General features: G+C 41.9%; 2 protein-coding genes across 5 annotated transcripts; both read left to right on the top strand.

Moving 5' to 3' along the window:
- Positions 1-1,192: 1,192 nt before the first annotated feature.
- Positions 1,193-46,757, top strand: kif21a (kinesin family member 21A). Of its 4 annotated transcripts, XM_047595851.1 has the most exons (37): positions 1,193-1,596; positions 19,394-19,616; positions 22,364-22,546; positions 23,374-23,514; positions 23,782-23,913; positions 24,050-24,220; positions 24,792-24,907; positions 25,304-25,499; positions 25,620-25,809; positions 26,048-26,114; positions 26,642-26,845; positions 27,349-27,420; positions 28,993-29,080; positions 29,157-29,271; positions 29,744-29,932; positions 30,388-30,587; positions 30,803-30,910; positions 31,036-31,104; positions 31,273-31,418; positions 32,315-32,459; positions 32,583-32,777; positions 33,011-33,112; positions 33,581-33,746; positions 34,312-34,332; positions 35,049-35,106; positions 35,509-35,563; positions 35,668-35,870; positions 36,489-36,620; positions 38,131-38,262; positions 38,997-39,071; positions 39,919-40,055; positions 40,474-40,648; positions 41,032-41,196; positions 42,117-42,234; positions 42,475-42,645; positions 43,045-43,244; positions 44,813-46,757. In XM_047595851.1, the coding sequence occupies exons 1-37, from the start codon at positions 1,553-1,555 to the stop codon at positions 44,901-44,903; spliced, it is 4,995 nt and encodes a 1,664-aa protein (XP_047451807.1). In that variant the 5' UTR covers positions 1,193-1,552; the 3' UTR covers positions 44,904-46,757. The 4 variants fall into 4 exon arrangements, with proteins under 4 accessions (XP_047451807.1, XP_047451810.1, XP_047451808.1 ...); XM_047595854.1 differs by lacking the exons at positions 27,349-27,420; positions 34,312-34,332; XM_047595852.1 differs by lacking the exons at positions 38,131-38,262; positions 38,997-39,071 and having other exon boundaries at positions 1,194-1,596.
- A 6,683-nt stretch (positions 46,758-53,440) lies between these two features.
- On the top strand, positions 53,441-119,226 carry LOC125015385 (copine-8-like). The gene is made up of 20 exons (XM_047597205.1): positions 53,441-53,765; positions 69,016-69,056; positions 74,313-74,359; positions 76,314-76,417; positions 84,498-84,537; positions 89,962-90,038; positions 94,980-95,043; positions 98,335-98,438; positions 99,066-99,170; positions 99,748-99,789; positions 100,617-100,692; positions 102,999-103,055; positions 105,076-105,137; positions 105,405-105,451; positions 106,734-106,915; positions 110,034-110,161; positions 112,558-112,660; positions 114,204-114,261; positions 114,930-115,003; positions 115,175-119,226. The coding sequence occupies exons 1-20, from the start codon at positions 53,683-53,685 to the stop codon at positions 115,385-115,387; spliced, it is 1,707 nt and encodes a 568-aa protein (XP_047453161.1). The 5' UTR covers positions 53,441-53,682; the 3' UTR covers positions 115,388-119,226.
- Positions 119,227-128,789: the final 9,563 nt, after the last annotated feature.

Genomic DNA, 128,789 nt, shown 5'->3' with positions numbered 1-128,789 from the left:
TTCATGGAGTTATGACCCAGCAGGAAACAGTAGGGTGGAGTGCTGGAGGCTTTTTACACACAAACCAAACTCTGTATGCAGCTTCAGGAAAACTTAACGTGGCTTCCCTCTGCTCACTCTGTTTCAGAGTCTGTGCAGCCAGACTCCAGGTCTGTATTACTCCAACTAAAGTGTTGCTATAATTAGTGCAGCCAGATTGTTTTTCTTCTCATTCTGTTGAAATGATGTGTCAACACTTACATACACTTTCTAAAAATACAGTCATCGTCCCAATACTAAAGCTTCTGTTCGCTTCTGCTGCCTTTATGCAATGTCAGAATCAAGCCACAAGGTGGCACTAAAACTAAATTTAACTGAATGGCTAATGACTTTTTATTTCCGTTCCTTACCTTGTAGACGGTGTAATCTGCAAGTATTTCTAAACCAGACATTCATTTTAATGTCATATTTTTTTAAAATGAGCATAGCTAATTCACATTTTGTAGAGGTGCATTCAGATTTATTTCGTGCACAAATACCATAAAGGACGCCTAATCTGTGGAGTCTGAGACACTCAGAGTTGGGTTTCAAAATACCAGTTATACTATTCATCAGTGTGTCATCTTTTTGTGCTTTTAGTACTAATATACCTTCATCAAAAATGAGGATTCATCACAAGGGGAAACAATGAGCTGTGTAAAGTATTACTAACGTCAGGTGGCCTTTATGCCTTGATGTGCTATGTTAAAATGAAATAACATAAAACAACATGGCACATGAAGTCATTAAGTTTGAGTTGCCAAATAACTTCTCTCATAGCTGGAACTAAAGCATTGCATGTGTACACCAAAATACAAGAAATGACACGAATAAAATAATATACATAATATAATAATAAATATTACAAACTAATATGTGGTTAATAAGAATAATGGAACAGCTATTTTTGATTTAGGCCTATACATGTGCAATTCACCTGTTGTATTGTCAAATTTTTCTCAAATTAGAAGGTGAAAAACTTAGCATTGCTGTCACTTTCTGGGGTATAACATAGATAAAAGAGGGTGTAGCCTAGCCACCACTTATTCTCTTTATAAAATGTGGATAACACCTTATTATGACGTCACCTCGGAGCCGTTTCCCGGGAGAGGGCGTGGCTTGCTGACGCATTGCGGCTCCCTCCCGGTGCGTAAAAGGACCAGAAAGAGGCACGCGGCGCGTGTGCGAGTTTTTATACGCGTGTGCGCGCGCGTCCAATGGCTCACCTAGCAGCGGTAGGCAGGCTGAAGCATCCGGGCCGAGCTGCGCAGAGATGCACTGCACTTAGACGCGACATGCTCACACACCGCCTAACTTTCCCGGTGACCATGGTCAAAAACACCTTTAAGATATTGTTTGTGTTTTGAAATGGCGGCGCTGAAGTCGAGGTGAAACAGCCCCGTTGCTCGAGTCAGCTCGGCTGCCGGGGGAGTGCGCACTCTTTTCTCGCTGTTTTGCCAGAGGCAAGCAGCCAGCACGCACACACAAAAATACGGTTTTTGTTATTTTTCTGTCGTTTATTGCGTGAGGAATCATGACGACGGGACAGGACGAAAGCTCCGTCCGCGTGGCACTGAGGTAAGTCGCCAAATTGTCTCTGAATTTCCCATTAACTGCAAAATGCGTAGCTGTCTTAATTGCCCGGCGCCACCTGTCAGTCAGTGCTGCGGGCCCAACAAGCACCTGCAGGTCTCCAGCAGCCTCTGCTGATCCGTGGTCCCACCCGGTGTGTGTCTAATAAATATCAGTCCATGTATGCACAGTGACTCAGTTCCAGCCAGCACGTCTCGGTGCCGTTATCGGCTTTTAAGAGTGCGTTTTCGGTGCATTTGTGGCTCACTACGGCTGGGAAATGCAGTTTTTGTGTCTGGACATGAGCAAAAATAAAGAGCATCACGCCCATTGCACAGGTGCATACACTCCAGCGTGCGTGCATGCATCGGGAGAAAGGATGATATCTATGGTAACAGCTGAGCTATCAGAGAAAGGAAGACGTGGAGGGCGGATAGAGAGACAATCAGCCTGTGTTCATGCAACAGCCTGGCCTCTCCTCGAAGCCTCCTGCAGAGAGACAGTTAATCAATGAAAGAAGAGCTTTACTGACGGGCAGGTTTCAAGGAAAGCACAGTGGAGCGTTCAGTGCACCTCCTGTAAGGCTGTCAAGCCTGCTCTTTGTTTGGAATCGTTCAGTAGACAGCCCGGTCTCGGTCCTCATTTATTCAAGACGGTTACAGTTAATTCAGACCTGTTAGGTTTTGTTTTCATGGGCTTAATGCGTGCTGTCATGCTGAAGGAGGCCGCTCCCAGCCAGCTGGTGAGGTGGCACGGCGACACTGGCACAATGGGGAAACCAGTGTCTCTGTCTGCCTGTCTCTCTGGACCTCCTGATCTCCAGACCTCACCAGCCAGTGTGAAGATGATGCATAACGACATGTCTGTTGCTCATATCTTGTCTCCTTCCTGTTTTTTTTTTCTCTATTTTCCTTTATTGCATCGACTCGTGTTATTTTTCCACCATAATGGCACAGAAATGCATCATCATTGTGCGTGCCTGTTGTGCAGATCTTCCTGATTCCACTTCCCATTTGGAAAATGTTGGGAAAGTCCACATTTTGGTGAGACATTTGTGTGCCAATTTTGTCGTTCGATGGTGACTGTGACGGTTTGACTGGGATATGTGCATTTCAAGCGCTGAGACAAGATGATGTTAAGGCTGGAAAATCCAAACTTAGGACTGGTGTGGGTTTTCCTGAAGATCTTCTGATGGAGGATCTTTAGAGACCTCAGGAGAAGTTTGTTTTAGCAGGGTTGTTTTCTAGAGATGCTGTTTTGTGCCATCCAAAAAGCAACAACAGGTATACGTCCGTTAATGGCAATTAGTGGTACCAGTTTCTGGTCATTACAAAAACAAGTCCAGGGCGTTTCTGATGGGTTTTACCCACAGAGTTTCCAATATAAACCTGAAGAAGCTACTCAGACTCGGATGGCGAAACGTCTTCTCAAAACATCTAAAAGTCCAGCTGCCTTTTTTAAACGCCTTTTAGATTACCATGACCTGCATGACTGAGAACCTTCACAGACATGTTTTGCACCATTATTTAACAGTTTTACAAATTCAGGTTTTACAAATGTGAATGGTCATCTGTTTATGAGTGGAGGGAAAGGCGTAATTCAGCAAGTGTGAGGGTAAGCACTCTCAGTTCCTGGAGGAAAACGCATGTCGCAGATCGATATCTACTGTGACCAGTATAACTGAGTGTGTTTTAAAGGCCTAACATCCTCTTTTGGGGCCTGTAATACTGTCCCCTTGGAGCTGCACAGTGGAAAATGGATGCACTGAGCAAACAGGATACACACTGGTTGATAGGTGTGGTACAATGGAGATGCTTTACTGTAAAAGTTCAGCTTATGTTGAGATTGCTGGTGTTTCACCTCAGTTCGGTGGTACATTCTTCCTTTGGAGGATGCAGTGTGCGTTACTGTTGATGTGCATTACATTGGGAAAGGTTAAAATGCAAATAAACACCTTTTAACTGAACAAGTCAACTCCGAACATTATGTCTCACCAAATAACATCATCTGACTGAACCAGCTGAATGGACACTAGACCGAAATAAAGTCCAGAACTGAACTAAGTTTGTGTTTGAAATCACTTGCAATTTCCCAGAGTCTTTCTAAGAGGATGCAAATTCCAGTAATTCCTTTCATTCAGTAAGAACTGCTCGGTTTGTGTTGTGGTTCGGAGAACTAAAATTACAGCTGATTTTAGTACACTGCATTTCACTTAGTCATATGTAAAACCAGTTATTTGAACTCGGAACAGCGCAGTTAATGTCTCTTGATAAAATATAACGTTGCATGTTAAAACCAGAGCTGTAATTAGCTCTAAGAGGTTTACTGAATCCTGTTTTCATCTGTGACATGCAGCTCTTGGGATGGATTTTAAGCGGCTTGTTTTAACCACTGCCAACCAGCAAAATAGTTTTGTCAAGGCCGTAAAAGTATGTTCTGTGCACATGCACAACCAGCAGATATCAGCTGCTTCAAAACCCAAATAAAGCCAACCAACCAAGGAATAGGACTGTGTCAACAAAATGCCCTAAATGTACCTGTACATGGAAAAAGTGTTGAGCTTATCTGGGAGACCAGCAAATCAACGTCCAGTCTAAGCCATAATCCCAGATTGCATACTACCTTAAACAGGGTTGCTTTAAGGGCCGGAGCGGCCCAACTGAGGCCGCTTAATCGGTTTAAGACCCCGGCTTATCTCAACAGAGGCAGCCCTGTTCTTTTAAACTTCCACAAAGGACCTCAAAGCTCAAAATATTTGCTTTTAACCTGCAATTGGCATCAACAGTATGTGTTTAAGCACATGTAGAAAGATGACTGTTGAAGGTGCATCGTGAAGGAGTTCCACAATGCACCTCTGTGGCTGCGATATATGGATTGTGGTGTAGATGGCTTATTTGCTCAGTACAAGACCGTGCCGTAGTTTGTCTCAAAGGGTTGGTGTACATTGAGGGGAAGGGCTCAGCTGAACTGAAGACTTGCTGAACCTGCCTGCTGGGACGATTACTACAATACAACAACAAAAAGCAGGTCATTTATATTCAGGGTGGTGACAGATGAAAGCAAGAGAGAGTAACTGGCTACGTTTGCATCTGCTGTAACAACTTATGCGGTGTAGTTTAGTTGCTGTTGCCAAGTTTGTGAAGCACACACTAGCAAGGGGCAACCAGCAAAATAAAAAGACATATCTAATCAAGAAATTCTGTGATTGTGTTTTCCCTGTAAGGACTTGTTGATTTTCACTCTCAGCTGCAGGGCATAACAACGCTGATAATGAAATTAAAGAGGTCCCTAGCGCTCTTAAGGCTTAAGTTACAGGCATACTTTAATGTAATGACATGGAGGCATGCAGCAACTGGTATAAGTGGCTAAGTCTAAGCCTCAGGTTGTAGCTCACAAGCCAATTGAACAGGCCGGTTAACTGTGGAAGAAAAATCTTGTTAAAATGAGCTACACGATTAGAGCGAGTCTCTTCTATTACTTAATGACACCAGAACAGGCCTAGACTCGGATGACAAGAGACAACAGCTGACGTTGGCCGTGGTGGGGTTGTCTCCCAGTGCAAACAGAGATCAGGGGCCTGTCGACTGAGAGGATAGACGAGGGGCAGGTTGGAAAATCGCCGGAAAGATGGCCGCTCAGCGTTATGTCTGTTTTTGAATCGTCTCAAAAACGTGAGTCGTAAAAATAGATGATTTGTTTTACACTCTTTATACAAAAGCATATGTTATGATGACACATTGCAGGACAGTAGACAACTGGCAGAGGACCGGCAGGAGCTCAGATGCAGAGCATTTAGATGCGTGTTCGTCACCCATGGCAGCGCCATGCAAGCACAAAAGCCCCGGTGGGTTTAAATCCTCCGCAGACCTCTGGCTTTGTTCACATCCACTGAGCCAAGCCAGTCTGTTAGGAGGTAGCCGCTGACTCGTGGTCCTGTGAATCCGTCTGTGTATGTCTTTGGCTTTACGTTGTCCTTAGCTGTTCTCTATTGTAGTAACCGTGATTCTGAAGCAATAACTATACCGCTCTGTGCCCTCACTACACCACACATGAAGCTAAATATGTTGTGTTAAACACATGTTGATGGGATGAGGATTTTTTACTGTATGACTAATGAGCGTAAATGGTCATCAGATTAATAAATAACAAATAGAAATGGCAGGTGGTTGTTGATAGTTGAGCCTTTAGACAAAATGAGGCAATTCCCCCAAACATTTAAGTGTTCACATTAACAATATGTCTCCTACAGTATAGGGCTGTAGTTTCTCTGTTGACTGGTCGGTTGGTTGCTTGAAATGCTGTTGTCCAACCCAATTCCCAACGGTTGCATTGTCATTTTAATAAGGAGAAAGGAAGTGCTTGATCAATAGCGGTCCATAGTTTTAGCAATCCATCTCTTTTGCCACAGAAAACAGGAGGTATTTTTACAACAGTCTACTCCAGCCTGTAGTCAGATTTAATCATAAGCCATTGTTGAAACAACTCTAACTCTTAACTGCTCTTTGACTGAGGCAAGAAACCGTGGTCATGGCCGACACCTAGAGAAAATTCATCCTAGGCTACAGCCCAATTGTGTGGTCAACAATAGTGGATTGTATTCAGGTTATTCTTCTCTGCTATTGAATGTAGTTCACTCCTTCTTCTTTTGTCTGGAGCGATGAGTTGCCTGTGAGTTGTGTATTTTCTAACCAGATTTGCTTTGTTGTGCTATGATCCTTATGCTTTTGTTAGGAAAATGGCCTAAAGGGAGCGTTCATCCTACCGTATTACATCTCTGCACACATCTCTTGTCTTGTTAAGTGTTAGCCAAAGTGTGAACGTGCTAGCCAAGTTACTCAGACAGAAGCTATGAATAACACCTACTTTGCCTGCAGCACCGGTTGAAGGGCTAGTGTGTTTCCATCAAGAGAGCTGGAGCTCAGCACAGGCCAGCTCTGAATAGACACTTCATTACAGTGTCACATATCCAACCTAACATCACTTGTATTTTATAGTCCGACTACATAAGGAGTGCACTCAGGCTGCCATCCAGTGTGACTTTATAGTGTTGCCATTTAAAATACCATTTGTGAGGGTAACTTGTGATCCCAGACCTTGGTTCGTCAATAATGCTGCCTTTAAATGGGGTCATGAGAAAAGTCCACATGTGGTCTTCACAATTGTGTGAGGTTCATGAGTGGTGGCGTGTTTGCTGATGTTTTGGTGGATGTTGATACATTATAAGTTATTGTATAGATTGTATATGTTTTCTTCCTAATTTGATAAGATGTCTGTGGAAGTCTTATCGTTATGTCTTTATATTTCCTACATTTTTACCCGGTTGCTAACTCGCTAACTTTTAGCCTCTGTGGTTTCTAGACATGTGCTAGCTTCAGGGTTGTCAACGACTGTTGTTACCACTGAAAGCCAAAACATTTTGTGTATATTACTTGCCATGTGGTAATCACAAGCTCACACGTTCCATTTGAAGGCAGCATAAAATGTAAACAAATAGTGCTTTTCAGCTTTACCTCACTTAACATCTTGATTTGTCCAGACAAAAGATAGATATTGTGTGTTTATCCTGATCAGCTGCAACATTAAAACCACTGACAGGTGAAGTAAATATCGTTGACCATCTTGTGGCAATTCGGTGATCTGCTGGGAAACCTTTGGACTTGGTATTGATGTGGATGTTATGTCCCATCCATCTAGACCAGACCAGACCAGACCAGACCAGACAGCCCCAGACAGCAATGGCAGTAGCCATCCCCAGCAGCAAACAATGTGACACACACACACAAACTGTTGAGGAACAGCTCAAAAAACATGAAGCACAGCGCAAGGTGTTGACCTGGCCTCCACATTCATCAGACTGATCAAATATCTGAGGCCCCTCCCCTCGACCCATAGGACCCAAAGACCCCCACTGACAACATTCTGTCTCCAGACACCACAGGACACCCTCAGAAGACACATGTCTATTCACTGATGAGTCACAACTGTGTTGGAGACGCAAGGGAGACCTACTCGACATTAGGTGTAGGCCTTAATGCCATAAGCATGAAATGCCTCTTCTGTGTATATTTTGGTGTGACTACATGAGTAGTAGTGAAGACATTTGTGGCACATAATACAGGCTGAGCTGTATCACAGTAATTTGGGTTGAACCCAGATCCATTTCCAGTGTTTGGCCATCATAAGTTCCTTCTAACTAGAAGGTTGTTTTATTCCAAGATTATCCTAAGCATAGCCTACACTTAAACTCAACTTGGCCCAGAATAGACTCCGACTGGCCGCAGCATTGCTGGAAGACCTCAGTTATCTATATCGCGACCTAGGGAGTCAGCGCATTTCTGCCCGTCTCTTCTGCACCAGTGCAGAGAAGCTTCAGCTGTGGAGTCCACATACACCACATGTGGACATCCTCCACCTTCCCCTCCATTATGTAGCGTTTTGGAAGCAGGCTGGTCATTCTAAATAAATTGGATGTAATTATAGCTTGTATGTATGCCACATCCTCACAAATATGTTGTTTGCTTTAATGTTGGCACTGTCTTGCTGTGGTGCACTTTGCTTTCCTCTTTTTTTTTTTTTTTTTTTTTTTTGGGTTATGTCCTACCTCTTCACCTTAGATTTCCCCAAAGCCTCGTCCTGCTTGATGTTGATGTCTTCTCCTCTCCGTGTGTGATCTGTCCAGTTAAGGCCTGAGGTCTAAATGTGGAACAGCTGCCACAAATAGGATGTGGAGGTAACTTAACATCCACCATCAAACTGCCAGCAGAGCATCACAAACGGGACTCAGACAGTCACAAATAGCTCTGTTTGCATAGTAAGCTGCCACATTGTTATTTATTGCAACAGACTATTTGTGTAGTTGATGGAAATGGGATGTGTTTTCAGTATGAAGTTAGCTGGTTTAGATTTATCAGTCAGACTGTGTCTTTCCAATGTGTGAAAGCTAAATTTAAAATGTTTCACAGTCACTCCCCTGATTTCAAACATGCCTATTTAATACACATCTAAGGTTGTTAAAATCCTGTGACTGTGTTACTCTCTGTGTTATTGATTTTTTTTTGTTTTTTTATATCAACTCAGTATTTTTATTACATACCTGGTATAAATTAAAAACAGCATGCCTGAGGGAAATTAAAGTATAATGTTCCAGTTTAATTTAGAGCATGAGGATTACAAACCCATTTAACACATCTCATATTGTGAATGCCACAGGTTTCAGAATACATCCAATTTGTGGTCCCAAGGAAAGTTAGGACTGAAGGGAAAATCTCACATGAATTGCTTGGCTCTGATAGTTTCAGGTCATCTGGCGACATTCAGGGCTGAAAAATGAAGCTAATGTGGAAGTGACAGAAAAATGCAGTTCCTTAAATGGCCACTTGAGTCTGGCGAGTAAATCCCCATCGACCCCCACGTTAGAAGAGCAGTTCTACTGCTTAAAAGTTGGTCTGGAATTGCGCCACTGGGAGCTGATTATGCTCTGGAAAACTGCTGTATCCGTCGAATCGTTGGGAGGGCTTTATTGGCTACTGGACAGAAGAGTAACAGTGACAAATAAAATCGTTGTGACTGGTTGTTGGACTATCTAGTTGCAACCAGAGATCATTTTTTGAATGCATCTTTCATTTTCTCAGAGTCCCAGGGGATGTCTTCACAACACCCATTTCTTTTATCAAGTCTAAAGCCCGAAATAAGATTTTAAAAAACAAACTCTTACAATTCGTTACTGGTTATCTTTTGTTGACTTGGTTGTTTTATCAGTATTCCCAAGTGCTCCTCGGTCAGTTTTAATGTAATTTCTCATTTGCCTGTGTTGCTATGAAAAGAATAATTACACAATGATTGAACTGATGCAGGTAGAGTCGTCATACACTTAATGTGAGACTATTTCAGTCAATGTTAACCTTTAGGGAACAATGCCAGACATTATGTGGCAGCCCAAATTAATGAAATGTAACTTTGTCCCTGAGGATTAAAATACAGTTGGCCTCGTAGAGCGGCCCTGCTTGTATTAGGTAATGGCTCCATTAGCTGTTTGACTATAGAAAAGGCTACATGATGTTCCCGCAGTAAATTTCCGTTACCGTAATCAGAAACTGGACGTTAAGGTTTTAGAATATCGACAGAAAAAGCTTTTGTCACCCGATAAATGTAGAAATTAAAAGGCGAAGAAAGCTCTGCTCTCATTTAGATTGCTACCTGACTCGGGACACCACCTCTTCCTGTGTCAGACAGTCTTGCACCCAGACTGCCGGCGTAGATTAAATGGTGTTGAAGGCACCATGTGCAAATGAACTCCCTCCACCTGCTGGCGTCTTGTATCAGCTGGCTGAATCTGCATATTCATGAGTTCATGAGTTTGTGCTACGCAGGTGTGAACACTCAGAATCGATGATGTCTTTGTTTAAATTTGTATGTGTTGATTGTCCCGCTAACAAATAACGCCAGGGAAAATATGATGCGAACGGTTAACTGACTTCTACTCCATCTCAAACGCTGTGTTTACTTAACCTATTATCTTATCTCTGGCTTGAATGCTGCAGATGGTGGCTGATGTGTCCCTCATCCACCCACACACACACACACACACTCTCTCTTTCAGTGCTAGCTTTTGTGTTTCACTGGCCCATGGTTGACACAGATGGGATTCCTATGTCAACAGCAATGGGTTCACTGACGACTACAGGCTTAACTCTGCTGCAGAATTTCTGAGGAAATCCAATGGATCCCGTTGTTGGCAGCTTTGTCTTTTTGAGTCAAGAAAATTATATCTACTTTTGTCCGGACACGTCGTCTGTTATTGTTATGAAGTAATCAACCAGGCTTGCAGTAAATGCTGATATTGTGTACATGTATAGTTTTTACTGCTTTAAGGTTGTGGTATTTTTACCCCAGTACAAGGCAAACTGTGACTTATATGTGGTTTTGAGACTATATGCAATATTTTCTAAATTTTGTACAGTATAAAAAGTAGTTAGTTTTCTCTGGAAAGCTACACTTGTGCCACAACATTTACACAACTGTGTTACACAAAGTACCATGTTATCTGTATGCAAACAGGCTCAGTGTAAAGTACATGCACGGTTAAATATATTTATTCAAAACCAAACAGCCGCTGGAAATGTGCCTTGCACTGGTGCACATGCTTCTCCCACATGTTTCAGATGGTTTATTCTGCATCTTCAGCATCAGTTTTAATGGCAACATGTGAGAGAAGCTGACCAGTTTAACTGTTCGCGATTGCAAGCTGTTGATTTTAGGAGGTGCTGATGTTACACGATATCCAAATTAGTGATTCCGTGTAAGCGTAGACTGTACGGGTTCATTTGACGCGCCAGGTGATCTAACTTTAATTAAACACCTCCTCTACAAGGAAGAACATGCGTGTTTGTTTTCCACTCCTGAAAAGGATCATTCACAGCACACTCGTGTGTCCGCATATAAAACGTGTGTCAACCAGGCCAGAAAAAGAGAGATGCTTTACTGCATTACCGCCAGTTTCCATAATTATAACTGTTACACGAGTAGGGACGCTAGTAAACAGTCCTGCACTAAATCCCCCCTCCAGACCATTTTAATGTTCAGTCTATATTGAAACCGCATCAGAAGGGTGGTAATTCAACTGGATGATCATTTTGGAGGATGTAGTTTGTGGTGCTGTTAAACTGGATTGGTTTCTGGTATTTAGTCTAGCCTACTGACCGGAATAAGCTTGTCAAAATAATAGAAACACATACAACACAATAAAATTCAATAGCACTATTAACCGCACCCTTCACAATGGAAAAAACCCAGTTGAATCAACAGATCTCCAATCATTTTCCAGTCAAAACAAAGCACAAAAATCTGCTCAGAGTAAAAACACAGTAAGCAGCTGAATCCACTTCTGTCCAAGAAACAAAAGGCCTCCATACTGGCCCTTTTCTTCGCGGCAGCTAACGTGCTGTTGGGCGAAGAATGGGTCGACGTTCCTTCCAGGAGCCCTGCCCCGTCGGCTTTCCTCCCCATGTCGACAGCTCCAGATGATCCCTTGCTGACACCTCCTGTTGCCTAACCTTTCCCTCCCCTGGTAATGACGGCGTGGCCTGCTCCCCGACCCCTGACCCACAGGAAGCAGTAAAGTTGTTATCAGCGTGCCACAGGGATTCAGTGCGCCCCCGTTTGTTTTTAAAGGCACGTTTCCCAAAGAGCTTGCAAGCTGTGAAAGATCAGTGGGATATGCGTGCATACCCAAAGCTTTTTCAGAGGCAGATGAACCAATAAGCGGAGGACAGCAGCAGGGCGCTGTATATCACAAATCTGCAATGAAAACACAACCACGGTGCCCTGTCCGTTAAAGCATGTGGTGAATTTTCTCTCTGTGACAAGTGAATGGAGATGAGGCTAATCTTTGTGGACGCGTGAGGTAACGAGGCTGTTTAGGGCTGTTGTTACAGAGAGGATTCATGGTGCACCCCACTTCTCCGTCAGATCAGATGTCAGTGCAGGAATGTTCCAGCTTCAGCCCTGGACTTCACTGGAGTAGGAAGGTTTTCAGAGGCTGTGGTGGGATTTCCTCACAAACTATTAGTTGCTTCAGGATTAAGTTGTACATAACTGTTTGTTTACCGGGCAAGTGATTATGATTCTGGGTTTTGTTTATATATTTGTTTATATTTTGTTGATATTACTGAGGTGCACACAACATCCCCCTCTCTCTGTATGCTTGATGTTTCTAGGAAATTTTGCATTTTTGTTCCTGCTTGAATTGAGGGCATCAGTGTAGAGAGTTGTGTATGTTTTACTAAATGACAAATCTAATCTCATGGCTAATCTTGTGCCATGATGATGTTATTTTTGAAAGATGAAAGTACGTAATATGAGTTTTTGGAAAATGGTTGGGACAGTCTAACTTGATGAATATGATTTTCATAGTGGAACTGAGTTAGTAGTACTGGGTCATTGAACTGATGTGGCATAGGAGCATAGCTTCAGTTAATTCTTTAGGCCTTTGCTCTTGAACCAAGGTCTGCACATGTCACATCCTCTGAAAGTCATTTTTTTTTTTAGCCCTGGTTTAGTGATTGCATGTGACAGAGGCAGAATTATCCCAGTAATTATATAAATAGTGATTTTTGATGTTCAGTCAGAGAATGGGTGAATTAACCTCAAGTCAAATGTCAGGATGCTGAGTTTGTCTCTTTCCGTTGCCCCTCCTCTTGGCATCCTTTGCTCCACCAGACCAACATCACATCCCGCTGGGATCGGATTATGACTTTAATTCCTAGCTTCTAATACCGGTCGCCATGGCAACCCCATCTTCTGTGTCACGCACGGTACAGTCTGAGTGCACAGGAAGACTCATTGATACAGCATGTGGAAGTATTGAATCTCCCTGCATGTGGAGTTGAAGCATTTATCGGTGATGAGTTTGTGCTCGACTGTGGCACAGATGGCATGTGCCGATCATCTTGCACAGCTTGTGCTCAGTTGTAGTAGGCGCGGCTGTGAGCTCTTTGTCTGGTGCTGTAGGTGGTCCTGTCTGGCGCAATGGGCAGAGCATGAAACCAGGTTTTGATTCTAAAAATGTCACTTCTCATGGATCTGTCACTTTCAAAGCATTCCACGAATAGAAGCTTCAGGGGACTTTTTGATGCATTTTTCTTGCATTGCCACAATATTCAGCTTCTCTTAAATCTGTTTTGTTGTTCCTTCCTCTGTTACATGGTTACATTTGTTGTGGGAAGCTAACACGTATGCACCAGACATGTAATGTAACGGCTGCCTAGTGAGGCCCCACTCCTGCTTAAATATACACGCAGGTTTAAAGTCTTTGTGAAACCCAGATATCATTCCAGCTCCTGCAGTGCTAAGTCTTTCTCTTTAAGCTCGTACTCACCCCCTTTCAAACCAGCCGAGCTCTCTGGCTATAATCCCTGTACTGCATAGGTGATGGCTTCTGTATATGTGTGACATGCAACCACCGCTTGTCTTAATAGGGAAACGTTTTTAACAATTGTAATATGTACTTAGGGTGTATGGTAGCAAACCACCACACACACACACACACACACACACACACACACACATATATCTCAGTGTATTGGTAAAAGATTTTCCATATCCACTTACAGGAAGATTGACACAAATGACAGCCATGGACTGCAAAGGTCGTTAAGTTTGTGTTCCTGTAATTGTCAACTTGCAAGACTAGTTCTGAATGTCCTCACAGAAATTGTAAACCTCACTATTCTGGCACATGGTGTCTTAAGAATGATTTTCAGAACGGGAAGCAGTCTGCCTCAAACAATCACCTGAGCTATTAAGCCTACTAGTACCCTAGTAACATTTCACTTTGTTTACAACTGCAAGCAGGCTCAGCGTTATCAGCCTGCAGCGTCTGGCAGTGGTCCAAGTTTGTGACAAAGACACGCACGCTTTCTCTCGTGTTACCGTTTCTGTCTTTGTCACCCCGTCATTTTCCCTGTCCTTCATACGGCTTTAATCGTTTCCTCTGTAAAGGACAGCAAGACGTCCCGCTTCAGGCAGATAGAGCAGCAGTAGGTGACCTCATCCCGAGCTGCTACACTGCTGTTCTCAGCAAACCACCGCGTAAAGATCCGGCCTGTTTACTCCCCAGTCTGCAGAGACCACGGGAGTGGTGCTCTAGCTCTGAGTTTTGGCTGAGAGTGCATGAACAAAGGCTGCTCTGAGTCTGTCTTTTCCCTTCTCTTTATCTGAGCACCTGCGTGTTTTTTTGCAGTACAGCTCCTATATTGTGAAAGAACTATGTTTCATGTAAACGTTGGATTGAGATGATTCCCATACGGATTCATTTAAGCGGAATAACATTTTTAGACCATAGACTAACCATTACTTAGTAATACCTTCTAATCTGCACTGCAAGCATTGTATGTATTTGGTATCTGTCCGTTATAAGCATTTCCCAGTTCATTTAAATATGTGCATTTAAATGTAACAGCCCTGCACTAAGTCAGAGACATAGAGCTGTTGGTTCCACTGTGTTTTTGGAGGCTGTAGTTTGTAGTTTTGTTGAATCCTGTTTCCTAACAGAACCACTTTGCCATTTAGTTCAATCCAGTTGAATTATAATGCTGCGTCAACTTAAACTGAACATTGTCACAGTCATGAAGCCAAAGTTTAATGCACGACTGTAATATTTGAATGTGTACCTAATGAACTGACTTGGATTATTTATTTATTTTTTTGCAAACAGCTGGATAAAATCTGCAGCTAGATGATATGAGTTGATATACTGCGCCCTCAGACAGGTGCACAAACTCAAGCATATCTATATCCTTCATCCGTCCCTTTCAGTGATTTGCAGCAGCCTTAATGATTTATTGAGTGCAGAGGGGAGGTGGTTTAGCGGTGGTTGGAGGGATCAGAGCAGCAGTAGCAGGTTTGGGCGTGCTCCAGTGCACATAGCTGAACACCAGCCGCTCAGAAACAAACTCTGAACGTGTGAAAGGGTTTCAAGGTACAGATACATCTTTCAGGGCTGCCATTGTGCATGTTCTGCCTCAGCGGGACGAGGGAAAAGAAACTTTTCATCATAATTCATGAATGAAGTGGATGCTTTTGTGTAGCGTAATCAGCAGGAACAAACTCTCCGCTCATTTCTCTGCATGAATTGTCCCCTCCCTCCGTGTTTTATTTTATCTGGCTAACATTAGCCAGACACCAAGTCTCTGCTGCACGGACGTCATGACCCTTCACCCTGACCCTCACCTGACCTGGGACCTCTGCTCCTCCTCAAAACCCGTAGCCCATAGCTCCTCAAATAGATGAGCAATTACAGCTGCTGTTTGTGGCCCTTACTGATACAGTGAGGCTCCATTTACAAATAAGGCCTCTGTGCTTTCAGTAATTATTAATGAGAAACATGGATGGCATTTGAGCTACACTTCCAATTCTAATGACCTAATATGTAGTAATGTATAATATATTTGTAATGTAATGTAGATTTATATAGTGACTAGTGCTAATAATCTTTAATGTCTAAATTGCCTACAAAAATATGGTGTGTTTCTTTTAGTAATCCAAAACTCCAGTCTAGTTATGCAGAAATGTGGATGCAGTTCTAATATTGTAAATAAATGTGTTAATGAAAAGCAGACATCTGAGCAGAAAGCCTAATGGCGCAGCAAGAATCCTGACAGTTCACATGCAGAGGAAAAGAGAGTACGTATTGGAAATGCGATCAGGATCCCGCGTGACAGAGTGCTGCGGGAGAGGGTTGAAACAGACAGGATTACACACCCAATTAGTGAGTTAAATGGTCTGACAAAAGACGCCCTGCACCCCAAGTGGTGACTGGAAGGGATTAGATTTCCACATCCGTCTCACGGGCTGAGGAAACGTGTAACTGGTTAAATGCGGTAAATTCGTCACGGAAGATAATTGATTTTCCGTTTATCGTGCGTCATTACAGCTGCTGATTTATGCAGAACAATTAAAGAGACGATATTACTGCTCTCATTTACTCGGGTCGTGTACTCTGAACGTGTATGCCCTTATTTCAGCACCGCCTTTTCACACTCACACCTAGAGAGATCTACAATGTCCTCGTATCTCAGGGTGTAAGTTTTGTGTATTCTCTGCTCTGCACAGAGCCTGTGCCTGTGTCGGTGCAAGCACTCATCCTGTGTGTCGGCCTTATTCTTTAACCGAAGCACTAAAATTTTTCTCTATACTTGAAGAAGTACTTGAAACTCAGCAGCTCGTGTTGGAGTTGAAGTTAACAAACTGTTGACCTACAGTCCCTTTTTTAAAATCACATAACTATCACAGTGCTTTCATTTTTTAAGCAATAAGTAAAATTAGACACTCTCAACATCCACATTCACCTTTGATAGAGCTTTGTTGCTTTTTTTTTTTCACATTCTGTATCACAGTATCACATACTGTTCTCCTACATTTGTAAAACTGTGCGTGCTGTAATTGGAGACATAAGCCAGTTTATAGCTAACCTGAGCAAAATTACCTTTATTCAATATGGAAACAGCTCCTTGAAGTGCTGAGTGTCAACAATTATTCTGCTGTCCCATGTGTTTCATATGGCACATTATACTGGGCTTTTAAATCTATTAATACTATGGGTGTCAGCAGTTGTAATTTACCTTTAGATGAATTAAATTGCATAACAAATGACAAGTGGTTGCCAATTTTAAAAGCAACCGAGTATCATGTAAGATGAAGATGTAAAATGTAGCTCTTCTGCAGCCCTTAGAAAGCTGTGTATGATTAAAATCCGTGACCACACTCGGTGGCCGTTTGGACGGTTGCTCTCAAACACGTCGTGACCTCCACGCAGGACATTACCTCTCCTCCCTCGCCTCCGTCCAGCCTTGTAATCCTGCAGCGGTACCGTTGGTGTCAGCGCTGGGATCCAGTGACACACAGACGGACACAATGGTTGCACTGTAGTCCACTCACAGTATTGTTTTCCCCTGAGCTTGGAGGCACAATGAGGCCCTTATCCTCTCAGGACAGAGAGACTGGCAAGCTGTCAGGTGCTTTGCTTCCAACATTGTTTTTGAGCTGAACCCATGAAGAGAATTTATCTGAAGAAACAAAGTGATACTCGAGGAAAGACTGGCTCAGTTTGTCACAGTTAAATGCAGACATTCTTAACTTGTTCTTCTTAACTCTTCTAACACTAACGTTTCAGATGTTAACAGTTTACATTAAGGCTGACTTCTGCCATTCAGTTAATATTGTTGCTAATTAATGTCATTTAGTTCCTGGTGTGATGGTACAACTACTGTACATTATGACCAGTTGTACACTGAGGCAATGAGGAACATCAGTTGGTTTAATAGAGGACATGATGTTAGAAGTAGAGCAGCTTAGTATCTGTTCTGTCAAACAGCCGATTCCTGCACACAAACCGCATAGGCATTAATTATCAAACTAATCATTAAGTCTCTACAGATGTTTTTCAAGGAGTCTCCACTCAGACGGAGGTTTTGAAGGGAGTCAACCTTTGAGCAGATGATTAATTAAATGTCTTAACATTTTCAGGCAAAACGTCCTCAAGCTGCCAAATCTCCAGTTTTAGAATTTGGTTTTATTGTACACCCTTCATCACTGTAAATAATAATATAATGAAAAAAAATGGTTCTTTTCAAAAGACTTAAAGAATAAATTAATAGTGCTATGTTCAAACCCTAAAAACTACTTAGGTTTTGATTGTGGATTTGTGGAAAGCTTATTCATTAGTTATTCAAGTCATTCATTCAAAAATTATGCATTTATAAATTTTTGAATTTTGGATTCACAGTTCAACTTCAGTATGTAATTATAACATAAGAGGCATAACATTGTGACCACCTTCTTAATATTGTGTGGATGACTCATCAGATAATGGACATGGGCCTTCTGAGAGTGTCCAGTGGTGTCCAGTCTGCGTCAGGCTGCATTCTGCCAGACGTTACCATGGGGCGGTGATGTCCAGGCCTCAGTTATACTCTGGGGTGTGAATGGATGAACCTTGCACACATCCTCTGACAAAAACAACGTCACTCTCAACCTGTTGGACCTCCTCAACAAGGCAAAGCGTTGAGGATTCCACGTTATATTTTAGCTGTGTGTGTTTTGTCTTATTGAAGGCGCTGCTGTGTTGAAAACGTGCTCCTTTTTCAGTCCCTCAGTGTGTTGCTGCACGGCTGGTTACCTCTCTCTCTCCATTGCATCCATATTAAACTCGTTAATCCCTGCCAGATTTCAGTTGGCTACCTTTCAAGACAGCATTAGCGTTCAGCATATCAGCTTGGTCATTCACACAGACAGGCTAAAGCAGTACATATTAACCCAGCGCGCATGTTTTATAGGACAGAGGATTGGGTCAGAGAAGGATGTTGATCCTGTCTCATCTGCAGCACAGGACGTTATGTAAAATCTAGCACATATGTAACATTACTGTGTTCCTGTTTGACGATGGTCAGAATAACACACAAGCAGAGGATGAAGCTATTGAGTGTGTAAATACTGGCATTACTCGAAAATCAACTCTGCTTTTTATTGCTGATTGCGGTAAACCCACAGTAAATCCACAGCAGCTTTGTACTCTGTGTCCTTGAACATGTGTTTGTATTCTGATGAACACTAGACTGTTGTAGCAGGTGAATATTGTGGTGTAGTTGTGCTTTTTAAGTCCTTTGTTTTATTTAATTAATGAGCTGCTCTGGTGTTTATTGAGAACCTTTTCTAAAACCACGTTTAAAAAGGACAACAAATTACAGTTTACCATCATATTAAAAAATCAGTGAGGTGCTGTTGCTCCATAGTTGTTCTGTGTGCAGATTTGCTTATGACTTAAAAAAATAAATCCTTTTTATTAATAATTTATACGCCTTTTAAGACCATCTGTAATATTGTTCATGTTAAACGGTAACTATACAATAAATTTGCTTCTGTTGTATTTACACAAAGTGCAATTTTGACTCTTTCCATTTTGTGCTGCTTCATCCAAGTCAAATACCATCAATGTAACTTTTTCACATTGGTTTTATGCTGGTCCTTTTCTTTTTAAACTTGGCCCACTCTTTTTGGTGTGGCTTAAACATTCTTCCACTTCAGGCCGTGCGTTGCCTACACTTTCTATGATCTCTTTGTTTTTTTGCCCTTTTCTTTTTCCTGCATTTCATATTTCAGACTATTCAGCCCCATTGTTTCCATTATACATCAAATGAAGTGGCCATTTTTACTGAAGCATTTCTGACTTTCAACCCTCGTGCTCACAACAACGACAGACGCGCCGTCATTGTGCATTGTCTCATCATTGTTTCTGTGTTTGGTGCAGGATCCGTCCTCAGCTGGCCAGGGAGAAGATAGAGGGATGTCACATCTGCACGTATGTGATGCCTGGGGAGCCTCAGGTGATCCTGGGGAAAGACAAGGCCTTCACCTACGACTACGTGTTCGACATGGACTCCCAGCAGGACAGCATTTTCACCACCTGCACGGAGAAGCTGATCGAGGGCTGCTTCGAGGGCTACAATGCAACCGTATTTGCATACGGACAGGCGAGTCTTTGTCCTTGGCATCACAGCTGCAGTGCTGACTGTGCTCTACAGCTGAGTGGATAAGGGACTGGTCTCTGTGACTGCGTTTGTGCTTGAGGAAAGAAAGGGGAGAGGGTGTTTGAAAACTCAAGTGTTGACCTTTGCGTAAATAGAGATCTTGAATTTGGACCTCTGTGGCCTTGTTTCAGTCCAACTAAAGTTGAAATGAAATAGCTTGGAGAGGGAGGCGAAAAATTGTATTTTCTAAAGCTAATTTTTATGATTAAAAATATTGAAAACATGGCAATTTTTATTGGGAAGAATACGTTGAAAAAGAAAGAGAAAGTTAGGGAGTAGCAGCAGAGGGGATGCCTGGATTTATATTCAGAGTACACAGTAGCAGTAGAACAGGGCTACTTCTCCACGGTGGATATGTCTGACGTCACTAGTGTGCAACAGAGGCCGATAAGAGACGTCAGTGTTAAAAATAAAAGTGCAGATAATTAGCTGATCTTTAGTTGACTTATTCTCACAATGACTAGCTAACTGTAGCATTAGCTGTGATATGTTGACTCCATATCACGATCAAGAAAACTTGAATAAAAATAGTTTAACAAAGACCTGAGCGTTCAGTTTGAATGTATGTGTGTGGGGCATTATGGGTTAATCGAGAACTTGAGCTCATCTAATGTTGAACCGACACATTAAACAAAATGGGCTTCAACAGAGCATGTGAATTAAATATGCTGATGTGTAGCATCATATTTTGCATTAGATTTCACTCATGTAAAACTAATTTCTCATGTAATACTTATTTTTAGTGCTTAATGGTGGTCAGAATCAGACTCTTGTAAAATGTGAAGTGCTGGAGTGATTCTATCTAGATATGATCTCAGTTAGACAAATAGTCTTTAATCTGGGGTCATATGTCTGTCCAATGGATTTGCATGCAGAGTGGTAGTTTATTAAGTTATTTGTTCATGCAAATCTGAATTTCATATGACGAGGGAGCTCAGGTCTCATAATCCTACCGGTTCTCGTGGGGGAGAAATCGCTGTTTCTACTGATTTGATTGAGTTGTAAGTGCAGCCGGTCCATGCTGTACCATTAAGAACACTTGAGGATTTACCCTTGCTTTTAGTAATATTTTTGGCAGTGAGCCCAGTATTTCCATTCAGATCTACAACATTTTGTTTTAAAGCAAAATCATCTGTAAAACCAAACTATAACACGCATTACTGCTGAAACTAAAAATAGGGAGCTGGAACTTATTCTGAAAGGGATAAGAGAGAGACAAACAAGAACAATACAAAGACCTCATGTCTGTGTGTGAGAAACATCTCTTTGTCTTTTACAATTTTCCCCAAAAGTCGCTTATTTGTTCACAAAATAAAGAGACGCAAGTAATGTACAATAAAGCCAAAATAATATTCTGGACAGGGCCGCTGCTGTTAATCCAATGACGTATTAGATTTCAGTTATTATGTAAAATGGTAAAAAATAAATAAATAAAATAAAAAATAAGCTGAAAATTGCCAGATGTGCAGCTTCCAGCTTACAGCCAGTCTTCCTCTGTTCGTCATGTTATTGACACGATAAGAGATTTTACTACTAATTGGAAAAAACGAAAATGTCAACTGACGCTGAGAACAGTAATGAGAAAAGAAGAGAATTCTTTCTCTCCAGCGAGTGCGCCTTCTCTTTCACCTCCCACCTTTTTCTTTGTTTCCATCACCATTTCCACCACATGGAAATAACACGCAAGTTCGAGCCCCGTAACACCCCTCCCGCTGCTCGGGTTGCCGTGGCGACGGAGCACCCACTGATGGCACTTACACAAAAGTGAAGCGAAGTGAAAGCTCGCACCTTTTTTAGGCAGCCGTACATCTTTAATGCGTGTCCGTATTAACCCGTATCTCCCCGGTAACTGCTTCTGTCACTGCTGGCCTACTTCTGGAAGCACATCCACACAGAGAGCGCACATAGAGGTTAGTTTGCCCTGGATCAGCCCAGTGGCCTTACAGGGACTAATCTAGATTTAGACCGACCCACCCGGCTGTGTCACATGAAAACAGACAAAATGGGTTTCACATATAAACAGTCAGTGATTTTGTGTGGTAGAAAATAAATCTATCGTCTGTTTTTTTCAATGATTTGTTCAAAGTGCTGGTTTAGTTTTCAGAGAGATTGTGTGGGTTGTACTAATAAATAATATTAACACATGTCTGTTGAGCCTTCTCAAACATCAACGATGCATTTCTGAAATGAAGCCCCCTCCAGAAGGATTTCTAGGAAAACATAGATGGCAGAATGAGGAAAATGTCTATCGAGAAAAATTTATATTTCAAAACCAACTGCAGTGACATGTAAATACACAATACAACAGAACAGACATATCTAATAAGAGTGACATGAGAAGACAATTAAAAAACACATTGAAACAATCATAGGAGACACTTATTATAGCTAAAATGAAGTCAGAACAAAGTAGTAAATAATAATAATTCTTTATTTGTATAGCATAATTCAAAATCTAGTACTTTATACCAGTTTGATTTTGCTCCTGTGTTGTATTTCTTAAGTTTAAACCAGCGTTAAACTAACACAATTGTGGACAGACTGTGAATAAAGTCGCAGTTCGTGCAGACAATGTGTCCTATCACCCAAGGGAAGCAAGTCCATGTCTCTTTGGTCACCGTGACTTGAAAGTTCACATGCTGATCCAGAATGTAGTCCTTCGTGTATGACATATATTCCTCCCCACTCAGACGGGCTCAGGGAAGACGTACACCATGGGGACCGGTTTCGATGTCAACGTAGTAGAAGAGGAGCTGGGTATCATCCCCCGAGCCGTGCACCACCTCTTCAAGGGCATCGAGGAGCGCAGGCAGGCGGCCCAGGAGCAGGGGCGCCCCGTACCCGAGTTCAAGATCAACGCCCAGTTCCTCGAGGTACTCGCTGACAATAATATTTATTTTGTCTTCTTCGTTCAGACAGAAGTTGCTCCTCTCTGTCGTACGAGGACACGCTACATGGGTCGTGGGTCAGGCTTATATAGTTGACACTGCACGTTTAACAAGCTGTGACACCGGTGCTCCATCACTTGAAAATATCTACACTGACAATTGAACTGCAGCAGCTGTCACTGGGGGATTAGGAGGTGTGGGGAGGGTGGACCCGTACGGACAGGATGAGTTAATAGCAGTGATGGGAGGTGACAGTTGTGCTGGTCCATCAGACTGTGAATGTTCACATTCCTGCAGACGAAGGTGAAAGAGGATTAAGTTTGGGTGATAGATACAGACCATGCGTTACATCATAGTCCAGATTCATCTCCACAGACAAAATCAGTTTCAGAGAAACAAATCCGTGCTAGCTGTCAGTGATCAAAATAAATCCCTCCAAACAGACCTTTTCTGGCACAAAATGTTGCGTACCATTTCTAACCTGGCCTTGAAATATTTCTCATCCAGTGCCACTTTTATTCAAATTCTTACATGAACAGCTACAAGTTAACCAAAATACATCATCATCATTTTTTAACTAGAGAATGAATAAATATATCCTTGGTACTTTTAGAGTTTAAAGTTGATTTTGTCTTCATGATCGTCCTCCTGTTTCTCTCCCGCCAGAATAGAAGAGGTTGCGACACTAAGTCAGCCTCTGTTATTACTGCTCTAGTTCATTTAAAAATAAACTGCTGTTGTTAGCACTGCTTCTTCATCGTGTGATTCAGTCCACCATGTAAAACGGGTTTTCTTTCATCTGCCTCCTGCAGCTTTATAATGAGGAAGTCCTGGACCTGTTCGACTCTACACGGGACATGAAGCAGAAATCTCACATCAAGATCCACGAAGACGCCACTGGAGGCATCTACACAGTAGGAGTGACCACGCGGACTGTGTCCTCCGAGGCTGAGGTAAAAATCCCCCAAAATGAACAAGGAGGATCTTGCATTATGATGCTCAATTAAACAGTTTATTCAGACAAAATATTCATGTGGTCAATCAGCTGTACCCTGTTAGTGGTTCTTTTACTGAGCACCAGTAAGTTGATAAAAGTAGAAACTATAACTTGAAGTCAGATGTTGTATTATCCTTGCTGTACCTTTGTGTACTTTTATAAACAGCACAGTGACAGTGAATTCAGTCAGCATGTTAGTATTGACAACTGTCTGACTCCTCAGATGATGCAGTGCTTGAAGTTGGGCGCTCTGTCCCGCACCACAGCCAGCACTCAGATGAACGTCCAGAGCTCTCGATCACACGCCATCTTCACCATCCACTTGTGCCAAGTCCGCGTCTGTGCCTCTGACAATGTTAGTATGGAACTGAAAACCATGGAGAGAACTGCATTAGGGGCGCTATGAATTGCCGTTATTTGATTTAAAACAGACTGTTATTGTAGCTATTTCTGTCTTACTCACAGATTTTACATATGTCATTATCCCTCAGCAAGAAAATGAGACTGATAACAGAGTCTCCAACGGTAACTCTGAGATGGACGAATACGAGACGCTGACAGCCAAGTTTCACTTCGTGGACCTGGCTGGTTCTGAGAGGCTGAAGAGAACCGGAGCGACAGGGGACCGAGCCAAAGAAGGCATCTCCATCAACTGTGGGCTGGTGAGCTGCCTTCTCTTCTGCAGGATTCAAGTAGCTCAGACACAGAGAGGCTTTAATATTCCAGGGATAGACTGCCATCTAGTGGCTGAGCTTCATTAACGTCTGCCCGGTGCTCAAATGTGCAGACGCACCAGGAAAAAATAAAGCAGCACATGTATTTTATCATCAGTCATCCTTGTGTAAACATACACAAGCCTCAGTCTATATACCTTGTATTGATTGATGCAGAAGACAGTAAATATTCTTACCAACTCACCCGTCCAGTTTTGCTTATCATCGCTGACTCTGTTTGCTCAAGTCTCTGAAGTACATTGTAGCATTGTGGCAACACCATTAATAACAAGTAAGGAGAGCAGAGTAAGAGCTGGGAGGATGATCAAAAAAGCATTTACAGGAAAATGTGGTACACAGTTGGGGTCACTGCATTGAGAAAGACTTAACAAATGATTCAAGTGATTGAAAGACCTTATAGACACATAGAAATTACTATGATATAATTAGCAACATGTTTTGTTGAAACGTATTTGCATGAAACATTTTTGTCCTCATTGCTCTCTTCTCTGTTGCTCAGCTCGCTCTGGGGAATGTAATCAGTGCTCTGGGGGACCGGAGCAAGAGGTCCTCACATGTGCCTTACAGAGACTCCAAACTCACACGACTTCTACAGGACTCTTTGGGAGGAAACAGGTTGGTGGACCGATGGTTTCATCTTTGCCCTTAAGTACATGGTTACTAGCACTGACAAGTCTGTCACAGATACAATTAAGCAAGTTCACCATGGTGGTATTGAATGTGTTATTAAAGAGAAGATGATTGGAACAGGTCAAGAGAAACAGCAGTGTTTATAAACCAGTCTAATTCATTATAACAGGGTAAGTGAGACAGACAGGAAAATATAGGATATTTAACATTACATGCAAAGTTTTGTCCAGTGGTTAATTATACTCAGGCTACTAGTAGGAATTAGTGCTTAGAAATGATTATCTCATTTAATCCAAGCTGTATCACACACTTTTGTCATAATTAAATCCATGAAAGGGAATAGAAAATGCTAACACATATTGCTTTCTCTTCCCGTATCAGCCAAACAGTGATGATTGCATGCATCAGCCCATCCGATCGTGACTTCATGGAGACTCTGAACACATTAAAGTACGCAAACAGGGCCCGGAACATCAAGAACAAGGTGATGGTGAATCAGGACAAAGCCAGCCAGCAGATCAGCGCCCTGAGGACCGAGATAGCTCGACTGCAGATGGAGCTGATGGAGTACAAGACGGTGAGGAGTTCAAAGGACATGGACAGCATTTCATATTTTATTCAAACGCCTTTTTAAGGGTAAACGGTGGCATACAGCAAGTAAGAGTCTGTCCTTCACATTGTCTGTTTCCCAATTCAGGGTAAACGCCTCATTGGTGAGGACGGTGTGGAGAGCTTTAGCGACATGTTCCATGAGAACTCTATGCTGCAGACGGAGAACAGCAACCTGAGGGTGAGGGTCAAAGCCATGCAGGAGACCATTGACGCCCAGCGGGCACGGCTCACCCAGCTGCTCAGTGACCAGGCCAACCAGGCCCTCGCCAGAGCAGGTAGGGCTACAAACTCTTTTAGTTTTAGTCTTGTTTAGGCACAGATTTTTTTTCCACCAAGACCTATTATTTCCTATTACATTACTTCCTATGACGTCCCTCTTTGTGTCTCTCATACTTGACTGATATAAGTTAGGATAACGTAGCTCAAAGATTACCTTGCTAATCACTTTAACTGAGTCATATTTGGTAATTGATTTTTCTTCAGTCATTGTTCTAAATGTTGTTTCTCTTGTAGGTGAAGGAGGCACAGAGGAAATTGGAAACATGATTCAAGGTTACATCAAAGAGATTGAAGACCTCCGGTAAATATGTCTGACTGTAAAAGATAGGAAGTCTGTGATTTATCTCCAAGTTTGTCCTTCTGGCAGTGCCTAGGTATTTTTAGCTAGGTCTACATTGCCAATTGACAGAGCAAATAAATCCCCAGCGCTCTTAAGAAATTGCTCTTGAAGGTGGACTCAGCCATTATTTAAAGAGACTTGAACTAAACCCACAAACAAAAAAAACTCTCGGTGCTGCTTAATTCATTCACTTTATTTACCAAGATAAATGATGATTGTGGGAGTACAACCCAAGTGAGACGACAACTGAACAACAGAGCAAGTAATGTAACTAATGGGAATGGATTGGGTTAGCAAACTGTTGCTACAGTTGCTGCTGTTTCAGCACCAAATTTCAAGCAGGTATTCAGCACAACATGTTTTTTATTAGGACGGAATGATATCTAGCAAAGGAGATTTAGTTTTATTTAAGGTTGAGGACCTTGATTGCCTCCGTTGCTTTGGGTGTTGAACATTTTCTGCTCCTTGTCTCTGGATGATGTCCTCAGGGCCAAACTCCTGGAGAGCGAAGCTGTGAATGAGAACCTGAGGAAGAATCTATCCCGTGCCTCCACCCGCCAGTCGTTTTACGGAGGGCCCGGCTCCTTCCCCTCTACGCTGATGGCCCCGGAGAAGGAAACTTCTGACATCATCGAGCTCGCCAAGAAAGACCTGGAGAAACTGAAGAAGCGAGAAAAAAAGAAGAAGAAAAGGTAATTGGAGGCAGACTGGATCATTAAGAAAGCTGTTGATGGAGGCTGACGGATGGCTGCGTTGCATGTGTTAATACAGTTGTGAATTTTAACCTAATATAGTACTTTAGATTTTTTTCTAAACCATTTAATATTTTCCATGGTTTACTCAGACAACTTATACATGTTTAATAAGAACTATAGCAGCGGTTGAAGATAATTGCACATGGGATCATATTTAAAGGCCTCTAGACTTTTAGTCATGATTTATAAGACACCATAGCTACTAGATTCTAAAACATTTATGTGCAGTTACCATCATTTATACAAACACAGTAACATCAGTCAGACTGATCTGAGGCTCCATGTTGAAAATGATCAGAATTGTGCTGAGGTGCACTTTGAGGCATTGAAGGTGGTGTTTCCAGTGCAGAGTCTCCTCTGACCATTCTTCCCTACATCTTTCCTTCCTTCGTTCATCTCTTGCTTCTTTCTCTCGTTTGACCCGTCACCCCTCCCTGAAGACTCCAGCAGCTGTTGGAGGAGAGAGAAAGGGAGGAAAGGGAGGAGGTGGTGGAAGAGGTTGAGGATGCCAGGTTTGTCAGAGCTTCCACCCTCCTGTTGCCATTCCCATCATTTGCTTTCCCTAATTCAACAGTTTATTTCAGCTTTAATTTATTTTTGGGCGGGTATTTCCTCACCTGGTGTTTGACACGCTGCTGTAGAAGCACTTCACTTCTACAAAACTGAGTTTAATAAACTTTAATCTCTCTTTAGCTCTTCCTCATCCGTTTATCCTTCATGCTACACCACTGCTTTCTACTGCATCTTTTTTTGTGTTTTTATGATGTAAATAGTATAGTCAAGCCAAATTTATTAATGTGTCACAAGTTTTAAATAAAGCAATTGTAGATGTTAGTATTAAATTTTAGATCATTTTATAAATTCACCCACATTTCTAGTTTTAATTTTGCTTTCTAGATGCAGAACTTAGATGGCTATAGTTTTTCACCTCTTTGTAACATAACTGGAGTATCTTGCTCTTGTCCTTGTGAAGTTCTAAAAGGATGTCTGATCCATAGATTAATGTCATTCATACACTGAGTTAGTGAATGTATGGGATCTAGGTCACCAGGAGATATGAACAGTTTTAAGCATTTAGAGATTAAATAGTAGTGGCCCATGAATTGAACCTTGTGGTACTCCCCACATAATACATTCTCTGTCTGACACGAAGTCTCCAGACACAAAGAAGTGCATGTCCTATAGGTATGTTCTGAACCAGTTTTGGGTTGAAATGGCTGATCCATTTTAAATAAAATTCCTTGTAATATATATAATTTACAAGGAATTTTCAACAATAGAGTTTTGGCTCAAATGCATTGAACGTTCCAACAGTTATTCACGTCGTCCCTCATGCAAAATGTATTCACATAATAGTATGCTGAACAACCAATTTCCCTTTTCTTTTCTCTGTTTTAATCTTTACTTTTCTTTTTGACCAGTCAATCCAAGTGGTTTTGTGTGAAACACTACCTAAACATTGCTAACCCCCCCATGTTTGGATAAAACCTTTATCCAACAGATATGCGTCATGGATTTAACACATTTCTTTTTTTGTGTTGCGTTTCTTTCCACGCTTCTTTTGTTTTTCTGCCTTTGTTCACACTCTGATGAGATGCCTCCCTCCCTTAAAAAAAAAAAATCAAAACACTGTCTTTTCCTCAAACAAGCTCAGAAAATGGAGGCATGTCAACTTGTATTCTTTCTGTTCTTGCCTAAGTTTAATTGTATACAATTTGTTTATGTTTTATGTCATAAAATTATGCCATTGTCAACTAAATCCTATATCGTTTCACTCGGATGAGACCAGTCATAAAGCTTATTTGCCAAAAAGACAGTGTGAGACCACTCCCCACCCACCTCGATGACAACTGTGCAACACATAAATACATCTTTAGGTATTTCGACTAAAGAAAATGAACAAGTGTCTTTCCCACAAGTGTTTGGTTAGAAATATGTTTCTGGTTTACATGAGTCACAGTTACTGTAGCAGTGGAGACATACCTGCAGTCCACCCTACAACCCTACAGAAAACTTTCATGCGATCTTCGTTCATATAATGACTGCGATGACCTTTTTATCACAACCACCTCTCTATCTCTCAGTGCCAACAAGGAAGAAGTTCCTGACAACGAGCTGGAAAAGCACATAGAGAAGGACATGACTGAGCGAGTCAGTGAGGACACTGAAATGGTATGATGAGCATCCTGTTGTTTCATAAACTGAACAGTGCCTTCAGAGACTGTACTGTACGTATGTTCTGCTGTAGGAAGTCCAGGAGGGCAGTGACCACGATGAAGGAGAAGAGGAAGAAGAGGAGGACGAAGAAGAGATGGATGTGGAGGAGAGCTCTGATGACTCTGACTCGGATATAGATGAAAAAGGTATCAGGCAAAGTCTGCTCACGCACACAAATGTGCAGCTGAAAAAAGCTGATTCTCCACAAGATGGAGCTGTTTAGTCACTGTGACGCCACAGTACATCAAAAAACATTTCATATTTTATTCATTAATATATTTGGAAAAATGCTTAAAGTTGAGACAGGAATGTAACATGTAGTACGTTCTATTGAAAAACTAGAAGCTAGTAGAAGATTCAGTTGATTTAAAAACTAATAATTTATGGTACATACTATAGATGAGTTAATTAATGGAATAAATAAACTATATTAATAATAAGACAAAGGAAACAATACAGCTACCTTAGATTTACCTGACTGTAATTTCACTATGATTTTTTTTGTATATTTGTACCTGTCTCTTAGTAGCCTTCTCATCTAACCTAATTACAAACCAAATCTACCATCGGGTACTAATAAACTTACCTTACTGTAATCTGACCCTCTGTGTCTGACAGAGAATTTCCAGGCAGATCTGGCCAACATCACCTGTGAGATCGCCATCAAGCAGAAGCTTATTGACGAGCTGGAGAACAGCCAGCGGCGACTGCACACGCTGAAACAGCAGTACGAACAGAAGCTGATGATGCTGCAGTGCAAAATCAAGGACACCCAGCTGGAGAGGGACCGTGTCCTCCAAAACATGAGTAAGAGCAGAGTCACAGGAGTTACATGTGGTGGAAGTTTGGATAAAAAAATAAAAATAAAAAAAAATCCACCAAAAGGAACATGTGGACTTGGTTCTTCATACTTTTGCACTTGATCAGCTTATTCTAGCCTCAGAAGTAAAGTTTATATTTAACATTTTACATGTTGTATTTGGAAGGAAGGAATTATATCTTACCCTACATGTTTGATCTCAGGCTTTCTTCTGTAGTATTGAAAAAATATTGCAGCAGACTTTTTGTGTGCATCATACGCTCCAAATTCAGTTGTGAGTGCCGGCCATCAGATAATGGCACTTACATTTAAGTCTGCACTGATGGATCAAAGGTTTGTCTGATATTTTAAAAGCTTTAAGAAGCTTTAATCTTGTCAAATGTACAAGAAAGAGATAGGTCATGTAGTAACTCTTTCATTTTTGGGTATTGGATATTTTCAGATTCAGTAGAAAGTGGTTCAGAAGACAAAGCTCGCAAAATCAAGGCTGAATATGAGAAGAAGCTAAGCGTCATGAACAAGGAGCTTCAGAAGCTCCACTCGGCTCAGAAGGAGCACGCCCGCCTGCTGAAGAACCAATCACAGTATGAGAAACAGCTGAAGAAGCTCCAGATGGATGTGGCGGAGATGAAGAAGACTAAGGTATGATGAGTTTGTAATCATCTGGAAAAGCATATGACTGTGCCTCTCTTATCTCCTTTAGAGATGGTAATCATTCTACATGATGCCAGTTGTGAAGATTTTTGGGGGGATTAAATACACTCTGAGGGGTTTTCTATTGATATTAAATGGAACTGACAAAAAAAGAACTTTTTCTGTAAGTTACTCTTGTAAACTGAGTCTGAAATTGCTTTCAGGTCCGTCTGATGAAGCAGATGAAGGAGCAGCAGGAGAAGAACAGGATGAACGAGTCTCGCAGGAACCGGGAAATTGCTTCCTTGAAGAAAGACCAGCGGAAGCAGGAGGTTAGTGACCTCTGTCTTTACTTATTTCATATTAGTTTGCTTCAGTGACATCTCAGTCTGTCCCTTTACTTTCAGTACTTTATTTAACTATTAATGTTGATGCCTTACCTGCGTTTTATCCTCAGCATCAACTGAAGTTACTGGAGGCTCAGAAAAGGCAGCAGGAGCTCATTCTGAGGAGAAAGACTGAAGAGGTGAGCAGCAGCAGAAAATACTTAATCATTTTTGTAGCGGATATGGGTTGATTGTTTGTCTCTGTAAATCCTATGTAGATGGACACTACAGATGGAGACACACTATATCAGCACTAAATGCTTTTGCCTCTTATCCGCCCTCACTTTTGTGTCTGCTGTGTGTGTCAGGTGACGGCTCTGAGAAGGCAGGCCAGGCCCACCTCAGGAAAGGTGATCAGGAAAGTCAATCTTCCAGATCCAGTCCAGGACTCCTCCCACCGCCCCCCCTCTGGACGCATGTACTCCTCCAGCAACACTGCCAGCAACGGCACCCGGTCAGTCTGTGTGTGCACCCGTGTGCATCCAAATACATATTTAAGACGGTAAGACAGTGAGCACCCTACCTGTCATTTCTTTACTTCTGATCCCAATTAGTCACTGCCTCAGCAGCGACTATTCTCCTTGGGGTCATATTAAATACAGTTGGAAAACAACAATTATAAGTACAGATAAAATTAACAAATTCATATAAACTGACAAATGCTGTCTTCATACTAAAACAAAACTGACAGTTATCCTAAATGAGAAAGAAATGAATAAGAAATTAAGTAATAACTGACTTAATTATAAACAGAGTCAAGCAATGATAAAAACTATTATAATAACAATTACAAATAAAACATACAATTCACAAGAGTACAACAAACAAACATAATTAGACACAATCTAAGACAATCCCCCTATTGACTTTGCAGATAATTGAGATCAATTGTTTTGGAGTCTGTTCCAATAGGTGATAGCCCCATACATTGCTGTTCTTTTTAAAGCACTAGTTTTCGGTTTAGGCAAGTTAAAAACACCTCTCAGACCTCTTCTACTGCCATAATTAAATAAAAAATAAAATAAAAATAAAATAAGAGGAAAGGGAAACAGGTTTACCAGATAGATAGTAGATACTACAAGCTAGTCTCTCACCAGCGTCCATCATCGTTCACTGTGCAGTTTCAATACTGCTCCTAAATGAGCAACGCAAGGCGAGTCTCACAGTCGGTCGCCCTGGAGAAGAAGGACCTTAATCAAGATAGATATTGGTCTTTGTACATGACTTCATTGTTTTTGTTTGATTTAATCTTATAATTATGAAATTATGCAAATCACCCCCCTAAGTGCTTCAAGTTCAAAAACAATGTGATGATCTGATCTTTACTGATGACTGGTGCTGTGTGTGCAGGTCTTCTTACAGGCGCACAGTAGGCATTTACTCCACCAGGGTCGCTCGCAACAAATGGCAGTCCCTGGAGAGACGGATCTCTGACATCATCATGCAGAGGATGACCATCTCCAACATGGAGGCTGACATGAACCGTCTCCTCAAGGTAAACTCACAGCGTTTCATACTGTAGACGGTTACTGAAAGATTTCTGATTCTGATTTTCCCCTTCACATTCATAATCAGACATTGCTCCATTAAGTCCTGTCCTTCTCGTTTATCTTTACAGCAACGGGAGGAGCTGACCAAGCGTAAGGAGAAGGTGATCAGGAAGAGGGACCGGCTGGTCAGAGAGGTGCCAGAGGCAGAGAAGACGGTGCTTCCCCTCAGTGAGGAAGTGGACGCATTGACAGCTAACATTGACTACATTAATGACAGCATAGCAGACTGTCAGGCTAACATCATGCAGATGGAGGAAACAAAGGTAAAGAAGCTTGATGACTGGAATCTGGTAGCTGCACCTCTTTCTAATGTTGATAGGTGCAGTTAAATAGATGGAGCTTTATCCTATGTGGAGTTTCCAATTTGCCAAACATTTATACAGTGAGGTCTGTTGTTAGTAGATATTGGTTGAGAAACTGCATTGGAAAAAACATTTAGTGTCTTTTGATGTTGATGGAGTTTAATAAATGAAATTTTCCTGTATATTATTTTCAGGAGGAAGGCGACACAGTGGACGTCTCTGCTGTGATTGGTTCCTGCACTTTGGTAGAGGCTCGTTTCCTGCTCGATCACTTCATGTCGATGGCAATTAACAAGGTAGCAAAGCTCATCTGAAAGATTCCTTAAGGGTTATTTAGAAGCGTGTTTCATCATACAGAAGGGATTTGTGGTGCACCCCCACACAAATGTAACTATGTGTCACGGCAGCACAGACCACATTAGATGTGATTGACCCAGAAAGCATTTCAGTGTTCATGTCTCGCAGCAGCTGGACAAGCACTGAAGATTCTCCCTTCTCCACCCTCCTACACGCCACCTGCTCAGATGTCTTCTCCAGTTTCTGCGCTTTAGTGAACAATTCCATTGTTAAATATGTATTGACAAAATAATAGAAACCTGTACAAAGCAATGCATTTCAACAGTAAGACGGTGCCAAACAGTTTAATTTAACTGTTATAACACTACAACATGGGAGGTTTAAAAATGTTGTTTAGTGGCTTGCAACATGTCATACATCATCTCAGAAATATCTGTTTCATTAAATATACGGTGTGACATGTGCAGGGTCTGCAGGCAGCTCAGAGGGAGTCTCAGGTGAAGGTGATGGAGGGCAGGCTGAAGCAGACCGAGATCACCAGCGCCACACAGAACCAGCTGCTCTTTCACATGCTGAAGGAGAAGGCGGAGTTCAACCCGGAGCTGGACGCGCTGCTAGGGAACGCTCTGCAAGGTAACAACGGCTTTTATTTGCACTGAGGTAGAGGTGGAGTAAAGGACCCGAAACAAAGACCAGGCCGCAGGTTTTAACCCAGCCCACCTTCTGAGAGGATCAGTGATATCATCAAGATAAACTAGGATTCTGATTTCGTTCTGTGATGAGAGCATTGCATTTACAGCTAAACTGGTACCAGATGTTTGTTTCACAGCATTCTCCTTTCAGGAAGTGGACTGGGTTACTGGTCAGTTGCATGATTGGGCCTTTTGAGAGGCTCTTGCCTGTTGCCTTCTGCTGAATAGAAGCTGGTCTTATTATCGTGTAATTGATGGTTAATTCCACTATTAAACCCTGAAACTGGAGTTGAGCCAAAAGCTTTTTCCCGTTCTTGTGTGTAATGTACTTTCTGCCAGCCTCTGTTCAGTAGGATGCTCTGTTTACAGTAGATTAATTTGATTTGGTTTGATTTATGTTACTTTCAGTAGAATTTCAGGGGGCTGTGTTTTTGATTTATGCATTGCATTTTTCTGTTCCCCCATGTTTTCTTTTTCTTTTTTTTTTGTTTTCCTACGTTTTACAGAGCTAGGTAACCTCCCGGCTGGTAAGTGAAACTACATTAGACTCTAACCTGTGTTATGAATGCATGGTTCCTTCCTTTTGCACTGTGACAACTAACTAAACGTATAATAAACAGGTGCATGAGGTGCCGTGCAATCAAGCTTCCCTCCATCTGTTGGCTGACCCCTTGCCTTCCCCTTATCTGGATCCTCTCTTCATCCCTCTTGTCCTCTTCCTCCTCCTTGCAGCTCACCTGTGCTACAGCCTCCATGCTTAGCACCTGCTAACCCCAGACCCTCCCACAGGAACCATACAACGTGGATATTTTAGCTCTGTCGAACCCTGTAGGTCAGCTGACCCTTTCAGGAGCAACGGACTAATGATTCCTCACACTCCACCACCTTATTTTCTCATAATAGGCCTCTTACTTTCACCTCAACGTCCCCACCCATCTGTAACCGTCCCCCTCTGTCTGTCCCTTGACCTCGGACATATCATTTCTTTCCATCCACCTGATCTCAATGACCTCACTGAGGACCAAGTTTGTCAATAAAAACAGCATGGCGCTGCTCTGACATCGCCCACGTCTGCTTCCCTTTTTCATTTTCTTCATCCATTGTGAGAACGAAAACTGCAAAAATGAGAAAGGGCAGAGAAATAATATAGTCGTTGGCGACGTGTGACTATTTTAGAAAGTTCTAAGCAGTCATTTCAGCCTCATCTGTCGACTCTAATGTCATTCACGGATCTCATTTACAGAAAATGGGGATGATAGCAGCAGTGATGAGTCGGCACAAAGCCCCTCTGCAGAGGGAAAGTATGTATATATCATGATTAATATGTGTGATCTGTTATGTTACTGAACAACACGTCACATGTCAAACATACTGAGCCATGTTATGCTCTCTCTAGGCTAAAGTGTGGATGTAGTTGCTATGGTAGCGTTTTGTGTTTTTCTGTTCACTGCATTCACCCTGTGTTTTATATTGTACTGTATGTAATTTTGTTGTGTGTCACATTATGTACATATGTTTATTTCATTTGTATGTCTTGTAGTGTATACAGTATTTGTTGTGTTGTTATTTGTTCATTCGATAGAATATGATTATATTATACGATGCCTCAGTTGTGGGTGATAATTGTTGTTTGTTGTTGTGTTATGCCGAGCTGCATTTTTTTAAAATTAGTACTTGCATTAAAACGTGTGTGTTTCTTATAGCACCTTGGCATCGGATCTCATGAAATTCTGTGGAGAGACCAAAACAAGGAATAAGGTTAGATGTTGTTTAGTACTTTTATTTATATTATACTGTATGTAATTTATATTGTTTATTTACCAAATCCTCATCCTGGTGTGTTTTTCATCAATGTCCCACAGGCTCGCAGGAGGACAACCACTCAGATGGAGTTACTGTACGCAAGCAGTGACTCTGTGCCCGACGCACCCACTGCAGACTTCTCGAGTCCGATGCTGCCGTTAGCCGAAACTCCAGACGGGGGCGGAGACACGGACTTGTCGAGCTCATCAGTCAGGGACTACACAGCTCTCTCTCCCGGCTTTTCCTCTAAAATGGGCAGCATGTAAGTCCAGGCCCGGCACTCTTTCGCTAACAGATTAATTGCTACATCCTTCCCTCCTGCATGTTTGATGTTGCTGCTGTCTCCTGCTTAATTGAATTTTGTTTGCCATTATTCACGAGCATCCACACAAATGGCCATACTTTTCTCCTACTGATTAGTCTTTTGAGGTAAAAGCTTGTAGAGATGAGCATGTATTAACTTTCGTATGGCTTGTTTATTACTGCCGCCGGCAAAAACCGCCCCTCTAATTTCTTATTGCCACTTAGTCACACGCTAAAAGCAAAATTACTAACCAGGCTGCTTAAACCAGCTTGTAAAAGGTCACGCTCCAAACCAGTGCACATTCACTTTGTGTAAAAACTTTAGCTGGCGGTGATTCATCAGCATTAGATTATTAGAATCATAGCTACGGTGTCCTCATTTCTATACACGAGCTTGGCGAAGAACCCCCTCTGTTTTGGGACTTAAAATCTCAGGTAACTGTGTTTCTGTGTGTAGAGCATGAGTTTCTCTTCATTGTTGCCATCATTTTGATTTACTTTTGTATCCTTCTGTTGTTTTATAATTGTTTTTTGTACTGTCTTTGTGTTGTTTGTGGTTAAATTGGTAAAACTGAAGGCTCAGTTCTGGCTCCAGAACTTCGTCAGGTGTGGAAAAGCGAGCTCCTGAGCCTTCCCCGCTGTCTCGCAGGAAGACCTATGACAAGGCACAAGCAGCGGCTGACAGGGCAAAGGTCAAGGAGATTAAACAGTAAGAGCTGGTTGCCAACACTGTGGCTGCGAAGCCCGAAAAAAGAAAGGAGAGAAATGACTTCCCTTTGACTACTAATACTCCTCCGGATTTCTGCTTATGAGAAGCATGTGGTGTCGACTCAACCAATAACGCCGTGCGCCTTGTTTGATGACCTTCGACCTGCCAAGTTCTATGCTGAATTTAAAGTCACACATTTCCTTCATATCATGGAGCCAAGTGGATCCTGGTAGTTTTGACTCGAATTCAGCGTTCAACTTGCTCATCAACCTCTCTGCTTCTGATGTATTTCTGATCTGCATTCTTCACTTACTGAGGACATCACTGTCCCTTCTCTTTAATCACTAAACTCCTCAAAATGAAGATTCTCTGAGTTACCAGTTAAAAAATTGACTGTACACAAACTGAAAAACAATGACCTGCAGTCATCCTGTCTCAGAAACTACTGCATTACTACAGTGTATTATTCAACACAGTTGCTAACTGATTTGTACGTGCGTTTTAAGCCGTTGTTGGCTTCACATGCGTACATTGGTTATCAGCTTGAAAAAACAATAACTATGTATTTCCGCTTCACGCATGGTCAGCGTGTGAGTGCATGGGGTCAGAAGAGCTGCATTCATGGCATGTGGGAGCAGCAGAGGCCGTCACAGCGTACAACAACGCGATTTACTTATTGTACAAGCAGCAAAACAAATGGTGAGCATGTTTTTGGACTGGAATTTAAGCTTCCATTTTTTTAATGATAGCCGAAAAAAGACGAAAAGACAAATTATGCAGACTGAAAATTTTTAAGGATGACTCATGGATTACTCATGGACCCTTTTGACGGCAGACATTTTGACGTGTCGCGTTCAGGAAAGCGCCGGTGTACAAATATCAGTGATGGGTGTATTTCATTCAGAGGTCCAGTCTGCGTGTATTCTGGTTCACTGCCACGGCCAAATGGAAATGAGCTGCGTTTACACCCCTCTGCTGCGTGTTATGTGAATTAGGCTTAATAAATTGTTCATGTTCGGAGCACTATGCTACAAGCATAAACCCTTTAGGCTACGACATGGCATTTACTTTGCCACTGCCGCAGGCTAACACTGACATTTCTTATTGAAAGTCATCTATCAACCTTTTTTTCCCCTTCTGGTGCACAATGACAGTCACACACGGCTTCACGCAGACTTGGCTATTGTTAGATATGAGCTTATTTAAAACTATATTGATGTTAGATGCAAGAGAGACTCTTTAGTAAGTAGCGAAGGGAGTAGACAGTGTTGTATTATGGATAGATAGATTAAGCAGCTTTTCAGTAAAATAAAAAAAAAAAAAATCAAGTGTACGTTCTGCTGTCAAGCCGTCCTGAATGTTGCTCCCATATGACATGAGTGCAGCATATGCTTGTCCCTTCTGTCGTCATGCAGTCCTCCCACACTTCTGCCAGCAGTGTGTAAACAGCTTAGCACACACTTTAATTATGCTGCATCTTAATTGGCAGCGCTGCCGTCTTCCTTCACAGCCCAGTCATCAGGAACCCTAAGAACATCCCACCACTTCCTCTCCCCCCCGCCGCTCGCCCCAGTCAGCACATGTCTGCGTTTAGCCGTATGCCAGGGTATCTGGAGCGCACTGCAAACGTCCTGCAGGATAAGTAAGAACCACGGATAAGTAAAATTGACACTAGGCCACCGGAGATTCGGATAACGTTGCTTTGGAGGTGCGGGGAGGCACGTCACACTTTCGGATCTGTACGTATTAGTTGATGTTTTGTAACGTCGGTCTAGTGTAGTGTTGTAAAAGATGGACCCTAATGGTGTCCTGAAACCGCTTGTTTGGCTCTGTTAAACGCACATTGCTACTGGTTATTCTCAAAGCATACTGCACCTTCACCTTCTATGTAGCCAGTATATTCAGTACGTTTCAGCTGTAATGAAATAAATGCAAACAGATGATCCATCATCAGTCTTTTCATATATTGCCCAGTGCACATTGCTGCGTGATAATGTAGTTAAGAGACAGAGGTGCTATTTTTTTTTAAGAAATGTTTTTTTTAATCTGCGTTTTCCACATATATACACATAATTATACATGGTTTTCTAACTCCTGTATAATTTGGATATAATGGCTACATAAAAGGCAGAAATTGGTTTATTGCAATGGGACAGGTATTCTTTATGCTCACTATATACTAGGGGTGACATTTACTTTAAATGTTTTTTTGTTCTTTTTCCCAATACTTCTTCATGCATATATACACATAGGCTCACACTTTCGGCTCCTCTTGACACTGCGCCTTATACAGAATAATTAAAAAAATTTAAGAAGTTTAATTTAATCATCAGCTAATCAGCTCTCGGGTTTATCGGATACTCTCTTCCACTCTAGGATGGATGGATGCCTCCACTTGCCCTCCAAAAAAATCCTCCGCTCCATTTCCCCTCCTCTCTCCAGTCCTCAGAAGTATAATATTTATTTATTTTTCATTCTGAAATGTGGAACACTGAAGGTTCACCCCTTGGGTGGAGGGAGAGGGTGAATCTTAAAAAAACTGTCACATGGTGTGGGACCCCCACTCACCCCTCCAGTCCTGTAAACAGAGCCTCCTTTGGTCACATGCCCCGGTGTGACGTCCTCGTCCACAAGTTAGTCAGACAAACTGGTTACTGATCATTGAATGGATGCCTTTTGTACAATCAATATATAATTACAGTGATCCAGTGTCATAGTACTAGGCTTATTACTGTTATTGAGCCTGGGCCCTCAGTAATCCTCTCCATTCATTAGCCCTTTATTTCAATGAATCTTTTATCCTTGACACTACAGGACTTTCAAACCTCAATCAACACTCCTGAATATCGACACCTGAATCTGTGGTGCACCACCAGCTCATCCTGCTTTTCACTGATTGCTACCTCGGCTGCAGTGTAGCCCAATTACACTATCAACATGACAAGGCAATTAGTGATCGATCAGGGTGCTTGTGTTGCTGTTGAGCTGGCTTGTTTCCAGGAGTCTCCAGTCTTTGACTGCTTGGGTGATTTGATCCGTTACAAGGTTTAAACACGAGCATCTTAATGTGCAAAGGTATTTTTACATTCTTGCCTTTTCTTTCTTTTCAGCACAACAGGGGTGACTCTTCTCATGCCTGTCTGATCATCTCTCTATTTTCTTTGTGTTGATTTCCAGCTTTGTGCTGACCTGCCATATATTGTGCATGCTTCTGGTTGTGTGGTTGTGGTTTTCTGATTATTAGACAGTGCTGCGTCCATGGTCCCCTTTTTCATCGCGTCCCGTGTGTGTTTTCCAGGGGCGTTATTAACCCGGTTCCATCCACCAAGAGCAGTCGATCGGGGACATTACAGTGCGTTCACGTGGCGGAGGGACACAGTAAAGCAGTTTTATGCGTCGACTGCACCGATGACCTTCTGTTCACTGGATCTAAAGGTTATTGCCCACAGTCCCCCGTCCATCCTTCACCACTTGACTGTTAATTTTTTATAGCGCTGATCAGTATTCATCATGCGAGCTCTTGTTACAACTCTGGTAATTTATTATCACAAGCTGTTATATAACAGCAAATAAAAGCTGACAGGGACTTATTAGGATTGTCATATGCACAGTAGATGGATAAATGAGGTAATGAAATAAAGTGCCACTGAGCACACAACAACGTTCTCCCAGTGAATCATAATAAATGGAGGTAGATATAATATATAAAGGCAATCAACTGGACTGAAGTGTTGGTTTATCCTCACAGCTTAATATTTATACCTGCTACCATATGTATTAAAATCATTTATGTCGTGTGCCCTGAACTGTAGTAAATAGTGAAGGTGATGACAGACTCTGTGTCCTCTTGCAGACCGGACCTGTAAGGTGTGGAATCTGGTGACGGGTCAGGAGATAATGTCCCTGGCAGGACACCCCAACAACGTGGTGTCGGTCCGCTACAGCTCCAGTTTAGTCTTCACCGTGTCCACCTCCAACATCAAAGTGTGGGACATCCGGGACTCGGCCAAGTGCATCCGAACACTAACGTGAGTGGGACTGCCGCCATCTCACATCTTTTAAATCTGTGGAATGTATGTAAAAAATCAGACCTTACTGTAGACGTTTCTGTAAATGAAGGTATCTCATGCCCATATCTAAACTGTGAGTCAATGTGCTTCGATGCTTTTTTCCAGATAATCAACAATTCATGACTTAAGTAAATCTGTTGATCTGCTAACATTTTAACAGCTGCTTTTAATTATTTTGATTAATTATTTCTTCTTCTTCACTAGTAAAAGTAAAACAGAATACATAATAATGTCACATCCAAACAAAACATCTTGTGTTTTAGCGCTGAGCATCATGTCTTCTTCTTTAATGCTTAGTCACCTGCTGCAGATTTATAGTTGTGTCCCACGTCTGTCTCCAGGTCCTCTGGTCAGGTTAATGTTGGGGACGCCAGCAGTTCTAACACCAGCCGCACAGTCACCATCCCAGCAGGCGAGAACCTGATCAACCAGATCGCTCTCAATCCCAACGGCACCGTCCTGTATGCTGCTGCTGGAAACTCGGTCAGAGTCTGGGATCTGAGGAGGTGAGCACAGCCTCTCATAGGAACATGATGAACACGCAGCCCGTCTACATTCAGCAGGATGCGTTTAGAAACCCTCAGAACTATATATAGCTATGGAAACGTTTTATTTCTAGTTAAATATTTAGACATACAGGTAGGAAAAGCATTACATAATCATCACCTCGCTTTCCTATATTGTAGATTGAAGAACATAACTGGATCATTTATGATTTACAGTGAGCTACCTTGCGACATTTGTTACAGCTGATGTGTCTTATGTCAAAAATATCCACAAGGTTCATATAGAGGGTATGCATGTGATGTCACCGCAAATGAAGTGATATTAATTTGAAAAAAATGCGAAGAGCTGTGTTTTTGCCACTCAGGGGGGCGTGGCCCCAGGCGGCACTGACGTCAATGCAAACCCTCTGTACAATATATCTAGGACCCAGAGTTACAATTCACAAACTCTACTGACAGTTTGGTCATCATTCTCCCCATTCCCTCTTTATTCCACCTGAAAGGACTCTATTTTTCAAATGCATAGCACTTGACCAGTTAACACACTGTTCTCTGCACTCTGAGAGAACTTAATTCAGCCTGAAACCTGACTCAACCCAAAGCTGTCGTCTGTTACTGACAGCCTGCTGCCTTTGGTCCGTGTAGAAAACACAGACAGTTGAGAACTGACACTCTGGATGATTAAAGTTACTTTAGATCAGTACACGCTGCAAGGACACACCCCAGTTTTCAGTGAGAGTTACTGCTGCAAACATAAGTCACCTTTTAACTAGTCAATCAGTTTTTAAGTAAATTACTATAATGACTATACTGCAAGTTCATTTCTTGTTATTAGGTGTTTTATTTACTTTGTCCCTGCTGTTCTAGCCGGATATATTTAGACACTAATGACTGACTCCAAGTGTTTAACATCTTCACAGATTTGCATCTACTGGAAAACTCACTGGTCACCTTGGTCCAGTAATGTGTCTGACTGTGGATAAGTCTGGAAACAACCAAGACCTGGTGATCACTGGGTCCAAGGACCATTACATCAAGGTGTGTTTCCTGCTTTTAAAGCACTTAAATATGAAGATTACAAATGTACGTGATAAACGTCACGCATGAATACATTCTAAAGACGATTTATGCAATTCACTCTGTATAACACATGGTTATATGTTTGTCTCGACTGTATTAAAAGTACTTCTCTAAATTATTAATGCTCTTGGATTTGACAGCGTAAGATTTTCAGAATGAATATCACAATTTAAACCTGGGCTGCTCTCACCTACGCAGCTGTTTGATGTGACTGAAGGCTCTCTGGGGAGCATCAGCCCCACACACAACTTTGAACCGCCCCACTACGACGGCATCGAGTCACTGGTGATCCAAGGGGACATGTTCTTCAGTGGGTCCAGAGACAACGGCATCAAGAAGTGGGATCTGGACCGTAAAGACCTGCTCCAGGTACAGGAAGGGTGGTGGCAAAAAGATACAGTGAGGAGGCTGATCAGTTTGGACGGAGCCAGACATTCGGATGTTTAATCTAGGAGATAATTCTTTTTTTTGACTTTTTTCATTACTGCTAGGAACAAAAACACATTTGGTTGAAGGCATAGAAACTTTCCCCCTTGGTATATTTAAAAAAGTTAGTAAAATCATACTCTTATTCTGCATCATAAAAGGTGAAGGCCTGGAAAACCTCGCCTTAAAATCTGCTGCACACTAATCATAAGTACATTATCATCTGGAAAGCAACCTTCTGTTCTACTAGGAGAGTACTGTGTATGGAAATTTAGAGAAACTTCCTTCACCTGATGTGACATTGTGCCTACTGAATGTATTGTTATCCATCTAATCTGATAGCAAGTCCCGAATGCTCACCGTGACTGGGTTTGTGCTCTGGGCGTTGTTCCTGGCTCCCCGGCCCTGCTGAGCGGCTGCAGAGGCGGGGTGCTTAAGCTGTGGCACACCGACACACTGGGGACTCTGGGGGAGCTCAAGGGCCACGAGAGCCCCATCAACAGCATCTCTGCCAACAGCAGCCACCTGTTCACCGCCTCAGAGTGAGTCTCACACACCGACACTTGGAGCCTGATACTGTTCTGTGCAGTAAAGGTATTAATTAACTCACAGACCTATGCTCCTAGTAGACTCGTACCCACAGGCTCAGCTGGTTACAAAAAACTGCTGCGTCCAAACTTCTGCATTTTTGAAAATATAATATTGATCAGAACAGCTTTGATGGCATATTACTCAACTCCATTTTAAGGCAGGAAATTTGATCAGCCACTTATCCATCAGAGACTGGTATCGACTGTCAATAAAAGAGGATGACCGTTAAGGCCATGCAGTCAAATAGATATTCATCACTGCTTTATTGATAGTCAGGAGAAGCTGAGTGCATATGGATTTCCTCAGATTATTCTGTGCACGACCAGCTCAGCACAGGTTTTAATTCATTTATGTAAATAACATGTAAATAACCTAGGTTAAGGGTACCAAGGATTCTAGAAGGAGGTAAGTTCCCTGACTTGCAGGACTTTCTATTACATGCCAGAGACCAGTGGGAATCGCAACTCTAATTTGTTTGTGAGGTGACACTGAGTGTTTACAATTGCAGCCTGCTTGAAAGTGTTAGCAAATAGTTTTTTGTTTTATTTGTTTGGACAGTAAAGCTTTTGCTGTCTGGAAAAAAACCCTGAAACAAATGGAAAAACTCTGGAGTTGTGGTTAGTTATAGCTTATTATGCTGTTATATTACTGGTCTGGCCCACTTGAGATCAAATTGAGCTGTAAGTGGCCCCTGAGCTAAAATGAGTTTGACACCGCTGACCTAAAATATATGTGATGAAGGACTCAGTAAAACATTTACATATAATATAATATGTAATACGATTCTTATTTCACTGAAATTTAGATGTAATTCAGAGTTGGGCTGCACGATTAATCGTTAGAAAATCGCGATATCTCGATTCACATGTACACGTGATCTCATTTCGAAACACAACAATTCTTAAACATTTTATTTCACGAGCAGCATCACAAACAAATGCTCCCATTTCTTCCTGGATTTTTTCAAGTGCCCCTAAAGGCAGCACTGCCGCTGACTCCTCCCTCGACCTATGGCAAAGCGTCTTTACAACATGTGATTCCGTCAGTGGAGGAAGTCTGCCTCCAGTTGAATGTGTGAAAACAGTGAGGGAGAGAAGCAGAGAGAAGTCAGTCGTAAAGACAGTTAAATGGATGGCTAACAAGCTAAGAAGCTAACAAGTTCAGAGAAGCAGAGAGAAGTCAGTCGTAAAGACAGTTAAATGGATGGCTAACAAGCTAAGAAGCTAACAAGTTCAAACGTATGCTCTACATTCTAAGGAAATTTCAATTAGAGTCTCAAGTAGAGTGATTGATACTCTACTTGAATGATCATTTGAATGTTTTTTTCGTTTTGTTGTGTTAAAGTTCGTCAGTGCAATAAACATTTTGCAAAAAAAATCGTGCCAAAGAATCGTGATCTCAATTCTAAGTAAATAAATCGTGACTCACATTTTTTCCAGAATCGTGCAGCCCTAATTCAGAGCATATGGAATAACTACTCTTTGTGCCACTTCTTACCGTTGGTGCTCTCATCTTTCAGTGACCGGACTGTGAAGATCTGGCGTGCACGCGGTGGACTGGACAGCACCTTAGAGGCGGTTGACAATGTGGACGAGGTGGCCAGTAACTGAGCACAGCGCTGCCTGCTCGCTTTGACTCTAGAAGGACACGGCGGCCATCTTTGATGCCGCTGCCCTGCACTTTGACCCCTCACTTCTCAAGCCTAATGCTGACTCCCCAAACACATGTGTACCTTCCATGCCATTATGACTGAGAAACATTTAATGTCTGCTCAGCTGAAGCTTACACAGCAGTTCTTTTCTTCCTCTTGTTTTAGGATTTAGTTCCATGTGTTGTTATTGACTCTTTGCAGCATAAACTCTTCTATCTCGTATTTCGTGCTGTACACGGTTCGCCATCATGGATTTGCTCATTAAAAAACTTGCGCTCACAGTGTGATAACATACTACACAGAAAAGCATCCAAGTAAAAGTGTTCTGTCAAATTAGGGACAGACAGGAAGGAAAAAGTGGCAGATCTAATGGGTTGTTAGCTGGTCTTCACAACCCAGTTCGCCACTGTATTGGGATTCTTTCTCTGCACTCGAAACTGAACCAATGTCCCCTCACGCCCATTCCCTGCAGTCACAAAAGTGTCTTTACTGTATGTGAAAATGACAAATCGCTGTACCCTTAACATCCCTCTATTGCTTTTGTGCTCATTTCTCTTCGATTTCCGCAGCAGCTTTAGATCAGCGACTGAAATTGCGCTGCCTGTCATCATTGCTGTAACAGCCATCCTTAAAACAGTTTGCAGAAAGTTTGCTTTCTTGCTGAGAGTTAGCTCAACGCCACTCTTATGTCTCTGCTTTAAACATAAGGCCACAGCCACCTCTGAAGCTCATTAATTGAAACATATCTCATCGTTTCAACTATACACTACACAGTGTCTCAACTAATTGAACACAATAACTACTTGTTGTATTTTAGTTACTGAGCTTTAAAGGTTTCTTTTTTTTCTTTTGTCAACTTGAACAAAAACTAGCTAGCTGTTTCCCAGTTTATGCTAAGAGGCCACGGGCTGTAGCTTCACATTCACAATGAAACATTCTCTTAATGTACTTTCTCAAACTATTCCTTTAACCCTTGAGCACTTCTAAAAAGAAAAAGGAAACATTTAGTCTTTGATATTCACTTCTTAAACGTCAGCAGGTTCAGCATCAAGGATATTCTACACTTTTTTCACGCTTCATCGTGTGTAAAACTATCTTCACTCTTCTCACGTGTTAACACTTACTGAACCTACACTACTGAGTTGTCGTCTAATTCCCGCGCTGCTTCTTCAACCCTATAAGAGGGCTTCTCGTCGTGGACTCCGGGTGAGGTCCAGTCGGTACCGTAGCTATGTGTATGTGTATATATATGTAATAGTTGTTGTTTGTTTTTTTTTGAGAGGAGAGGCCTTCAGATTCCGCCATTGTTGTGCGCCTAACCGCATCGACCAACGTCTGTCCCCCAATTCTGATCTTTGCGAGGCCTTCCTGGAGGCACTCATGGTCTCCCTGATGTAACTGTCGCGATTGTGTGCGCTGTCACTTATGAATGTTTGGTGAAACAGCAGCTGTAGGCATTATTCAAATACATATCTAATGTATGTAAACGATGTATTTACAACAGTCTGACTGAATGTTAGTTTTGTGGGACCACCGAGGTGAACGCTGTCTCACAGTAGAGTCGAGAGGACCAGAATTGGCAGGAAGACCGACGAGGCAGCATTAGAAATGCTTGGGACTGAGCTTTACCTCCAGTGAGATGGCAAGTTGTGTTTTAGTGGCCTACGGTTAGTTTCTTTTCTTTGTTTTGGTTGTCACGCTCTCCCTGTTCCATATATCCTGGGCGTTTAAGAAGCCATTTCTCAGTGGCTGACTCGGTAGCGATTCTAATGTCAGATGCCTGGTGAGAATAAATGCCATCTGTCAAAAATGATCAACTCTGTGTGGCTTTCTTGGTGCTATCAGGCATTCAGTCTCATTACTGTGATGTGATGAGATGATATTAGTAAATCTGCAGGTTGCTTACTTTTTACAGTGAACAGTATCACTGAAGAAATGTGGATTGTATTTCTATCTTCTTTCATTATCCTCCATTTTTGACATGCATCGCCTAACACTTTGTTGTTCATGTGGATGTTACTTAGACATGTCCCATCCATCTAGACCACAGCAGACAGCTCCGCCCCATAGCAATGCCACTTCTTGATGTCAGCATCCATCCCAAGTAGGACGCAGCCTGACACAGACACACACAAAAACACTTTAGGAACCACTAAAAAAAAACATGAAGAACAGCACAAGGTGTTGACCTGGCCTCCAAACTCACTAGATCCCAAACTGATCAAGTATCTGTGTGATGATCCACAGAGGCCCCTCCCCTCAACCCATAGGACCCAAAGACCCCCACTAACATCATGTTACCAGACACCACAGGACACCCTCAGAAGGTCCATGTCCATTCTGTGATGAGTCACAACTGATTTGGAGGCACAAGATAGACCTGCATATTATTTGGAAGCTGGTCATAATGTTATGCCTGATCGGTGTATGTGCTAAATAATGTGCTGAGAATGCATGAGGACATGCTATGTTCTCAGATATATAATATGTGTGACAAATATTATTGTTTGCCATGAAAGAGATCAGTGTCCAATGTTCTGCCAAAGGTCTCCTTACCAACACATCAGCGACCATCAGGGAGTGTTCTTGCTATGGAGTGGGTGGTTGAAGTAACATCTGCCTGTACCAAAACTTGTCCAGCAGAACACTGACCTCTGATCAGAAGACGCGGGTATCATTGACATTTCACCAACACAGACGTTGCTTCATTCCTGCCGGAGTTTCTTTCCAAACCTCTGTTCCCTGTAGATACATCCACTTTTCTGTAAAGCAGGTGGAGGTTTGAGAGAAAAGAAGAGGTGTCTTCATACGTCTGAACTGGGGAAAACTGGGCACAAGATGGCAGCAGCAGCACCTACTCGACCAAGCAGAGAAAGAGTAAGTAGTCCTGGAGGGTTTTTGGTGTCCACAGATACTTTCACTGACATTTAAGACATTTGTTTAAACCGGGGAAACGGGATGTCTTCCATACTAACATGCCAGCATGGCCCAGGGCAAAACTGAATATTGCTTCCCTATTGAGCACAGAATAATGTGGATAAACACTAATTTCTTCAGGAATTCTCACCATGTAAGAGCCATTACTGACATTACAGACATCCAATGGTGAGGTGTAGTGGTGTAGTGGTGTTGAATAAAGAATATTATTCTAAGAAGAGCTTGAGAGAGCCGTGAACCATCGACAACCATTCAGCTGAAGACTATTATTTAAAATGATTTGTTTTCAGTGATATATTTTTACTGCTCGGTCTGATTTGTGAGATGACGCTGTGGTAATTTTATTGCAAAATAAACGGCTGAAACTAAACGTAAAAAACTTAAGCGCAGCGATCTGTTGAGCGCCTTCACCGTCCGGGGAGCTTTCAGCTGATTGAATGAAGGGAAAAAAATTGAAATTGATTCTTTTAATGGATGGTTTTTAATGAGTAATGATTACAGTGTTATTGCTCCGCCCGTCCCCATTGTGCGCTATATGATCCCTGCAGTCTAGTATATTTCCTTGTGCATGGTAATTAACTTTTCCAGTGACGCGTGGCCTTCAAGCCAGGTTCAGTATCGCTGTACGTAGCTTATTCATGATGGGCCGGGCTACAGGGCCACAGCGGAATGCTTCACAAAATTACAGATATTAGTTTTCCAGTACTGATTTATATGGAGATGTGAAGTAATTCCTCTCAAAAGAAATAATTTCAAAAGATTAAGGCTGATGGCAAAGATCATGTCTAGTATAAGTCATAGATAGCACCATTGTCTGTGGGTAGTACGTCTGGATCCTGTGTGGGCTGTGACGCCCAGACTTCGCTAGTTACTTAGCTACCAACTTACAAGTTAGGCTGTGCCACGGCGTCTAACACAGACATGCTTTGTTGAGGGAACACGTAGCGAGAATTTGTTCGGATGCTTAGTGAACGAACCTGCTGTCATGATCTGCAGGACTGTCTGACAGGCAGCGGCATGCACCCGCTGCCCCAACCATAGGCCAAGTACGTGTGTGTCTCCGAGGTTACGTCAGGCTGAACACTTCAGACGACTCCAAAGGCATACGCAGCCTTAAACCACTTAAAGGGGCTTGCAGCAGCCTCCGACGCTGTGATATCTATATTAAATGTACACATTCACGCATCCAGCTGTTCTTTCACAGGCATCAGATGTGTGTTCATGGCTCAGTAGCCTCATTCTGTGCTTTAAGTCTATTCATCTTCATTTAAAAACAGCCCAAGCAGCTGTTTTGCAAGATGCAGAGATGTGCACAATTTTCCTTCAGTGCTGCTGCTCATTGCTGAGCAGATCCCCGACCCTTAGAGAGGGGTTTTGAGCGGCCTCAGCAAAAAACAGACATGAAAGAACCTTTTACACTCAACGCTGTCGCATCAGACCGGGAGATTTTTTACTGAGAGTGTGCCTCCCATGCAGGACTTTCATTAGAGTGCCTGTGCTCGTTCAGAAAAGCCTATTGATCAGCAACTTTTTTTTCTTTGTTCCGAAAGCCGCTCTTGACCTCAATGTCTTTCTTGTCAGAAAGTAAAAATGACATCATTACCGTGAACTACAAATTTGAGCTTAGCATTGAAAGTTTCTGATCTTGGGTTTTAAAGTATTCTGCATGTTGAAGAGGCTAATACATTTCTTGAGATGCTTTACTGTTCTCTATCAGTGGTCGAATTAGGACTAGAGCAGGAAGACTGGCAAATTAAAGGGAGATTGAGGAGATGGTAATTAAGGCGCAGACGGAGCTGCTTCACACTCTGATCATTTGGGCTCTATTTGTGGCACTTGGGCATGAATATGATGTCTATTAAAGCAATAAGTAGTTAAGTTAAGGGACTAAAACTATGCCAAAGTCGTGTGCGTAGTTTAACTGAAGTTAGGAATAAACCTTGACCTGATGTTTTTGCATTCCCAGGTGTTTTTCAACTGTAGTCCAACTGTTTCCGTCCAAGGTTTCATGGGCAATATTAATTTCCGGAGACTCAACATAAAAACAGGGTAGAAAATGGAAATGACTGTGGAGGAAGCACTCATGATGATCAAACAGTCCCCCTATAATAAAGCTAATTTCTCAGGCAACTACACCAAGGAGTTTGACAAAGCAGTCTCCAAACCACTAGCCCCTTCATCATTAAAAATGATGAAGCTCACCACATCCTCTGGATCACGTCCTCTGTGGTTGTATAAAGCTAATATTCTACTGGCAATGAAGGCTGAGATGAAATTGACCCATCATAAACTCCCGATGGAACAAAACAGACTGAAAACACGCCACTGTAGCAGAGCTGCACTTAGCATGAAGCTAAGCTGCATTGCACTTTAGCAAATGTATCTGAACTACATCTGCTAACATTGTAACAAACATTTCCTGGTCATGTATATATAATGCTAACATGTTGATGTTTGATTTTACCACATAGGCCTATGTAGCCTTAGTTTAGCATGTTGGCATGCTAACTTGTTAATTAACCTTCGGAGCAAAGCTTAGTCCTGGGTTTTGTGTTGTGTTCTGTCTATTTGTGGACAGTGGACAAATTAGAGTTAGTAATTTTGCCACTTTGTAAATTCATGCTGCGGCCAGATTAGGCCCTGTAGAGGGCCACTTTTGGCCCACAGGCCATATGTTTGACACATGTCGTCTAGATGAAGAAACTCAGCTTACCATCATTGTACCAGAGCTCATATCAATCCGTCCAGTAGACATAGAGGCATCCCACTTGAACGCCTGATTGAAGAAAGATGTAACATTTGTGAACGGATCGATCCTTTTCGGCCGCTCCTTTGGTCATTGCAGTTTCTCACAGGTTGAGGATTTGCACGGTACAATATAGATGCAGAGACACGTGGATTTTCGAGGGAGAGTGTGTGATAAACCGGGTTAAACTAGGCTAAACACCGCCCATGCTGACTAGCAGTGGACAATCTGAGTAGCTAGCCAGGTGGCATGAGCTTAACACAAACACCCAGTAGCATCTGGTTGCACCTTAGCTCTAAAACATTAATGAGGCTGTGGACAAAAAAATCAAATATAAATCAAGCGTAAAACAAAAAGCTAAAGAGCAGTAATATCCATCACCGCTGGTGGCTGTAGAAGACAAGTCAAGGGTCTTAAAGGCATTAGGCATCAGTCATTCCTTTCCAAAGGTGTCCCTTATGTCTCTATCTGTTGCTGCTGGATTCAGAACCAGCATAGCTGCTGCTGTTTTGTTCTGAGTTAAAGCTGTTTATGATTGTTAACTTTAGTTTCTTAAGAGATGTCATCCAGAACACAGTGTACCTGTGAGCAACTGCAATCAACAGAAACAGTCACTAAATGTGTGAAGCTGAGACTTTTCTCACTTGATTAGGTATTCAAATGTCTACTGGCTTGTTCCTGACTTGACGCGGTATCCGCAGGTGCTTGCACTTTTGAAGGCAAAGTGTTTCCGACACTGATGTTTATCCTCTCTGGGGTTCTACCTGGATCAGGGTCTCAAACATGGAAAAGACTCTATGCTGTAGCCACAGGATGAAAGTCTCAGAAAAAAAATATTAATAGTCAAATGAATTCATGTCAGGAGTTTGCCCTGTTCATTTTTTATCTAATATCTATGAAAGTGAGATCATCTTGAGGTCATTTTTTATATCGTGCAAATTACCAGGTGCAGAATGCAGGTGGAGATGAGGGGGCTGCAGTGTGACTATGCATCATTCTAGACTAAAAAATTTCATAGAAATTGTGGGAGCACCGTTTGTCTCCTTAATCCAAATGTGACTCAGAGAAATAGGAAAAACCTAAAGAGACTTTGTCGTCTCAGCTCTGTGATGCTGCTGACAGCATGGAGAGGCCCGCCGGTTGATCCAGACCAGTCTGCGCGACCTCTCATGTCGTGTCACGAGCTCCATTTGAGCAACTCTTGAATCATTTTGCCTCTCTATGTATTATGACACGGTGTCTTGTCTTCCGAGGGAACATTTTAGAAACGTTTTACTACAGCAGGTGTACACTGACAGTCAGTGAGACTCATATGACAATTTACTGGAATATGAGACAGGTGTTTGACCTGTTGAATGAACCTTCTGTCTGTTCCTTCAGACTAATTGGAGCTGACACACACAAAATCCATTTTTAGCTCAGCGTTCCTGCTGGTCTGTTTAATTGAGTTTGTTTTGCTCAGGTGGTGTTCACCATCATCTGGCTTTACACCGCGGTCCAGTCGCAGTGTTACCAGATCACAGTCTATTGTACAAGCTGAAGGACAGAAATATATGAATAATCCTTGCGTGATCCGATTGATTTCTCTTGATTTGTGTGTGGCTCACCACGCACCAAGTGGGCGTCGCATTGATCCTCAACTTCTTATAGTCGCATTCTCATCACTCCACTTAAGTTCCGAACACCGATCGTTACATTATCTCCCACACACTGCCACAGCTGAGTGTCTTGTGCGCAGCCCTTAATTGTTTGATAGATATTTTTCTTTGCTCTTTTCTTTTTCTCCTCCCAATTACCGAGTTGTCACTTTTGGGGTAATTCGGTGTCATTCACATGGTGACAGGAGCTCCCAACACTAATGCACACAGCAGTCATACAGCGAAACTGTTAATATTTAAACAGGGTTTTGTCAGACTACTGCTGGGATAAGAGAGGATAATTTATTATAATATGACAACCCCTTCACCCTTCATCTCCTGCTCAACTACCAGGCACAGTCCCATTAAAAACAAAAGTAAAGTAATAGTGGGACGTTGAGAGTCTTAGATGGGGTTTGAGGTGCACAGATTTCAATCCCAATCAATTACTTTAGAGTTAATGAACTTTAACTATTCTTTTGAAGAGCCTACATATGTACTTGAAAGTAGTTTTTCTCTAAACCTACATGCCCAAAGTCCTTATTTTGGATTGGCGTTACATTAGACGTAATACTAAGTGTTGTTAGTGGCGGGAACTATATTTTTCACCCCCTACATCCAAAGAAAAAGGTAGGGAAGGGGTTATGGTCATTGTGAGAATGCTAGGCAAAATTGCAAGGAAAAGAAAAATTCTCTTCTGTACAAATGGACAACCTTTACCCTAACCATAATTCACTCATTGATTGGTTTTAGACATCTCTGGATTATTGTGGATATTATTATTATTAATATCTGAGAGACTGAAACTCATTGATCTGAATGTGTGTGGTTACTAACAAGATCCATATAGAGACATAACACAGGTTGTTATTTTCTTCAGCTGCTATGATTTCTTATTTCCAAACCCCAGTCTCATACATGAATGTTTCCCCAAGTCAAGCACAACACCTAAACCCTGAACCTGAACTAAACCTGAGCCTCGCATTAATCTCCTGAACCCTAAACCCAACGCTGGAGAGAGACATTTTCCGGCTATATTTAGTCCTTACAAATGGATGGATACTGTGCACTCCCACCCAGCGTGTAGCCTGTGTGTGTGCGAGTGTGTGCCTGTGTGTGTCGGTATGTGTGCTTTCCCGCCCCTTCACACCGTCCTCTTTCCTCCGGAGCACAGAGACGCACAGAGACGCGACTCCGGAGCGCAGCAGCTCCGCGTCCGTGTGCGTGTTTTTTTTCTCCCCCCTCTTCTCTCCGGTGCTTCGCGAGCGAGCAAAACAAACGCTCTCATTCCCAGGCGTCCTGTTTATTCCTTTTCTTTTTTTTCTTTTTCCTCCTTCATCTCGTCTCGGCCCCTCTCATGCCGCCGTCAAGGCGCCGCTGGATAGGTGGAGATTTGTGACCGACCAGGCAGCAGCTCGATGAATATGGCGTGCATCGGGGACGCAGACCCCTTCACCGCTGCGATTCCTGCCACTAAAGTTGAACTCACGGTTTCTTGTAGGTGAGTACGAACTGCTGCAGCTCTGTGGCACGGCGACGGCCAAGCGCATGGTTATATGACTGATGCGTGTCCAATAATATTCTAACGTTTGCACTTGACTGTGAGTGCAGGCTGCGTAGATCGGAGTAAACGGCCAGAGCCTCCCACTGTTCTCATTTATTTTATTGCAAAGTGCATTTTTTGTTTGTTTCTAACGTGGATTCGAGCCCAGAAAGCATTGTGTGTTTTTTGTTTTTTTTTAAGTATCATGGCTTACACGTGGAGTCAAATACGCACCCAGCTGCATTCTGTGCCGCCGCTGGCTGCAGTTCGCCTTTGGGTGAGCTCCACATGGAGGTCAGAGTTGACATGTCTTCTTTACTCTGCTGCCACGTCTCCCTGCGCTGATACAGCTGCCACACGCAGAGAAGCGGGGGATTCTGTTTGCACCACAGCAAATGACCACTTAATCACAATGCCATTTTTTATTTTTATTTTAATGCCATCCCTTAATTTCGACTAAGTCAGGATTTCCTGCAGGGAGCTGGGGGGAGGATGCAGATGCATGCTCCAGGTTGGGGCTGCTTTACTACAGGATCAGTATCTAGTCAGTTTAAGGTGTTAGCCGTTCTCGGGAGTTGTAGTTTCTGAAATGTGAGGCACTATATGACGGTGTGATCATTTTCTCCAACAAGCGGTCAATCGATAACTCAGTTAAATATCTAATTATCCAACCATCCATTCATTGATCTCTCCTGTGCGTGGATTGATCTGGGGCATTTTTAGTAAGGTGTCAGTCCAAAGCAAACCTCCAGAGGAGCAGGGCGGCTGCCGAGGATCGATCCGCAGATTATTTTCCCAATTACAGTCAACTGTTTGGTCAAAGAAAGGTCAGATGTTTCCTAACACGTTACATGACACCTTCAAGATTGAGGTTTGGACCCTCGGTTGCAATAAACAAGCAAAAGAAAAGCGGCGGCGTCCTTGTTACTGACAGAGCCTGAAGAGGTACTGTATGTCAACAACTGATCAGTTCCAGTTCATTTTTGGAGTAACTGCTGTGCGTCTGTCTCTGTGCTATTTGTCGATATATTCCGAGTCTTCCTGAAGATTTCCCCTCGCTCTGTGTCGTGACTGCGAACACTGCGTAACACGTCAGTCTGGAAAACATCAACTTAACAGCATATCTTCACCAAAGTACCACAGACCGTGACTGGTCGATCAACGGCATATTTACATAATCCATGAATCCAAGACACCAAACACTGCCTGCATTCAGATTCTCAAATGTGATGATTTGTTGTATTGTTGTTACAGAAACTGAAAATATTGTACACAGTCCATTTCGCACCATCGTAAATATAAAAATCCAGCATAGTATTCAGCTTAAAACAAAAAACAGCCAGTTGCAGCTCTACACGGATTCCCTGTATGGAAACGTCTAAATCCACTGTTTCTCCCCTCATTTATTCAGGTAGCCTTACCTCAATTTGTTGCCTGTCTGTATAAAATCAATACGGTGTGATGACACAGTATCTTCTTGGTTTTTGGCTAATATTGTGAGAGCCTGTGCAGCAGCTGAGTGTTTGCCCCTCTGGGTATCCTTTTATTTGAGAAAATGGAACCAATTACCAGTTAAAAAAAATAGCTGCACCTTAATTTTCTGTTACTTCCGTGATTTCTGCATATCTGAAGGCAGCGGTCGCATCTAAAACATCTTCAACGCCACCATAATACAGCAATGTCACGGTATGTCACAGGTCAAGGTTTTCAAGCCTTTTCGAGTTTTGACTTCTTCATCAGTCGTTCAGCTATTTAGGCTTAGTTTAAAATATTATGTCTGAGGAGCTGTCAGTTTTGTAAATCTGGTTTTAGACGTTCGGCGGACGGAAGAACAATGACTTCAGACTTGAATTGCGCTTCCACTGACCTACAATCAGCCAGCTGTTGCCGGAGACCGAGCTGCTGTTGCTGTTTTTTGCCCGTGTCTAAGATAAAAGGCTGATAAAAGCTCGACGGAAGAAGTCAGCCTGGTAATGACCTTAATGAGTTTGAGATCAGAGCTTGTGGGGGCATCTCTTCCAAAATGAGGAAACAACCATCTGGACTAAAAAAAAACAAAAAACAACAAAAACAAATCATGAAAGATTCGGTCTTCACTTATGACTCACCTCAGTAGTCATACAAAGGCTGCCCTTATTCATGCAAACGTACTGTATAAGCTTCGCCTTGTGCGCACTCCTCGCCATGAAGATGAACATGTAATGCTCGGAAATAGATGGGGCTGAAAATGGACAAACTCCCGTCATATTTCTTTAATGATTGGAGACGCGTTTTGAGTCACAGGACCAATAAGTAATGCATTGTTAGTGTCGGCCGCCACTAGGAAAGATATCCATGTAGGCAGGTCTCCTGCTTAGCCTATGGGAGCCTGTGATAGACTGAACTAGAAAAGTCATCTTACATGAATAAAATAGCTTCTAAGGAGGTCCTAGGGATGAAGCACGTAGTAAGAATACTTCAAACCTCTATAGACGATACAAAACTAGATATCTAATGAAGTTGTACTACAGTAGTGCTGCATTAGAATAACCTGGCATAGCCAATTCAATTCTTAGCAGAATAGAAGTGTTAACACTCCATTTGGATTTCATGATGAGGAGCGTTTCAGCTGCCACAGTGGAAGAACTTACCTCTACACCCAATTTGATAGTCTAACAAACAATCAGAGACATATTGTTGTCAACAAATACAACTCAGCCATGCTCAGACGGTGATAATGACTCGCTACTCTTCTGTTCTTCTGTCTCTCACCACATTAAGTCTGCCCAAATGTTTTCATTGGCCTTGCCGATCTTTGCATAATCAGTCCCCAACAGATCGGTTCCGAACCAGCTGTCCGCCACAAAAAAAAAATCTATGTGCGCTGGGAAGTTGGTCTGGCTCCCAGATATGAATTAAAAAACATTGCTTTTGACTTTTTGATGTTGCATGTATGAACCGCCACTCGGAATCCTGGATTATGTGCGGCAGATTGTTAGATATCTGTATCTTCTGAAGCACTGGTGAATGTCATTTTTTTTTTCCCCTGTGAACCAAGGCATCACAGATTGACATTTGAAAACTTGACAGCAACAAGTCAGCAACACTGTCCCTATTACTCAGCGTGGTCACAGAGCAATTTCCATCGGTGCCGCTTCTTCCGTGGACAGATTCCCCGGGTGTTCACGGGCAGGGTTGCAGAGTGAGCCAGACGTCGTTGCCATGACGTGATGAGATTCGTGTCCGCCTTCAGCGTCACGAGCAGAACAAGCAAAAGTCCATTAACCTCCCTTTATGTATTTGACGGGTGGAAATATCAGGAGCGGATATCTCAACACTTCTGCCAGCCTCGATGCATATTGTTGTTGCTTTATTGTTTTTTGCAAGAACTGCTGCTGGCGGTTTGTTAAATGAAGTGTTGAAATCCGGAGCGGGCAGGAAGAAGGCTTCCGAAAAAAAAAAAGTTATTAAAACACGATACCTGGCCCAGTGAGTCGGTAAAAAATACACCGAGATAGACGTTTATTTTGCAACTGGGAATCAGCTCACAGGAGTCATACGGTTCAGTTTAGTGTGTGGAGACAGGAGCTCAGAGGCTCAGGATGAGCTATGACAAGGCTAATAAAATGTTTGGTTTCCAGGCTAACTGGAGTTTTAGATTTTAAAAGGCATGAGCGTAGGTCTAAAGAATGTGTTTGCCATCTTCAGTCACAGTTTAAATTAGATTAGGGCTACAACTAACAATAGTATGCAATGATTGCTGATTTGTAGTTGATAAATTTGGTGAATAATGCTGATCATGATGACTTTGCTTTGACGTCTAACTCAAAATAATCCATTAATCGACTAATCATCGTGGTTCCGCTCACGGTCGTCATGTTCAAGGTTTCACTGAGTCCCTCTTGAGTTTTGTCTAAAGGATGGAGATACCAGTGAACTACTTGACACATCCTTTGCATTAGGTTGAGTATTTTTAAAACAGACATGCGCCGACACCCTCTACAGCCGCACCAAAACAAAATTTACCAGCCTTCAGCGCGTGGGCGGTGTGATTTTCTCACTTTGGTGTGTCTGCGTGTCGACAAAGCCACTGGAGCGTTCAGTCTAGAAAGATCCCATCAGTGAGTGAAAGCCCTCTTTCACTCAATACATCCAGACCATCTCTGTTCTCGTCACTTGTGTAGTCAAGCAGCAGAACTGACAGATTGACTAACTCGACTCCAATATGTTAGTGAGAAGTAAATCCCCCATGCCCATCACACCCGATCGCGAGGCCTCGCTGACACACACACACACACACACACACACACACACACACACACACACGTGAAGCAGTAAACGGTGATCGTAGAAGCACCTTGGAGGTGCACGATCCAAAGAACCTCGGCCATTGAGGGAATGTCTGTGCAGAGAGACGCCTCTGTTCACGTCTACCGTCTCCTTATCTGAGCGGTCCGTTGCAGAGAGATAGAAGTGACCTTTGTGGCACAAAAGGTAAGAACGGTATCCCGTCGAAGAATTGACATGTTGCAGTTTGGCTGCTTTGAAGACGGATGCTGACCTGCAGAGGGGCCGGTCGATGTGTCACAGCCAATGCAGACACTTCCCACGAGGGAGGTGAAGGTAGAGACGGAGAAGGAATCCTGTCTGTAGGTTACTTATGATTTAGTTCTGCCCCTAAACAGCCTGTAATAATTGGCTTTAAAAGGCTGCTGTAGGGATTGTCTTGTGGTTCATTGATTATTTCTTTCAGTTAATTGTTACAATGTCAAGCAGCTGAATTAAACAGATGAAGGTTTACCTGCTCTTGTGTGAACAAATAGATTTTTTTTTCTAATTGATATAACACTGTGCTGAAGTACACTGGCTTACCAGAACATTAGGTACACCCGTGAAAACAAATCCCTTTTAATACATCAGTTCTGTTCTAAATCCTCCTTCGTAAATGTTCTAATGTTGATATTAAAACAGTGTCAGAAGGGTGATATTTCATCTGGATGGTCATTATGGGAGATGCAGTTTGTGGTGTTGTTAACCTGAATTGAATTAAACATTAAATAGAAAGCGTGTATAGAATTGAAATAGAAGCGTGCAACATAATAGTGCTACAAACCACAGCCTCCACAATGAAAACAAAGTTGAATCAACAGCTTTCTCAGTTATTTGAAACTAATGCTGAATACTATAAGCTTAGATTTAGTGTAGGACTCTTATATTAGAATGCATTTGTTTTCACTAGTGTACCTAATGAACTGGCAAGTAAATATAGATATGGTTTTAAAAATTTAGGAAGAATGCTTGTGATATTTGTATTTATTGACACAAAAATATAAAGCATTCATTTTTCTTTTCCAAATTGAAACACATGGTTTCTGGGCTGCAAATCAGACGTTTTGAATGTTCCTAGGTTAGCTTAAAGCCCATACGTATAGGGTTTCAATATTTCTTACTTAAGCAACACAATAGTAGTGGTAATGCTGAAAACAACAGCAGCTTTCGCCACTGATATCAGTGACCTGACCCTAGGACCCTGAGGAGAGCGACCCGAATGCAGCGGATACACTGCACCTCTTTTCTCTGGCAATGATAGCCTCAACGTGCACTGTAAACACATGATCACGTATGACATTCTTCACACTGGGGTTTTTGAAGCTGCAAAATGACCCGTCCACTGAAAGGCACTGAAACGTACAATTGCTGGATGAACATAAACCAGGGTTGGTTGAACAAAAAGCATGAAGTGGTAGAATGTTTGTTTGTTCGTGTGCATGGAAGCTTGATCTTTGCCTAGCCTAGCATGTTGGTTGCTCATAGTAGATGATACTACACTGAGATCATGTGGTACAGTAGAGATGCTGTTTGTCAATTTAACTGTGAAATATCTGTATGCCAGTTATTCAACTGTATCTAATCCAATTATACAAAATGCTTTACATTTCAAAACCGGAATGAGAAGCATAAAATCATTTGATTAAAACAATGCTAAACGGAAATTAAGTAGAACATCCAGCAAAGATGACGGCAACATTTTTGTAACTGTACTTTTTTTCTAAATGGATACTAAAACAGTTTGGGACCATAGACTGTATAAAGAAGGACTACAGCTACAGAACAGCTCCTAAAAAGTGAAGCCAAAGCACGTAGAGCTCCCCCTTGTGACTGGCTGTAATATAGGTCATAACTTCCACCCCCTATATGTTAGTGGGCAGGACTTGGGAATAAACTAAAACATTGTACTAAACGTCAAATCATTTTATTTTTTTGTGGCTGAAATTATGTTAAGTTAATTTATTATTTGTTACATGTTAATTCTAATGCTAACTGCTAGGCTAGCTACCTCAACATTAGTTGTATGTTTCAGGGGTTATTTCGTGTATACCTTTGTAGGAGAGGCTTCAGTTAATAAAGACTGCCCATGCTTTGTCCCCTCTGTGTGCTCCTGTGGTCAAATCGTCCGTCCAGTGAGCGAGAGTACAGGGGTCAATGAATACAGGATGTGACATCATGATGACTACATGTTGCCATGCCAACTGTTCTGCGAAGCGGTCCTGGTGAAAGGTTGAGGCGAAAAAAAAAAAGTATGTGTATGAACCAACATTTTTTTGTAACTGGTGGAGGTAGAGCAGAGTGCAGTAGAACTGAAACGAAGACAAGAGTGTGTCTAGTGGAACTGTGGGTGGGTCATCAATAACACGGCTCTGCGTGGCTCCACATGGCTCTCGGCTTTGCGTCAGTTTGACCAGTGCAAGGAAGAGGGGATGCGTTGTCCATATTTATAGACGGTCTATGTTTGGGTGTAATCGTCTTGCAGTTACACATTACAGCAGCAGTGCTGTTTACATACGCACAGCATCGCATTGTTTGAGATCCATACATCTCTGCATTCATCATATCCAGTAATTTACCTAACTGCTGGGTGACTATAGAGGAAGAGATTTCTGTCCATCAATGAATCATTTAATTAATATTCTCAAACATGTTTGTTTCCCCTCAGCTTGTGAAACCACTCCTCAAGTTAATTGCCGGCACTCAACGTTCAGTCAAATGAACTCAGGACACAAATGATTAAAAAGCACAGTCGTTGTGAAGGAGAATAGTTTGGGAGCAGCGAGGCTTGTTGCGGCTGTGTACGCTGTTATAATGAGGTGCAAACATCCCTCATGCTACAGTTTGTTTATGTAATCTGTCACTACTGAGGCATTATCCTGCAAGTTTCTTTGTTCATCACCAATTGCTTTTTATTCACTCCCGCTTCTTATTACCCGTTAGATCTGCCGACAACTGATACTATGAATTCAAATATAATTAATGAGACTAAACACATCACATATTTACCTTTCACCTGAGCTTTTCTCCCTAAATCCTTAACAATTTACATCTGAGAAGAATTTCCTAAAGAGCAAGAGAGCGTAAAACCAACAGATCAAATCGGTCTCAGGTGGCGATTCCAAACCACAGGAGGCCTGTCAGGGTCATGCTGGGTGGCTCCATTAATGAGTTTTTTGAGGCAGTCATTTTGTCTAATTAAGGCACCAGCCAGCCACCGTAGCTTCACCTGGTTACCTCAGAGAGACGACATGCCTCTGTCCATCACATTAGTAACCACCTCACCTCCTGCCACCCCCACCGCCGTACCGCCGCTTTCATCTTTTGCGTAGCCACTTTCCTCCATTTCTGTGATTGCTGTGGCCAGATTTCGAAGACATCATGTTGATTAGTATCCGGCGTTTGATGCCTTTCTACTCAGCACAAAATGATTTTTTTTTTATGCAGATTTATGCAGAATCTTCCTCTCAATGGCGTTAATTTGGGAGCTTCAGAGGAAGTAGTAAATACATCATAACAGGATCTGTACGAAGGGGTGTGGATTCCCAATGGTCGCTCTGTACTTAGATGTTTATAAATGATGACCAGATTGCCACTGCGGACCAACTTCAATAGGAAAGAGCGTCGCAAATGTGACAGCAGGCCTTACGTAATGAATAATCTTTTTTTTTTTGTCTATAAAATACTGAAATGACAGTCACACTCTCAAGGTATAGTCTTTAACAACAGTAAAATACATGAAAAGACAAAGATTTAAAGTGGTAATTCTGTTGGTGGCTATCCTTAAATTGATGGATTTGTGCCCCTATATAGAGAAATGAATTCTCCGTGTGGACCAGACTGAGTAATAATGACTTCTGCTTCTAGCCATAAATGACTGATTTAAGCCTCTTGCGCCACATAGAGTGGCAGAGCCATTATAATTCATCATAAATCATATTAGGATGTAATATAAGTGTGTAATGAAATTATGCAAATTACATTTAAAAGTTACCAGGTATAAAACCTTTAAAAAAAAATCCCATCAGTGTAATTGATGACATTACCTCCTTAAATGTATTTGTGAGCAAATATTCACAGGTGGCAGTCCAGGCAGATACAGAGTAATTTATAGTCCTTCATGAAACCTGAGATTCTATACGATGTACTTAACTATAATCAGAGCATAACTCTGGCGGCAAATTGTGTAAGAAGGGATTCAGACCAGGTCGTTTTAAGTACTGCTGATACAATGTGTTTACCGTAACACAATGATGTCAAATAGTCATGTATTTACATTAAAGGAAAGTCGTGATGCAAGCGGCTAATGTGTCAACAGCATTCCCTTTACAAAATAATCCAAACTCGAGATTTACGTATTTGATTGGATCAAGGCACGGACTTACTTGATGACGTTGTGTTATGTTGTAGTTAAAAGAAAGAAAGAAAATAAATGTAGCTTAGATCAACTTTCTTCACTTCTGGTTCAACCTTTTGCTGGACCGACCTGCATGGTCTGTATTATTTCATGCAGGTCTGTAGTTGGTCTGAATGTGTGTACAGGAGCAATGTGAACCCCAGTTATCTCATCACGTTAGTTTGACTAGAACAGGTGCTCTGACCTGAACTACCATACTGGCAATTTGTCCCCACCCCCTGAATACCACCCACTTTACAGGTTACAGAAAAGATGGAGGTTTAGGTTAAAGGAAAGGACCTTTGTCATCAATGTTACAATAATAAACCTAAGGTTTATGTTATGGAAAGTTGGATCATGGTTAAAAGCCACATGCACAATTGGTTTGAAACGATAAACAATCAGCCCTGTTGACCCTTCTGTCCACCCTCACCTCCACTTTGCCTACGTTGTTTCTGCGTGTTCTTGTCATGCTGGAACGTAACTATGGGTGTGATGAACCAATCGTGTTATTTTTAATAACCACATATGTCTCTGTAATTGCTCGCCCTGGGAATACTGGACATTAAATACCTCCCTCTATAAAGAGGGGATGAAATTGAAAGTGAAGCTAATGTCTGTCAAAGTTAAAAGTATTAGTATAAAGGATTTTCTCTACTGCTGCAGCTGTGACGGGAAAAACTATCAAGGGGAACACAAGTAGGGGAATTTGTACTAGAAAAAACGTTTAACTTTGGGAGATATGCACTTCATTGACCAACTCATTTTAAATTAACTTTTATTTCACGCTTGAACAAAGCAAAGTCTGAATTTTTGCCCCATCATTTGAAATCACATGAGGGAGAAACATTTCTTTGGGCAGAGTGGGAATGATTATATTCAGCAAAAGCTGTTTGATTGTTCACATGTGTACCTGAGCTGGAAGATAGGGTTAGCCTGGAGTAGTCTGGCTCACTCCTTTCACAATATGAGTCTGGTAACACACCTTTCGCATTTTATTATGGGCCACAAAAAAAGTCTCCACATGCAATCGCATGACCTACAACCAATCAGAGCCCTTTTGTAGTAGGCAACTGTATTGCAGACGTCGTCAACAGGGGGTCCGTGGACCCCCTAGGGGTAGTGCAGGGCGGTCACAAAATCTTTTTTGTACTGTGTGTTTTTTTTTTATATATATATATTTTTTAATTTTCCCCCAAAAGATTTCTTTATATACACATTAACTCAACATATTTTAGTAAAGTGATAAATGGAGACAGAAGACGTTATTTTTCAGTCAGCACTTCACTCATTCATTGAAACAGGATCTACTTCACAGTGCACTGTTTCACACAAAGCGCCACACTAGTCCAGACCTGTCAATCTAAACCACCTGTACACAGTAGGCCCCGCCCCTATCACTGCTGAGCCAGTCACGAGGCCGGATATTACACACTGTCTCTGTCAGGTTCCCCGCAATTGGCCGAGAGCCTATTCAGTCCCCAGATTGCACATCCACCCTACTGTTGCATGTTTGAAATAAAAATATGAATATTTGAACCTGTGTATTATTTGAATAGCTTAATATTGAATGCAAAATGGTGATAACAATGCATTTTTATAAATAGCACTAGGCCGAGTTTAATATAAAACACATATAGCAGGTAGGGGGTCACTACTTAATCTCTCCATCAGTTTGGGGTCCTTGGCCTGAAAAACGTTGAGGACCTGTGCTATACTGTATTGTGATGACTATGTTGCTGCTACTCTAGGCTAAATTTGGGGATGGAGGTAGCAGTATGATTGACAGAAATAATCAGATGTTACACAATAAGAATTTTGCTCCAAAGGTCATCCTGTAGAAATCTGTTGTACCAAAGAGTAGGGATTGGTACCGTCCAGGGCCAAACCGGTACTTTTGTAATGGTGCCGGTGCTTAAATGGTCCCTGAACTGCTACTTTAAGAATGGAAAAATACAAACTTTGTCCAAAAACGGTGCCATTTTATTTTTAAGGCATTTTGTGGCCTGCAAGTTGATCAGAATATTCATTTAAATAACCTAAATACCACTAAGAAATAAATGAACCAATATAAAATAAAATTCAAACTGTCATAATTATGATGATAAAAACACTGTTCTCCATGCCATGATGCTGCCACTGGTGTGGGGTCTTTCAGGCTATCAAAGATGATACATTTGTCGGCTTTTAAAGAAAATACTATGCATCATCAGATGTTTAATCAAATTCAAGGTGTTACCTCCCTTGCACAGGGAGCACTTCTTACAGAGTCTGCTTCTTTTGAGGTGAAGTACTACCAGACTTTTGACCGTTTGGTCTTAGGCATTTTGAAGATTCAATTCCATCCATGTAGGTGAAAAACTGACCGGATGTCAAATACTTTACTAATTTTCAATTAAGTTCTTGGAGGGAAACAAAGAACTAAGGGGATGGGAATTAAAAATTCAGTGGCTGCTGGAATCTGCATTACTTTTCGGTCTGGTTACTACCATTTACATTAGCACTGGTGCCATTATGGTGCTGAGTATTGGTACCCATCCCTATCAAAGAGTCACTTTCACTATTGAGTGAAATGTACATGGATTGTGAATGTTGTGCTCCTTTCTGCTAAACAGGATTCCTTTGGTTCATTATTGGACACACTTTGACTTTAACCTGAAGACACATACAAACTCACACAGTGAATCTGGCAAAATCGTTCAGTTGAGAGAGTGTCTCAGGTGCTTCAAAGGCGAATTGATCAGTCCCAGCTCAGAGTTTTATTTAGCCTCAATTTACTGCATTGATCTGGTCGTATCCTGCCAGCAGGACGAGCTTGTGTCGTTCATTACGCACCTTTGTTCACTTAAGGAACCTCTTATTAGCTCATTTGTAGCTCTGCAGATCACTACGGCCTCTCTTACAGTAAGCTCAACTACATTCGTCCTGGAGGTTGAAATGTCAAGCCGGTGGGCTTACGTGAAGTTACACAATGGGAGTAACCGCCCACGTGGCAATTGGAAGCTCTTTGACTTTAAGAAGCGAGAACGGGAGGAAGTTTTCTTTCCACTTGTGCTCCCGCCGAGCCGAGTGCGCGGAGGCTGACGGCGGCAGCTCTGCTGGGGTTAATGCTTTCAGTCCCACTAGGGCCACGCAGGCTGAAAAATGCATGCACTCAGAGCCATCTCGTAACGTTTGTTAAATGAGTAGAAGGAAGGTGAATGGTGGGAAATTGTAAGAGAACCAGTCGATGATTTCATTCTGTTTTTTCATCTGTGCACTTACGGTAGTTTTTGCACAGCGATATGAATCTGTTAGCATCAAATCTGTCAGAAGAAATTATGAAACATAATGCAAGCAAATATAGTATAGCAGATCAGTCTTTTAAAAAAGACTGGAATGATGTTTAAGCTCTGCCCCATACCTAACACGAGTACATCCATATCCTTTCTTTAGATGTCTCATTTTATATTCCCACGTAGCTGTATGCAAACATTTTGGCACTGCTGGGTAATTGCCCCTTTTTAGGACGCTTGTAGCAAATTGACCTTTAAAATTTGCCCATTGTTTCAAATTTGGCCCCTGGACTTTTAGCCAGGTCAACAATTGCCATGGGCAATTGTTACTGGCACTTCCACGGATAAATCTTCTCCATCTTCCTGGCAGACGTCATTTCTCTCTGGAAGCGTTTGTGCTTGTAGGCAAATTCTGAAGACGGAGCTTTCGGGTTAAATCGTTTTAAGCTGCACAGGTGCGTCTAATATAGTGGTCACAAGGTTTTGGTATCGGGCTATGACAGAGCCTTGGTCTCTGGCTGCTGCTGTTTTTTTCTTGTCCGTCACTCCATTATTTACATACTGGCATATTTATATGCTGACCTTCATACTAAATGTCTCAGACGCAGCCAGGCAACTGGTGTATGTTGATTGATCGGCTGCGTTATTAAATTTGTTTGCATAGTCGATTAATCTATGGATTGTTTTCTAAGTAGTTTTGATTCCTTACCACTAGATAATAACCTTTCATTCAAACATTTTCTCGCAATGATCGTATTTTAATGTGAAATCCATGAACAAGAAAACGAGAAAAGATATTGTTCTTCACAAAAGTTCACATTTATCCATTTATCCACATTGATTTAATTAGTAGAGGTGCTGTTTACTACATTTTGCCATTAATTAGCATTAATTAATCTGTTCTTCTATAAGCAGCCCTACCATTTAAAGCCAAATGCACTGCTTTCAACAACAACAACAGCTTCACTGCATTGCATTTATTTATTTTTTCTCCATGTGCACGTCTTAAAAAAAATTTCCTCTCAGATCCTCTCAGCGATGGAAGTCCCCACTCCCACGCTCCCACACGGGTATTTAAAGCTCCAGCTGCCGTGTTTATGTGGCTGTGATGTAACTGGTGGGATTTAAAATGTAATTCTGGTGTTGAGGAGGGACCGCGTTCCTAAATGTTTGATGAGCTGCGAGGCACTCTGCTCGGACAGCCCGGAAGTTTCCCAGGCTGCCCGTGGAGGAAAGGGCTTTTTACGGAGTCGCCCACTGCTATCAGGGCCAGGTGGAAGCCCTCGGGTGCGCATGAATCATGTGGAGGTTACCATATCCGTAGAAGTGTGTGCACTTCTGCCTGCGAGCACACACGCACATGCAGTTGCGTGCTGTGTTCAGAGCTTTTTTTTTTTTTATTTTTTTTATTCCTCTTTCCTTCCTTCACTGCATCTTGTTCCCTGCCTCCGTGCATACTCCTCCGGGAGCCAACCGGGTACAGTATTGCACTTTATCGGACATTTATCCCATTTGGCAGGTGAAGTCGCCCACTTCTCACTCCTACACAGCCTCTGAGATGCTCTGCCAGTCATAAAACACAGCTCCGATATGACTAGGCTCAGTTCCATCTCGTATTATGATTTATTTAACTTCTCAAAGCTTGGGAAGGGCCGGTGGGCGTGCCTTGGCAGCTGAGCAGCGGAGCGTGGCCGTTTTACCATCTGGGCCACACTGGGATCAGCACAACACGCGTGCCTGATCCAGATAGATCACTCGCCGTCAACAGCTTCAAGACACTCGCCGCCTGTCACACGGGAAGGGACGGAGGACGGAGTGCTCACCCTGCAGCCAGCATGATAGCTGGAGCTCTCTCCCTTCATCTCTTTTCTCTGTCAGCGGTGAACAATGTGGAGGAAATCACGCCACTTAAAGTGATACTCCACGCACAAAGTCCGTCTTTTAGGGATGCACATCTACCCAGTAGGCTTTAAAAGTCACCAGAATGGGTTGTAAGAGCAGTGAGATTTCACAATGGACACAAACTGTCTATAGAAACTTGTAATTTCTCCCATTTTTTCTCCCATACCTACGATGAAGCTGGAGTCCTTTTGGAGGATGTGGCGTCTTTAGAATTGTCCTTGTTTCTAATGTAGTTACATTTAGACATGTTTAGTGTTTTACTTGTGACATTTTCTGTTAATTACCAGCGCCTGTAGATTCAACCTTGTAAAGCTTTGTCTTGATTTTTAAAAACAAGACGACCCTGCGACTCTTAAAACATGCAGATAAAACATAATCCAACACAGTAGCTGCTTAACTTTAGACAGCTGTAAGGCTGTTTGCAGGTTGTTCCAATGATTTGGTTTGAAGGTGTTTCCCAGCGCCGAGTCCAATGAATGCCTAATCCGATTTAAAATATCCATTTAACAGAGTGCAGTTCTAAAATTTATGTCTATATTATATTTTGATGGGATGTAAAACCCTTTCAGTTGCCCCACAACGTCATTCCCGACAGCCAAGCATCCATATGATTTCATCTACTTTTTTCTGGGTTAACTCTATGAAATGTTCATGGAGTTCTAATATAACATTCACTCAGCTGAGTGAGCGAGCAGAGGGCAGGGTTCACTGAAGCCCCTAGAGGTGTCGCTGAACTCTTGGCGGCCCCCGCCTGAGACCTGGACGCAACGTTAAAGCCGCTAAAACCTGGTGACGCTTTAGGACAGGTCTCCCTTTTTTTTCCGAGGCCGAGCTGCTCCTCGATTTCCTTTGTCTCTGGTCTCGGGCAGTTGGAACTTGTCATCTTTATGTGCATATTTAATTCCTTCTGAGCTGTTTAGCCGTGGAGTACCTCAGCAGCGCCGAGCATCTGCTCCGTGATGGGACTTTTCGGTGCATTTGTTCCTCCCTGTGCAAAGAGCAAAGACTGGAGTGTCATGTAAATTTGATGGCGGCCTCCTCTGTGCCGCAAAAAAGTGAAAAACTGGTCCTCTTTTCTGCTGTTTTCTATGTACATTTGAAATATACATGGGCTCCACTTTAAGCTTGATTTCATAGTCTGCTTAATGTGGCTTCCTGAACAACGGGATGAAACGGGGTTTTGTTAATCAAGTCAGAGGGGGATTATGGGTAAACACGTTGTCTGGGTCAGTGAGGGAGCTAATTAGTTTTAATGATGCGATGGATTTTCTAGTTTCACTTCCCGTGTTGACGCGGGAGATTCATGTCTCTTTGTTTCCTTCTTTTTCAGAAACCTTCTGGATAGAGACACGTTCTCCAAGTCTGATCCAAGTAAGCTTGCCTCTCATCGCGCACACACACAAACCCACACGGCAGCTCCAAGTAGGCTGAAAACACAGACCCGCATTCACATTCACCTACGCAGGCACACGTGGACGTTAAATTCTATCCACAGACAAACATCCACCATGCAGGCAGCTTTTTATTCATTTATTTATTTATTTTAAATTTGTTTTTATTTCGGTTTCATTCAAAATCACACATGTGTAATCACATTCAACATACCTGCTGTTTTTCAAGGTTTTCAATACAATGCGGTGCTTATAGGGACGTGATAACAGTTATGACACGAGACTACATGCGGGCAGATTTTAACTGCACGCACGCATTCTCTTTCTGTCTCTCTCCGCCTCGCCTGTGTGAATCAGGAGACATTTGCATATGTCAGGGGTCGTATTCGTCACTGTTCTCTGCTCCCGGTGTGAGTGAGGGGAACCAGATCATCTCCACACACAAACCAGTCATTTCCCTCCTACAGATGAAAAGATACACACACACACACACACACACACACACACACTCCTCACTCGCCTGACAGCAGGGGTTCAATTTGGCAACTGGTCCAGTGGTTTTTAAAGGCGCAGCCTGCGACCCCGCAACAATCGGCCATGGCGAGGAAACGTGAAACGATATCCCACCGAAATTCCGCCTTGTAAACGTGCGCGCTGAGATCTCCATTTGAGGGACTGGATGGGCGTGTGGCTAGCATGTAAAAGCGAAGGCTCGCTGTCAGACCTTAAAGCTCCTCTTGACTCAAACGCGTTGTCATACCACCACCGCTGAAAGCCAGATAATGGACTTGATTGCGAGACGTGCGTCACCGTGAAAGAAAATTAAGTGGAAGGCAACCCTGGAGCCTCTCCTGTCCATAATATTCATCCATGGAAGGAAAGAAAGAAAGAAAGCTGGGAAAGAGGAAGGCTTTTTCACGTCACTGAGCGTATATTTGACTTCAGCCCTCAGGTGAGGCGCATCGTACCGAATTAATCACACCTGTGGGTATAATTTCATCCTATGAGTGTCCCACACATTCACCGACCGAGCTGAACAAAGAGCCTGCGCATTATTAAATCGCCCTTTTGTTAAACGACAGGGGAAAGGTCTCAGTGTTGACAGGTGGAACAGTTACTTGTGTCCATCTGTGCGTCTTCAATCTCTGATTTAAGTTAAGCCAGTTTCATATGATTTTATTTGGGTTTCTCGAAGGCTACTTCAGCTTAGAAGACACTGGGCATTTGAGTCTGTGAAGGTTCTCAGTCGTTCAGGTGTTGGCATGTACATGGTATAGCCCTTGTTTCGGCTTTGTTTTCCTCAACTAGGCTACTTTATATGGAACCCAACTGGTTACTAAACTGAGAACAGATCTGGCCCGTCTACTTTTTAGTATTTCAAGTTTTGGTAAGGCAGAAAATAAAAGAGTTTATTTGATTTTCAATTTAAAAGGGAAACATGCCTTTCCTCCTTTCATATATATATAAAAAAATACAACAGAAAGTGAACTGAACAGACGTTATTTGATTCATATAAAACTGGAAGTTTTATATAAGTGAAGAAGAAACAGATGACGATCAAGAAGAAGAAGAATTTGGGGATTTTGTGGGTCTTTAAGAAAAACCTTTCTGTCAACCAAAACAGACCACAGACATGACTGTAGAACAATGTTCAGATGTGATACTGGACATCTGAATTTGCCTCTGAGCGTTTGTCTCTTCTGTATGTGGAGAAGCACCAGGTCTTTCCACAAGAAACATATGAAAATGTTGTGTTGAACGTAGCCCGGGGCTGTTGTAATGATCCATGTCTGTGAGGTCCAGATGTAGGCAACTTCCTGTTTCAGTGAAGGAAATACAGCTTTTTTTTTGTTTTTTTTTTACTTGTGCACTGTTAGTAGAAAGGAACTAATACATTAACTTTCTTTTTCTGACAAACCAAAAAAAAGGCATGGAACGAGATCCTGCCATACTCACGCAGACAGCACACGTGTGCGCAGAAGACAAGCTTGTGGATTTTAAAGTATGTTCTTTGCTGTTTTCATCTGTCATTCCTTTGCTTTTGGTAACAAACAGTGACACCACTGTCTGTTCCCAGCTCCCTAAAAATATCATGGTAGGAGGAAAACGCTGACTTTTGGGGTATGTTGAAACGATAACATTGACATATCTTTTTTTCTTTTTTTTTTACCCTTCATTTGTCCATTTGCTTTTGGCGCTCGTTCTTCCAGCATCGTCCTGCTTGATTCCCTAGACATTCAGCGTTTGCGCCACCCGAGCGCTGAACTGTGACCCCTGTGGTGTTTTTAACCCGGGTTAGGCGGTGTGTAAACCCATAATTGATGAGCTCCCAGAGTCGCGGATTGGGCCTTTAAATGTCAGACGGTGGGAACGGAGGATGAACATCCCTGGCCGCTCCAACGTTTATGCAAGGAGGCACTTGTGCTGCGTCCATGTCTCTGCTCTGCTGACAGCACTGGCCCCAGTCACACGGCATTAGACTGCCTCGGCAGAGCCACGCACACACACGTTAAAAGCGCACACAACCGGGGGGGCCTCAGGCGAGCTCACGTACCATATTCACATTAGCTTATAAAGCTAAACAACAACAGTGTTTTCTCCTTTGTGCACGTTCATCTGTTTATATATATAAATAAATATATATATGTGTGTGTATTAAAGCCATTGTTCCTGCAGTGCATGAAGGTAGATGTGCTTTGATCAGTCCGCTTCAACAGATTGGAAAAGGGCATTAAGCAGACAGGAATTATGAAGGTGTGCTCCGTCAGTATTCCCTCCTTTCAAAGCGCAGAGGGTGGAAGAGGTGCCGAAGCATTGTCAGCCTCCTGCCCTCATCATCAGCCTGATGAATTGCGAGAGCTGAAAGTGCACCAGCACTGATGCATCGCTATTTCCAGGCGTGTGATTGACGTATCCCCCCCCCCGCACAATAACGCAGAAACCATGTGTCATCCGATGCATCATGGCAAGATTAAAGGACGGCTGTAGAATCCAACAGCTGAGCCCCGGCTCGCTCATGCGCGTCTACAGTGCAGCGCGCGCTGCATCCCAAGCCACCGTCAGGCAAAACACGGCAAGTTTAAGCACTTCTGCAACTGGTCGCAGGGTAATTAGCCGTCTTAGTGTTTGCCCTCTGTCAATGTGGTGTGAGTCAGAAAAAAAAACATACCATTTACAAAATAGTATTGTTACTGTGTGTCTGAGCTCTATTCTAAATGATATAAAAGTCAGTTTTATGCTTAGTTTTTGTTGTTGGGGAGGCACTTATTCATTGGATAGACTTTTAAAGGATGATATTCGCTCCCCATCAGAACTGCTAACGAATCCGTGATTAAGTAAGTCGTGTCACTTCATCAGTTGGTGGCTCAGCTCATACATTAAGTCGCGCATAAATTTGCAATTAATTAATGCTGCAAGTTAATGATAATGCATGACAGCTCGGTGAAAGAAGTGGCCTCCATAATCAGGTGTCACGAGATCAACTCAAATGCAGCTGTGATGCATCTGATTACCTGTGTGCGCGCGCCTCGCTGACAGGCCCTTTATTGTGGAGTTGTTATGCTGAAGTGAATGGATTCACCTCTTGGCTTCAGTAAACCTCTGTCCTGTAGACAAAACGTGGATTCCCATCTTCATCTCCTGAAGCTTGTCAAAATTAATGACTTTTTTTTATGCAAGCTGAAGAAAAACATTTTCATCATGAAGAAACTTATTTTGTCTTTGTGTGTGTATGTACATGAAGATGTCTAATCCATGTTGTAATAATAATAATAATAATAATAATAATAACAGCACACCGTTGTGATGGACTTTTGTCACTGACCTCTGTACATGTGAGTTCCTGCCATGTAACAGATGTGTTTGGATAACATGAAGACTGTGGCAAACCAATACACACCAGTGGCATTACAAGCACGACTGCTGAAATTAAACCTGCTACGTTTTAAATACATACACCTCTTGACCCACTGAGGGACTCTCATGGATGATCTACCAGCCGGACCGAGCACCTTAGTGGTTACTTAGCGCTCAGCATAATCTGACGTGTGCGTGTCCGCTGCATTTTTCTCTTTACCTTTTTAGTGCATTTGTGCAACCGAACAGGACAAGGACGTGCAGAGGTTGCTGTCGCGGCCTTTTAGAGTTGGCGATCATTGTTGCTCAGGTGGAATGGGCTGGAAACATGTTCCCCTGCCTTCCTTAAGAGCTGCATTTTAAGATGGTTCCCAGAGGATGGTGACCAGTTCAAAGTGGTAAACAGCCAACCCTATAAAAATGTAGTTTCTTTGGAGGTCTTTCCAGTCTGGATAACAGGTAGCAATGAAATAACTAGAATCACTGTAATTTCTTTTAAAATCATTGAACAGGATTGGATCATACCAGCTGCCACTAAGTTTGTTAGTCTAGATGTACAATGGTACCACAACCATTGACAAACATGTGCCACATTTGTGGAAAACTGGATCTTTTTTTGTAAATGTATGTGTTAGTTTCATCAGTCAATATTGTGGTTAAGCGTTAGCACAGAAATATGTAGTGGCTAATGTAAGGCTGCAATGACTCATGGTCATCATTTAATATGTTAATAAGTTTATTATTGTACAATATGTTGACACATTGTTTACATTCATCCCCAATTGTGCCCTCTCCTGTTGGAATGTAACTGAAAAATCTCAAACCCTAACTTCAAGGTGAAAAACTGTAAAAATCACTGTAGTACAGCAGCTACAGTATCTAGAACGTCAAAGATTCCCTCTTACATCATGTTTTGTTACGAGTCAAACCAAAGATTTGTGTGCGGTCCCTGGGGTTTTCAGAGTTGTCGGTCACCGCCATGTGACAGATGTGTGTGAATAAAGTGAAGGCTCTTGGAACGTAAATTAAATGTCACTTTAGTGCCGGCTGATTGCTTCATTTTGTTCCCGCTCCTTGTCCGTTGTCAAACAACACTCCAGGACTCCTTCAGATGGAGATGAATGTCAGTATGGGGAGCTCGTCCTCTGCCCACACAAACAATCACTAGTCCCATCCACATCCACATCCTCCCCTTCACTCCCTCTTGTTCCCTTCTCGGAAATACCATCATGCTGCAAGGCAGAGTTCTTGTGACATTTAATTAGGGCGTTTTCCCTCTCATGTTGAGGTCCAGGGAAAGAACACGCTCTCAGCTGTTAAATGCTCCAATCAATCTAACCCCCCCTTGTTTCTCTCTTCTCCTCTGTTTGTAATTCAACAGTTTGTGTCCTGTACACTCAAGGAATAGCCAACAGGGAATGGAGAGAGGTGAGTACAAGGGTGGGGTGGTGGGGGAGTTGCTCATAAAGGGCAGCAATGCAGCACTTCAGCAAGCCATACTGATGCGGTGTGTGACTTTTTGGAAAGCCCATGAGCCACATTGTTAAATTATAAAACAATGTCAATTAATGTTGTTGTTTTGTTTTTTTCCCCCCACAATTAACCCAAGACAGTTTTGGTCATTTTATTTACTTGTTCTATGCTGTGCTGTTTTCATGAAGTGTGAATACCATGAAGCAGTTTGTGTGACTAAATTAGTTGCCCTACAGGTCTATTGAGGCCATCTGAGTTCTCAGTGAGACACCATGTAGGATCCCAGTTCTACAATTATAATGTATTTTGTGCTACTGCTATTTCAGTCTGTTTGGGTTCATCTTTTTGTCTCTTGTTAGTTTCAGGCAAATTCGATAAAATGATCCCACATGTTAAGTTTTTCAGATGTTTAAAAATCTTATCCAGCCAATTCCTAGTTTTTCCAGTGGTTCTATTTTTGGACTTGGCATCCAAGAAGTCCAAATATCCTCTCATGCTGAGTCAGTATCCGTTTTTCAGATTGGTCAGTTCATCTGTGTAACTGAGGGCTGTGACACACTGAGTTGATGGCTGGCTGTTTTCCGGTTCAGTGGGGGTCTGTGACCCTAGTTCTGGCAGTGTGTCCTGCTCCATTGCCACTAGTCAGACCTCTGTTGGTGGCTTTTCAGTCAGTGCTGAATTGGTGGTGGAACGAATCAGAGTGAGGGAGAGATCTGATCTGAAAAATAAACTTGAAAACAAGAGTGTAAAAATCTGGTCAGCTAACTACAGTGCATGCGAGGGGCAAAATGGATCAATATTTAGTAGGCTACCTCAAGTTAAAGTGAGAGAGGACACAGGAGTCTGGGGTGAGTAGAAAATGGAGGAAGTATGACCCTGGTCCTGGTCCTGGTCCTGACGATGCATGCACAGTTTACATGGAATGGAGAAAGTCGAATAACTGACAGGAACATGTCCTCCTCCTCCACACTAGGTGGCGATATGTGTCTTTTCAGTGGGTTAATACCATGTTAATACGGCCCCCTTTCTGGTTGACTTATTAGTCATATAGTCAACAACTGGAGTCGTTCTTGCGGCAGACTGGCATTTCAGACAAGATGGATAATGGCACAGCTTTTTTAATCTCGTACGTAATGTCCGTTCTACTTGTGGCGCAGATAAGACACACGCTGTCCCTCAGGTTGTTTTCCTTTCCTTAGCCTTCTAGCTAATCCTACCTTTTCTACTATAATGATGGATACAAACTACTGCCTCCTGCTGATATGAAGAGTAATCTCCAAGCCGAACTTTTGGCATTTTAATTGATTGCAACTTTTCGGTGATGCCGCTGTGGCTCCTTTTTGCCAATAATAGTTTGATGTCAGTTTGGTGTGTCCTTACTTTAAGTCAGCATGTACTCACATGGCCAGATTAAGGATTTGACCATGCCCACCACGCCCACATGTAGCCCTTTGAAGCTTTAATTTATAATTCGAGAAAAAAAATCAAGATGTGGATGAGTAATGGAGAGAAAAGTTACAACTAATCATCATAATATCATAATGGTAGCAACTGGCTTATCTCCATCAAGATGTCCTTTTTAAACTCAGGCTCAGTGCTTATTCTGGTGAACTGGATGTTACTTAACATTTTTCAAATTGGGATTTTGGTACATGAATACTACAGTATTACAGTAAACACTACTAGTGTTTTGATCCTTTTTTTCACATTATTAGTAGGAAATGTGTTTAAATATGTTGAGATTATAGTTGCCAAACAAAGGCGTACAAAGTAAGTATTTATCTCAGGAATGTAATCATAAGCCCTTCAGGCAGATTTTTTGTCCTGGATTTTTTTTTTTTTTTTTTAATACAGTCATTTATGAAATGAATTATGCAGCTAGATATCATCTGTCTTTTTTGTCTTCTAGTTTGGCAGGACAGAAGTCATAGACAACACCCTCAACCCTGACTTTGTCCGCAAATTCATCCTGGACTATTTCTTTGAGGAGAGGCAGAATCTACGCTTTGACCTGTAAGTTAACAATTGACTTATGCATCTTGGTGTGTGTGTGTTGGTCATAGTGTATTTTTGTGTATCATGTAGGTGCGAGTGAAGTGCTGGAGCAAAGTTAAGACTGAAATATTCATGGTTTGCACAGAGGGAGATGTAAGCCTTCTCCCTGCTAAATAAAAGACAAGAATTCATGCCACTTTTTCATCAGCGTTTCCATTTTTTGTTTTTTTCCATTTGAAGTCGCTGAATTCACACACCGCTTTGAGACAGAGTAGGACCAGATGGCCACGGAAAATCACACGTTCTGTGACAATTATGGTCCAGGACAGGTTTTTCCTCACAGTAATATGCTAATGGTTTCTACATACCAAATGTATGTCTTCACCATCATTCATATAAATTTGAGTCACGTTTCACAGTGCCATGTAGCTCACAAAAAAAGCCCTGATGAAAGTAACAAATGGCCTCCTTTTGACAGCAGATGCCAAAGATTGCCTTCTTAAAAAGTACGGCACAGTTTGACACAGTTGATCATGCAATTTTAATTGACTGCCTTAAGCACTGGGTGGGTATCTCTGGGTCAGCAGACTTGCTCAGACCCCACTGCTCCAACAGAACCTGCTAGGTTAACATGTGATTACTCAACTAACAGTGGAAAACTAGCTTTTTCAGCTCTGTGACTCTTATTTTGAAACACAATCTTATTCTCCTCCTTTGTGCATTTTATTTTGTATTATTGGAAGACAGAGATCTGTTGGAACCACTCTACTAGTTTTGGGGTCACTGCCCCGAGTCCTCCCTAATACCACAGGGATCACGTTCGCCTTAACCTCCCACATCCATTCCAGCTGCTCTTTCAACCCTTGGTACTTCTCAACCTTTTCATATTCCTTCTTTCTGATGTTGGCGTCAGCTGGTATCGCCACATCTATCACCACCACCCTCTCTGCTCTTTGTCCACCACCATGTCTGGTTGGTTAACCAGGACCTGTTTGTCAGTCAGATAACCACCTCCTGTGGTGTGGCCCATTGGGATTATTCCATACCGGGTACAGATGTTTCAGCCACTTGGTTGTTCCTCTTCATTTACGCTGACCCGGTGTACTGGTAGCTCTTGACCTCTATGGATCTTGTACTGCTTGTGCACCCATGATTAGTGCATCTGTGCTGTCTCTCTGTGTGTATGTATATATGTGTGTGTGCATATGGTAACATATATGTGTAAAGACATTATTTAACCCTAGGATCGCATTGGACTTAACATATTTGCAAGTTAAAATGTGTGAAAAGTACATTATCCTTGTTTTTATGGGGACAAGGCTTCATGAAATCCTCAAGATCAGCTATTTTAACACTACAAAATAATTTTTGACCATTGTAGTAAATTCTCTAAGAAAAGAAAGTGTCATCTTTGGTGTTAAGGGTCAGAAATGTCCTGCCAAGATTATTTGCAGTTGCATTCACCCATGGGTCATAGAAAATGTTTTAGGTTGCTCTGTGAATCAAACTTGACTCAATTTAATTTTTTTAGATGAAAACAAGTGATGTGTAAAGATAAAAGGTCTGTTGGGCCACAAAATATGTACATGGACTCCTGTATTTTAACTCATGGCGCTGTTAAAAATAAAAAAACAAGAAATCCTCATACAGCCCTAAAAGACGAGCTGTCCAGTAATTATGATAACCCAGTGTGGATCTTCCTCTGCATCCTGCCTTATATTTATTCACTGTATCTTCCCATCATAGCTCATGAAATATGGAAAGGCTTTTTGCTTGTTTACTTGTTGGCCTGTCGGCCTGGCTACATGCTGCTCAGAAGCTGTGGGAGGTTACACTGAAGGTCAAGGAGAGATGCCAACCATTGGAACCTTTGTATCTAAGTTATATGTAACAGCCTGTGTCAGATACTAAGAGCTAAGAGTATATACATATACAATGCCAAATAAAAAAAAAAGTCGCCACCTGGATTTAACTAAGCAAATAGGTACATGCCTCCTTTTGGATAATTACTGCATGGACGATTATCTTTCAGCTAGCAACAAGTTATTTAACTCCAACTGATGCAATGTGTAGCTTCTCATGTCTTAAACCACCATGTGAAAAAACAGATCCTGTGGTTGTGGTTAAGATGTTAGTCTGTTTGAGAAGGGTCAAATCATTGGCCTGCGTCAAGCAGAGAAAACATCTAAGGAGATTGAAGCAGAAAATTCTAAAATTGTATTAAGAAATATATATTAATAACTTGAAGGATAGTGGGGAACCATTGTATTCGAGGAAGAAGTGTGGTGGGGAAAAAATCCTGATTGTCGTCTGCGATCACTTAAATGGAATAATAAACAACAGTAGAACTCAGGGCTATGTTTAATAGTGAATGTTAGAGCATTTCTACCACTAATCAGTGAGGCTAACCAGAAATAAAGGCTTCAATTTGCTAAGGAGCATAAAGATTGGACTCTAGAGCAATGGAAGAAGGTCATGTGGTCTGATGAGTCCACATTGACCCTGTTCCAGAGTGATGGGGCATCAGGGTAAGAAGAGAGGCAGATAAATGGATGCCCCATCATGCCTAGTGTCTACTGCACAAGCCTGAGGAGACAGTCCTATGATCTGGGGTTGCTGCAGTGGCTCAGGTCTAGGTTCAGCAAAATTATGCCCAAAGAATGAGGTCAGCTGACTACCTGAATATACTGAATGACCAAGTTATTCAATCTATGGATTTTTCTTCCCTGGGAGAATGAGACATTATTTTCACACATGGATTGGTCAGACCTTAACTCCACTGAGAATCTTTGGGATGAGCTGGAGAAGGCTTTGTGCAGTGGTCAGACTCTCCCAACATCAATGCAAGATCTTTGTTTATTAAGCTGTGGGGGCCAAACTCTTGCTGAATACCAACTTTGTGGGGTAACTTTTCTGGGCCGCACAGCTTTTTGACAATTAGGTTGTGGCCAGGGTTAGGCTTAGGGGCTATGGAATGCATTATGTCAAAGAAAAATCCTTTCAGTGATAGACACATGAAGTTGTGTGTGTCTGGTGTGTGTTTGTGTGTATTTTACCATATGTGTGTATATTCCGGTTTGCTGGAGGAAACTAGTGCAGACTTTGCCAGAGTATCATGCAAGATGTTGAAAGCTGACAAGCAGTGAAGAGTGGGTGATCGAGGATGATGGAGAGTGTGTGTGTGTGGACTGACTGACTCCCTGCAGGGCTTGTTGTGAGTGGGTGAGCATCAGGCCTTGTTACTGTCTTCTGGGCTGATGGCCCTATGATCACTTGCAGCTAGGACATGGCTGCCCCGACACACATGCACACACACACACACACACACACACACACACACTCGCCTGCCCCTCAAAACAAGAAAAATGGCCCAAAATACACGCACACACACACATACACACACACACACACATGCATGCACACTTCCGTGTACACTGACACTTTTGCGCCACTCATGTTGAGCTGAAACATGCATGTACATGCATACGCTTGTGAGTTCTCATTATAGGACCAGCGGTTACTCCTGCCTCCTGCTCTGTCCTGAGGTCTGGAACACATTTTACTTGGAGCTCCTACAGCTCCCGCAGCCCTCCGCTACCTACACCTTCCTTATTATTCTCCACTAGGGTTCAGATTCCTTCAGGACATCCATGCACCCAGACAGCACTAAAAACTGCCCTTATATATTCCGAACAATCCCACGCTCTCTTTACCAGCAGACCCCAAAGCCACAACACATTTTTCTTCCTCTGCTGCTATCCGTGCCTGGAAATCCCCTCAGCCCTCATCTCACCGGCTCACTCACTTTTCTTTCTTTTTCTTTTTTGAAGTGAAACTTAAGATGCTCAAACCAGTGGAAGCCCACCGTGGGTGGGTGGCTCCCTTATCAGGTGTAGCAAATTGGATCAGACATAAAACAAATAAACTGAGTGAAATGCTCACCCAAAAAGCTGTATTGTATTAGTATATGTTGGACTGGAATAAACAATAAGGCCTAAAGTCCTGGCTCCTGAGAAAAGTACAGTATCTGGCATGACTGATCTTTCGTTGAGTCCAACGGTGGGTTCATATCGAAAAGTTGAATATTTATTTATAAAAGACTCCAAATGAATTGTCATGTGACAGTGCATGATAAGGTTGTGTAGTCTAACCCCTCTATTAAACCTTGCAGTCTGAGCTTTTACTCAGCCAACAATGTAAACCAAAATGTGGTTTCAGCACCATGGACAGCAACATCAAACGCAGACATTACACTCTGCTCTCACATGGATCTGTCACTTGGTATTTGCAAACTCACTGTGCACTGAAAGTGTATGTAAGACTCAGTATCTCAGGCATGTTTTAAATCAAGTTCTTCTGCTCTTATACTTGCTATTTTGAGTGCATAAGACTGGAGCACTGGGTCCTGGACCCCTGGAAGATTAGTGGTTGCCATGGCAGCAGTTAATGGGCATACATGCAATAAACAATAAACATGGATCGTGTAGACATGAAAACAAGAGGGCTTCACACTCGGTGAACGGTGAGCATCTGAAACCAACAAATTTACAAAACCGTTAAAATCAGGGCCGAGGACTTAACAATGTAAATGTTCAGTTATATATATATCTACACATCAAAGGGTTTATTATTAGTTGGATAGAATCAGTATGTTTGCAGGGTTATTTTAGTACTCTTTAATGCTTATGTGCTGCAAAGTCAGCTAGTGTTTGATCACAGTATCAAATGCTGTTGTTGTAATTTTTTGTGAGCCCAGCGCTTTTTTGATAAGAAGCAACACTGCCCAGTCAAACCTGGCACACCACACAAGTAAGCACATACATGGAACCCGACATTCTCTCTGGCTTTACAGCACTGGATATAACTCATGCTTCCATTTTGATAAATACCAAAAATCATTCAACTACTCTGCCGTACATATTATAAGTAGAACCTTATTTTAAAAAACCTGTCAGCAGAACCGGGAACAATACGATGTGAACATCAGTCGATTTTTCCTGTAATTAAAATTATGAGAGATACCATCGCCTGGGTTTAAAATTTAATTAAAGCCACAATTTGTTCATTTGCATTTAAATTGTAGGCAATCAGACCATTATTTTGCATGAATGTTAGTTGAGCATTTTCATTGAGTTCCTTTAATTTGGTGCTTTTGTCCAATGCAGCGTAGACCAAGTGCTTGAACTACATAGAAGATTGATATCCTGTTCCTTTTCCAGCAGTATTTCTGTTGAGATGTTCTGGATAATCTGCTAAGACCGGTTACAGCTTTGTGTATACGTTTTTCTTTGTTCGGTATGAAGGCTCCATGTAGCTCGAGTATCGCTGTTGCTGTCTGCTGTTGTTTGCCCGCCTCTCTGGCCCCATTTGTTTGTGTGCCATCATTAGTCATCATTGCTCAGTTGAAACGGCGCTCTGAGCAGCCGCTCCTCCCCGCAAGACAGGCAGCACAGGACCAAGAGAAATCCTGTCTGGCCCCGTGCCTATGCGGAGTGATGTCATCTACATAAACACACACATCAAGTCACACGCAGCAAATGCGCACTCACAAGGCGCCGTGGGACATCTACTCCAGCGAGCACTCTTATGGGTGTTTGTGTGTATGTGTGGGCGAACATGTGCAGCCAAGTCATCATACATACATCAGTGGTATGGTTTATCCCAACCTCTCACTCCCCCCCTCCCCCCTTCTGCGTTCTCCCTCTTTGGCCCTCATAATTAAATAAAATTAAATGAATCATTCATGAACATTTGGGAGTGACAGAGGCAGGGGGCGAATAGAACATGAAGCGCACCTGTGCATTTCGCTGGCAGCGGGTTGTGTAACAGCAGCGCGTTTCCTTGCTCTTATGGAATTCCTGTGCCAGTAACAGCGCTGTGCCGGAGCTCTCGACTCCATCCCGTTGTGACACACAGCATCCCCCAGTATTGTCAGCAGGCGCCTTATCGTACGTGGCATGCTGTCTGAAGAAAGAAATGCTCGGGCTCTCCCATTTACACACTCGGCTGCACACACATCACACACATATTGACACACCGAATTAGGTTCCATGTTGCGGGAAATAAAGAAAGCCGGACAAACTGCTCTCTGGGGAGCAAGAAGATTACATGGACTACACTTAGTAGTTGTCATTACTTATGGGTTTGTATGAATATTTGAGAGTGTTGAATTGTTAAACCTTTAATTTGTGAGGCTAAGTGTGCATTTTTTCTGCATTAGAAAATCTATTTCAAACAGTTATATCTATTTTCAGAAAACGTACATTTGCTGCAACTGTAAGCTCGGTGGACAAGAGAGATCAAGCTCACTTTGAGTGTGAGACCTTTCACATGGACTGTCACTGTAATTAATTGTATATATGTGCACTGTACAAACTCCTGGTTCTTTGTATATATCTGCTATTATGTTGTACAGATGGTCAAGATTTATTCTTGCACTTGTTTAAGTTCTGTGTCTTTTGTACAAGAGAGGAAAAGTTTCAGGAGTCATATTCCTTGTAGGTGCACACATACAGTATCAGTCAAAGGTTTGGACACACCTTCTAAAGCAAGTCTGTCAATAGTCTGCCAATAAGATATATATATATATATATAGGGCTGGTATGCACTGATCTATTGCTGTTCTCCCGTAATTTATAGTTTGCATGTTACTTGCTACGGCATAGCTCTGGACCCTGCACCATAGTCAAGGGCATGAGTGCGTAACTTGATACGCACCTTCCCAGAAACATTAAGTGGCCCACAGCGACTCAGACCCCAACACCTCTTCACATCTGAAATGCATTTCCTTGTTCAGTTCCTTGTTCAGCCTCCAGCACACCATCTACTCAGATCTCTTCTCTGTGTTGTGTGCTGCAATGATTTCAGAGAAAGGGTAATTTTAACATAACCTGCTGAGTGTGTGTGTTGAAAGTGAAACTGGACACACCTGACGAGTCTCCGTCTATACTTTTAGTGGCTTAATTACAGTACAATGACAGCACAATGACTCACCAGCTAACAAGTATAAACCCTTCCACTTATGTATCCCCCTAAGGCATAGGCTCCACATAGACAGTTCCGAGAGTATAAACCAAATTTTAATTACATTCACACACTCGTATGACAATGGTGGAAGGACAGACACCTCAGCCACTCTTCTGTTAGCCAGGGATTGAACCACCAACTCTATAATTAGTGGACGCCCACTCTGCCACCTAAGCCACAGCCACTCACATTTGTGCTATATTGTAAATGAATCAACGATGTTAGTAATTTTAAAATGTTCTGTGTTGGACTTGGAGTTTGTCATTGTAGAAGTCAGTGTGTTTGGGGACAAAGTGCAGTTTATCTGAAGAACATCAAGAATAATGGTGTTCTGTGCAGTATGAGGTGGTGATTTAGCAACTCTCAATATGCTTACATATGGCGCAGAGAATAAATGCACAGCCAGAGGCAAGTGTAAGCACACAACTTAAAAAGTCACCAAAGCTATAACAGATGATATGACATTACATATAGAATACAAGTTACATAAAACAAGATATTGCTGAAACACTGTGTATTCTAGTTTTGCTGTGCCATGAGAAATGTTACGAAGCTGTGCAAAGACTGCTAGTATAGACACTGTATGTAATGAATTATATATAGCATCGGTCTGTTCCTGTTTGTTGATGGATAGAGATGTAGACTGTGTGTAGAACACGATTAAACTGTGGCAAAATATCTACAAACCCCCTGAAGGTGCAGTTTTTATCTGTTATTTCTGACTCATTCTCTTTACATTTTGAATACATGTGAGAACCAACTAGAATTTGGCGATGACATGTTTATCCCAAGGCAGCCGCTACAATATCAATACCAAAAGTTTTAAATTTGTTGGGAAAAATGTTGTTACTGTTAACAATACAGAGGCCATTGATGTTGGTATGCATGAAAACTGTCGCAGTCGCAGACCTAAATTAAGACAGCTTCTCTGCAGTGATTAGCGCAGAAGTGCTTGTGCTAGTGCCATGGACTGCTACATTTTGTTTTGGTAGGCTTTCCGCCACAGATATGCTCTTCAATGCGTCATCATGGCCTTTGTCCTTGTGATTAATCTCTTTCTCCTTCTCTGCAGGTACGATTTGGACTGCAAGAGTGACAACCTCTCCAAACATGTGAGTGTCTCCTTCACCTCAACCATGTGTTTATTTAAATACTGCACAACTACATTTGCAACAGTAGACTGATTGGAATCTGACTATTGGGGGTTTGAGTCATTTAAGAGAAAGAAAGCAGTTACGTTGACATTTAAACTCTCCTGAACACTGCCATTGTTTGAAACACCTGGGGAGGAGGTTGAGGTCTGAATTCTGAGCTGTGTGTGCAGTTCAGTTTAAGCCAACAGTAAGTTTGGGTTCAATTCAGTGGTCAGTAAACCGGTGTTATTTTAGTTTGGAAATACTCTTCCTAAGTGCTTTGATTTTTATTTCTAGGATAAACTGTAACCATCTTAGTGTTGTTTTTAAATATATGGCTTGAATGAATTAGAAGCTATAATTGAGGGCAGCACAGTGGTATGTTCTCCTCGGGTACTCCCACCGTCCTAAGACATGTTCATTAGGTGTGAATGGTGGCCTGTCTCTGGGTATTAGTGAAACATTAGCCCTGAGATCGACTGGAGACTTGTCCAGGGTTTACCCCACCTCTCGTCCAATGACAGCTGAGATAGCCTCCAGCAATTCATTCAATGAATGAAACTTATGATCAGTTGATCACAATTCATTGTTGTTCTTCAGGCTCCTGTGTTTCTGCATATTCGACCTTAAATACAACAATCCACATTCCATACAAAGTGCTTTGATCTGTTCTATAGGATTCTTAAAATATGTTTGTACTCTTGGCTTCTGAATGTTTCCTTTGGGTGTTGTTCACACTCCAAAGACCTCACACATGGTTCAGCCTCAAATGAAAGTTGAGTAGAGTCCTCCCTCGATGTGACCCGCCGGTGACGTAGTGAACACAGCCATGACTGTCAGCGCCTCCTGTGTCCAGCATGTGGTGACTGTATGGTTTCAATGTTTCATCTCCCCACAGGGAGGTGCAGTGAATGGGCTGTAGAGGCCTAAACAGTTTACTGCTATGAATGTGTCAAAACATGCCTCACGCAACGTGCAACATTTGTGCAGCTCACCTGTGGTTAACAATGTATACCACAGGAAACTATGACTTTTAAAATGAGTCACTTATGTGCGTATATTTATCTGTCTATAAACAGAATCCAGCTAGTAGGCTGCTTCCACTCTGGGAGAAAGGGTGATGCTACAAACCTTCTGGACACAAAAAGGGAGCTAGTGGCTTCTAGCCAGCGACTGCTGCCCAGGGCCTGCCATTGTAGGTTTCTTCTACTGAAGCACACATCATGTAACTAGGGTGAATGTTCAGCATCAGTGAGAGAGGAGATAGGTGTATCAGCAGGTGGCAGTAGAGTGTGTTTGACACTCAGAAAGGGAAACCAGAAAAGCTAGGACTAGCTAGGCCGCTGGGAATTTTGTAATGTACAGTTCTAACCTCTCCTGAATCACACTGATCAGTCGGTTGGTCTCTATTATTATTATTGTTCCCAATGGCCTTCGCCAGTGTGAATATATTTATGAATTGGACGACATGAATGATCGAATCAGTGTGCCTTCTTGGCTTTGTCATTGCTTATCTTTGACATTTCTGTTTCTTTTCTTGTGCACTGGTTCGCTACGATGAGCAGTGAAATCAGTGGCGACTCTTACCAATGGTCTCTGGCACTGACTCAACATGCTCCACTGCCTGAAAAGCTGCAAAAAATGAGGGCCGCAGGAGCTTGTCTGTGGCCCAGCGCTGGTCAACGGCTTGATGTGTCTCAGATCTTAGTTTGAGGTGGAGCTGTCTGTCAGTATTTGCAACTTCAGATATTCAGAATTAAACAAGACACCAACAGTGTCTGCTGATCTTCAGATTTCATTCCACATGTACTCCTGCCACACCTGATTTTTTTTATTTAAAACCTCTAACTTTATACTTCACTGGCCCACAGCCATGCCCCTCTCAGAAGCTCTCCCGCACCAGATCTTTCTATAAGTCCCTTCCTATTCCCTTAATTCATACACTCATGTAACTGCTGGGGGAGTTGTTTCCCTCCGCCCCAGTATAGCCCCATCCCCATCGTGCCCCCAGGCTTCCACTGTGAGCGCCGAGCAATGTGAGTGCACCAACTCACTCTAAGCATGAAGGCTGGGGACGCTTGGCTGCATCCTGTCATCGTTGTAGATGTGTGGGACTGGAGATCTGGCTCGCAGTGATGGCTCCATTGTCCAGTCCGTCCCCAGTCTCCTGGCTATAAATAACGGGGAACGTGGGGAGGGGGCAGGGATGCCAATGCACGCGAGTACAGTATTTCTCGTGGCGTCTTCAGTGGCGGTCTTTGAGGATGCGCCCTTCCTCCCATCAAAGCAGATGTTTTTCCTGTGCCATATGGTTTGCATACCTCATGCAGATATGGCTGCGGGGGAAGAAGTGCCGACACAGGACATACAGTAGAATCTAATTACATTTTCCAGGCTATGGTTTGAGTGTTAGTTTTTTATTCTAAAAGACAGCCCTGTGCAAGATTATTAAACTCCTTTTTAAAAAAGGAGTAAAGTAAAACACACAAATGTCCCCTCCTATCACAAGCCTTAGTAAGTGAGTCCAGGCACGAAATAACTTCTTTATTGAAGTTCCTCCACATTTTTTCTTTTAGAAGTCCAAACTTTACTGCAATTTTTTGTTTCCACTATGAAATATCCTTGCACAAGAAAAGCTCATACATCTTGTGGCATTCCCCCACACAACCTTTACATCATTCTGTGACATTTTCTTTATGACACTGCAAAAAAGTGCCGGGCACTGTAATAAAGGTGAACCTTGACTGATGCTCCTTCAAGGGAGGTGAATATAACTCTTAGGGTTTGTTATGAAATGATGCCCCATCACCCCTTGAAATTATAGTTGTCGTCTGAATAAACAAAGTAAGAGGCAATAGTTGTCACTGATTGCGTCAGATCAGCATCCGCTGCTACTTTCAGCTTAACCCTGAGGAGTCGCTTGTTGAGTTACTTATAGTTGAAGCCACAAACAACGAGCGCTTTAAACATTTAAGCTGAGGCAACCTGAAGACTTCTCATGACATTTCAGACATAAAGGTCTTTCAGAAACGCTGCGTAGATGTTGCAAATGCTCATTTTGGAATATTTTGAGAACAGCTGCCGAGCGTTTTTTAGCTTTGGCTTAACTATGAATAAATGTGTGTATTTTAGAATTCTATGTCTGTGGAGATTGTTGTTGGGGAAAACCATTAAAGGATAAATAGTTAGAAATGGAGAAGGTTTGTGCACTTACTCTGAACTCCACTCAGCCAATTTCAATGGAAACAAATTGAGAAACCAGGAAGAAAAAAAGCAGACGTTCTAGGATACATATTTCTCCATACATCGAATCAATCAAAAAAGAGGGTGTTACTCTCATTTCTCTTATTGCTGCTTTACCTGATAGCACGGGACATTACCATTGACTACTTCCTGTAGGGAAAGAGGTGAAGAAGAGTTTGGGTAAGATTGTAAGATTCTTTTAAATGTGCAAGGATCATTGTGAGGTGCTAAGTGGTATTTTATTATGTGTCCTAGTGCAGTTTTTCAGACCAATGGAGAGATTAAGTAGGGACCCCTACCAGCTATATGTGTTCTATATTAAGCTCGGCCTAATGCTACATTATTTTATAATCTATCATTATTATTATTATTATTATCATTATTATCATTATTATTATTATTCAACAGTAGAGTGCCTGTGTGACTGCCATAAACATGCATACGTTTACTTTAAACATTGCTAAATGTAGTAGGGACAGTGAATCACGCTGGCTGATGGGAGCGAGCTGCACTGTTTTCTTCTCTTCTGCAGCGTGCGTCTGGATATCATTTGGGGACTGTAATATGCAGCCTCATGATTGGATCAGCAGCGAAAGGGGCGGGGCCTACTTTGTACAGGAGGCTTAGATTGACAGGTCTCTGACTGAAAGATAACCTCGATTTATCCCTTCACTAAAATATGTTGGATTCATGTTAATGTGCATTTAAACAAATTTAAATTTTGGGGGAAAATTTTAAAAAATACATGGAAAATGTCTAATCACAATCAAGATTTTGCGACCCCCTTGCATTACTCCCACGAATCCCCTAGGGCTCGCAGACCCCCTGTTTCATGTGTGTAGTTAACTGTACCTGGCATCACAGGATCCTATCAAAGCTCTGGTAAAAAGTCATTTTTTACATTTTAACTTTGACCAAGACCATTTTGGCTTGCAGTCGATCTCTATGTTATGAGTATATCATGAGGTTTTCTGCATGACCACAGCTTAATATACTGTGGGAGTCAGCCGTAATCTTTTCTTTTTACTTGAAGATACCCTTCAAACCTTCTCTTCCCTTTCGCCATTGAGTCCGTTCGTCTGAGGGGCCTCAACCTCTCGCCTCAGATTTTCTGAGGAGTATCAGGCACTGGGCCGGCGCTGCTAGCTAGGAGCAGTTTCTTCTGGAACGGCCAGAGCGTTTTTGTCATCTCTTTTTGTTTTGAGACCTCGACTGGGGGAGAAATTTACTCAGCACCGGCTAAGATCTTTGGAACAGCTTTCTACCCGCCGGACTCAACGCGACTCATCTGTCAGGCACATACGCACACACATGCACATGCACATGTACATGCGCAGTGACTCACACACACACACACATGCACACACAATCTGGTCGGGGAGGCCTCAGTATCAGTACTCAAGCAGCCGGTCCACGCCTGTTGTAAACAGATTTTGTATACAGCCTCCCCACTCTCTGCTTTGTTCTTTCTGGCCCAAGGCTCACTCCTTCCTGAACTGGCTCTTGTCTTGTGGTCACCCTACAGTGCTCAACAAGGACACAAGTCTCTTTGCATGCTGGGCTTGGGTCGTCAGAGGGCCAAATGCACATGGATGGTGAAGGGGAGATGTTGATTTGTTCCTTTAACACTAACATTTAAAGCAGCTTGGCAAGTAAAGCAGAGTAAAGCATTGCCTTGCATACAGTATCCGTACGAGGGGCTGTTTTGAAGCAGCCACAACCGGCGCTGCCTTGTTTGTCACGACTGACAAAGGATACTGCAATCAGGCATGACAGGAGGCCTAGAAAGTGCTGGAGAATTGTGAGAATGCTGCTGTGTTTTAATTTCTCACTGCTCAAGATGACCGGTTCAATTTACAGACAAAGAATCTAATCATCACTTTGAAATTGGAGAACATTTGGAACTTTTTTGCTTGAAAAACATGATTGAAACTTTTCCTGAAATGACACAATCGCTGTCAGTTCTTTTGATGGACTGATTGCTTAGCAGTTGCGTGACATAAAGGAAAGACAGTGGGGTGTCAAGCTGCAAGGAGAGCAAAAGGAATGGGTGCCTTTGCTTTACATTGGGTGCATGTATTAGGAGCAGTTAACCAGGAATAAAGTAATATAAAGGGCGTCGTCATGAATGTTCTCCTGCTCTTCATGTCCCCCATGCAGGACTTCCTGGGCCAGGCTTTCTGTACGCTGGGGGAAATTGTCGGCTCCTTGGGAAGCCGCTTGGAAAAACCCTTGATGTAAGTACCACAACAAACCGTGCACCTGCAAACAAGGAAACACACTCTTCTGCAGACACTCATAACTGCAATGGTAAAAAAGAGTTTATGTTGGTTTAGTCCGTCATTAGATAGCATGAAAAGTGGATTTTAGATTCTGTTCCTTAGTGGGGCTGAATTGAAAATCAGTATGTGATTTTAACTTAGCACTGATTGTCTTTGAAGTGAAATGAAACAGGGCAATGAACATGAAAATGAGCCAAGGCGCTGATGAAAGCGTACAGTGTCTCCATCAGCCAAACGAGATGAATAGTTAAACAGAAACAGGCCCTAATGACAGACCGTAAACACGTTGAGATGGTAAACAGCATGCAGTGAAAAGGGACACTTCGCCCCAAAGCAAAGATGTCAGCGGTGGGCTCCCAGCTAATTTTCTGAAGAGGCCTAAGCTGAACCGCAGCCTAAATGATGCATAAAGGGATAATCAGGGAGATTTTCAAATGAATAAATGTCTGATTTTAGTCTCATTGGCTGATTAGTGGCACAAAATAGTGATTAAACCTGCAGCCAGTTCAGGAAAGATTTCACACTGGCTGCTCAGTGTGGGGTTTGTCTTAGCTCAGAAATATCTTCTTTTGCACAGGAAGTTCTCCCGCTCACACTCTCTCTGATATCAGCTAATGTTGATTAACAAATCATCATATTTATGTGGTGTAAACACACCAAAAGTTGAGCAGCTACATGTTTCCCACAGACATGCAAACATCTTCAACTAAAGCCTTTGACAACATGAAATCATGAAAGCTACAATCAAAGCATCTCTCCTCATGTGATCTTAGTGGGACAATCAGATACCAGCACCTTCTCTGCTCGATGGGAGATAAAATGTGATTTTAAAAGTTAAAAGTGTGGTTAATTTTGTACGTCATCTATGTTTGCGATTAAACGGAATTAAAAACTGTCATTACAGAAAATAGGAAAAATAAGTCAGGCATTAAAAACGTATCATTAGCAAACTTTAAGTACTAAATCTCAGTTCCTTGTAGGCTTTTTCAGCTCAGTGGAAGCAACCATGCACATCAGTGACTCAGCAGATAAGCCTTTCCAACGGTTTCACATTATCCTACTGAGCCTCAGCAATATGCCAAAATATGATTCAGTGCAAAAGATTTACGTATGTCACATGTATAGATTATAATTCTTCACACAGCATCACAGATCAGCCCCAAATTAGTTTTCACAGTTACCCCAAACAAGCACCACATCAGATTGTTTTCAGACGCAATGGTTCGTCCAGCTGATGGAGTCTGGGTTGCATTTAGAAACAGAAGACACAGACAGTAAGCCGCGGACTCAAAGATGCTGGAACAACTTATCTGTAGCATGAAAAACTGTGTTTAACAGGCAGTCATTAAGATGGTTTACAGTTCTACAGACAGGAAAGACAATAATTAACATACTTAGAAAACAACATTTTACAAGGAAATAAATGCAGTGATCTCTGTTACAACTTAAAGATGTATTTTAGTCCACCCATAAATCCAATCCTGAGTTTTGTTTGTTTTAAGAAAGCAGGTCAGTAGATAGATTTGTCATATTTAAGTCTTAAATGTGTGTTACCATCAGGTAAAATGTACACAAATACTATATACCAATCAAACAATTGGCAATGAGTAAAACTACTCAAGACTGGTATAAAACAATATTAAAATGCCTCACTGTGATCACCGTCCATCAGCCACCCGAAAAAGAAGCAAGACAGCCTAATCTAAAAATACGTCTCACTTTAAGGACAGTTATCAATGAGTATTATCTCAGTGGCACTGTAACTCACGGAGAACAATTACAGCATCTTCTTCTGTCGAGCATACTGAAGTGAACCGTTTGTTTTCCTCCTGAGGCAGTGAACCATCAGTAGTGTAACCGCCGCCTCATCCCCATGTCCTCCAGTCATGTCCAGTACGTGTGTGTGGGGGGGGGGTGAGTGCAAGGAAGATAAAGCAATCGCTGAGCTCTAAGTAAGTGACTACCCTGGCATCTACATCCATTACTGTGTGTGTGTGTGTGTGCGTGCGTGGTTCCCGCGGCCGAATCAATGAGCGGTGGCTGCTGAATGGGCCCGCCGAAGAGTGACACGCAAGAAATATGATGTAAGAACGCTTTGCTGTCTCGGCGTTACATAATCACCTCTGCCTGCAGTCAGTCACTGTATTTCAGACGTGTGTCTTTGTGCGTGCCCGTGCACACCTGTGTCATTTTTAGACATGTGAAGATATTTTTATGTGGCCCTCATTATTCTGTAGGATTTGTTTACGTTTGGACGCCTGAGCAAACGTGTGTGTTCAAGTCAAAAGCAGCACAGCTCTGCTCAGTCAAGTGGGAGTGAATCATATTAAGATATGACAATATGTTCCAAACACACACACACACACACACACACACAGCATGACTTCATTATCAAGCTACTGTATACCACATTTATCTATGGTATACATTTGGAGATTAAAGCAACATTTCAACCCAGAAATATTATCATAGCCCCAACTGAAAGCACATCTTTATGTATATCTTTATCCTCAGCAGGAAGGTTCTGGGTTTGAATCCATTGGCCGACTGGGTTTGCATGTTCTCCCTGTGTGTGCGTGGGCTCTCTGCAGGTAGTGCGACTTGCTCCCATCGTCCAGAGACATGCTTGTTAGGTTCATTGGTGATTTTAAATGGGCCTAAGGTGTGAGTGTGAATGTTCGTCCGTCTCTCTGTGTTGGGTGTGATGGATTAGCGACCTGTCCAGTTTGTACCTCGCCTGTCGCCCAATAACCCCCACCCCCACAGCCCCCTAGAGGACAAGTGGTTACAGAAGACTTGCGTTAGGGTTTTTGTTACCTCCATGTTTCTGTCCTTCCCAAAGTCCCGTGAGGTCAGTGTGTGCTGAAAGAATGGATTCATTCTGCGGCTCAATCAGATGAAGCTTTTTCTGTATGTGGTTTTTTTAAGACCACCCGTCTCTCTGTCCCGACTGACGTGGTTAAATGGGGCGTTTTGGTTCTGATTATTCCAATAATTACCGGAGTAATGGTCTTCATTTAACCACAGTCAGTGTGTTGTGTGTTCTGAGCATTTCCAAAACCCTCGTGGCCTGTGAGGTACCTGAACGCCTCCCGCGTGGACACGGACATAGTCGCTGGCGCACGGCAAAAACCTACCGCTCACGCTACGCTGTCTGTGTGGACGCGGAGATAATGAGTTGTCTGTGGCTCAAAACACAGATGGAAGCGTCATGCAGCGTTACATCAGTTCTGCTTAACAATGGACACCCATAGCAATTACTGTACACACAGAGGGAACAATGCGCGATGCAGTGATGGTAAACACGTGTGAACACATCACTTTGTGTATTTCTAGCAATACACACAAAAACATTTCTGCTACTTTTTGGACATATACTGTCTGTACACATATAGATGCTACATATATGATAGATATATACAGGACGGTGACTATGAGCACTAAGGAGCACCACAGTCTAAACAATGATAGTACTTGTAGAACCATGTGCTGATGTTTTCAGGCTTAGTTTCCCTTCACTCAACTACGTCTCACTCGGTTCTCCATCCTTCCTCTCTTTGCCTCAGTGACTTCCTCCATGTCTTTGCCGCACCGTTTTTCCATCTCAGTGAGTAATGTCTCTGTTTGTACATTGAATTAATTTCCAACAATGCTCTCCTCTTCATCAAAAGGATGGCGGTGAGTCTCAGGTGACGGGGGCAGTTTCAAAAAGCCTTGCCTCAATTTACTACCAATTTCTCCGTTTTTAATTTAATTCTTTGCTCTCTCTCTATTGTTACTGGACAGTACTTAGCCAAATGAAATTATCTTTGCCCTTCCTCGTTCTGTAACAGGCCCGGGGCCTGTGGCATTCATTTGGTCTATTTTTAGTGGTCAGTCTCCCCTGGCTTTATTGGCTGAATATTACGCTTCGCCTGCTCAGGATGCAAACAAATATTGCTGCTGAAATGTCATTGGATGTGGTTACATTATTTTGATGTTCTTTTCTGATGGTTTTCATTGCGTATTAATGAATATTTATTGTGACAATCAGGCTACGCATTTGAGAGGAAGATGAGGAGAAATTAGAATCCGGGTCTGCAGGGGTCTCAGTTGACAGGAATTTACATTTTTAACGTTTCCAACATTTTATTGATATTTAAAGGGCAGAATAATCATACGGTCTTAAAGACCTTGATTATTGCGGTCATACATATTTCAGTTTGATTGAAATTTTCATGGGTGGCTAATAAACGCCACATGGAGAAAAAACAGGGAACTGAATCTATCAGATGAGACTTTTTAGAAATTTCAAATCCAAACAGGAGTAAAGTGCATAGATCAAAAATACACTGTATAAGAAACTGAATTAAATGAAATTGAATTATATTGTAATATAATGCAGAATAACAAACAATGTTAAGCTACATGTATAGAACACATTTCAAGACCTCGGTTCATTAAAAGACCAGCATGTCCAAAAATAAGACAAAGGCTTTAGAAATCACAATAATAAAAATAATGGAGAAAAACACAGGTGACTTAAAATGAGTTTGCTGACCTGAAGATGCGGAGGAGGATCTCTAATTGAATCTTAAAGCTAATCGGAAGTCAGTGTGGTGACGTAAAACTGAAGTAAGAATACGAGCTCTTGGTGAGTAATCACTGCCTGAGTAACTGAGAGGTAAATAAAGATGACTCCAAGGTGAATGGAAATGGATTTTCTGTTACATACTAATGAACAACGTGTTTGAGGAAGTAGAGTCCTGATCTGATTCTAGGACCAAAACCACAACTTTATTTTCATGGTGCTCTATACAGTAGAACTGGACTAATTAAATATGATACGTACAGTGCAAGCAGCGTGGATGTATGATTAACCATGACCTGTTTTCTCTCTGTCATTTGTTATTCTAGTGGGATCCCAGGGAAGAAATGTGGCACCATCATAGTGAGAGCAGAAGAGCTGAGCAACTGCAGGGTAACAAAGTTTGATTCACATGTTTTGATTCATAGTAGAGTTTTGGTCCTTTAAGAGCTGCACTCTCAAATCCTCCCTGACCCATCCAATATTCCACACAGTTAAACCCAATTCCTTTTTATTAGACACACACCCATTTGTAATACTGAGATGTTGTCATGGATTGTCATATTGACCATTTGATGTGATGTGTGATGTGCTTACCTTTACTTATGTAACATATGTTGATCAGGCATAACATTATGACCACTGACAGGAGAAGTAAATAATATTGACCATCCTGTTTCTGCTGGAAAACTTTTGGACCTGGCATTCATTCATGTGGATGTTATTTAGACATGTACCATCCACCTAAACCAGACCAGACACTCCCACTCCTGGATGTTAGCAGCCATCCCAGCAGGATGTAGCCTGACACACACAAAAACGGTTTAAAAACAACTCCAACAACGTGAAGAACAGCACAAGGTGTTGACCTGGCCTCTAAATTCACTATATTCTAAACTGATCAAGTATCTGTGGGATGATCCACAGAGGCCCCTCCCTTCAACCCATAGGACCCAAAGACCCCCACTAACAGCATCCTGTTACCAGACACCACAGGACACCCTCAGAAGGTCCATGTCCATTCCCTGATGAGTCACGACTGTTTTTTGAGGCACAAGGTAGACCTACACAGTAGGGAAGTGGTCATAATGATAAACCTGATTAGCTCACACTGACAGTTGCCTGTTGGGCCCATTCTTCTTGGTAAAAGGCTCTTGATCCTGTGAACTCTTAGTTCATGTGTGACCCATGCACAGCTTACGGACTAATGAATGCAAAGTACCCTTTGGCATTTTCTGATAACATGCTGCATTCATCTGGCAATTAGTTCTGACTCTCATTCCTGTGCTGCCGTACCTCACACACAAAGAACAAAAAGATAACCACTTTTTATCTTAGCAACTGGACCGTGCAGCCCATTTTTATTCAAGTACCTCCTGCTTATTGAATCCACGACACCTTTTGCACAGAAGTCTGTATTTCAGCTGAAGAAGTTCTTTCTTCCCGATCTATTTGTTTTGCTGGCAACCTTGTTTGGCTTATTTGACTGCGTCTTAGTGTCAGCAGAAACCCCAGTTCTGCACCTTTTTTTTTTTTTTTTAATCAGAGTTTGAACAGTGCTCCTTGGCATTTTCAAATCTTATTATTTCCTTTTCTGTCAACTACCTTTTTGACCATAGTGCTTCTTTCCCTGTGACTCACTATATAGTAAAGTCAGAGCTAAGAAGGCTTTCTAATGCCTCTGTGAGTTTGTGTTTACAAATGATAACATTAGCCGTAACATCGCTACTGAGTGACTGAGGCTTCTGAGGCTAACTGAACTAGTTGTGCTCATGAAAGCCTAATGAACAGTTGAGTTAATGTAGGAAATGTAAAGGTGTAACCAAAAGATGAGGTTGTTGGGAATATCAACATGTTCAACATGGCCAGGGATACAGGCCAAGAGTAGAGCCACATGGAACCACATTATCAGCAACGATTAACTAACATTGCACTCTGCTCTACTTCTACCACTTACAAGTAAATGTTGGATTATACTCTATAGGTATATATATATATATTTTTACATATATATATATTTAACTACTTAAATGATAGAAACTGTCCTTGGAAAAAAAAATACACGCACTTTCGTGTTTTAATTTGTCCCACACACTAACATGGAGGAGGTAGAGCTTATGACCTATACTGGAGCCAGTCACCAGGGGGAGCTCTACTTGCTTTGGCTTCACTTTCTAGGAGCTGTTCCGCCGCCAATCTTTTTACAGTCTTTGGTTAAAACCCTTAAATTTTTCTTTTGAGCATAGTAAACACCAGCCCATCTGCAAGAAGCAACACAGACACTTAGTAAAATCAACTAAGTCACGTGTGTGTATGAACTTAGCCTCGGTAGCCATAATCTGGTACATACTGGTATTATTACGATTTTGAAAGGCATACACACAGTTAATTAATTACTGGCTTCATCTGACCTGTGTTCCTCATCAAGAAGAAAGGTTTTGTCCTTTTAATGGAATAAAAACTGTCTAAAGCAGTGAAGGCGTAAATGTCACTCTGCTGTTACAGACTGTTATGTATTATATATATATGTACTGTGTGTATATATATATATTTATATATTTAGAGAGAGAGAGAGAGAGAGAGAGACACTAGTGTTGCCATGACACCCTAAGTTTGACTTTAATTAGGAAACTAAATGTATTATGTAAAAGTGTGTTTCTAAATATATTACAGTGCTGCCAGATGAAGCATCAAGCATCATTAAAGAACATTAAAGAACATGTTTTGTGTTGACTTCATAGATCTGTAGAAGGTTTGAACCGTTCTCCTCTTTTCTATTTCCTTCGGCCATGTTTCTTAACTTTTGTTCAAGGTTTCATTTGGTTTAGGAGAGCTGGTGTTCAGCTCAAGACGCAGCGAACTGTATGTTATCGCTGTCATATGAAATGTTTTTCTGAACCAGACTGTGACAATGAGTCTGTTCATATCCTCTCCTTCAAGCATGTGGAGAAAGTAAAGGGGGGGGTACATTACCATTCTTGGTCCGTTCTGTTGTTTGCTTATGTTTTTGGCACATGCAAATAGACGGGTCGCCTCACAGTGAATGCTCTGTTTCAAAGGTCGAAACGGCAAACTTTTTTCCACGTTTTTCTGTCATTTCTCTGAAATCGAAGCGCATGGACCCTGAGATGTTATTGTGCACCAACATAGGACCGGGCTGAGGAACAAAGGAGTGGGAACCATTATTAGGCAGACAGAGAATTCTATTTTGCTTGTGGCAATATAAAATGTGCTGTAATGTATGCTGCAATCAGAGGAACCGACCAGCTCGAGCTTTTTTTTTTTTTTTTTTTTTAACCAATGTTTCAGTTCTTCAGAGCTAAATGAAAAAAAGCTGACATCTATTTTTCTTAAAGACATCCATGGAAACAAATGAAGTTAATTAAGAAAAAAAAAAAAAACAGCATGTTTTCAGAGGAGTGCTCAAGGCTGAAATTATCCCTGACAATCTCAATGTAATCTTCCAGTGTTGATTTTGGAGCAGGTGGAGATGAATTTGATATCGGCTACAAATTCTCAGTGAGGGGAAACAGAATATATCCTGTAGGTGTAGACTGACACGTAACACGGACAAGTGGCTTATCACTCTCTATCATGTTTTTTTTTTTTTTCCTGAACAGCAGGTCACATTTTGCATCGCTTCCTAAGTAACGTCCGCATTTTGGTTCCTTCCCTCTTCTTTAGGAGTCGGTGATGCTACAGTTTTGTGGAAACAAGTTGGACAAGAAGGACTTCTTCGGGAAGTCTGATCCATTTCTTGTCTTTTACCGCAGTAACGAAGACGGATCGTAAGTTAACAGGCAGATTTCCTGTGCTTCGGGTGAAAAAAAAACAAAAGAAGAAATGCAGCTATGTCGATTTTACGCTTCCACATTAACAGCATGTATGATGAGATGCATCCAGACTCTGAGCGTGTTTGCTCACGCTCCAAAACCTCCTATACAGACAATATAAGATCTAAACTAACTATGTGATGTTACGTAACCCTCTGCATATATGCGATTTACGCATATATGCCTCCTATCCTTTGACAAGAGAAAGCAATAGAAGGAGGAATAGAAATGATTAAAAAAAAAACTGCGCGGGGAGGTCACAGCTTCTTTGCCCTGCAGATGCTTTTATTCAAGTAGACTTCTCGCACTTAACACATTCTCTTAGTGCAGCTGGGTATTTACTGATGCAGCCTAAATGTTCAGCTGCAGGGCATAACAGCAGCACGCGGCGGTTACAAAGAGCCACTCTAGATGCCACATACTGTAGAAAAGAACCGGATGCCATTATTCCAGCCAAGTCAGTCAGGATTCATCAGATACTTTTTTATTTTACATTCCCCAGAGTAACAAAGACAGGACACATTGTGACTTAAAATTTGGGGTAGATTTGTCGTCTGTTAACATTTTCTGTGTCTCTCACAGGTACACCATCTGTCACAAAACAGAAGTGGTGAAGAATACTCTGGATCCAGTGTGGCAGGCTTTTAAAATTCCCGTCAGGGCTCTCTGTAATGGAGACTATGACAGGTACAGTAAGAGAATCCCAGGAACACAAACAACTGACCAAGTCTACGGTACACTGAGAGGATGAGAATATACGGAGCAGAAAGAAGTAATAGAAGAGTACAGCTGAACATTATTTTTACAGTTTAAAAGCTACTTAGGAATAAAAGTGGAGCAGGTCAATGATTGTAATTAATTTAACAGCAGGAGACCGACAGTGGGACTTTTCTGCTTTCAGTCACCAAGCTCAACCACTGTTAGTTTACGGATGCAGCCCTGAAAAAAAATAAAACTGACAATCCAGTATTTTAAAATGTTACTACAAACTGATTAGGATAGAACGAGCTGTGACAATGTTGCATCACTGTGTTTGGCACACCTGAGAGTCGTACTGAACCAAGTTAAACTTTGCTTTTGCTAAACTGCATCAACTGAAATTACATAAGATGAGATACTCTTTTGTTTATCTAACAGTGGCTTTTTCCCAAAACCCTAATCCTCAATTTTGCAAAGCCAAAACCTGTCCACATACCATCAGCCAATGTTCTTGATAGATCCAGTCATTGATAATTTCCCTCTATCCTCTTCTCTGTCTCTACAGGAGCATCAAGGTGGAGGTGTACGACTGGGACAGAGATGGAGGGTGAGGCAGCGATGTTTACTTTTAAAAGCTTGAGAGTCAATGTCTGCCCAACTGAGAGCTCCATGCATCTGTTTAGTACCATTATTTAATCTATTCTAAATCTAATTAATGTTTGAGAATGAAAGTCGCAGCGATCCGGATGCGAAAAATAAATAAATAATGAAATAAGTAAACTTGTCCTAATATCAGAGCATGTGTGCAAAGTAGGGAAGATCTTTTGGGAATATAGTCACAGATCCCACTCCAAAATGTCTGTCCTCAAGCACACTCGTTTCTCTCTTGTTAAGAGTAGATACTGCAGAAAAATATCGCTGTGGAGCCCTGCGTGTGACAGCGCTCCCTGCCTCTTTAAAAATACATTAACTATTAATATTGCTTGAGTGCTCTCTCCGTGGCTACGTTTATACTGTCAATAAGGGATAAGAATAGTGTTTATCTTTCAAAGCAAGTGAATTCTTGGTACTAAGGAGCATGTGTTGTCCCTTCATTGTTCATTTCACACATGGTTTTTGACATTTCAAGGGCATTTCGCCCTGAGCTCCCATCAGTATCTGACCCTGATTCCAACTGTGCTGATTATCTCCATGAAATTATAAAATTGGTTGCTACGCCGGCACCTCCTGTAACCAAGGAGGTTATTAGCGACACTCCTGCACTTTGTAGGGACGGGAATATATTACAAAGACATGAGTAAACTCAAGTCATTCTCAAGCAGGCGGCTGTACAGTTATTAATGGCTTGTTCTGACACTGCTTTACTACTCTCACTGTAATACTTGTGGCGTTTTTCCCACTTGTGTGTGACTGACTGTGTGTTGATTCTCACAGCCACGACTTCATCGGCGAGTTCAGCACCAGCTACAGGGAAATGTCCAGAAGCCAGTCACAGTTCCACATATATGAGGTGATATTCTTCACGCACACAAACACACAATGCTTTTATCATTGGAAGGAGGATTTTGCATGGACACGTTACATATCGTAGGTCCTTTTACTATAACCTAACTATCTTAGCTGAGTAGCTGACCCTGAACCTAATCTAACCTGAAACCCATGTAACCCAAATTCATTTCACCTGCGGGCTGAATATTGTGAAGCACACCGAACCGAGAAAACGTCCAGGGTTCTTTTTTTTCCATTGTGCCAATAACACTTGTTTTATGTGGTTTTGCTGCTATGACTGCTACTATCATCATTATTAGTAGTAGTAGTAGTGGTAGTAGTAGCATACAGTAATCAACAAAATGCACTCTTGAAACAAAGTAAGATCAAAGCTACTGTTTTCAGGATGTAAATACCAAACAAGTCAGCTTAGCATTGGTGTACTCTGGTAAAATAAAACTAAGTCCAGTCAGATTTGGATTGACGGTTTTCCCGATCAACTTTTTTTCGTGCAGGCTATGCCGGCTACGCATGGATATTGGTTAGCTGACAGGTGGCTTAGCTAGTTGAGGAGCAGATACACCTGAACGGATATCAGTGTGTTATAACACCAGCATCTTCTGCATTTTGTTATTCATTTTGGACATTGTTATTTGATATATGACTATATATATGACTGGTTCAGTGCAGTTCAGTGATGGAATGCGAACAAGTCTCAGACGGTTTTCACCTTCAAAAAGTAGTTGGGTTCAGATGAATGGCCCCACACGGACAACATGCCCCCACAGTGTTGGTATTCTGCAAGGGCTTGGTCCCCACAACTTGATAAAAATATGAACACACACACACACACACACACACACACACTTGTGTATTCATACTTGTCCTCTTCCAGACCTAGCCTGATCCTGACCCTAATTGAATCTGTAACTAAAAAGAACTAAAACCCTTACAAACATTTAAAGTAGCCAGAGGGAACTCTGTGATGTAGGTTCAGCTTTGGAGGAGACAGCACAGGTCAGCAGAAAAAAAATGTATTCACATTTCCACCTTATGGTCAGTCAGACGTTAACCAGAGGTGCATCGTGTGGAAGTGAAGCAGAATACAGCAGAATGTCTCCCTGCACATGTGATGTCCTCTACAGAATTGTTAACAGAGATGAGAGCTGTGCCGTGTGCCTAATGCATACCATGAATGTTACTTGCAGCGGTTTAAGGAGAGACCAACCTTCAGTAAATAACAAGGTTTAGCAACGATGGAAGGACTTAAAGGAAGCCCAGAGTTAATTGGCTCCTGGAACACCTGCAGAAACCAGTGGGAAGTGACAAGGAGGATTACAGCAAGAAATAGTGAAAATTTACCAAGTGAAGAACACAGGCAGAATACAAGACAAAAAATATCTTAGTTAGTGAGTCTTTGCCAGATCTTCTTTTAAATAAGTGCATAAAGTCAAACTGTTTTAATGTAACAGATGAATCCAAATGCTTAGTCTTCAAGAAGCCAGTAGTTTTATTTTATTTATGACTTTTATTTTGTCTGAGTGTGATCATTTGTTAATGTGTAGTTCTAGAAGATTAGATGCACATAATTAAATTCTCCACTATCGTTAATCACAGAAGAAATGGCACCATACAGAGGAGTGCTTACCGTAGTGCTGCCCACGCAGTAACATTCTTATATGAACATGGGATCAAAAAACAAAAAACAAAAAAACAACTAAGATAATGTAAAACTCAATGGAGGAAGCATATGGAGGAAAATCCAATCCGCAACATTGTGTATTTCTAACGGTGGAGGACAAGCAGCATATGGACATACATGAGTTTGTCACCTCATTGATCTATTCTCAGTAGAAATTCCCTTGATGTCTTAAGAATTTATCACATGTGTGTTGTTTCTCTCCGTCGGTAATAGATTATCTTTTCATTCTTAATCATTTGTTTTGATTAAGAGGACATCCATAATCATTTCTAATATAAGTAAAAATGGAAAAGGAACTATTTGACAGGACGTTATGCACTATGATGTACAGTCTATGCTGTTGGACTGATTGATTTACCTTTAAAGCGCCATCCTCTTACGCCAAATAGTTTACTGACTAGTCAGTCAGCCGTGTGAGTAACGTTAAGAGTCATAAAGCTGCTGGTGAAAGCACAATCTCGATCACTTAGTGTAATGGCAGGAAGAGTGTGCTCTCTGATCATCAGCTCTGGTGACTCTGCTGGAAGCAGCATAATGTCATTTTGCTAAAAGGTCTGGGTTGTTTGAACCAAGGAGAAGACATGATTCAGAAACAAAGCTAATCCAAACCCATGATTTGTTTCCAGGTTCTAAATCCAAAGAAGAAAGGGAAGAAGAAGAAAAAGTACCAAAACTCAGGAACGGTGAGTTTTGACTTTTATTATTATTATTATCGTTATTGTTATTGCTGTATTTTTTCAATAATACCCCAAGGCTACTATTACACTCTTAGACTTGCTTCAAAATATCACATTCCAGCTACTGTTTTTGCTACTGATTTCTTTTATATGTAGTTTTAACCTTAGATGGTTCCAATATAATAAATGATAATGGTTTAAAGAAAGTGCATTATTGTTTCTGGTTGACATCCTGCCTGAGGTCTCTCTTAACTTACTCCCTGATGCACTTACCTTATCAGCTCTGTTGCTCTGTATGTCTTTGTGTGTTTTGTTGTCCGTTATGCTGAGAATATGGGTGTCAGCCTTCATTCATTCATCTTCCGTAACCACCTGCCCGCTCTCATGCACACCTACGACCAATTTAGAGTCACCAGTCATCCTAACAAGCATGACTTTGGACAGTGGGAGGAAGCTGGAGAGAAAACCCACGCATGACACAGGGACAACATGTGCACAGAAAAGCCCCAGAACCTTCTTCTCTTACTCTGAGGCTTCCGCGCTAACCAGTGCTAACCACTACACCACTGTACACCAAGTCGACTCGTTGTCGGCTTGTTCAGAACGTGTACTAAATCTCTGTTGCTGCTCACACTGAAGGAAGAAATCAGAAGAAAAACAAATGCATGTAACCTCTGGTTGGGAAATTAATCCTTTTTCTGGACAGATGAAGACGTGAAGTCTCAGGACACAATAAAAGACGGAAGGGAAAAGTAGAAGAAAAACCAATACAACAACATTTTCTTATTGTACTGCTAGTATAAGTTGGATAGCTTTGAACCAAGTCTCATAGTTATGCTCAGCATATAGTTTAAGGTAACTACTGTTTTCAGTGGTAGAGCAGTCAGTAGATTAAAATGTGTTAATCGCGATTAATCGTCTGATTTCCATAGTTAATGATAATTCATCATACTTTTTTTTTTGTGGTTTCTGTTGTAAATGAAGGAGCTGGAGGAGATATTCCAGTTTTTATTACTCTTTTCAAAATCTCAGCTCCCTGTTCAAGTCCATATCAATATTAAATACACTTTACTCTTACCCTGTCTGCACTTCATTCACTTTGTTCACACAGCCATGTTTACATCCTATGTGTATTGTTCTATTTTTTGTTTCTCTAAAACTTATTTTTGCACGTCCTGCTGCTCACATTAAATTGCCCCCAGGGGACAAATAAAGTTTTCTGAATCATAATACATATAACTTTGGTCTTGTAGAGAGAACCATCTGGCAGGATTTTGAAGCTGAACTTGCAGTTGAAAATACCTGATTCTTTAACCATTATTGCACATTTATTTATGCTGGCTTCTTCTGATAGAAAAGACGTTTTTGCCAGTTGTAAAGGTGCAAGAAAGTACTGGTACATTGGGATTTTGATGCCACTGGTCATATTACAGGCCTCTGCATGGTTAAAAAAAAAAAATACTACGACTGCACTTCAGACTTCAGAGCAGTGAGGTGGGTGGTGTTGGTGTTGGGAAAATGAGCAAGGGATTTCAGTTGCTTTGAAACATTCAGTTGCTTTGAAACATGCTGTGGTATATCCTTCACAACACTCCCTCATTATTCAGAATTTATATTACATACGCAACCTTCTTCTATTTTGTTCACACATACAATAATCCACAACCCAGAAGCGATTCATTTTGAACTAGCAACACATTTTCTCCCCAGATACTTGGAGAAACATTTTCCCTTCAACTTTAACCCAAACAGTTACTTGAACGTCTTAACAGCTGATGCATGTACAATTTCTTTTCGATATTACGTGTGTGTCAGAGTTGCACAATAGCATGAAATGTAGTGGGACCAAACCAAACCCTAAAGAAGACAGCCTCCCTAACCAGTGGGATCCTCTTTTAACATGCTCATACTTACGATGAGTGGCTTAAAACGTGTATTCTCAAAAAAATCAAGTGTTGCATTAACAGATTCTGCTCACGCTGCAAAAAGGATTCCTGTTTAACTCCCACACTTGTCTGACTGACAGGTCACCCTCCTGTCTTGCCTGGTGGACACTGAGCTGTCCTTCTTGGACTACATCAGAGGCGGGTAAGTTCACATTAACTGATAGCGCTAGATTATGCGGCAGCATTACTCTCATTAAATCCTTGCAGTTAGCGGCGTAGACTCTGCAGAGACTCAGCTGAGAGGATTAATGCGCCGCGTTATCTCCCGGCTCCAACATTAAGACAGACAGCTGCCGATAACCTGCTGCTTAATTGCCCGCTGTTGCATGCTTTGAAACATGCTGTGGTATAATCTGACATGATTGATGGCTCCATGTTTCTACATACATGACTTCTTTTTCTTTTGTAGGACTCAGATTAATTTCACGGTGGCAATCGATTTCACGGCATCAAATGGTAAGTGTTTCAAAGCTTCGGTCTTATTAATAAAATCCCATAAGTGTATCGCACAGATAAAACTTTGTAATCAGATCTTTATGTGAAGTGAACTCTTAAGGGACATATTATCAGTCACTTTGACTTAGCCTAATGACACTTCAGCCTAAATTCAACTTCAGAGGGAAAAGATAAAGCTGCAAAAAAGTTGGACGACTGTTGGAACATTATCTCCGGCTTTAAACTTCTGAGCTCAGTTTGATGCTCCGTGCTCGAGCAATTTTGTTTTAGTGACGAGCAAACAAAATTAGCCCTTCTGCGGATGAGTGATTTTCTCATTGTAGTTCTCATGATTTAGTGAGTAATTTAGTAAGTTAATATATCTATAAGACAGTGTCTTAAATAATAACAAATTATGCAATTACATATCTGTACATCTGTACATCCTCCTGCTGTTTAGAGCACTGATCCACAGAGGAGGAATAAAATATTTAACTCCTGCTTGAGCGACATTTGCCGTGTCCGGTTATTTAAGGAAATTACCGTTTACCAAAATAAAACTACGCTTATGAGCCGTTTTTAAAGGCTCAACATAATCAGAAATAACCACTGGGACTGAATGCTACAGACAGAGCTCAGAAGTATTTAAAGACAAGCGAAAATAGTGTTGGTTCTGACTTATCTTTTATATCATCTTCGTGGCATTAGTTGTTTGATTCGCTTTTTGTGTGTATATTTTGATCAGCTCTCACTTGTCTCCTAATGCTTAAAGCACAGTACGGACAGATTAAAGCTGGACTTGACTGACTGATGATTCTCACCCAGTTCATCATAGTTTGGTTGAAGTTGAAATCTTTGAAGGAACATTAATAAGAAAAGAGATTTCTCTTAATTTTAAAACTTTTCTTTATTATTATTATTTTTTTTATCATGCATCAGCTCTGAATAAACACTTTTTCAGCTCACGTTTCCTGCGTTCACTAGTTCAGTTTGGATAGTCTGGATAGTTCAGGATCTCAAGTGTTGGCTACAGCCGCTTTCTTGTCACTTACACATTCTGGCGTACCGTCTTAACTCACATTAACCTCTGTGGTTTTTGGGAACCGCTGACACTATTTGTGCCTCCAGTGCAGCTGCGCCTTGGAGAAATGTTTGTGTAATTAAAACTCCAGCGTGCGATTTAACCCCTTTCACCCACTCCCTTGCTTTTTATTTTTGCGTGACTCACAGCCCAGGAGACGCGGGTATAATTACAGTATGACGCTGATGTGTGTTTTATTGTGCTAAACCATTCGGGTCCCAGGCAATCCTTCCCAGCCCACCTCGCTTCATTACATGAGCCCGTACCAGCTGAATGACTACGCCATGGCGCTGCGGGCCGTAGGGGAGATCATCCAGGACTACGACAGTGACAAGATGTTTCCCGCTCTGGGCTTTGGTGCCAAGCTTCCACCGGACGGACGGGTGTCACATGAGTTTGCCCTGGTGAGGAGGCAACCTTCCTAACATCCTAACTCTTCATACATTTACACGAACCCTCTGATCTTTTATCTTTTTATTTCTAGGTGTATAAACATTTGAATTTATCTGCACCATTTGTCCTCAAATATCAGACCATTCATTTGTTCCATTACCACTATCACCTGTTACTGTCACTATCAGTGTTTCCAAGGCGTCCACCAGGTCAGAAAAAGCTCAAAGTTTTCTTGAAGGGAGGATGGAAAGTAGTAAAATCCAGTGAAAGAAGACTCCACATCAGTGGTGTCAAATTTATTTTAGGGGCCACATATAGCTTGATTTCAAATGGGCTGGACCATTATAGCATAATAACCTAGAAATAACAACAACTTTTTCCTTTTGTTTTAGTGCAAAGAAGTACATAATGGAAATGTTTTCATTTAATAAACTATTCTTCTACACAACATGTTATGAGCAATCTGATGTTTCTTCTGAAAGATAAACCTGCCCATACCATTTACAACACAGGACAAGGATGTGCGCAGAATCCATGTTGGACGTAGGACATTCCCAGTACTTCATGAACATTCACAAATACGATTGGTCTTTTATGTAATTGTACACAAATTCATTCTGCAGGTACTTCCATTCTTTAAGGCTAAGGTGTAAACTTGTTCAAAGTCCCAAGATGTTAAAGTTTAGACTTCATCTTTACCACGTTGTGTGCTTTATCTACATTGTGTAATCAGTTATTATGCTAAAAATTGTTAATTAGCACAAATCACACATTTATAGGCACTTGGTCAGAGATAAAAGAACCAGACAGATTATAATTTAGACCTGATCATGTTGATTGATTGATTGAAAGTCAGGAGCAGCACGTGCGTCTCAAGTCCCAGTAGTTTACATGGACAATATTTCTTCAGCCTGATCATGTTTCAACCAGACCTACATTTACACCTTCAATCCCCGTAACGATTCTTTTTACTTTATGGGCCAGAAAGTTGTGTTAGCCACAGATGAGTTGTTTTGGTTGTTTTTGGTTCCGTTTCTTTGTTATTCTAAAACTTAATTTAACAAAACAACAAAAAAACTGTATTTGAAAAAAAACAACAACATGCAAGTAGGCACCTTTTTGTGCACGTGAACAATTCCCAACAGTGTGTTGGTGGGACCTGCTGTCCAAAAGCATGAACAAATGCATGCAACCTGCCTGTGCATGCAAGCCAAATCAGTTGTTTAGTTTTGGCAGGAAACAAGCCACTTTAACCACAAGAACGCACCAGATTTCTTTTGTTTATTTGCTGTGTAATGCCAATCTTAGTCCTGATAACGAGGATAGAAACTGTTGTTTTAATAGTAGTTTCATTTCTCGGTGAAAGTTTTACAACATTTTGGAAAACTTTTTTAAACTTACCATCCATCCAAACCTTCCATACCACTCTGCCAGAGTCAAGCGGCCCGGGCCTCATTGCGTCCTGACCACTCCTTAGCCGCCCGTAATCCCTTTGCTCGTCAAGTCTCACCTCCAGATGTTTCTCCAGAGGCATTTACAGCCATTACAGCTGCTCAGCGTTGGGTAACAGCTTCCCCAGAAGCACTGGACCTTGAGACAAGGCGCATATGCATTAATCTAACCATTAAGGATTCAACTTAGTCAGCTCTTAAAGAGGAAGACTACAGCTGTGTAGCCGCAGTGGGATAAGGCCACCACTGAATCGCAGTAATTATGTAAGCTCCATTTACAAACCAAAGTAGTTTCATGTGCGCCGTTCATACTCATGGGTGACCAAGCAGAGTTAGTCAAGATGGTTTCTCGCTGAGGTAATTACAATAGCCCGACACATATGGGTGGCTTAAATAATGCATTATGTGTTTTCTGTGACTTTCCTTTTCAAACCAGTCGGCCACACGTCAGTTTGAATGTCCTTTAAAGAATGCAGGAGTTACAAAAGCATTACTACCACTTTGGTTCCATACACTTAAACAGGAATGTGATTTAGAAGCCGGCAGATGGGCCTCTATTAGACAAAGCCATTCCAAGATGAATTATCTCATGTTTTGTCTTTTTATAACTTCCAGTGCAGAGCTTAAAACGTCAAATGAATTGTCTTTTGTGGATATTCTCCACAAACTTGCTGCGACAGAAGAATTAAACTGTTGACATTTTCGTTACATATGAGCAATATATTTGATATAAGTTCCGGTTTTGCATCCTTCAGGGCTTACAGCCTTTTAGTGTCTCATACACAAGGTAATATTTTTTTTTTATTGTTGTTATTTATTTATTTTTTACAATATTTGAGTACTACTGATGTTTTGCCCCTGGGGTAGCCATTGTTGATGCCTCTCTGCATGCCTGCGTGTAATCCTATTATCCGTCACTTTGCATGCAAAACATGTCCGTTTTGACAATATATTGTAATCCCAGCCGTTTCCCACATAGCGGGGGATTGAATATACAAGTGTTTTATGTATTTTCCTCCTTTAAGACGATGCTCTTCTTATTATTCCTTCGAGCTACACTGTCTCTGAAAATCAAAACAAACTTCCGTAGATCCAATTTCATTCTAACTATGTTAAATAGTGTTAAAGCACGCAGGTCCTGTGTGTCTGGCAGAAATCTAATGTAAGCGAGACGCCCTGACCGCCCTTGAATACGTTTAACACATTTTTCAGAATGTCCCCCGGTTGATATTAAATCAATGAAGGTGACGGCATTTGCTGGTGGGGTTTTAAACACCTAAAGGAAGAAGGTGACCGGAGATAAATGAATGCAAACAAAGCAGCAGAGCTCGAAAACAAAATCCTTTCGGTTGAATTCTAGAGGTGGCTTAAAAGCATGATCACAGGAGAATAAACAGATATCGTGTAATTTGCCGTAGCACGCAGCAACAACCCTTGAACTGTATTGCAGCTAAGACACACTCAATGCAAATTCTATCCATGAGTCAGTGTCAATTTCAGCTGACACAGGGATTAGTAGACAAAGATATGCTTCATATTTGGAATATGCACTTTCATAAAAAGGTGAATTGTGAATTCTGACTGAATTACACACTTAAGTGCAGAAGAAAAAATACTTAAAAGCTGTCACATCTAATTCTTTACTCATTCCTGTGTTTGTCTTCCTTCTTCTGTGCAGAATGGTAATCCACAGAACCCGTACTGCAATGGAATCGAGGGGGTGATGGAGGCCTATTACCAGAGTCTCAAATCCGTGCGTCTCTACGGACCCACCCACTTCTCCCCTGTTATTAACCATGTGGCCAGGTAGGTCCACTGTAATCACAGCGAGGGATGTGGAACCCGTGGGCCGACGCGCGCAAACGTCATTAAACACAATATCGGCTCGGAAGGAGAAATTCCTGGTAGATCAGCCGGCTTTGGTGAATTTCCAGACGGGCGCGTGGGCTGCTGTGCACTGATTTGTGAAGCGAGGGGAGGGCATTCAAACAAAAGTGCTAATGAGAACAATAAGCGGGATCGATGCCTGCGGCGCCGGTGCGCGCACCGGTCATGATAGTGCTTGAGATGGTTAGCGTGATAGATGATCAGCCGCCTCGAGATGCAGCACAAAGCACCGAGAAAACGTAAAAATAACATCCCCATGAAGCAGCACCGTGAATAACAGTAAATGTCACACCTCCCACCGTTTCACAGATAAACAGTGACTGAATCCCTATAGACACCAGAACAAAATATGTACCGCTGCTTCAGCATATGGGCCCTCCAGCACAGTTTCGGTTACATTTTTATTGGAGCAACAAAGGCAACGAAGCTGTTCCTCCACTGTTTCGAACACTTCAAGCAGATAATTTACACTTCTAGCAGATGCTAAGAGAAACTGTCAGCAGCGCTCCCCTAATTTACGCAAACGCCCACTGATGAAAAGTTTGGGGCCTGTTTTGTAGTACAGTATTTTCCCGACTCCCACCTGACGTCTCATATCGCCAGATCTTGTCTCATGGTTCTCAAGACTGACTGTAACAAGCACTTTTCCCACCTTTCATCATCGGCTTTCAAATCCCATCTATCTCTGCGAGCACCGTCCACCCACTCAGCCCGAGAATAGCTGCATTGTTCAGCGCTCACTTCTGTGGAGCATCTGACTAAAACCCGGGAAGACGCTGCTTAAAAAAGTGACACCGAGTCACGTCACATTCCTGATCGCTCGACTCTTTTGCGTAAGAGACTCGGTAAACATGCAGCGCACTCTGGAAGCAGTGTCCTGCAGCTCCGCGTCAAACATTTAACCCTTTATTTACCCACTAAGAGTTAATAACTAGACCTACAGTACACCAACAGCAGGGTGTTTATTTCAAACTTAAACCATGTTCACTATAACAATGTTACATCAGTGTAGCAGGTGTGAGCTTTATCAGGATATGCTTCATAGATGGTGTATGCTGTGTGTATCTACACTGACCAGCCACAACATTATGACCAATGAGTGGAGAAATAAATAGCCATTGATCATCTTGTGACAATTCAAGGATCTGCTGGGAAACGTTATGTGCAATGAAACTCGTTGATGGCAGCAGCCAGCAACAACTAAAAAAAAAAACAAAAAACATGAGGAGCGGTGTTGACCTGGCCTCCAAATTCACTAGATCCCAAACGGATCAATGTCCATGTCCATTCTCTGATGAGACACAACTGTTTTGGAGGCACAAGGGAGACCTACACAATATTAGGAAGGTGGTCATAATGTTATGCCTGATTGGTGTATACTGTGCTGCATGTTCTGTGTGATGAAAAATTACTAATGTTCTAATATTAACTTTCAATGCTGTCACCACATGTCTTACAAAGGTAACAGGTTTTGGTTTGAGAAATGCGCAGTTCTGAACGAAAACCACGCTGCTAATGCTCAAACTTGCCGGGTGATTAGGTACACTAAATACCCTTCATGACTCTTCTAATGTCCACTTAATGTTGAAACAGAATCGGAAAACTGGTAAATCATCTGGGTGGTCATTATGGAGGATGTAGCTTGTGGAGCTGTTAAACTGGACTGAATTAGACACTAACCAGTTTCTGCTCGTAGACCACTAAAATGTGTCGGTGCAACACAATACAATTTAATAGTACTACAAACCACACAGATGAATCAACAGCTCTGTCAGTAATTTGAAATAAATGTTTATGAGTTTATAATTTACGGCAGGTCTGTTTTCACCCGTGTACCTAATGAACTGGCAAGAGAGTGCAACCGTACACTGAACTGCCCTTTATACCAAGGAAATCGCACAATTTGTGAAGCCGAAAACAAAATAAGATGCTTATTTTACATTTTGCGTAACATGCTGTATAACGGTCCTGGAGACTTGGAGCTGTAATTAAACCATTCCTCTTCCACAGGATGTGATTAGAATTTTATTGATCTCTGAGGGGTAATAACCTACTGTGAGATTTTATGTAATAAGGTAATCAGTGAAGCAATGAGTGGGCCTTGAGTTTGAGTTAAAGGGCAATTTAATATCACACTTTCATAAAGCTGGTGCTTCCATAAACCTCCTCCCCTGGAGTAAATAAACTGGTCAGTGGAGAAGATGGTAAATGAACTGAAATGAATAAAATCAGCTTCGAAGCTGAAGTGTTTAACGTGCGCCGTGATGGAGAGGTTCAGGCTTTTCACCTGCTTGTGTCTGGGTTTTAACTCGTAGGTATGCGTCGGCGGTGACGGACGGCTCGCAGTACTTCATCCTGCTCATCATCTCTGACGGCGTGATCACGGACATGGCGCAGACCAAGGAGTCCATAGTCAATGTACAGTACCACATTACGTTTCACTTTTGTCTGTGTATGTTTATTTGGAAAAAAAACACAGTGCCGTGCGCAGATACTTGTTCTAGTGAGGGAGAGAAGGCGCAGCCCTGCTGTGAGCCAGTTAACATTGGTTCAGATCTATAACCACTAATGACTGCTCTCTGAGTTCTGCTAGCGAGAGAACTGATGATCCACCTAATAGGGTCATGATCTAAATGGAAAGAGTAGCATGTGAGCTGGTGTTGTGTTAAAGGCATAATGTTATCGGATTTGCCTTGTCGTTCCAGATGGGCGCGCGCAAACATGTTCGAAATAAATCATTAAACCCGCTCCCAGACTCGTACCCAAACTACGTCGATCCACTTACCTCCATCATTTCTGATTTCGCAATATTCTCCGAGAGTTTTCTTTATATTTAGTGAAGTGATACGCCGAAAGCCATCGAGGATATTAGGCCCGCTGATTGGAATAATATTGGAAAGCTTGCAGAGATCTGGAACGACTCCAGAGCGTAAAGACCTGGAACAGAAATACATCAGCGCACCATTCAGTTCATGTGCTATTAAACCTGCGAGGGAGCCTGGAGGTCCAGCTATGATTAAGTCAACGGAGATCCTAATAAACCAGCAAACACAATATGAAAGGGAGCACATCAGCAGCAGTGCCTTTTAGTGCTTCTATCCCATCTCCACTAATGAGGGAAGTGAGTGGAATGTAAGGGGAGGGGGGTGGTGGATCAGCATAGCCCCCCCCTCCCCCTCCAATCCCCACCACGTTCAGCTCTAATAACTCCGCTTTCTAATTAGAGTGATCACAGTTAATGTGTGTAACAGTTTTGGGTGAGCTCATGTATTTTGGGCCTCGGTTGCCCGCGCTTTGTTGCTCCACTTTGCTCAGCCTCACCACGCGTCCGGCCTCCCCTTCCTCCCTTCACGCCCCCCCTGTGATGTAACGTTATTGTGAATTAAGATTTGAGAGCAATTATTTACTAGCCCACGGAGGATCCGTGCCCCTCGCATCTCGAGCGGTTTGGGCGTTTATCCAATAACCACAGGAAGTTATGAAATATTGGGAAACCTTCATTCATCATTTATCACTCAAGCCGTTCCTTGCTGTCCCGCTCAACTCGGATTTAATAAACAATATTGCCATGCGGGGCGGCGGTTCGGCGGGAGCTCAGGGCGGAGGAAGATGTAAATGGGAGTCATTTTCAAATTGTCAAGCTCTGGGAGATTCAGGCGAAGTTGTAGATGCATGAAATTAGAAACTGTAGAACTGCCCCGGACAAGAGGCTTTATGGAGAAACCCTGCAGAGGGCAGATGGGAAAAGGACGAGCCCCGTCTGCCTTAACAACGGCACTGAATTTCTCTATTGAGCTTTCCCTCGGCGGAGTGTTACGCTTACTGTAAGATACAGTTAGTAATTTGCGGGGGTCTTTCACTGACAGCCTGCGGGGTTTAAGATAGCAAATGGTGAAAAGGGTGAGCGCTGCTTCTTCTCCGCCTTTGATGTGCCTATTCTGTCCCTTTCCTCCCTTTGCAGGCCGCGTCTTTGCCCATGTCAATTATAATAGTCGGGGTTGGACCAGCGGAATTTGATGGTAAGCGGCGCAGATCACGTGCATGCGTATGTGTGCATGTGTGTAGGTGTGTGTTCAGCGTGCAGTGAACATGTGGCTTCGCCCTTCGTTCTCCCTCCTATCTCATCCCCCACATGGTTCAGCCCTTCCTCGCACAGCTTTTCTTTTCTGCACTCCCCCACTTTCCTTCCCCCTAATTTCTCCTCTCCTCCTCCACGGAAGCTGAGGTAGATGTGAAAATACCCATTTGTCAGGCCAGAGGTAGGGCTTTATTTTCTTCTTTTTTCTTTTTTCTTTTTTTTTTTTAATGGATGTTGGCCACATTACTCACCACCCTCCTGACATTCAATTTTACAATTCACGGAGCCGTCCTCTGCAGAAGCACGCTCACCCGCGTTGAGCAGTGAGCCTAGCACAGTCAATAGGTTTTCGACGATTATCACGCTTATGAAGACAGTGTGCATAAAGTCCCGTTTGTGCACAGCTACGTGGAGCTCGTATCCACTCGGCTTCGCGCTCAGCCATGCAGACTCTGCGCTCTCGCTCTGCATGAAAATGCGAGCCAGTGGCACGCTAATGGCTCCGGCAGATCGAGGCGCGCCAAGCGTGTGTCGTGCTTGCTCGCCGTGGCTTTGACGTGGCTGTTCAGGTCTCCTGGCAGGGCGTGACTGATGTGCTTCCCTCCTCAGAAATGATCGAACTGGACGGGGACGAAGAGAGGATCTCATCCCAGGGACGGTACGCAGAGAGGGACATTGTTCAGGTAGGCGATATCGCCCTGAGACCGAGGCCGTTGGCCATTCGCGCAGAATGTCTCCAGACGAATGATTAATGGTGGAAAGGTCACGGCGTTTCACCCACTGTTGTGCTCTTGTTCTGAGTCTGCCATTTTTTTGACTGCCTGTCTCGTTTCCTCTCCTCTCCCCCCCTTTAGTTCGTTCCTTTCAGGGACTACATCGACCGGCGAGGAAACCACATCCTCAGCATGGCCCGCCTGGCTAAAGAAGTCCTAGCCGAAATCCCCGACCAGTTCCTGTCCTACATGAGGACCCGGGGGATCAAACCTGGCCCGTTGCCCCCTCCTTACACCCCCTGTCCGCCACCAGCCATCCACCCCCTCCTCACCAGACGGGTAAGCCGAATCTAAAAGCCAAGGCCTCTCCTCAGCGCCGGTCAGCCGCCTCTGCTGGCCTCTGCTCTCCTCTCTCATCTTCTTCTTCTTGCTTCTCTTCACTGGAAGCTTACGAGCACATGGCAGTCTACGCCTGCTCTCTCGTGTTGCACTTTGGCGGTGAACAGTGGTCCAGACACGCATTTTAGGAGAGGGGACTCGAGCGGACAAATGGTGGGGTTCTGAGGAGTCGTGGTGATGTTCTGAGGTCACCGAGCCGCACCAGGAAGCGTGAGCGGGACAGAAAAGGACCACAGGCAGACTGAAATGCTCCAGTCTGAGGAGGATCTGTTTCAGAACACTGTTCATCTGCTTGCTGTTTCCACTTCCTCTACCTATCACAATCTTGATATCTCAATGTTTACAGTATTTGGGACTGGAGTGGAGATTTTTTTCAGGATGAAAATTTATACCAATCAATGTGAAAACTTTTCAGATTACTATTTTTCGGCTGCAGAAACAGGGGGTTATGACTTTGTACAAAAACATTTAGGCCCTTGTGCCATTGCAGAGTGTATATGTTTTTTTTGATTTGTTTTGTTTTTTTAACTAAATGGAGCATGTGCTAGTTTAAGAGAAGCATGCACTGTTGTCCCGCACTCAGGGCTTTGTCCCTTTGACTCTAACTCCCCACCTTATCACCACCACCGCTGCCATGTTCCATTGCAAACACACCCATCACAAGCCTGGAATCTTCCCACGCTCCGATCTTCTGCTCCATCCACCTGCCTTGACTCAAAAGGAAGCTGCGCTCTCTGGGAGTCCAGTCGAATCAAAACGCAACAGGGACTTGAACCAGCCTTATTCTTCTGTCAGATAACATTCACAGGCACAGTGTCCGCAGTGGGTTCTGGAAATGTGGATATCCAAGCCCAGAAGTCAAAAACACACATCTCACCACCGAACCTGACTGTGTGTCGCGTCTCACGGTCTTATTTATTTTCATGAAATAACACTGTACTTCAGAAGCATTTGCATTTTTGTTTTGTTTTACGTCTCTCTACCTCTCACTTTGTTTGATATTGCCAAAAAAAAAAAAAGAAGTTTTACCTTACTCGCTAATTATACAAAATGTTTGCCAAACTGTAGGACGAGAAATCTAGTGCTTTGTTTGCTATTGGATCGTGTGACTAGCACCTTTATGGTAGCAACACACTGTGAATATGTGCACAGAAAACAAAAGGAAAGCTACCCATGTGGATCAGTGGAATGACTGTGGGGACAGTTTGTTTTTTGCTTTTTGTTCCATGTTGTCCATCACTCCATGTCGTAACTAAAGGTTAAAGCCAGTAATCATCAGTAAGGTTTAGTAGCTTGCAGCATCTTCTCTACCGAACGCGTACATTTCATTATAAAACACACCTGAAGGCAGCAACTGTTCTCTGCTTAGATTAACATCGGTCACGGTGGATTCTTTTTACGCTCTCCCTACTTCAACATTGGCACTCTTGTTTTTTTTAGCAATTCAAATGTCCAAATTAGATTTAGCCAGTCAGAATTCTCTCCAATACCTGTCTCTGCTCACCCTGTAAAGCTGTGGTGGACAAACTACGGTGGGCCCATACGGCCTTGTTGGACTGTTTAATCTGGCCCATTGTGCACTTATAAAATTGTTATTTCAGTTGATTCCAGTAGATGGTGCATTACAAACTCCTTAGCTAAAGCCTATTGTCTATTTTCTCTGCTCACAAGTAATTTATGCAGCTTTTACGGCAACTACTTGGTAATTTCTCCCTTTGTCATTCTTCTTACTATAAATGATAGGTATTTATCTCTTCTTGTGGAATTTAAACAGTTTCAGTTCATTCCGGTGATAAAGGTCTGCAAATACTGATTTGTCTGGGTTCTGTTCTCTGCTTCGAAATCAGCAGAGTTCCACCGCGAAATATCTCACCTGAAATTTTGCTGATCTGACGAGAGCTAAACACTGACCCGGCCAAACTGCTCATGCCATTAGTCATTTATTTGTGTTAAAGGACATTTATCACCACTGACCCGCATCCCAGAGAGCAGCCACTACATTATGTCACAAATAAATCTTATAAATACACGGCTTCCTGGCTGGGCATAGTGTCACAGCATTTGGATTTCATTATGGGGCTATGGGGCTTGTTTCAAACAGTAGAGAGAGAAAAAAATACCTCTGAGTGCAGTTGGATAGTCATACAACCAATCAACTAAACAAAATTAAATGTACTCTCCTGCATGCATGAAACCCACCCAAACAATTTGACTGATCTGACCAGATCTTGCAGGAGCACAATCACTTCCCAACAGAGAGACTCCAGAGCAACTTTCGACGACAATATATTTGTGTTGTGTTGGAAGTTCATCTGATTTCTGGTCTGCACAGCTTCCCTTTCTTGCTAATGTGGTTAGTAGTTAATGCCTCTGTCTGTGGAAGCTTCTCAAGATGTTCTCCTTAAAATGCCCAGCCATCGCAATCCACTGTGACTTCTTTAAAATCCAAGCGAATCAACAGCTGCTGTCCTCTCCAAAGAAAGAGGCTACAAATGTTTCACATGTTTCTGGTGAACATTTGATAAGTGAAGCTCCGTCTTTTTCAGGTAATAGTACAATCATTTTTTTAGCTCACTAATGGCTGTACAATATAAAACCTCTATAGTGTAACTTTCAGCAAAGCACAATAGTTTTCTTACTGCATCGACCGCAGTGTCCAGAGTTCCTTTGGGATTCTTGTAAATTTGTGAAGAACGTTTTACTGTATCTGTGTACTGCATACTGTAGACTTTATCTGCCATTTTTAGGGCCCTATTCAGTCAAGGAATCAGTATAAAAGAAGGTTTACAGCATTTTTATGAACTCATGCCTCAAAACCATAAAACACTTCTTGGCTGATGATGCTCCATTCAAACGTCTCCTTATGAACTGCTTGAGAAACGTTTTCCTGGACGTTTCTACACTGTACAAATTTTTTGCCTTTCTTGGTCATTTTACCGAATGTGTAATGCTGCTTCTTTACTGCTCATATAGGTATTACATTTTATACTGAGGCCTGTAATCATATTTAAATCATGACTAACAGGCCTTATTAATGTTTATACATGGGTTATTCATATTTAAATCATGAACGACAGGCCTGTATTTTTTTATAAGCCAACCGTTACATAATGGTGTATGTTTCATATGTGCAAGACATTTCAAAGTAGAACTAGTGATCAAATACACTCTGTAGCAAGTTTCTCTCTGCAAAATTCGACATATTGTTAAGTGTAGCGTCTCATCCCCGAGAAACTGGTTTTTCAGTTTGACTGAATAGGGTCCCTCCGCGTGGGGAGCGGTAGTCCTGATAGATTTTATACTCTTCTAAATGGCGGGGGATGTCGAATTGCACAATGTAGCACTGGCCTCCAGTCTGGCACTAGACTGGACAACACCAGACTGGACCAGATTGGGCAGGAACAGACTTTTTCTATGCGCTTGTAATTATATATCCTGTATATATCAGACATCTGCTTTCTGGAGAGTTGACTTGCAGCAAACTGCCAGGACTCTGGGACTCTCTTCCTGAAACACAAGGCAGGGCCTTTCATTTATTTATCACAACAAGATGTCAGCTCCATCACACACCCACACTCTCATATACTGTACACTCGGTACATGTATTTGTATATGAAACATGCATGACAGTTACATAACAGTGAAGGCTGTGTGGAGATTAAGAGTTTCCTTGCTTGTTTTGTCAGAGAAACAGTGGTTTTTAGATTCCACATGTCATGAGAAGCTGTCAGAGGATTCTTATTCAGTGTGGAGTTTTTTTTTTTGTTTGTTTGTTTTTTTCAACTCGGAGGCAACTCAGAATCGATTACATGCATGAAGATTTGGGATTAAGTTGGATTTTGGGTGTTCACCAAGATACGCGCACTGACAGGCAATAATGATACACACACAAACTTAACAGTTTGTAATAATTCTAGTGTGGAGACTGCCAAATGTGGAACGTGGGCCGACTGTTTTCTCAATCAAAGAGACGGGGCCAAAAATATAAGATTCTGTGCAGCATCAAAATCAGTTTACTGTTTGCTAAACCCCGACATTTGCACTACTTTGCAAAAACTGTATGTATTTTTAAAATAATTCTTACCCTTTTGTTTGAACAATGAATTGTTGGTTTTCGGTCACCACACTCCTCATTTCTACCTGAGAGACGCCAATGAAAGGGGTCTTAAATATGTATATGATTACTACATATGTTATGTTTACAGACTTTAACTATAGCCCAAACCAGACCTGATGATGAAAAATGTAAAGTTATTTTGGTCTATATCCCTGTATCCCTGATTGATGGCTTGGATTATATACTTCTACTGCTTGAGTGTAAATGTTTGTGTAAAAGTTGGGACATAGATGGTGAACTTAGAACTGTTGGTCTTACATTTCAGGAAATCCCTCCAAAAAAGAAAGTCTTTCACTGCTTTGGGATGTGGTGAAATCTACGGTTGGTGAGTTATTATTAGGGGATCAGTGCTGGAGGAAGGGGTTTAGCAAGTGGTAAAATTATATTTAATTTGTAAATACGTCAACTAAAAATCAAGACACGCCTCTATTTGGTGCAAATGACTGCTGCCTTCCTCTAGGCTGTATAGGCGGTATAGATGTGAAATCAGTTACATCTCTTTTGTCGGGATGCACAGAGTCCCCTTCAGGACGAGCAAATGAGTGCAGTTGGTAAAGAAATCCAGTGGAAGTCTGAGAAAACCTGCAGCTGCAATGTGAGAAGTCTTTGTTCCTCTGAGGCTGTTTCAGTGTGGGATCAGAAGCATGTACTGTGTAGGAGACTACAAGGAGAAGAAAAATAGCCACTGGTGGTCAAACCAGCTTTAATGGAGTGGGCTCGCACCTCGCTGCCTCCCTCCAATCGTTGTTGCATCCACGCCACTCTGCTGAGGTGGTAGCATGTCAGCATGCCAGGCCATGCGAACGCCCGTGTAATCTTCACAAATACGACATGGATGCCGCGTGCTGTAAATTATGATATCGACAAAGTGGTTCAATGGAATGCTTGTGACGAGTATCCTGTTTTATCCTGATGTTGTTTTTTTTATAGCATGCATTAGACATAGCGTGTGTGGACTCTTTTTCTTTTTTTCTAACAGCGATGCACATGTTGGGTTTAAGCTAAAATTACTTGTACTATGACATCTTTGCGTGGTATTTTAGAGAACTTTTTTGCCTTAACAATCTCACTGGAATTGTGTAATGCCTTCGGATATTTCTTTTTATGACAGACTTTTCTTCTATGCTTTTTTTGTTACTGTTTTGGTACATAGCCACTTCTCAGTCAGACTCATTTCAGTATTGTTCTCTTGGACGGCAAGGTTGGTAGTGACGTGAACAAGAGCAAGAACGACCCAAACATGTCTCGCTCTGAGCGGAAAGAATCAATCAGCTGGGGGGGATCTTCCCAGTCTTCCGTCCAGCATCATAAAGCCATGTTAAAAGTGACTACAGCTCTGTATTTGATAATAAACTTCATCTTCTTTCATTTTGCCCTCAAGGGGTGGTTCATGACTTTTGCATGATGCTCGTGAGTACACAAAAGACCAATCAGAGATGATTTGTCCATAGATACATATTGTTGTTGAGGTTAGTGATATGACAGCACAGGTTTTACTGTTCTAATAGGAAATATGGAAGCCACAAAGGATTGATTCATTTAAAATGACTATTTCTGTAAGAACTGAAGTCTTTAAATAAATATTCTTATCAAATCAGCTTTTGTTCTTCTTCTGTGTTCGTGTTAAAACTAATTTGTTGTTCTTCCAAAGTTCACAGGGGCCAGCCTCATTAAAAAGGAAAACTTGACATGTTTTTGTGACTATCGAATCGGTGTTGATCGTTATTGTAGTCAACTTTTCAGAGAGTTTTCAGAGATGACCTCCTTGCACAGCCATTATTGCACAGCTATTACCAGGACGCATCGTGTGCATGAAACCCGTGCATCACATGGAGACAGAAAGTTTTTTCGTTATGAAAAACAAATTGCAGCCATGAGGTGCAGAGATCACAACATTTTGATTAACAGACACATGTCATTATAGGATATTATATCACAATATTCTTGGCGTGGCATTGTTGCTGCTCCTTCCCTCGCCAGAAGCCGGAGTTTAATGAGAAGAACAACAACTGTCTTCAAGTTGGCAGATTAATTGTTTCCATTCAACGCAAACTGGCACTGTGGGGAAACCTTGGAAGGGAGAGGGACAGTGTTTTGACCGTCTTTATCACAGCTCGTCTGACTTTGCTTTAGGCAGACTTTGATGATCAATTTCTAATTGCAGATGACCCAAGTAATGCTAAGGAATAGAACCAGGACCCATTGAGGAATGTACCGGGGACCCTTATGTCAGTGCATCAACAAGATCATGTCCCAGAGCTTGAAATAACAGAATGCTGAACTGAATGTGCCTAATTCTTCCAAGAAGCAGTCATGTCACTGTTTCACTGTTTCCTTGCTGAGTTTGAAGCTGAGTCCAATAGACACACACAAAAATGTTGTTTTAAATAAAGGTTTCATTATTATGAGACATGCAATTGCACACAATTGGACAGTCCCACAACCAATCAGATCAGTGATATATGACATTAAGAGATTGGGAGCATGATCAGTTTCTAGTAGAGGGGTTCCGGACCAACCTTCCGCCATGAAAGATTTGTTTGTGAGGAAGGCGGTCTGGCTGATATGTAACAATACAATACCAGTCAAAGGCCTGGACACACTTTCTCATTCAATTCACTGGGAAGGTCCAATTTTTTTATATCCTTTGAATTAATTAACACAGCATTAACACATCTGTTTGCTGTGGGTGGTGTTAAATGCGGGTGCCTGTTTAATGCGTAGAATATAAATAAAGATGGACGGTGGAACAACTCCTCAAACTTGAAGCCCAAGTTGAACTGGTGGGTGCCTGCAGTGTAGGTCATAAGCTCCACCCCAACCACATTGGTGAATGGAACTCGGGCCGAACTAAAACACTAAAGCTGCACGTCAAATTATTTTTTTTACAACATGGCTTCCAGTCATTTTAGGTAGTTAATATAATGCTGATGTATATTCAAGTGCTCATTTTTCAGGCAAGTTTCTTTTCAATCCATATGGAAACAGGAGGTGACATCACGATTAGTACTAGTTACCATGCCAACTGCTCCATAAAGTGGTCCCGTAGGACAGTGAGAATAGGGAAAAAAATTAATAAATAAATACCATATAATCCAACATTACTTTGTAAGTGGTAGAGGTGGAGAAGAGTGCTGCATTAATTAAACTAAAACACATGTGAGTCTAGATGGAGTGCGGGCAGGTCAACAACATTACATCTCTGTGTGGCTTTACTCTCAGATCGTACCGCTCAGAAGATGGCGCCGCTCATCAACTTCAGTTTGGCCGATGCAAAGAAGTGGGGACATGTTGTTCATATTTATTAACAATCTGTGCTTTAACCTTAAAACAACATATCACATTATTCTCAGAGTTGACAGACACCTGTCCTGGTTGATGCTGCCAATTAAATGTCTTCAAACGGAGCCAGCACACTGGAATATTTTCACACTCTTACACCTTTAAAGTGCTAATCTCAAGATGTGTTTAAGGCGCTGTCTTGCTTCCAAAGATAATGTGGCGGACAAGTGCAGCCTTCTTTTGCTTGAATTTTGAGTACAAATATAGTGCGCCCTTTGCCTCCTGCTACAGTCATGTACTAAAATCTATATTGCTCCAGTCAGTTAAGGTTGGTGATACTTTATATTTTTCTTTTATATTGCAATGAACAAATGCTTTTGGAATAGTACACCATGTTTCCCAGCCAAGTGTTTTGCAATCCCGTTTTAAAAACTAGTCAGAAATTTTGGTTGCAGGTACAGTTTGAATTTATTAGGCAAATGGATTTAACTTTTAGCTATATTGGGTTCTATTTTCAGCTGAGTAGCACACAATTTGTGCTCTTTAGAGTATTTCCAGTAGCAGGTAATTGAATGTGGGACTCTGTCTAAATAGACTACAGTGTGTATTGACAGTAATAAAGTAATAACAGGCCACGCTCTTTTGTGTTATTTAATAGGTTTTCCATGACTAGTCTTCATGTGATCATCATCAACAATGACCATTCACTAATGAATTCATATTAGTATGAATTGTTTGTACTGAGTTGACAGGAACAGCGTCAGTGTCCTGTGTTTTTATCATACTAGAATTGTTGTTGTCTACAGTAAAAATGCTGTTAAATAACTGGGTAAATCTGAGGGCTAGCGGGTTTATTTGTGCAAAGCTCTAATTTCTTTTCCATGTTTAATTTCGACTGAAGCTGTGGTCTTCAGTTACTGGCTGAGCTTCTTAATATCAGGGCAGATTGTGTAGAAATATCATGAACTTGAACTTTTGAGGGACCCCTTCTCTGCTCCAAATACATTCAGACGGAACCATCATAGCACCTAGGAATGTGTATTTATACAGTAATTTGAGCAGGGCCTTAAGGTCCTCTGTCCTAGTGATTTATCATTGTTTTTTATTCATCAAAACCTCTAGTGTCAATACAGTCGTGCCCTAGATTCTGCTTTGATGCTTTGGTAAATGATGGGTTAGATTCAGGGAAAAAAAGCGTGTAGTTTACGACTGAGAGGACTTTCATTGTCAGGTCAAGGGGCTTATTCAAATGAAAGAGCGGTCGTGGATTCAACACTGGAAACCAACACTGGCCTCCTGTTTCGAATTCCAGCGTTTTAGTGACCCTCCATCCACCCCAGTCTCCTCCCGCTGACCTCTCTGGTCGACAGCTTTAACCCTTGCATTATCTTTAGGGTCAGTTTGACCCCATTCTATGTATAATGTCTCTAAATGTTTTTAAATACAGTATATGATGAACTTTTTTTTTTTTTCATATTTAATGACTTTTCCTTATTTAATGGGGACACAGTTACTGATAATTGTGATAGTTTTTCATACCAAATGTTATAAATAACAAGATTAGATTAGATTAGATTAGATTAGATTAGATTAGATTAGATTAGATTAGATTAGATTAGATTATTTATCCCAAGGGAAATGATAAAGCCTCTTTAAAGAAACATATTTCTTTCCGATTTAAGGTCAGTCCATGAGATTTTATGGTGATCTGCATATTTCTCCATAATTGTGTATTCTTATTAATTTTATTTTAAGACTTATTTCGGTGGTCAACAAACAATCATAAAGTACATGAGACATAAACTTTTTTTTAAGGTTAACTTATTTGCTCCTCATTTAATGTTTATTTGAATGACAGGCACACACAAAACAAAATCTCTAGGTCACACATTACTTGACAACCTCTATCTAGGGGGCAGAGCAAAATCATGAAGACAAATAAATGGGTTTCACTTGACTGTTAATGAAACTTGTATGTCCAACATCTCAGCTTTTGAGGAATGAATAAAAACATAATAGGGATTTTAAAAGGGTTTCGTCATTTTGACTGCTACTATGACAACAGTAGCAGTCAAATGTTGGTGGAAGCACCGTCAAATACCAGGGATCTTTCTCTCCCTCTGAGCCATTTGGAGCTCACTCCTGGAGGATTTCTCAAAGCCCTTTCACTTTTTACATTGTATGACACTAGCGTTCTTTGCAAGCTCCCATTTTATGGATGATGTCTCCGTTTTATTATTTATTGTAGCGTGGTGTGGCAAGAGAGGCACAAACTACACAGCCTTTTCAGGCCAGAAATAAGCCAACATCATGACACCATCTGCTTCACGGTGCAGGAAATCTGACTTCAGCGTTTATAATGCACATTAAAAAAAAAAAGGAAAAAAAAGTATGTGTTCACAAAAGCATCACACGTGAACATTTTGTTCTGTGTGCTACGTTTGCTGAACTGGCCATTGAGTCAGAGCTGCAAAGGCTGTGGTTTGTGTATGAGTGTAGCAGTCTCCTGTCTTTATGAATCCACACTCCAGCATTTCTCTGTTAAATCAGAGGCTGTTCTGCTTATTATCTGGCACGGTTGTTACACGCTTTCACTCAAATGTCCCATGACAGATCCACTGAAAACGTCCGATGGTTAGAGACCTCTGACCCTGATGGATATGAATTGTTTGCTTGCTGCTCTTCGGAATAGCAACAAAACAATCGGCTGATGCTGCTGGGTAGTGATCTGACATGCTAAGCGCGTGGGCTGCTGTGTAACAAGTGACAGTGTGCTAATTACAGGCAGTAGACTTTTCTCTCTGCCTTTTTTCAGTCCTGTCCAAGATTTTAATGAGCCCTCATTGCTATCTGCTCCATATGTTTATCTGAATATTACTTTTTACTTCATGATGAGCTATTATATTATAATGGCCGCCTCCCACTTAGAACTATAATCAGAAACATTAATTGGCATTCCTAGTGCCACATACTCAAAAACAATGTAAGAAAGATACAGCCTGCAGTAACTGGACATCTGTAGTATGTGCTGGTGGGAACACCAGTATTACACTGTAAATTGATATAAGTCACATATGTGAATAACATCTTTCATAAAAATAAAGAATTCAGTTTAAGTAAACACTGCTGCAATTAAAATATTATATTAATGATTATACATAGGCTGCAGGAAACCCACTTAATGAAATAAAGAGCAATTCAGAATATGAGTCAGTAACACACCATTTGGATGTAATATTGACGTATGGGGTACAGGAGGACAGAGGGAGAAAAACCCTGCACACACCATCGGATAGTATTACAACCAACCAAACAGGGACATTTTATTGTAAGTAAATTTAAATCCAGACGATATGTATGCTGCTCTTACTCTTCTGTCCATCACCTCAGAAGGCCTGTCCAAATGATTTGATTGGCGTGGCAGATCTTTGCCATCTCACAATATGATATTATTTCATATTTCAGCCAATAGAGCACAGCTTGATTCTTCTTTTTTGTTGTTGTTTGTTTGTTTGGAATTATGACCAAAAACAACATGAACATTTGTCAGAAAGGCCGTGCAGGGACTTATGTGAGATAAAAATTAAATCAGTTTTCTGAGATCGACTGGCAGCAAGTGCAATGAGCTAAAAATTAGGTGAGAAGTAAAAAATGCTTTTTACTTACTTCAATCTAGTCTGACTTCTAGGTATCGTACAGTTGGGAGTGGTTCAACTATTTGACTCTTCAGACAAGTAAACTAGACATTGCAGTAACTGAGCTGTGAGGATACAAAAGCACAGATGTCCAACTGTGATAATAGTAACTTGACCAATTCTGAAATTCCTCATTTGATTAAACACGAGAGGGCTAATATTTTGAGTGCAGCTCATCAACACCAATTATGTCTATTGTTATAAAAAGTTCTGGTACTTCCAGTTTTTTCCATCACAGTAGGAGCTCACCCTACTTGTCATGGTCAGAATGTTTGAATGAGAGACATGACTGTATCGTCTGCATATGGACTGATATGTTGAGATAGAACATATAATAAAAATGGTCCTTAAATTGTCCCCTGTGGTATTCCGTTTTTGATCTCAGCAGCACTAGCATTATCATTAGTGGATCAATATGAGAGAAGTGTTGATCTCCTCATCTACCTCCTACAAGAAATGGAAATCATATATTTCCCAAATGTTGGACTACTCCTTTGCTTCCCTAAGGTCATACAATAGCAATATAAACAGTAAAGGCATGCATTCGTCTGATCTGACCTCATGCAATAACTCATAATATGAGAAAAGAGGGCAGAATATTTGTCTAAAGTATAGTTCCCATAAAACCAGTTATCTTTTCCCCCCACAAAATATGACTTTTTAATATTTACATGTCTCAGCTTTTCTCACTACAGGGACAGTCTGCATAGAGTGCTGCGACTCTAAAGCAATAAAGCAGACTTGAACAAGCTCAGCATGAGCCTAATATCACTTGAGCCGATATGTCGAGCAGCTCAGGTTTCCGTGTTCCCGCGTCTGCCACTTTTATTTCCCCCGTTCCCCGTTATAAGCTCATCAACTGTGAGATGCCTGCATGCTGAAATAGGTGGTGATGATGAGTAATGGAATAAGGAATTGTGTGTAAAATTTTGATGACACACACCTCTGAAACCCTGCAGCTATGACACACAAACATGCACCAACCCTGCAGAAGGCAGCAACTGTCCACTTCACTCAGAAAGAACAAGGGTAAAAATGTCCTGGCAAGTACAAGGCTTAGTCTTGGGGTGAATATGAAATGTCTCTCCTGCTATTCTTAGATGTGGATGGGAGGAGTGTTGCTAAATATAACCGGATCGTTTTGTGCCTGGCAATCTATTTTTACTCGAGCTGAGGCCTTCCTTCGTTGTGGTGGCTTTTTCTTAGACTATTACGTAACAAATAAATCTTAAGGCAGAAGCACTGATGCGGAGTCGGATGCAGAATGAAGTGCTCCATCATCCAATCAAGACTGAGCAATATGTATCACAATGAAAAGGATACGAGACAGCTTTGAAAGGGTTTGATGGAGGACTTGTTGAAGGGATTTCTGTGAAGCAGTGTGGCTGTTTATGCGGAAATGTGGTCTGGAATGTTGACAGCCCAAAGGACAGTTTGTCAGCTCACTGTGAGCGCCGATGGTTGACACAGACAGAAATGTAATGAGTTAGTCTTCAGGGAGACGTGTCATCTTGCAATATTAAGAGGGAACACACAACAGATGATTTTCAGCAATACAATGTGGACCCTGGGAAAGTTACCTGTCACTGCTTGTCCTCTTAAAGCGAGAAACAAGCCTGTCCAGACTTTGCATCCGTGATATCCGACAGACGTGTAGCTCCATCAAGGCTCAATCGGTGAAAAAGGAAAATGTAAATGCGACAGTGCCAGGGTGGGTTTCACATGTTTCATTGCTCATATAATCTATACAGATCAGTGAAAATGCCTGAGTGCATATTTATAACAAAGTCAGAGTGGATGAGACACACTGTCAACAATGAACAGGGCCGACCCGTGGCATAGGCAGTATAGGCAAATGCTAAAGGCGCCGTCCATCCAGGGAGCGCCACAATGGAGGGGAATTAATAAAAAAGGGCAACTTATATTTTTATTGTTATTTTTATACTAAAACCAATTGATACTATTATTTCCTAGTATGAAAAGAATAAGCCCACATTAATGGTACTACATAGCAAAGCCTATTAAATAATAATAATAATAATACTTCATTAATGAATATTTTAATAGTCAATGGAGAAAAATCAGAAGCTGGCTGATGTACTCGTAAAAGGATGATAGCTTGCACTGTTTCTGCTGCAAAATGTTTTCCAAGAAAGGTTATAAACTGAACAGGGAAGGACTAAAGGACTAGAAAAATGCAAGCCACTTGCTCAAAGTCCATAAGGATAGCCAAGAGGGGCACCACCTAAAATCTTACCTAGGG

The sequence above is a fragment of the Mugil cephalus genome, chromosome 10 (assembly GCF_022458985.1).
Source record: "Mugil cephalus isolate CIBA_MC_2020 chromosome 10, CIBA_Mcephalus_1.1, whole genome shotgun sequence".
NCBI lineage: Eukaryota > Metazoa > Chordata > Actinopteri > Mugiliformes > Mugilidae > Mugil > Mugil cephalus.
The sequence above is the reverse complement of the archived record's forward strand: the minus strand, read 5'-3'. Positions and strand labels throughout refer to the sequence as shown.

What these genes read in the sequence shown, in the direction of transcription:
- kif21a (XM_047595851.1), top strand. Translation starts at nt 1,553, where the DNA reads ATGACGACGGGACAGGACGAAAGCTCCGTCCGCGTGGCACTGAG. An exon ending in GAAAAAAAGAAGAAGAAAAG is followed by an intron (nt 26,846 to 27,348) that starts GTAATTGGAGGC and finishes CCCTCCCTGAAG; the next exon opens with ACTCCAGCAGCTGTTGGAGG. An exon ending in CACCTGTTCACCGCCTCAGA is followed by an intron (nt 43,245 to 44,812) that starts GTGAGTCTCACA and finishes CTCATCTTTCAG; the next exon opens with TGACCGGACTGTGAAGATCT.
- LOC125015385 (XM_047597205.1), top strand. Translation starts at nt 53,683, where the DNA reads ATGAATATGGCGTGCATCGGGGACGCAGACCCCTTCACCGCTGCGATT. An exon ending in CCAACAGGGAATGGAGAGAG is followed by an intron (nt 74,360 to 76,313) that starts GTGAGTACAAGG and finishes TTTGTCTTCTAG; the next exon opens with TTTGGCAGGACAGAAGTCAT. An exon ending in CGCTTGGAAAAACCCTTGAT is followed by an intron (nt 90,039 to 94,979) that starts GTAAGTACCACA and finishes TTGTTATTCTAG; the next exon opens with TGGGATCCCAGGGAAGAAAT.